The sequence below is a fragment of the Lithobates pipiens genome, unplaced genomic scaffold (assembly GCF_037356315.1).
Source record: "Lithobates pipiens isolate NorthernLeopardFrog02 unplaced genomic scaffold, aLitPip1_a1.2 Scaffold_47, whole genome shotgun sequence".
In the NCBI taxonomy this organism is placed as follows: Eukaryota; Metazoa; Chordata; class Amphibia; order Anura; family Ranidae; genus Lithobates; species Lithobates pipiens.
Genome location: NW_027507871.1, coordinates 2,733,607 through 2,877,785, shown reverse-complemented (window position 1 = coordinate 2,877,785; position 144,179 = coordinate 2,733,607). Strand labels below are relative to the sequence as shown.

Genomic DNA, 144,179 nt, shown 5'->3' with positions numbered 1-144,179 from the left:
AGTTCGATTGCAAATTGGGCAAGCTCTGGCCAGAGGTCAAGCCTGCCCACCCAGTAGTCCAGGGGTTCATCACTCCTCAGAGCGTCCACATCGGCCGTTAACCCGATGTAGTCGGACACCTGACGGTCTAGGCGTTCCCTGATGCTGGATCCGGATGACACCTGTCGATGGGTCGGCTGAAAGAATGACCTCATATCCGAAGACACCAACACATCTTCAAACCGGCCTCTTCTTGCAGGCGCTGTTGGATTGGTACCCGCAACTTCTTCTCTGGGAGTGGGAATTGCTCCTCTGCCAGCGCACGCAAAAGCAGAATGCAGCATTTCTCGAAGCAAGGCCTGGAAGTGCTGCATTCTGACAGCCCTCTGCGACGGCGGTAACATTTCCGCCATTTTGTGTTTGTACCGGGGGTCTAAGTACGTTGCCACCCAGTACTGGTCCTTGACCCTTATGCTTTTTATACGGGGGTCCCTATTAAAACACTGGAGCATGAAGGCCCCCATTTGCACTAAAGTGGAAGCGGTGTGGTGGCCTGGCTCCTGCTCATCATCCAGGATAATGTTGTCCTCTTCATTTTCCTCTCCCCATCCACGCACAACAGGGATCCCAGAAAGGTTTAAAGCACGCTCTTCTTGCTCCTCCTCATCTGCCCTGGCACCATCCTCCTCTGACTCCTCATCAGACTCCTGTTGTTTGCTTGTCTCAGATAGAGTAGCCCCCCCTGGGAATTCATCCAGCATTGTGACTTCCTCATCTTCCTGCTCCTACTCCTCCACAGCCTGATCAATGACACGACGCAATGCACGCTCCATAAAGAAGGCATAAGGTACCATGTCACTGATGGCGCCATGGCTGCGACTGACCAGTTTGGTGATCTCCTCAAATGGCCGCAGAAGTCTGCATAAGTCGCACATGAGCAGCTACTGGCGCGGTGAAAAAAACCCCCAGCTCCCCAGAACCGGTTCTGCCGCAGAGTTCATACAGGTATACGTTAACTGCACGTTTCTGCTGGAGCAGCCTATCAAGCATATAGAAGGTTGAGTTCCATCGCGTCGGGCAATCGCAAATAAGACGTCTGACTGGCAGATGGTGTCGCCGCTGAATGTCAGCAAGGCGAGCCATGGCTGTGTAAGATCTTCTGAAATGGGCCGAGATTTTCCTTGCCTGCCGCAAGATGTCCTGGACCCCAGGGTATTTGACAAGGAATCGCTGCAAGACCAAGTTTAAGACGTGTGCCATGCATGGCACGTGCGTGATTTTGCCCTGTTTCAATGCGCTAAGCAGATTGGCACCGTTGTCACACACCACTTTACCAACTGTCAAATTGAGCGGTGTTAGCCACTGATCTGCCTGTGAACGCAAAGCTGAAAGGAGTGCCGGGCCAGTGTGGCTCTTGGCTTTCAGGCACAACAGACGCAGCACGGCATGGCAACGTCTCACCTGGCATGTCGAATAGGTTCTGGGGAGCTTGGGCGGCGCAGCGGAAGAGACGCTAGCAGTGGAAAAGGAGGAGGAGAGGGAGGAGGATGGAGTAGGAGGAGGAGAAGAAGAGTCAGCCCTGCATGCAATCCGTGGCGGTAAAACCAAATCTACATGGGTGCCACAGGTTACATGCTTGACGGCCGTCAGAAGGTTCACCCAGTGGGCAGTAAAAGTGATATACCTTCCCTGCCCGTGTTTGCTAGACCACGTGTCTGTGGTCAGATGTATCTTGGCACCGACACTGTGTGCCAGAGATACATTCACTTGCCGCTGAACATGGCCATAAAGCTCTGGGATGCCCTTCTCTGAGAATTACTTCCTTCCTGGGACCTTCCATTGTGGTGTTCCAATGGCCACAAATTTGCGAAAGGCCTCCGAGTCCACCAGTTTATATGGCAGTAGTTGGCGGGCTATCAGTTCTGACAAGCCAGCCGCCAACCGTTGGGCAAGAGGGTTATCCGGCGTCATCATTTTTTTACGCTCGAACATTAGGCCCACGGAAGCCTGCCTTTTTGCAGAAAAACGTGAGCTTGGCGTGATGGAAGGTGGAGTGGAGGACAATTGTGAGGAGAGAGGAGAAGGAGAAGTAGAAGACGAGGCTGGACGGTGAGAGCCTGCAGTGTGGCTTTGTGTGTTCCGTTGCTCCCACTGGGCTCGGTGATGGCTGCTCATGTGCCTTCTTAAGGCGGTCGTTCCTAGGTGAGTGTTGGACTTACCGCGACTAACGCGTTGACTGCAAAGATTGCAGATGGCAACGCTATTGTCAGCAGCGGACACATTAAAAAAAGCCCACACTGCGGAGCCATGTGCCGGTGTCCTGGGAGCGCCAGATGTGACCGTACATGGTCGATGACTCGCTCCTGATACATTTGCAGTCTGCTTTGTCCCTCCTGTGCAATGTAAGTTATTCCTGCTTCTCCTCCCTATCTGCTGGTCCATATCTCCCTCTGAACTCCCCTCCTCTTCCTCTCTTGTGGGCACTCACGTGACATCACTAGACACGTCATCATCAACGTCACCTTCCCCACCGCTATAAGTAGAGATCTCGGAGTAGGCAGCAACATCTGGGTACTGTCGTCAGACTGCTGAGTAGCGCTTGTTGCTACCTCCTCTTCCTGATCCAATACCAAGAGTGGCTGCGCATCAGAAATGTCTTGATATGGATCGGAAAATAATTCCTGTGACTCAAGCGGAAGGTATGTGGTGGTGGTGGTGGTGTTGTTGGTGGTAGTGTCTTTGGGGGTGCACATAGCAGAGAGTGAAGAAGAGGGTGCAGATCGAGAGGATGAGGAGGGTGCAGAAGAGTAAGGCTGAGTGAGCCACTCAACCAAGTCTGGTGCGTCCTTTAAATGAATTGAACGCACCTTCTGCAACTTCCCACTTTGGCTCAAGCCTGTTGCTCCTGCCCTACCCCTACCACCCCTGCGGAAGGGCCTGCCTCTTCCTCTGCCTGTCATTTTTTAAATTACCCTGTGACAAAACTCTCTGTCCCTATTTCGATGAAGGACTGCTGCAGTATAGGGCAGCGGTCAGCAGTCGTGCACCTCAACCCTATGTATTGTGGACCGATACCAGTCCTTATAGAATGGCAGACTGTACCTCACTCAACCCTATGTACTGTAGTACCCTATACCTTACCAGTCCTTATAAGGACCTTTGTGGACCAAGTAGGTTGTGTGTGAGTGATTAGCAGACTGTACGTCAGTCCCTATACCGATGAAGGACTGCTGCAATATAGGGCAGCGGTCAGCAGTAGTGCACCTCAACCCTATGTACTGTGGACCTATACCAGTCCTTATAGAATGGCAGACTGTACCTCACTCAACCCTATGTACTGTAGCACCCTAGACAGACCAAGTTACCAGTCCTTATAAGGACTTTTGTGGACCAAGTAGGTTGTGTGTGAGTGATTAGCAGACTGTACGTCAGTCCCTATACCGATGAAGGACTGCTGCAGTATAGGGCAGCGGTCAGCAGTAGTGCACCTCAACCCTATGTATTGTGGACCTATACCAGTCCTTATAGAATGGCAGACTGTACCGCACTCAACCCTATGTACTGTAGCACCCTAGACAGATCAAGTTACCAGTCCTTATAAGGACCTTTGTGGAACAAGTGGGTTGTGAATGATTAGCAGACTGCAGCAGAAGGGCAGCAGTCAAGTATAATATTCTTTCTATATTTGGAAGAAAGAATATTATACGTGTACAAGCCTATTACCATACCACTGATACCAGTCCTGAAAAGAACCTTTGTGGAACTAATAGTAACAGCTACTGATTAAACTGACCCTCACTGCCTGACACACTGCTTCCTGCCTGTCCCTATATAAACTGGCAAAACAGAGGCTACTGGAACAATAATTGAAATAGCACTTTTGTGGACCTGATAGTAACAGCTAATGACTAAACTGGCTGTCCCTGTAGCACACACCGTCCTGTCCCTTTCTCTACACTGACAAAAGACACTCAGGCTGCTGCAACAATCAGTAGCACAGCAAACCTATATACACCTAACACCTATACCAGTCCTGAAAATAACTTTTGTGTACCGAATAGCTAGCGATTTGGGTCACTGTAATCTCTCCCTGCTCCACACAGCAACCTCTCCCTATAGTGACAGAAGAAAGAATGTAAAATGTCCGCCGGATCGGGTGTATTTATAAGTTAGGGGGAATGTCCAAGTGTCCATGTGCTGTAATGTCTCAATTGGCTGTCCTGTACCCCATGATGGATGTGTCATCATAGGTCAAAGTTCTTTTACACAGTAAACACGGAAGTCCCCTGGGCGAACGGCGCCAATAGTCTGCCGAACTTGCGGACCGCGAACAGCCGAAATTCGCTGCGAAACGACCGCCGGGCGAACCGTTCGGCCATCACTAGTTAAGGAGACAAACCGGTACCAAGAGCAACAAGCTGCTACGCATCAGACGTTTCCAAGGAGGAGAAAATGGGAACCAGTGACCAAAGAGGACATTGGGAAATTTCTGGGCCTAACAATACTTCAGGGAGTGGTGGGCAAACCCCTGCAGAAGTGGTCTCGGACAACCAATAAATTACTTGCCACTCCATTCTTTGGCACGGTCATGTCGGAGAACATATTTTCCCTGATAATGAAGTATTTAGACGTTGAAATCAATGAAGAATTTGATGAAAGTACTCATCCAGCACCAAAACTCAAGAAAATTTGGGAAGTGGATCAAATGCTTCAGAAGACGTTCCAATGGAGCTATGTGCCGATAGAGACATCAGCATAGATGAAAGTCTAATGCAGTGATTCTCAACCAGGGTTCCTCCAGAGGTTGTAGGGGTTCCTTCAGCATTGGGCAATTTCTGCCTCTCAGATAAGTTCCCACCGACACCATTGATCTTTTTAGCTATCTGTAAGGATGTCATTCTTCCCACTGACCACAAGTGTGAGGACCATTCTTCCCAATGACCACAAGTGTAAGGGCCATTCTTCCCATTGACCCCAAGTGTAAGGACCATTCTTCCCAATGACCACAAGTGTAAGGACTATTTTTCCCAATGACCACAAGTGTGAGGACCATTCTTCCCATTGACCCCAAGTGTAAGGACCATTCATCCCAATGACCACAAGTGTAAGGACCATTCTTCCCACTGACCACAAGTGTGAGGACCATTCTTCCCAATGACCACAAGTGTGAGGACCATTCTTCCCATTGACCCCAAGTGTAAGGACCATTCTTCCCACTGACCACAAGTGTGAGGACCATTCTTCCCAATGACCACAAGTGTAAGGACCATTCTTCCCACTGACCACAAGTGTGAGGACCATTCTTCCCATTGACCCCAAGTGTGAGGACCATTCTTCCCACTGACCACAAGTGTGAGGACCATTCTTCCCATTGACCGCAAGTGTAAGGACCATTCTTCCCACTGACCACAAGTGTAAGGACCAGTCTTCTCAATGACCACAAGTGTGAGGACCATTCTTCTCAATGATCACAAGTGTAAGGACCATTCTTCCCAATGACCACAAGTGTAAGGACCATTCTTCCCAATGACCACAAGTGTAAGGACCATTCTTCCCAATGACCACAAGTGTGAGGACCATTCTTCCCATTGACCACAAGTGTAAGGACCATTCTTCCCATTGACTGCAAGTGTAAGGACCATTCTTCCCAATGACCACAAGTGTGAGGACGATTCTTCCCATTGACCCCAAGTGTAAGGACCATTCTTCCCAATGACCACAAGTGTGAGGACCATTCTTCCCAATGACCACAAGTGTGAGGACCATTCTTCCCAATGACCACAAGTGTAAGGACCATTCTTCCCACTGACCACAAGTGTGAGGACCATTCTTCCCATTGACCCCAAGTGTGAGGACCATTCTTCCCACTGACCACAAGTGTGAGGACCATTCTTCCCATTGACCGCAAGTGTAAGGACCATTCTTCCCACTGACCACAAGTGTAAGGACCATTCTTCTCAATGACCACAAGTGTGAGGACCATTCATCCCACTGACCACAAGTGTGAGGACCATTCTTCCCACTGACCACAAGTGTGAGGACCATTCTTCCCAATGACCACAAGTGTGAGGACCATTCTTCCCATTGACCACAAGTGTAAGGACCATTCTTCCCATTGACTGCAAGTGTAAGGACCATTCATCCCACTGACCACAAGTGTGAGGACCATTCTTCCCATTGACCCCAAGTGTGAGGACCATTCTTCCCACTGACCACAAGTGTGAGGACCATTCTTCCCATTGACCGCAAGTGTAAGGACCATTCTTCCTACTGACCACAAGTGTAAGGACCATTCTTCTCAATGACCACAAGTGTGAGGACCATTCATCCCACTGACCACAAGTGTGAGGACCATTCTTCCCACTGACCACAAGTGTGAGGACCATTCTTCCCAATGACCACAAGTGTGAGGACCATTCTTCCCATTGACCACAAGTGTAAGGACCATTCTTCCCATTGACTGCAAGTGTAAGGACCATTCTTCCCATTGACCACAAGTGTAAGGACCATTCTTCCCATTGACTGCAAGTGTAAGGACCATTCTTCCCACTGACTATCACACTAATGTATCATGAGTTGTAGATTTAAAATTTTTAGCATTTTTCAAGGGTTCCTCTGTGTTGAAAGGGATGAGAAAGGCTGGCCTAATGGCCTACAAGGGAAGGCTCATCTGGATACAATACATGGCATCAAAGAGAACACGATTTTGGCATCAAATCCTTCATGCTATGTGAATCAACAACTGGTTACATTTGGAATTCTGTCCTATACACAGGGAAAGGAACCAAATTCAACCCAAAATACAGCAACTATCGAATGGCAACATCTTCCGTTCTTTCACTGATGGAGCCATTGCTAAATCTGGGCTATTGCCTATCTACAGACAACTTTTATAGGTCTCCTGAGTTTATGAGTTTCACCAATCTAATGCCTATGGAACCGTGAAGGCCAACAGGCATGACATGCCACCAATCTTTGGCAATATGAAGCTCAAGACAGGCAAAATGATGGCACTGCAATGACGCGACAAAAGAGATGTGTGCCGTAATGAGTACAGTCCACAATACCTCCAATTTCTCCAAGGGTGGAGAAGACATCATGAAGCCACAAGTAGTGATAGACTACAACAACACCATGGGAGGTGCTGTCAGAGCCGACCAAGCAATGACATTCTACCCAGCAATGAGAAAACAACAAACAAAGTATTACAAGAAGATCTTCAGGCATCTTCTTGAGCAATGCTTGTGGAATTCCTACATTATCCTTAACAAAAAAAAGCCTGTGGTTCATGCTGACTTTGTTTGGAAAGTTGCCGAACTGATCTTTCTGAACCACCAAACACCAATGGCTGTGGACAGAGCTGGACGTCGTGCTGCTGGTGTTGTGCGGAACGTCTGACTGTCGTGCTGTTGGTCTTGTGTGGAACGCCTGACTGTCGTGTTGCTGGTGTTGTGCGGAACGCCTGACTGTCGTGCTGCTGGTGTTGTGCGGAACGCCTGACTGTCGTGCTGCTGGTGTTGTGCGGAACGCCTGACTGTCGTGCTGCTGGTGTTGTGCGGAACGCCTGACTGTCGTGTTGCTGGTGTTGTGCGGAACGCCTGACTGTCGCGCTGCTGGTGTTGTGCGGAACGCCTGACTGTCGCGCTGCTGGTGTTGTGCGGAACGCCTGACTGTCGCGCTGCTGGTGTTGTGCGGAACGCCTGACTGTCGTGCTGCTGGTGTTGTGCGGAACGCCTGACTGTCGCGCTGCTGGTGTTGTGCGGAACGCCTGACTGTCGCGCTGCTGGTGTTGTGCGGAACGCCTGACTGTCGTGCTGCTGGTGTTGTGCGGAACGCCTGACTGTCGCGCTGCTGGTGTTGTGCGGAACGCCTGACTGTCGCGCTGCTGGTGTTGTGCGGAACGCCTGACTGTCGCGCTGCTGGTGTTGTGCGGAACGCCTGACTGTCGCGCTGCTGGTGTTGTGCGGAACGCCTGACTGTCATGCTGCTGGTGTTGTGCGGAACGCCTGACTGTCGTGCTGCTGGTGTTGTGCGGAACGCCTGACTGTCGTGCTGCTGGTGTTGTGCGGAACGTCTGACTGTCGTGCTGTTGGTCTTGTGTGGAACGCCTGACTGTCGTGTTGCTGGTGTTGTGCGGAACGCCTGACTGTCGTGCTGCTGGTGTTGTGCGGAACGCCTGACTGTCGCGCTGCTGGTGTTGTGCGGAACGCCTGACTGTCGTGCTGCTGGTGTTGTGCGGAACGCCTGACTGTCGTGCTGCTGGTGTTGTGCGGAACGCCTGACTGTCGCGCTGCTGGTGTTGTGCGGAACGCCTGACTGTCGTGCTGCTGGTGTTGTGCGGAACGCCTGACTGTCGTGCTGTTGGTCTTGTGTAGAACGCCTGACTGTCATGTTGCTGGTGTTGTGCGGAACGCCTGACTGTCGTGCTGCTGGTGTTGTGCGGAACGCCTGACTGTCGTGCTGCTGGTGTTGTGCGGAACGCCTGATTGTCGTGCTGCTGGTGTTGTGCAGAACGCCTGACTGTCGTACTGCTGGTGATGTGTGGAGCACCTGACTGTCGTGCTGCTGGTGTTGTGCGGAACGCCTGACTGTCGTGCTGCTGGTGTTGTGCGGAACGCCTGACTGTCGTGCTGCTGGTGTTGTGCGGAACGCCTGACTGTCGTGCTGCTGGTGTTGTGCGGAACGTCTGACTGTCGTGCTGTTGGTCTTGTGTGGAACGCCTGACTGTCGTGTTGCTGGTGTTGTGTGGAACGCCTGACTGTCGTGCTGCTGGTGTTGTGCGGAACGCCTGACTGTCGTGCTGCTGGTGTTGTGCGGAACGCCTGACTGTCGTGCTGTTGGTCTTGTGTAGAACGCCTGACTGTCATGTTGCTGGTGTTGTGCGGAACGCCTGACTGTCGTGCTGCTGGTGTTGTGCGGAACGCCTGACTGTCGTGCTGCTGGTGTTGTGCGGAATGCCTGACTGTCGTGCTGCTGGTGTTGTGCGGAACACCTGACTGTCGTGCTGCTGGTGTTGTGCGGAACGCCTGACTGTCGTGCTGTTGGTCTTGTGTCGAACGCCTGACTGTCATGTTGCTGGTGTTGTGCGGAACGCCTGACTGTCGCGCTGCTGGTGTTGTGCGGAACGCCTGACTGTCGTGCTGCTGGTGTTGTGCGGAACGCCTGACTGTCGTGCTGCTGGTGTTGTGCGGAACACCTGACTGTCGTGCTGCTGGTGTTGTGTGGAACGCCTGACTGTCGTGCTGCTGGTGTTGTGCGGAACGCCTGATTGTCGTGCTGCTGGTGTTGTGCAGAACGCCTGACTGTCGTACTGCTGGTGATGTGTGGAGCGCCTGACTGTCGTGCTGCTGGTGTTGTGCGGAACGCCTGACTGTCGTGCTGCTGGTGTTGTGCGGAACGCCTGACTGTCGTGCTGCTGGTGTTGTGCGGAACGCCTGACTGTCGTGCTGCTGGTGTTGTGCGGAACGCCTGACTGTCGTGCTGCTGGTGTTGTGCGGAACGCCTGACTGGTCGTCAATTCATGGACTACATCCCACCAACCGAGAAAAAGTCAGCGCCCACAAGGATGTGCGTGGTTTGTTGCTCAAAGCGTGATGACAGTGGAAGGCAGGTTCCATTGTCCTGAATGTGACGCCGGACTTTGTGCAATCCCATGTTTCCAAATGTGTCATTCCCGAGATGTTTACTGAAGCAATATGACTAGTAATAACGCACCCTTGTTCGGGCAAAACATTTTTCAGTGATTTTGATTTGATTATATTATTGACTAAAATTTATTATTATTATATTATTATTTGTTATTATTTATAGTTATTTATTATATTATAATTGATGATTTTGTGTGTCAAACCTTATCATACCCGGGATGGTTTCAGTGAGTTATTCCTCAGAATTCCAGGCCTACAATATAAAACGCCAAATTTCCATGCAAAACAATTGTACCGCTTTCAGCATCACAAATCTGACCACCAGGGAGGATAATCACCACTGGGCGTGGCTTTTATTTTTTGCTAAATAAATGAATAAAAGACCAAACAATTCTGAAAAAAAAAATTTTTTTTCTTTGTTACTGTTAAAAAATTTTGTAAGTAAATACTCTTTCTTCATAAATTTAACCCAAAATATATTCTGCCCCATTTTTTTGGTGAAAATACCCCAAATCAGTTAATATTATTAAGTCTGTAGGAAAGTTATAGAGCAGGGGCGGACTGACAATTCATGAGGCCCCCGGGCAATAGGAGATTATGGGGCCCCCAGGCAATCAGAGATTATGGGGCCACGCAGTATACACACACAGTATACAATCACACACAGTATGCACATACATGTACACACAGTATACCGTACACAGACATGTTTCTATTGGCTGAGAAGGTACTGGAGAGGCGGGGCAGCTTGACATTTATAAGGACTTAAGCCCCCCCTAGATGCGTATCCATAACCTCCCACCCATGACCGACACCCGCCTCCAAAACCTGATCCCCACCTTTAATAAACCACGGACAAGGTATGGAGTAAATGGCCAACTGGCCTTAATTTATTAACAAAAATATATATAGTTTAATAAAATACTATAAATGACTTTCAAAATGTAAACATTCCCAGCCTTTAAACGGGTCATGGGTACCATCATAACAACACACTGGTCACTGCGAACGACTTCCCACTTTTGACCTCTTGACCTCCAGACGGTATCCCCTGTCTCGGAGGCTATACCCAAACCATCGCAGTGACCTACCCCTTTTAACCCTTCCAGGTTAACAACTCTTAACCTGAAAGTACATTAACCACCCCCATCCCATGGATGGGTACAACAGTCTTTTCTACCTGTAAAAACCTCCCCTTTCCTACCCAAAAATCCCCAAGCGCCGCCTGCGGCCCCACCCGTCTAACCCCCAACCTAACACACTTGACCTAAACCAGGGAGGGTGGGTGGGAATCGCTTCCTCCTCCGCTCTCCGAGTGAAAGCATGGTACGCCGCTATCACGTACCATGCCGTAGCTCCGCCCCTTACCTCCGCCTGACCCCTCGCCTTAAAGCGGCCTCCCCCTGGGCAGCTAATTAAAGTGGCAACAGGGCTGTCCTGCACCTGTCATGCCGTCCTTACGCCGACCCCCTCCCCTTCGGGGGGGGGGGGGTATGGTTGCAGGACTCTCTATAATCTCTGGATTTTTAGACCAAAAGGATGTCGGTGAGGGACATTTCAGAGACAGATGTAAAAAAAACACAGATTTTTCCATACTGTCCCTGGTTTTACTGAGGCTGGCAACCCTGATGGGGCCCCCTAGTGGCCCGGGGCCCTTGGGCAGTGCCCGAGTGGCTGAATGGTCAGTCCGCCCCTGCTTTGAGCACTATACCTCCCGCATGGAGAAGACTTACAGGCAGGAGATAACAGAGCTTAAGAGGGACACAGGGATCCACATAGGGGGTGTAGAAAATACCACTAGAGGTATTTGCACCACTTTACAATCCCATGAGGAGACTCTGAACTCACACACCGCTCTGATACAAGAGCTCATGTATCATCAAGATGACATTGATAACTGTAATAGAAGAAATAATATTAGAATCCGCGGCATCCCTGAAACAATCACGCATAAAGACCTAATGAATGTTTACAGTTTGAATTAATTTTATTGCCCTTATCGTATAGGGGCAAAGGGGGTGTTTTCAGTTGCCCGTGAAAATGCCTCGGCCGGCCGGCAGTGAGAAAAAGAAATAAAGAAGAAATAAAGATGGAAAACGATGCAGATGGGACATGAAGATGTTCTCCGATTGTCGGCGACCCTCCGAAATGAACCAGAAAAATACGTCTCTCCGGCGAGCCGAGACGAGCCATCAGGAGCCGCGCGAGCGCGAAAATCACTCGGCCTAAATGGGCTCTGCATTATTTATTACAAAACTTTTCTAAACACGTCAGAATCACATTTATAAAACATGTCTAAAGCCCAAAACAAAACACGCCATCAGCGCAATTTATAGAGCGCGCCGTCACACGCGCCGTCCTCCGCGCCGACTACACACAAATGTCTGTTTTAGTCTTTAACCACTTCAGGACCGGGCTTCTTTCTGAGAGTTTGGTGTTTACAAGTTAAAAACATTTTTATTTTTACAAAAAAAATTACTTAGAACCCCCTCGCCCCCCCCCCCCCAACATTATATCATTTTTTTTCTAACACCCTAGAGAATAAAATGGCGGCAATACATTCTGTCACACCGTATTTGCGCAGCGGTCTTACAAGCGCACTTTTTTTTGGGAAAAAAAATACACTTTTTTGAATTAAAAAATAAGACAACAGTAAAGTTATTTTTTTTTTTTTATATTGTGAAAAATAAGTAAATTGATACCCAACGTGTCACGCTTCAAAATTGCGCTCCCGCTCGTGGAATGGCGACAAAATTTTACCCTTAAAAATCTCCATAGGCGACATTTAAAAAATTCTACAGGTTGCATGTTTTGAGTTACACGGGAGGTCTAGGGCTATATAAAAAAAAAATGTAATGTGATTAGAGAAAAAAAATAAAGAATGTCCCTTTGAGAGGTGAGGGCGGAAGTGATGATTTGACGTGGCTTCCGCCCTGCAATGATATGGAGAAGGGTGGGGGGGGGGGACCATTTTCCCCTCACTCGTCTCCATGCATAACAGGAAGAAGGATCCGATCGCCTCCGCCGGTAGCGGCTCCGGTAAGCAGCGGAGGTCACCGGAGCGCGATGGGAGGGGGCCCTGTACCGCCGCCCAAAAAAAGTGATCTTGCGGCGAATCTGCCGCTGAGTATGGTTGCCACTTGTCCAGGATTCACCCGGACAGTTTGGGTTTGCAATCATGCGTCCGGGTTTTAGACCACCTGAAACCCGGACACATTATTTAGACTGGACTATGGCTTTTCAGCAGAGTTGCTGGCTGCAGTTGTCTAAGCTAAGAGTGTCTGTTACACTCTCTTTCACACTGCCCAAAGCTGGCACTAACACCCCCCCAACACACACACACACACACAGGAGAGGAGAGAGGGCTCGATCTGCTCCTCTTCCCTCCCACCCCTACCTCCTCTGTGTCTGCCCCACACTCCAATCGCCAGGGATGTGCCTTAGAATAGGAAAGTAAGTTGGGGCCGGAAAAGAGAAATCCAGCAGTCTCAGCTACATCTGGATGAGAGGTGCTGACTGCCAAGGGGTGAGTGAGCTCCCCATCCATCCCTGTCTGTGACTGAAGTCTCCCCCCTTCTCTCTCCTGCCTCTGAGTGAGTACACTAAGGTAAATCAGGGTTCTCAGAGCACCCCTTACATCAGAGTTCCCCTTTACACTAGAGGCCACAGTGTTTCCCCTTACATCAGAGTCTTCTCTGTACATCAGAGTACTCAGTATCCCCCTTAAATATGGGTTCCAAGAGCATCCCTTAGGTCAGAGTTCCCAGAGTTCTCCCTTACATCAGAGTCCCCCCTTACAGTGAAAGGGAACTCTGCAAGTTCAGATGTAAAGGGGGAACTCTTGTTCTTAACTTCATATGATTAAAAATGTTATTTAATAGCAAAATACAGTATATGTATAGTTTATACTATAAAAAAAAAAAATGCTGCTAAAGTGTCCGGGTTTGACTTGAAGAAAAGGTGGCAACCCTACCGCTGAGGCCACTTTTATCTGGAGGCGGACCATCGGCTGAAGAAGAGGACACCGGGGGTTTATGGTAGATAGCTGCTGCCATGACAAAGATATTCCTCTTCAAACAGCCGGCGTAAAACGACGTCGGGTGGGCGGTCCGTAAGTGGTTAACGACCAGGCCGTTTTTTGTGATTTCGGAACTGCGTCGCTTTATCTGACAATTGCGCGGTCGGTCGTGCGGCGTTGTACCCGATCAAAATCGACGTCCTTTTTTCCCCACAAATAGAGCTTTTGGTGGTATTTGATCATCTCTGCGTTTTTTTATTTTTCACGCTATAAACAAAAATAGACCGACAATTTTGAAAAAAAAACAATATTTTTTACTTTTTTTACTATAATAAATATCCCCCGCCCCCAAAAAAAAAAATCTTCATCAGTTTAGGCCGATACGTATTATTCTACATATTTTTGGTAAAAAAGTAAAAAAAAAAAAAATTGTAATAAGCGCTTATTGATTGGTTTGTGCAAAAGTTATAACGTCTTCAAAAAAGGGGATAGATTTAAGACATTTTTATTATTTATTTATTTTTTACTAGTAATGGCGGCGATCTGCGATTTTTAGCGGGACTGCGACATTGCGGTGGACAGATCGGACACATTTGACACTTTTTTTGGGATCATTGATATTTATACAGCGATCGGTGCTATAAAAAAAAATTAGCCAACGATTACTGTGTAAATGTCATTGGCAGTGAAGGGGTTAACAATAGAGGCGATCAAGGGGTTAAGTGTTCCCTAGGGAGGTGTTTTCAACTGTGGGGGGAGAGAACTGACTGGAGGAGGAGGCAGATCGCTGTTCCTGATCACTCGGAACAGCGATCTTTCTCTACTCCCCTGACACAACGGGGATCTGTCTGTTTACATACACTGATCCCCGTTCTGCCTCTGTGTGGAGCGATGGCTCCGCCCAAAGAAGTGATCTTGCAGCAAATCCGCCGCTGAGGCCACTTTTATCTGAAAGCGGACCATCGGCTGAAGAAGAGGACACCGGGCGTGGTGGTAGATAGCTGCTGCCATAACAAGGATATTCCTCTTCAAACAGCCGGCGTAAAATTACAGCGGGTGGGCAGTCCGTAAGTGGTTAATGACCAGGCCGTTTGTTTTTGTGATTTCGGCACTGCGGAAAACGAAGGGGTTAACAATAGAGGCGATCAAGGGGTTAAGTGTTCCCTAGGGAGGTGTTTTCAACTGTGGGGGGAGAGAACTGACTGGAGGAGGAGGCAGATCGCTGTTCCTGATCACTCGGAAACAGCGATCTCCCTCTACTCCCCTGACACAACGGGGATCTGTCTGTTTACATACACAGATCCCCGTTCTGCCTCTGTGCGGAGCGATGGCGGGTGGCCGGCCAGCGGGCAGCGGGTGCCCCTTATTGCTCTTAAAGCGGCCGACGTTCACCTACGGCGATTGCCAACCTTGCGGCACTATAATGACAGCGGCTGGTCGGGAAAGCGGTTAATGGTTTAAGGTAGAGATAAAAGGTACAAAGCAATGCAGCTCTGTGTCCAATAATACATCACCGAAGGCTTTTTTTTTAAGCACAAACTACAAAAAAAAATCTGAAACAAAACAATAAAATGATAAACACACCGGGGTGTATTAAAATAAAAAAGTTCTGATAGTTGCTCATCCATCGAAACTGCCCATTCTATGCGAATGGGGCAAGATCGAATGTTCTCAGGTTATAGTCTCAGCAGATCGAATGTGTAAATTGAGACAATGCTGTATTATGGCCACTAGAGGGAGCAGAGGAGCATCTCCCATCTCCTATGATAGCGCCATTTAGTGCCCACCTTTTGATAACACAAAAAGCAACTAAATGTCGCCAGATAAATATGAAGTATTACATTGTAACATTATGCAATCTTCTATCCACACGGAGCTTTAGTTTTCTTTTCCAGTTGTTAGTGTGAGTATTCTCTATAGCATGGAAATGAGTGAACCTTCTTGGTTATAATAGGACAACAGAATTCATAAGGCAAGCTTCATATGCCTCACTGTCACTTTGGCTAAGCTATAGTGCTCTGAGAATCTTTTGCGTCTTTTGTCGTGAATGAAATATTTCAGTTCTATACAGTATATACACAGCGGGTAAAATAAGTATTGAACCCATCACCACTTTTCTAGGTAAATCTATTGGTAAAGGGGATGTTGACATGAAATCTCCCCCACATGTCGGGGACAACCCATCCAGTCCATACATACAAAGACACCAAAACAAATCCAATCAGAAATGAAGATCTGTGTAATAAAGTGGAAGGACACCAGGAAAAAGTATTGACCACATGAAGAAAGGGAGGTGCAAAAAGGCATGGAAAGCCAAGACACCAGCTGAAATCTACCACTAATTAGAAAGCAATCCTGCCCCTTGTCAGGGCAAATTAATATCAGTCGGTTCAGTCTCACCCGATGGCCTATAAAAAGCTGTCTCATTACCAAGGTGTCACACAAGAAACATCTCATGATGGGTAACAGCAAAGAGCTCTCTCAAGACCTTCGCAACCTTATTGTTGTAAAACATACTGATGGCATTGGTTACAGAAGGATTTCTAAACGTCTGATTGTTCCAGTGAGCACTGTTGGGGCCATAATCCAGAAGAGGAAAGAACATCATTTCACCATAAACCGGCCACGACCAGGTGCTCCTCGCAAAATTTCTGACAGAAGAATTATCAGAAGAATTGTCCAAGAGCCAAGGGCCACTTGTGGAGAGCTTCAGAAAGACCTGGAATTAGCAGGTACACAATAAGTAATGCCCTCCCCCGCCATGGCCTGTATGACCGCTCACCACACAGGACTCCATTGCTGAAGAAGAAGCATGGTGAACCTCAGCTAAAGTTTGCTGCACAACATTTAGACAAGGCTGTTATATACGGGGAGAATATAGTCAGCTCAGAGGAGACCAACATTGAATTCTTTGGATGCCATAATACACCCCATATTTGGAGGTCACATCACCCCAAAAACCCCAAAAACACCCCCATACCAACAGTGAGGTTTGGAGGTGGGAACATCATGCTGTGGGCGGGGCTGTTTTTCAGAAAACGTAATTTCATTGAAGGAAGGATGACTGGTGATAAAAATCTGCTGCCATCTACCAGGATGACGAAGATGAAACGAAGGAGGACATCCCAGGAGGACATCTCAGGAGGACATCCCAGGAGGACATCCCAGGAGGACATCCAAGGAGGACATCTCAGGAGGACATCTCAGGAGGACATCTCAGGAGGACATCCCAGGAGGACATCCAAGGAGGATATCTGAGGAGGACATCTCAGGAGGACATCTCAGGAGGACATCTTAGGAGGACATCCCAGGGGGATATCTCAGGAAGACATTTCAGGAGGATACCCCAGGAGGACATCTCAGGAGGACATCTCAGGAGGACATTTTAGGAGAACATCCCAGGAGGACATCCCAGGGGGATATCTCAGGAGGACATCCCAAGAGGACATCTCAGGAGGACATCTCAGGAGGATATCCCAGGAGGACATCTCAGGAGGACATCCCAGGAGAACATCTTAGGAGGACATCCCAGGTGGACATCCCAGGAGGACATCTTAGGAGGACATCCCTGGAGGACATCTCAGGAGGACATCCCAGGAGAACATCTTAGGAGGACATCCCAGGAGGACATCCCAGGAGGACATCTCAGGAGGACATCCCTGGAGGACATCTCAGGAGGACATCTCAGGAGGACATCTTAGGAGGACATCCCAGGGGGATATCTCAGGAGGACATCTCAGGAGGATACCCCAGGAGGACATCTCAGGAGGACATCTCAGGAGGACATTTTAGGAGAACATCCCAGGAGGATATCCCAGGAGGACATCCCAGGGGGATATCTCAGGAGGACATCTCAGGAGGACATCCCAGGAGGACATCTCAGGAGGACATCCCAGGAGGATATCTCAGGAGGACATCCCTGGAGGACATCCCAGGAGGATATCTCAGGAGGACATCCCAGGAGGACATCTCAGGAGGATATCTCAGGAGGACATCCCAGGAGGATATCTCAGGAGGACATCCCAGGAAGACATCTCAGGAGGACATCTCAGGAGGACATCCCAGGAGGACATCTCAGGAGGACATCCCAGGAGGACATCTCAGGAGAACATCTTAGGAGGACATCCCAGGTGGACATCCCAGGAGGACATCTTAGGAGGACATCCCTGGAGGACATCTCAGGAGGACATCCCAGGAGAACATCTTAGGAGGACATCCCAGGAGGACATCCCAGGAGGACATCTCAGGAGGACATCCCTGGAGGACATCTCAGGAGGACATCTCAGGAGGACATCTTAGGAGGACATCCCAGGGGGATATCTCAGGAGGACATCTCAGGAGGATACCCCAGGAGGACATCTCAGGAGGGCATCTCAGGAGGACATTTTAGGAGAACATCCCAGGAGGATATCCCAGGAGGACATCCCAGGGGGATATCTCAGGAGGACATCTCAGGAGGACATCCCAGGAGGACATCTCAGGAGGACATCCCAGGAGGATATCTCAGGAGGACATCCCTGGAGGACATCCCAGGAGGATATCTCAGGAGGACATCCCAGGAGGACATCTCAGGAGGATATCTCAGGAGGACATCCCAGGAGGATATCTCAGGAGGACATCCCAGGAGGACATCTCAGGAGGACATCTCAGGAGGACATCCCAGGAGGACATCTCAGGAGGACATCTCAGGAGGACATCCCAGGAGGACATCCCAGGAGGACATCTCAGGAGGACATCCCTGGAGGACATCTCAGGAGGACATCCCAGGAGGACATCTCAGGAGGACATCCCAGGAGGACATCTCAGGAGGACATCCCAGGAGGACATCCCAGGAGGACATCTCAGGAGGACATCCCAGGAGAACATCTTAGGAGGACATCCCAGGAGGACATCCCAGGAGGACATCCCAGGAGGATATCCCAGGAGGACATCCCAGGAGGATATCCCAGGAAGACATCCCAGGAGGACATCTCAGGAGGACCTCCCAGGGGGATATCTCAGGAGGACATCCCAGGGGGATATCTCAGGAGGACATGTCAGGAGGATATCTCAGGAGGACATCTCAGGAGAACATCCCAGGAGGATATCTCAGGAGGACATCTCAGGAGGACATCTCAGGAGGACATCTCAGGAGGACATCCCAGGGGGACATCTCAGGAGGACATCTCAGGAGGACATCCCAGGAGGACATCCCAGGGGGATATCTCAGGAGGACATCCCAGGGGGATATCTCAGGAGGACATGTCAGGAGGACATCTCAGGAGGACATCTCCGGAGGACATCTCAGGAGGACATCTCAGGAGGACATCTCAGGAGGACATCTCAGGAGGACATCCCAGGAGGACATCTCAGGAGGACATCTCAGGAGGACATCTCAGGAGGACATCCCTGGAGGACATCTCAGGAGGACATCCCAGGAGGACATCTCAGGAGGACATCCCAGGAGGACATCTCAGGAGGACATCCCAGGAGGACATCCCAGGAGGACATCTCAGGAGGACATCTCAGGAGGACATCCCAGGAGGACATCTCAGGAGGACATCCCAGGAGGACATCTCAGGAGGACATCCCAGGAGAACATCCCAGGAGGACATCCCAGGAGAACATCTTAGGAGGACATCCCAGGAGGACATCCCAGGAGGACATCCCAGGAGGATATCCCAGGAGGATATCCCAGGAGGACATCTCAGGAGGACATCCCAGGGGGATATCTCAGGAGGACATCCCAGGGGGATATCTCAGGAGGACATGTCAGGAGGATATCTCAGGAGGACATCTCAGGAGAACATCCCAGGAGGATATCTCAGGAGGACATCTCAGGAGGACATCTCAGGAGGACATCTCAGGAGGACATCCCAGGGGGACATCTCAGGAGGACATCTCAGGAGGACATCCCAGGAGGACATCCCAGGGGGATATCTCAGGAGGACATCCCAGGGGGATATCTCAGGAGGACATGTCAGGAGGACATCTCAGGAGGACATCTCCGGAGGACATCTCAGGAGGACATCTCAGGAGGACATCTCAGGAGGACATCCCAGGGGGACATCCCAGGGGGACATCTCAGGAGGACATCTCAGGAGGACAATGATCCCAAACACAAAACCAAGGAGAAAGAAAATAAAGCTGCTAGAATGGCCCAGCCAATCACCTGACTTGTATCCAATAGAAAGTTTATGGAAAGAACTAAAGATCAGAGTTCATAGAAGAGGCCCACGGGACCTTCAAGATCTGAAGACTGTGTGGAAGAATGGGCCAAAATCCCATCTGAGCAACACAAATGCGACTCGTTCCTCCATACAGGAGTCGGCGTCTTGAAGCCGTCATTACCAAACAAGGATTTTGTACTAAGTATTAAATACATTTCATTTTGCGGGTTCAATACTTTTTCCCGGTGTCCTTCCATTTTATTACACAGAACTTCATTTCTGAACAGATTTGTTTCGGTGTCTTTGTATGTACGGATTGGATGGGTTGTTACCGACATGTGGGGGAGATTTCATGTCACCATCACCTTTACCAATAGATTTACCGAGAGAAATGGTGACGAGTTCAATACTTATTTCACCCGCTGTGTATATATATATATATATATTACAGACTACTCAGCCGAAAGATTCAAACAAATGTCGCACCGCTGTGCTGTTATATTGGCATAATGTATATCATCATCAGATATCATATCATATATTATATATCATCATCAGATATCATATATTATATATCATCATATATCATTATCATATATTATATATCATCATCATATATCATCATCATATATCATATATCATTATCAGGTGTCTCAAAATGTATCAGAAGGTTTCAATCCGGCATAGAAAGCTCTTGTACACACGATCGGACATTCCGACCATAAATTAGTCCGGAAGTGATGTTACATACACACGGTCGGACAAAGTTGTCGGAAAATCCGATCGTTCAGAACGTGATGACGTTATTTCGTTAGGACGGGACTACGTTCAGGCTAGTAGCCAATAGCTTTGGTCTAGGAATTTGATCTGAGCATGCGTGGCACTTTGTCCGATCGGAATTCTCTACACACAATCAGACAAAGTCCGATCGGATCATGTTGTCAGAAAATTTTTATATCCAGCTCTCAAACTTTGTTGGTCGGAAACAGTCCGATGGAGCCCACACACGGTCTGATTTTCCAACAACGCGGTCCGATCGGACATTTTCCGTCGGAATGTCCCACCGTGTGCACAAGGGCTAATACAAAGTTCATATGCAGAGCTGTCACTCTAGCTAAGCTTTGGCACTCTGAGAATCCTTTGTCAAATATTAAAGCGTAACTCCACTTTCGTAAATAGCAAATAAAGGAAATATAATGTAGCGTATACAATGGTGACACAAGTCATATTGTGATTGGATGTCATATACAAATGACCTTTCCTTTTCAATCTGCAGCCGCTGTCATCTTCTAGAAATGAAATATATGACTACCTGGAGGTGTTTTATACACAGAGTGTGGACTGACCACTCCCCCAGAAAGATCCTTTCCTGATGTGTGATTGGCTCACTGAGTTTCCCTTAAAGTCCGCCTAAGATACAAGTCAGATCTCAGGCATCCTCTGCAACAGAAATGTCATTTTTGGTGAGATATTTCCAATAGCAGCACATCTAAAGGGATGCAGACCCTGCACATTTCCTCATTAGTGCTCTGCAGCGGCACACCTGACTGATAATTATGAAACCCCTCCCATCAGACCCACTGAGCACAGAGGCACAGACACACACACACACACAGGGATGTCTTCAGGATAACAAAAGGTCGCAATCTGCAACAAAGTTTGTTATAATCCTTGCAATGTACATCGATCACCCCGAAGGGGGGGAGGGGGATGTTTTCTTCTCAACAAAAGTGGAGTTACACTTTAAATATTCTATATACAGTATTGCCCCTTTCACACGGGGCGCCTGCGTGTGTCAGATTCCACTTGCTCAGCGGTGAATCGCTCTACAGATCCCCGCTGTGCGGAGCCGAGACACGGACACAATCCCGGAAATTGGATGGAAAGGGACCGCCTGGCAGAGCCAATCTGTACAGCTCTTTGCTTTGTGATGGCCAATCACAGCGATCGCAGTGTGCCAGCATTTCCTGAAAGTAAATATGCTCCGATCGGCCACCAACGAAAGGGGGGCACACTTGGCAGGAAGGGGGAGGGGCACAGGATACATATGGATCATAAAGAGGAACACCACCGACCACCAATTGTTATGGGGGCACTCATCAATAACCGCCGACATTTAACCCTTTCACTGCCGGACCCGTTTTTGCATCTTTTTTTCCGCACAAATATTTTCAAAATTATTTTAGGCCTGATGATCACAAAACATTTAACATTTTCTTACAACACAAATCCTGGAGAGAAAAAAAAAATTCCAAATTTTTTTTGTCACGCTATAATAGCGCAACGGTTTATTAAGTGCAACATTTTAGTAGAAAACACACTAAAGTTCATTTTAGAGCACACAAAGCAATAAATCGTCCATTGCTCAGGAAAAATATAAAAGATGAAGTTGTGCCGAGTAAATGGATACCCAACATGCCAAGCCCTAAAATTGTGTCTGCCCATTAATCGCTTCAGCCCGGAAGATTTTACCCCCCTTGCTGACCAGAGCACTTTTTGTGATTCGGCACTTTAACCACTTCCCGACCAGCGCACGCCGATGTACGACGATAGAATGGCACGGGCAGGCATATTGGCGTACATGTACGTCCAATATTCAATGCCGCCCTGCCATCGGGAGCGCGCTCCCGCGCTGGTCGGGACCCCCGTGAGTCCAGTCGCGGGACCCGCGGACTCAATCGCCGCGGGCATCCCCGCGATCGTCTCACGGAGCGGCCGAATGGAGGAAATGCCGTGTAAACAGCATTTCCCCATTCTGCCTAGCAACTAGTGACGCTGATCTCTGCTCCATGTGATTGGAGCAGAGATCAGTGTTCACTAAATGAAAGCCCAACCCCCCCACAGTTAGTAACACACCCCTAGGAACACTTAACCCCTTCACTGCCACCCACTGGTTAACCCCTTCACTGCCAGTGTCATTTACACAGGAATCACTGCATTTGTATAGCAGTGATTACTGTATAAATGACAATGGTCCCAAAAATGTGTCAAAAATGTCCGATGTGTCCCCGACAATGTCGCAGTCACAATAAAAATCGCAGATCGCCGCCATTACTAGTAAAAAAAAAAATAATAAAAAATTATTAATAAAAATGCTATAAAACTATCCCTATTTTGTAAATGCTATAACTTTTGCGCAAACCAATCAATAATCGCTTATTGCGATTTTTTTTACCAAAAATATGTAGAAGAATACGTATCGGCCTAAACTGAGGGAAAAAAATGTTTTTTTATATATTTTTGGGGGATATTTATTATAACAAAAAGTAAAAAATAATGCGTTTTTTTTCAAAATTGTCGCTCTATTTTTGTTTATAGCACAAAAAATAAAAACCGCAGGGGTGATCAAATCCCACCAAAAGAAAGCTCTATTTGTGGGAAAAAAAGGACGTCAATTTTGTTTGGGAGCCACGTCGCACGACCGCGCAATTGTCAGTTAAAGCGACGCAGTGCCGAATCACAAAAAGTGGTCTGGTCTTTGACCAGCAAAATGGTCCGGGGGTGAAAGTGGTTAACTGACAATTGCGCGGTCGTGCGACGTGGCTCCCAAACAAAATTGACGTACTTTTTTTCCCCACAAATAGAGATTTCTTTTGGTGGTATTTGATTTTTTGCGCTATAAACAAAAAAAGGGCGTCAATTTTGAAAAAAAAAAAACACATTATTTTTAAATTTTTGCTATAATAAATATCCCCCAAAAATATATGGAAAAACAATTTTTTTCTCAGTTTAGGCCGATACGTATTCTTCTACATATTTTTGATAAAAAATAAAGAAATAAAAAAATTTAAAAAAATATATTAAAAAACCCCACAATTAGTGCTTATTGATTGGTTTGCTATAAGCGTTTACAAAATAGGGGATAGTTTTATGGCATTTTTATTAATAATTTTTTTTTTTTTACTAGTAATGGCGGTGATCAGCGATTTTTATTGTGACTGTAACATTGTGGCGGACACATCGGACATTTTTGACACATTTTTGGGACCATTGTCATTTATACAGCGATTGATGCTATACAAATGTAGTGATTCCTGTGTAAATGACACTGGCAATGAAGGGGTTAACCACTAGAGGGCAGTGTAAGGGTTAAGTGTGTCCTGGGGAGTGTTTCTAACGGTGACACGTCACTGATCTCTGCTCCGATCACAGGGATCTATGATCAGTGTCCTGTCACTAGGCAGAACGGGGGGAAATGCTTGTTTACATCTGCATCTCCCCGTTCTTCCTCTCCGTGAGACGATCGCGGGTATCCCCGCGGCAATCAAGTCCATGGGACCCGACTCACAGGGGTCCTGGCCGGTGCACGCAATGACATGGCGGCAGATTTAAAGGGACTTACCTGTACGCCCATTTTTTCTTTTAGAGCTCTGTTGTCTCACCTGCCCTTTCTATTGCGTTTATGGTTTCCATCCGAAATCCTGTTCGTTCTCAGACGTTTCTTCTGACATTCCCGAAGCGAACACCACAATTCACACATTTTCTCTGCTTTGGTGTAAAGCCCAGACTAACTTGTCCTCTATCTCCTCTGCCCAAAAACGCTTTGCAGATCGCCTCCGCTCTCATGCGGGGCCAAACATTACCCACACAGGGGCCCTGAAGAACATTCTTGGGTCCCAGCTGCATCTGTTCACGCTAACAGACTTGTACGGATCTTCCATCTCCAGAACCCTGACAAACCTGCTCCAAGGGGTCCGGGGGCCCCTCCTGTGGCGGTAATGTCAGGGGCATCTAACACTCCTGCTCCTTATTCCAGCATCCTGGTTTTGGCTGTGGCATTCTCCTTGTCTGTCTGTCCACCTGCAAGGTGATTAACATGTTCAGACTCTGGGTGGAGACCAGTCCCGATTTAAGCCAGCCAAGCCTGCAGTCTCAGGCTTGTGATATAGAGTGACTACATGTGTAATATCTGATAAAGCCCTCCTGTCTGTCTGCCCTGTTCTGCTTGATTGGATTTACATGTGTGTGATCTCGGATTGGATATCAGACTATTGTCATGGTTATGCAGTGATCTTCCTCTGTTTGCTTACCTCCCCTCATGTCTTCAGACTAAGAGGCCAGCCACTTCCACCTGATGGTTTTTATAACCTCTCCTATAAGCATGGATCCACCCCAAGCCCTATCAGGGAGCCCTATATTAACCTGTGCACTGCAGGCCATCAGTGCTGATCAACCATTGTGTATTCCTTTGTGTGTTAGCTTCCTGCTTCCTGCCGTGTGCTCTGCTACTGTTTTCCGTTACTGACTTTGGCGTGTCTTGACTATCCCTGTTTGCCTGTGATCCTGACCTTTTGGCGCGTACCCGACTATTCTTGTCTGCTTGTGGCCCGACCTTGGCTTTGTCCCTCACCATCCCTATCTTCCTGTTGCCTACTGTGGGTGTGAGCTGGGGGACCTTGGGGGTCGCGACCTGGAGCCAGTTGCAGCCAAGTCCATCCTCACCACCAGAGGCGCTGGTGAACACCTGCTGGCTCTTAGACTCCGCGCCCCAGGGAATCTTACGCTCTAACCCCAGTGGGATCTGTCCCCCGTCTGCAGCAGTCAGCCGTAGGGTCCACAACCTTGCGGTGCACCCCTAAACCCTACGGTGTGCATCTGTCACCTCGCCTCAAGGTGACCTGACAACTATTCTCTGAACTCTGCTTGCCTTGTACCCGGACTGTCATTGGACCTTTCTGCCTGTGTGCCAACCGCAAGTACCTGTTTTCTTTGCTCAGTTCGTGCCTGCCCTGGCATGGTGGCCAGGCACTATAGCATTGTGTATAAGTCCTGGGGGAAACCGAGTACCGGTAGGCCTGCTTGCCTTAAGGGAAAGGGGGCTGCTATAGGTGAAGAACACAGTAGCCAGCTATAGTGTCTGACCACCTGCATTAGGGGTAAGCGTGTCAAGTGGTGATTGTATACAGCTTCTTCTTGGGTGATCAATAGACTCTTAGTCTTGCTTACGCCTATTTTTAATCAACAGAACAAAAAATTATATTTTTATAAATACTTGTATCAAGTAAAAGTCCATTCACTTCCATGCTTGTTTGCATTTTATTATCAGATGGAGTATTGAGATTGAAGCCCACAATTTGGGTACAGTGTTCTATGTCTGGTAAGTGTCAGTCAAACTATCACAGAACTGAAAACTGAATGATAGTCTGGTAATGAAGGGGTATATACGGGCTGGCACTAAGGTGGTTAAATAAAGAGATCTGTTAGCTAGCTTGTAACAACAAATTACATTAAAAAATATATTTTTGTACAAGATCAAGAATCTTTTCTGCTACATTTCATTTAATACCAGTTGTTGGAACCCCCCAGCAATTATATGAAGTAACCCCTAGGTGGTGCCAGAGTCCAGAAAAATGAGTTTGCTCTGTTGAGGATGAGCGGTAACTCTGGGTTGGGTCTTAGTGATTTGCTGGATGATACTGATGTGCAACAAATGTTTCTTTATTAGAAAAAAAATAAAAATACAACATATCATTTATCTTACAGGATTGAGAATTGAAATCTGAAGATTGATGAAATGCTATGTAACATTTATTCCATTATAAGAAACAAATATCAGTCTAAGATCTGAGATGAAATGATGTTTGCTTTGAATGTGGCTTGTGGTGTGGTGGAAAAAAATCTTTGCTGTATTAGAACATGCAAAAAAACAAAAAAACAAAAGATCAAATTCTGTATTAACCACAGTCATAACTTTGATGATAAATCCAGTCATACAATTCCGACAAGAAGCCGATCGCGCAGCGATAATCGCCCTTCGCAGCTTCTTTAACCACTTGCTGTCCGAGGAATTTTAAAAAATGATTTGCACACAAATGACTTTAGTTACAAATCAGCAATTTTTGGTAAAAAAAATAAAAAAAAAATGTACTAAGAACCCACAAATGTATTTTCGGAAATGAGAGGCCCAATATATATATATATATATATATATATTACACACACAATATTTCAGCAGCCGTTTATAAACAGCAAATTTCCAGGAAACAAATACACTAAAATGAACTTTAGTGCACAAACACAATACGATACCCATTATTTTTATTTTTTTTGTAGCAAGGTCTCTGGCTAATAACTTTCCAGGCCAAAGATAGTTCAAGACCCGCCTGTGTCCTAGCAATAATAGATGGTAGGCTGCTCCCCCAAGACCCGCCTGTGTCCTAGCAATAATAGATGGTAGGCTGCTCCCCCAAGACCCGCCTGTGTCCTAGCAATAATAGATGGTAGGCTGCTCCCCCAAGACCCGCCTGTGTCCTAGCAATAATAGATGGTAGGCTGCTCCCCCAAGACCCGCCTGTGTCCTAGCAATAATAGATGGTGGGCTGCTCCCCCAGGACCCGCCTGTGTCCTAGCAATAATAGATGTTTGGCTGCTCCCCAAGACCCGCCTGTGTCCTAGCAATAATAGATGATAGGCTGCTCCCCAAGACCCGCCTGTGTCCTAGCAATAATAGATGGTAGGCTGCTCCCCAAGACCCGCCTGTGTCCTAGCAATAATAGATGGTAGGCTGCTCCCCCAAGACCCGCCTGTGTCCTAGCAATAATAGATGGTAGGCTGCTCCCCCAAGACCCGCCTGTGTCCTAGCAATAATAGATGGTAGGCTGCTCCCCCAAGACCCGCCTGTGTCCTAGCAATAATAGATGGTGGGCTGCTCCCCCAGGACCCGCCTGTGTCCTAGCAATAATAGATGTTTGGCTGCTCCCCAAGACCCGCCTGTGTCCTAGCAATAATAGATGATAGGCTGCTCCCCAAGACCCGCCTGTGTCCTAGCAATAATAGATGGTAGGCTGCTCCCCAAGACCCGCCTGTGTCCTAGCAATAATAGATGGTAGGCTGCTCCCCAAGACCCGCCTGTGTCCTAGCAATAATAGATGGTAGGCTGCTCCCCAAGACCCGCCTGTGTCCTAGCAATAATAGATGGTAGGCTGCTCCCCAAGACCCGCCTGTGTCCTAGCAATAATAGATGGTAGGCTGCTCCCCAAGACCCGCCTGTGTCCTAGCAATAATAGATGGTAGGCTGCTCCCCAAGACCCGCCTGTGTCCTAGCAATAATAGATGGTGGGCTGCTCCCCAGGACCCGCCTGTGTCCTAGCAACAAGAAGATACAAGGCAGCTTCTCAAGAGCCAACTGTGTCCTAGCAACGAAGGAAAATGGGGCAGCCCTGCAAGTATCACCTGTGACCTAGCAACCAGTAGGGCCAATCTGTGCTATACTCTGCATGCAGGTAAATGTTGGGAAAATATTACAGGCCTATAGTGTATGGACAAGATTTTACATAGGATCTCGCCACGAGCAACAGCCCACGTAAAATCATACACATGAGCCCAAAATGTAATAGAACATTCTGATCGAGTTAAAGAAAAATGATTTACAACTCACGTGTTCTGGCAACTTTGGGCACATCATCGTATTTAAAATGATATTGTGATAAAAATGACTTAATTATAGAAAAAATGATATACAGTATATATAAATCCAATTACCCAAATAAAGAATGACATTTGTATATAGAATAAACCTCAAGAAATTTGGGATTTTATAGACAATCGAAGAAAAAAGTATTATATTTATAAAATATATATTTTATTACAGTAAATTACAAATAAAATTCCCAAATTGGAAAATGCAACACATTGCAACAATAATAGTATCGACTATACAAAAAGCTCTGCCAGACATAAAGCGGTAGTCCCCGTCTACTTTGTGTTCTTTTCATCGGTAGATTACAGAGGAATACAGGAGAAGGGGGAATCCAACGCGTTTCAAATTGTACTGTTATAGACAAATCTTCTTCAGGGAGTAATACTGAACAATTAGTACATAACCGTATATGGTAATGCGTATAAAATACATCTAAACATAGAACATAATCCATCTACACATATACACTTACAATGTAAAAGCTTATTTAGCAGGAACACTCCTCTAGATGGCAAGAAAACCATCAATGTATCAAAGACTTCCACCAAAGTATCAACATCCATTATCAACCGACTGCCCCAAAAAGAAGATGGAAAAATTGCACCACGGCACAAAGGGGACAAGACAAAAAAATGATGGTAAATCCCCAGGAAGATAATTAGTATCTATTCCAAGGGATACTGAGTCTACCTGGATGATTGTCACTGAAAGGCTGGCCCAGTGCCTACCTGAATTCAAAGAATAATGAATGAACTTACTTGTAAAGAACCAATTTTGTCCAATCTTATGTTTTATCAGATGTATTCAAATTGTGAATATCAGCTGTAGAATATGGCTGTCAGGAAAACCTTTCCCGCAAACGTCTGAGTGGTGTGAGGGTTGGAAGAATACCTGTGCGCAGGAAAACCAATGGCGCGATCGGCGGTGCGCGTGTGCGCGCGTGAGCGCGCACGCGGCCGTTTTGACGGCAATTGGCGCCAATGGTGCTATTGAAAGGGGATCTTTGCCTTGCTGTCTTGCTGCCCAATCAACAGCGTTCCTGTGTACTCTGCTACCCTGTATCCGAATCTACCTGATCTGTATCGAACTTGGCCTGTTCCTGACTTCTCTGCTTGCTGCCTGCCCCCGACCTTGGCTTCTGAACCTGACTATTCTCTTGGACTTCATTTTGGTACCTGATCTGCTCGCCTGTGTTTGACCCGGACTGTTTAACTACTCTGCAACCTGCCAGTTACCTGCCTATCGCTGCTGGACTACAGAACACCTCCCTGTTCTCCGCTGTATCTGGCCGGAGCCTTCTGCTGTGTTCTGCTACCACCTGTATCCTGCTGCTGGACTACAGGACTCCTTCCCTTTGTCCGCTGTATCCTGCTGTCACCTGCATCCCGCTGCTGGACTACAGGACTCCTCCCCGTTGTCAGCTGCATTCTGCCCGCGGCTTGCATTCCGCCACTGGGCTACAAGTAACATCCCTGCTGTCCATTGCTTCCGGTTGGAACCGCCTGCTGCATCCTGCTGTCATCTGCATTCTGCGGCTGAACTACAGAACACCTCCCTGCTACTAACAGTCTCCTGCCTTCTACACCGGCCATCCAGTCAGGAGCCTGTGCTCCTTTGTGCTTCCGAGCCCCTTTCATCTCTATCAGGGCCTCCCGAGTCCGAGGTTTACGAGAGGCCGCTCCCTGCACTCCGGGCTCTGCCTTAAAGTGGTTGTAAACCCTTACAAACCACTTTGACCTACAGGTGAGCCTAGATTAAGGCTTACCTGTAGGTCCAAGAAATATCTCCTAAACCTATATGGTTTAGGAGATATTTGCCCGAAAACAGGCACCGCTGTCTAAGGCGCATGCGCCGTAGACAGCGGCGCGCAGGCGCACTGAGCGCGGCATTCTCAACGACGGAGCTGCCGCGCGTGTCGGCTTCCGTGCGCATGCGCGGGAGTGACATCATCGCGGCTTCGCCGAATGACAGTGGCGGAGCTGCGAGACCCCACCAAGAAGATGGATGCGGCGGACTACAGGGGACAGCGGTGACTTCGCTGGCTCCTGTGTCAGGTAAGTGACACATAATGGACTACTATGTGATGCGATGCGATGCATAGTAGTCCATTATGCTTTGCCTTTGCAGGGAATGAAAGAGGAAGTAAACTCATCAGGGTTTACTTCCTCTTTAAGGTACGTGACAGTTCCAAAGCGCTGGCAGCAAGTTCGGAATGTCTAGCTTAGCTCCACATCAATGGAGCATCTATTTTCTAGATCAGTGTTTCTCAACTCCAGTCCTCAAGGCGCCCCCAACAGGTCATGTTTTCAGGCTCTCCGTTATTTTGCACAGGTGATTTAATCAGTTTCACTGCCTTAGTAATTAACACAGCCGTTCCATCTGAAGGAAATCCTGAAAACATGACCTGTTAGTGCGCCTTGAGGACTGGAGTTGAGAAACTCTGTTGTAGATGGTTGGAAGAGAAATGGCACCAATGGGTGCTATTGGCGTTCCTGTTATACTCCACATGCGCGGGAAAAAGTGACACGATTCGCGTCGATGTACGCTATTGCATCACTGCCGCACCCACCATTACCACATCATATCCTGTCTCAAGGATAACAACATCTGGAGACCAGGATGGCGGTCATTATTCTTTGAATTCAGGTAGGCACTGGGCCAGCCTTTCGGTGACTATCATCCAGGTAGACTCAGTATCCCTTGGAATAGATACTAATTATCTTCCCGGGGATTTACCATCATTTTTTTGTCTTGTCCCCTCTGTGCCGTGGTGCAACTTTTCCATCTGCTTTTGGGGCAGTCCCAAGTCGGTTGATAATGGATGTTGATACTTTGGTGGAAGTCTTTGATACATTGATGGTTTTCTTGCCATCTAGAGGAGTGTTCCTGCTAAATAAGCTTTTACATTGTAAGTGGAATGCTTCATACACATGATCGGACATTGATCGGACATTGATCTGACATTGATCTGACATTGATCGGACATTGATATGACATTGATCTGACATTGATCGGACATTGATCTGACATTGATCGGACATTGATCGGACATTGATCGGACATCGATCTGACATTGATCTGACATTGATCTGACATTGATCGGACATTGATCTGACATTGATCGGACATTGATCTGACATTGATCGGACATTGATCGGACATTGATCTGACATTGATCTGACATTGATCGGACATTGATCGGACATTCCGACAACAAAATCCATGGGGTTTTTTTCCGACAGATTTTGGCTCAAACTTGTCTTGCATACACGCAGTCACACAAATGTTGTCTGAAATTCCAACCGCCAAGAACGCGGTGACGTACCACAAGCCGAGAAATTGTAAATTCCATAGCCAGTGCGGCTCTTCTGCTTGATTCTGAGCATGCGTGGAACTTTGTGTGTGTCGGAATTGTGTACACACACGATCGGATCTCAAATTTTGAGTGTCGGAAATTGCGTTGGAAAATGTCCGATGGAGCCTACACACACACGGTCGGAATTTCCGACAGTGAGCTCCCTATCGAACATTTCCCGTTGGAAAATCCGACCGTGTGCACGCGGCATGAACCCCCTTCCTGCCCAGACCAATTTTCAGCTTTCAGCCTTTGAATGACAATTACACGGTCATACTACCGTTTACCCAAATGAAATCTTTATAATTTTTTTCACAGATAGAGCTTTCTTTTGGTGGCATTTAATTGCTGCTGGTTTATTTTTTATTTTTTGCAAAATAAAACTAAATTTTGAAAAAACAAAAAACAAAACTGTTTCATAGTTTGTCATAAAATTTTGAAAACAGGTAATTTTTTCTCCTTCACTGATGTGCGCTGATGAGGCTGCAGTGATGGGCACTTATAGGCACCAATAAGGCGGGCACTAATGGACACTGATAGGTGGCACTAATAAACACTGAGGCGGCACTGATAGGTGGCACTAATGGGCACTGATGGGTGGCACTGAAGGGCACAGATAAGTGGCACTGTTAAAGCAGGAGTCCGCCTTTTTTTTTTTTTTAAAAGCCAGCAGCTACAAATACTGCAGCTGCTGACTTTTAAAATAAGGACACTTACCCGCCCAGCGCGCCCGCGATGTCGGCACCCGAAGCCGATCTCTCGATCGTCTCTCGGGTGCTGCCGCCGCCATCTTGGATATGGGAATCAGGAAGTGGAGCCTTTCGGCTTCATTTCCCGGTTCCCTACTGCACATGCTCAAGTCGCACTGCGCAATAAGGATGGTCCCCGCTGTCTCTGGGATCCGTGTGTTTCCCAGCAGGCAGCGGGGGACCTTCGGAAAGGGGTGTAGATTCTGCGGAAAGGGGCGTAGCTTCTGCAGAATCTACGCCGGAAGTGGGTGCAGATACCTGTACTGTACAGGTACCTGCACCCCCCTCCCCCCTGAAAGGTGCCAATTGTGGCGCCGGAGGGGGGGAGGGTTCCAATGAGCAGAAGCTCCACTTTAGGGTGGACCTCCGCTTTAAGCAGCACTGATGATCACTAATGGGTGGCACTGATGGGCACTGGTAGTTGACACTGATAGGCAGCACTGATCTGTGGCACTGATTATTAGACAAAGATGGCCATTTATTGGCAGCACTGGTGGGCATTGATGGAGGGCACTGGTAGGTGGCACTGTGGGTACTGATATGTGGCATTGGTAGATGGCCCAGTGGGCACTGGCAGGTGAGACTGGCGGGCATAGCTTTCTGAGTGCCTCTGACAGAAGCCGGTGATCGGCTTTTTTCCCCCTCATGCTGTCAGCGGGAGGAAAAAAAAATACAGATTATCGAGCTTCTATTTACATCACGTGATCAGCCGTCATTGGCTGACAGCTGATCACATGGTAAGGGGCCGGGATCCTTACTCCGATCTGTGATCAGCCGAGTCTCATAGACCCTGTGATGGCCTTTCGCCTATAGCGCAAGCAGTTGATACATTGATGGTTTTCTCGCCATCTAGAGGAGTGTTCCTGCTATCTAAGCTTTTACATTGTAAGTGTATAATATGTGTAGATGGATGATGCTCTCTGTTTATATGTATTTTATACGCATTACCATACACAGTTATGTACTAATTGTTCATGAACTGAAGCAGTTTTTTCAGAAGAGGTATTACTCCCTGAAGAAGATTTGTCTATAACAGTGCAATTTGAAACGCGTTGGATTTCCCCTTCTCCTGTATTCCTCTGTAATCTACCGATGAAAAGAACACAAAGTAGACGGGGACTACCGCTTTATGTCTGACAGAGCTTTTTGTATAGTCGATACTATTATTGTTGCAATGTGTTGCATTTTCCAATTTGGGAATTTTATTTGTAATTTACTGTAATAAAATATATATTTTATGAATATAATACTTTTTTCTTCGATTGCCTATAAAATCTCACATTTCTTGAGGTTTATTCTATATACTATTGAAGGGATGATGGCAATATACATGTGTGGCCATGTGTCAGCGCTGGGCCCAGCCCTTCCTTCTCTGAGCTGGCCCCTCAGCTGTCGGTTCATTGCCAGCTCCCATCTCTCTCCACAGTTACTCAGCTGTTGATGATATCCTGCTCGTCAGTCCTGCCTACTTAAGCTGTCCAGTCCAGAGGATCTCTGCCTTCGCCTTGGTCAACATCACAGAGACTATCTCCTGAGATCCTGTTCAAGATTTGCTTGGCTGACATCCCCTCTGGCTCCAGATCCTGCTTGCTGTTTCTCTACTGATCCCTGACTTCTGGCTTGGCTGACTAGCCGTTCCAGTTTCTGAACTTTGGCTATGTTTTGACTGCGTTTGTTCTTTTTACATTATACAAGTGTGATTTCACTGTACTTCTGTCTCAGTCTGATTCCATGGTTTCTGACACCATGTGAATCATTAAATTGCGATGACATTCGTATGATTCACTGGCTGTAGTATTTTAAGTTTAGATTATTTTTAGGTGAATCGGTGCTACGCCCATGCCAAACTACAGCATCTGGCTCCATTTATTACAGAACGCTTTATCCCCTTCCCATCCGACCCAGCGTCCTATGAAACAGCTTGGAAATTCTTCTGGGGGTGGGGGGGGGGGGCAGGAAGGTTCACAGTGGTCACATGATCAGGAGCCGGTCCTGCTGGCTACCTCTCTTTATCCAGGACTGAGCGTTGTCTATGACAGCTCGATCCTTGTGTTATACTTACCTTTCTTTCAATCCTCCTGCTGGTAGTAAGGGAAAGTCCTGTGTTAATACCCCGTACACACACAATCGGACTTTCCGACAACACAACTGTGGATTTTTGTTCGAAGGGTGTTGGCTCCAACTTGTCTTGCATTCACACAAATGTTGGCCGACAATTCTGAACGTGAGAACGCGGTGACGTACAAGACGTACGACGAGCCGAGAAAAAAGGACGTTCAATCTCCAGCGTGGCTCCTTCTGCTTGATTCCGAACTTTTGTCCGTCGGACTTGTGTACACACGATTGGACTTTCCGACAACAACGTTTTGTTGCCGGAAAAGTTGAGAACCTGTGTCATGGTTTTGCAATAGTCTGCTTACCTGTTTCCATGTGTTCATCTCTAGAGACCAGCCGACCCTCACCTGACTGCTTTTGTAATCCATCCTCTGGCATGACTCCACCCTAGCTCCTATCAGAGAACTCTATATTAACCTGTGCACTGCAGGCCAACCCTGCTGATCAACCTTTGTGTGTTTAGCTTCCTGTTACCTGCCGTGTGCTCTTCTGTTGTTCCGTTACTGACTTTGACGTGTCCTTGACTATCCCTGTTTGCCTGTGATCCTGACCTTTTGGCGTGTCCCTGACTATTCCTGTCTGCTTGTGGCCCCGACCTTGGCCTTGTCCCTCACCATCCCTATCCTCCTGTTGCCTACTGTGGATGTGAGCTGGGGGACCCTGAGGGTCGCGACCTGGAGCCAGTTGCAGCCAAGTCCATCCTCACCACTAGAGGCTCTAGTGAACACCTGCTGGCTCTTAAACTCTGTGCCCCAGGGAATCTTACTCTCTAACCCCGGTGGGATCCCCCGTCCGCAGCAGTCAGCTGTAGGGTCCACAACCTTGCGGTGCACTCCTGATCCCTACGGTGTGCATCTGTCACCTTGCCTCAAGGTGACCTGACAACCTGCTAGCCAACATTTCTTGGCAGAAAGTCCGACAACAAATGTCCGATGGAGCGTACACACGGTCAGACCTTCAGCCAACAAGCTCACATCCAACATTTCCCCTTGGAAAATCCGATTGTGTGTATGGGGCATAAAGATCACTGAAACCCCCCCCCCCCCCCCCCGCTGATACAGTTTCTATTTACAATACTACGCAATGGGTGTCTAATTTTATCTGTTTTCCTTTCGAGGAGAGGAAAGTGCTTTACTTCTGGGCTTTAGGGTGTATTCTCTATCATAATACACTGTGGCCCTCATACAGAACATTTTGGAGACCTGTGTGCTCTAGATCAGCCGTGGGTACAATCTTCTGTACATGGAGGTTATGGGGTCCCATAGTTGGAAGGTCCATGGATCTCAGTAAAGCTTTAGCAGCCATTCAGAGTTTGGTCGGCTTAGAAGGATAAAGGTTCTGGGATTCGGCACGCGCCGGCTTATTATCCCCAAAAATGTATTTTTTTTAAAAGAGTTTTCATGATACAAAACGGCTTTCAGAAGAAAACCACATGATATAAAAGAGTTTTCAGAAGAAAACCACAAGATATTAAGAGATACATAACAAGAGTGTAGCAAAAACATAAACCGAGAAAAATCTTGCCTGAATTGCGAGGGCGGGCTGGAAAAACGTCCCTTTGACTAAGGTGCCAAATATGGAGGCTATGAGCCGAACGGAGACATATTTTCCGTGTGCTTCAGTGAGACATACTCTCTCTCTCTCTCTCTATATATATATATATATATATATGTAGCACTAACCCCCGAAGGAGCTGCTGGTCTGAGTTGGGCTTACCGTTACCTCACCTGCTTGCTTCTCCGTCTTGGGGATCCCGTAGTAAATGGCCCTAAGAATGTTGAAATTGACACCGAATCCTCTTTTGGGTTATTTATTTAGAAAAAACAAAGTCTCTTTATGGGGGGTAGAGGGTGAGGGGTGAGTTCAGGCACTTAGATTGCAAGGTGAAAGTATTAAGAGAATAAAACTGTTTCACAACTGGATTCAACAACCCTTCGGATAGACCTCTCACTAGGCACATGCTGAGGATCAATATTGTGTAGCACCCTCTAGTGCAGGGATATGCAATTAGCGGACCTCCAGCTGTTGCAAAACAACAAGTCCCATCATGCCTCTGCCTCTGGGTGTCAGGCTTGTGGCTGTCAGAGTCTTGCTATGCCTCATAGGACTTGTAGCTCTGCAACAGCTGGAGGTCCGCTAATTGCATATCCCTGCTCTAGTGTATTCTAGAAGTAGTATAGTGCGTGTTAGAGATTAGAGTTGGTAATACATAGTTTAGCTTAGGACTAAGCCTGAGCTATGGAATCTGAGTCAGGGTTCATTGAAATACAGGGCTGGGTGACTTATTCTGGCAGCTCTCTGGTGCCTCCCCCTGGTCTAGAAGGTTGGAGAATATTCTAGAATTAGTGGTCTGGGGAATAGTCAGCCGGGTAGACTGGTGTAGAGTCAGTCAGATAGACTGGTGTAGAGTCAGTCAGATAGACTGGTGTAGAGTCAGTTAGGTGGGCTGGTGAAAAGTCAGCTGGGTGGGCTGGTGAAGAGTCAGCTGGGTGGGCTGGTGAAGAGTCATTCAGCTAGACTGGTGAAGAGTCATTCAGTTAGACTGGTGAAGAGTCGTTCTGGTGGACTGGTGAAGAGTCAGTCGATTAGACTGGTGAAGAGTCAGTTGGGTGGGCTGGTGAAGATTCAGCTGGGTGGACTGGTGAAGAGTCAGCCGGGCGGATTGGTAAAGAGTCAGTTGGGTGGGCTGGTGAAGAGTCAGCTGGGTGGCCTGGTGAAGAGTAATTCGGGTGGACTAGTGAAGACTCAGTCGGATAGACTGGTGAAGAGTTAGTTGGGTGGGCTGGTGAAGAGTTAGTTGGGTGGGCTGGTGAAGAGTTAGTTGGGTGGGCTGGTGAAGAGTCAGCCGGGTGGACTGGTGAAGAGTCAGCTGGGTGCATTGGGAAGAGTCATTCAGGTAGACTGGTGGAGAGTCAGTCAGATATCCTGGTGAAGAGTCAATTGTGTGGGCTGGTGAAGAGTCAGCCGGGGTGGACTGGTGAAGAGTCAGCTGGGAACATTGGTGAAGAGTCAGTTGAGTGGTCTGGTGAAGAGTCAATTGGATAGACTGGTGAAGAGTCATTCGGGTAGACTGGCGAAGAGTAAGCGGGGTAGACTGGTGAAGAGTCAGTTGGATAGACTGGTGAAGAGTCAATGGGTGGGCTGTGAAGAGTCAGTTGGGTGGGCTGGTAAAGAGTCAGCAGGTGTGACGAACCCCTGTCCTCAAACAGGTCTCTGTCCACCATCTATGCTTCCTCTGTCCGCCGTCTATGCTTCCTCTGTCCAGAACCAGCACTATCCAAGACCCTTTAGCCCACCCAGTCACCAGACAACACCAGTGTAGAGTGGCAAACAACACACTCATTTATTATCACCCGTGGACACAACAGGGTGGGGTAAACTGTCCAATGACAACAGACACACAGGTCAGGTGTGTTCAACTTCTCATCAGTGAACAGGGGGGCTTATCAGGGGGGCTGCTGGTGGAATCCCCCCTCCCTCTTTCCTCACAGAAAACACATTTACACATCCCATAATATTTGAGGCAGACAGCCAGAATAGAACAATAGAATACAGTCACACCCCAAACGATCACAGCAAATAGTACACAACAGCATCAGACAATATACAATATATACTTATATACAAGGGTCAGGGACTTTTTAAAATGCAAAACGGTTCATTTTTTGGTTCAATGGACATCAATGGAGAAGCTGCAGAAGAGCAGGTAGTGTGTGTTGGCTTCGATTTTACCGCAACTTGTATTTTGCGTTCTGCCCAACAACAAATTGGCCCCAAAAAAATAATTAAAAAATGCAAAACACAAATCGCGGTAAAATCGCGTGTGCAAAAATGCACTGCAAATGGATCAGAACCGAGTCTCGAGTCTCAACCTCCCTCAACCTTCCTCTCCTGAGCGCGGAAGAGCGGGAATGTTTTTGACCGGTGATGGCGGGAAAACACACACCGCAGCCAAATGGGAAAATGTGGCCACGGTAAATCACGGGCCATTGTACACGAAGCCGGCTGGCTGCTTGTTTTCTTTGCACCTAAGCACATTTTTTTTATGTTCTTTCTATGTACATGGGGGGAGGGGGGGGTCACACATTGATCTGAACCCAATGATACGTCTCCCAGTGACCTTATCTATGGTAACATCTTGATTCTCAATAAGAAGTAAGGCTTTGTGCAGTTCTGAAATGATCACACAGAGAACCCGTGATGGTTAATCCTCCGGGGAATGAGTAATAAAACGCGTTGGAATCATTATTTCTGCTGAGTCCTGTCGGAAATAATAACCCGCAGATTAATAACCCGTCTAGCTTCTGTTGAATTTCTATTTAATGACAGAAAGATTCGGTATCTGGTCACGGAAAGGAGCGCTTTGCTGGATGCACTTTGCTCGTTTTAAGCAGATCCTTTGTCCAATACGATGAAAGTCCCGGCACAGAGCCGGGCAGGGAAGACGTCTAGGGAAGCTTCTGAAGAGCTTAGAAGTAGCAGCTTCGTTATTACAGATCCGTCCCATTAGAGCTCCGTGGACGGCAGATATTCTCAGTGACACTTAACCACTTCAGTCCCAAAGAGATTTTTTTTCTCCTATTTTTTTTAGAGATGTTCAGTTCTGTATCTTTTAGCTTTTGCAGTCTATCCTAATATATATATATATATATATATATATATATATACACAACGGGTAAAATAAGTATTAAAGTCGTCACCATTTTTCTAGGTACATCTATTGGTAAAAGGTGTTATTGACATGAAATGTGTCCCACACAGCCCATGCAATCCATACATACAAAGACACCAAAACAAATACGTTCAGACATGAAGTTACAGTGCCTGGAAAAAGTATTCATACCCCATTGAAATTCCCCACAATTTGTTACAGCCAAAAACTATAAATGTATTTTATTGGGATTTTATGTGATAGACCAACACAAAGTGTCACATAATTGTGAAGTGGGAGGAAAATGATAAATGATACAAATAAATCTGTGAAAAGTGTGGGGGAGGGGCATTTGTATGGCGCCCCCCCGGAGTCAATACTTTGTAGAACCCCCTTTCTCTACAAGTCTTTTTGGGGGTGTCTCTACCAGCTTTGCCCATCTAGAGAGGACATTTCTGCCCCATTCTTCTTCTTTGTAAAATATCTCAAGCTCTGTCAGATTGGATGGAGAGCGTCTGTGATCAGCAAATTTTCAAGTCTTGCCACAGATTCTCAATGGGATTTAGGTCTGGACTGTGACTGGGGCATTCTAATGCCGCGTACACATGATCGGAAATTTCAGCCCGCAAAAGAAGACCAATTAGAGTTTTTTGTCGGAAAATGCGACCGTGCATACACTCCATCGGTCTTTTGCTGGCTGAATTCCAGCCAGCAAAAGATTGAGAGCATGCCCTTCGGTGGGGGGAAAAGTTCCTATCTGAAAATGCGATCGTCTGGGGCAATTCGGGCGTGCAAAATTCCTACGCATGCTCGGAAACAATACGGCGCATGCTCGGAAACAATACGGCGCATGCTCGGAAACAATACGACGCATGCTCGGAAACAATACGACGCATGCTCGGAAGCATTGAACTTAATTTTCGCGGCTTGTCGTAGTGTTGTACGTCACCCGCGTTCTTGATGGTCAGCCAACTTCTGTGTGACCGTGTGTATGCAAGGCAAACTTGAGCGGAATCCCGTCAGAAAAGCCATCATATCTTTGAAATCCGATCGTGTGTACGCGGCATAACACATGAATATGCTTTGATGTAAACCATTCCATTGTAGCTCTGGCTGGATGTTTCGGGTCGTTGTCCTGCTGGAAGGGGAACCTCCGCCCCGGTCTGCCAGAAACCATGAATCAGACTGAGACAGAAGTACAGTGAAATCTCACTTGTTTAATAATAAAAGTAAATAGAACAAACGTAGTCAAAACATAGACAGAGTTCAGGAACCGGAACGGATAGTCAGATAAGCCAGAAATTCAGCAAGCCAGAGATCAGCGTAGCGGAACAGCAAGCAGGATCTGGAGCCGGAAAGAATGTCATCCAAGCAAGTCTTTAACAGCACCACAGGAGATAGTCTCTATGATGTTGACCAAGGCGAAGGCAGAGATCATCTGAGCTGGAAGGCTTAAAGAGGAAGTAAACCCTGATGAGTTTACTTCCTCTTTCATTCCCTGCAAAGGTAAAGCATAATGGACTACTATGCATCGCATCGCATCACATAGTAGTCCATTATGTGTCACTTATCTGACACAGGATCAAGCGAAGTCACCGCTGTCCCCTGTAGTCCGGCGCATCCATCTTCTCAGTGGGTCTCGCTGCTCCGCTGTTGTTATTCGGCGTAGACAGTGGTGCCTGTCTTTCGGCAAATATCTCCTAAACCGTGTAGGTTTAGGAGATATTTCTTGGACCTACAGGTAAGCCTTAATCTAGGCCTTAATCTAGGCTTACCTGTAGGTCAAAGTGTGTTGTAAGGGTTTACAACCACTTTAATGCAGACCATACACGGTCGAATTTCGAACAAATTTTCTTTTCAAAATCAGAAAATTCGTTTTTTTTTGTGATCCGATCATGCTACCATTGATTTTCGAAATTCGGCCGACCAAGCCTTCAATTTCACCTCATGTTGCTACAGAAAATAATTTTCTTGGCCGGGAATCTTCTTTTATCTACGTAAATTTTCTTTTATCTCCGTACATTTTCTTTTCTTATTACATTTCTCGCCACGATTCTCCCATCATTGATTAGAAAATCGTTTGTTTTTCAAAAAATTTCCAACCTGTCCGATTCCTCAAATTGTATTTTCCGCACGAAAATCGGCTGTTGCTGCAGCTCCACTAATGGTGCGAAATTCATACGAAAATTCTTAGATACGATTTTCGAAAGAAAATTCTTTCGAAATTCGAACTGTGTATGGCCGGCATAAGTAGGCAGGACTGACGAGCAGGATATCATCAACAGGTGAGTCACTGTTAAGAGATAGGAGCTGGCAAATTAGCCGACAGCTGAGCAGCCAACTCAGAGGAAGTGTCGGGTATCAGATAAAACCAGAACTGTGTGGACTGCCACCAGGGCAGGATTTAAGGTGGTGGGGGCCCCTGGGCTTGAGTCACTTTCGGGCCCTACCTTCTATACATTATCGTATTTATCGGCGTATAACACGCACCCCAAGTTTAGGAGGGAATTTTAAGGGAAAAAAACTTTTAGGAGGGAAGTTTAAGGAAAACAGTCCCGAGCGGAGCCGAGAGTAGCCGAGTTTACTCGGCTCACAGTCACACCCAGTCCCTGTGTTATGTCCATCATAGGGCGGGACTTGGCGTGACTGTGAGCAGAGCCGAGCCAAGTACACTCGGCTATGTATCTTGGCGGGGCCCGTGGGGCCCCCTATTGGGAGGGGCCCATGGGCTTGAGCCCAGTCAAGCCCAATGGTAAGTCCTGCCCTGACTGCAACAGAGGAAACCCAAACGCGTGTAGGTGAAATAAAATGATTTATTAAAGATAAGTGAATACATATAAATACAACCACCTCCAATATCACTCAGTGCTCAACAACCAATAGCAACAGAAACCCACAAATAATAATAATAACAGACAAATATATACAGGTAGAGGGGGATACTGAGATCATAGGCCAGGGTCATCAATGGGAGGTCAGCAGCCGGGAAAGGGAAACAAACAGGACAAGGAGAGGATGGATCACAGGAGGGACAGGTACACGGCTCAGGGTTCAGGTGTGTCTGCCGGGTTCTTCTACACATCAGACTCAGGTGATGCCTGATTGCAGGAGATGATGTCGGCCCCACACTGCCAGGAGACACCCGCTGGTGGACACCAGTACTGCGGCCCAAGGATCATATAATACCACCAACAGGGGTAAGCTCCCCCGGCGGTTCCAGACTGCCAGAAGACACCTGCTGGTGGACCAAAGTACTGCACTCCAAATGTCCGACATTCATCAGCGGGTGGTACCTTTCCTGACAGGAAGGAAGGCTGAGGCCACACCTGACACAGTCTCAAGTCTTTTGCAGACACTAAGCCCTTGTACACACGGTCGGAGATTCCGACGGAATGTGTCCGATCGGACCGTTTTTTGTCGGATATTCCGACTGTGTGTGGTCTCCATCGGACTGTTTCCGTCTGAGTATCCGACGGACCAATTTTTTCAACTTGTCGGTAAAATTTTCCGACAAAATGCTCCGATCATGTGTAGAGAATTCCGATCGGACAAAGTGCCACGCATGCTCTGATCAAATTCCTACACCAAAGCTATTGGCTACTAGCCTGAACGTAGTCCCGTCGTAACGAAATAACGTCATCACGTCGGATTTTCCGACAACTTTGTCAGACCGTGTGTATACAACATATTCGGACAAAATCCGACGGATTTGGTTGTCGGAATGTCCGACCCGTGTGTACAAGGGCCTAACAGGTTTTCTTCTAAGATTGTCCTGTATTTGTCTCCATCCATCTTCCCATCAACTCTGACCAGCTTCCCTGTCCCTGCTGAAGAAAAGCATCCCCACCACATGATGCTGCCACCACCAGTGAACCAGTGACCCACAACCAATGAGAAAAAGTTCAAACAAAAAGTCTTTATAATGGAAGGTCAACGTAATTGCGTCAGCACATCTGGACCACCCGACGCACGTTTCGTCATGCGGTGACGTCATCTGGGCCCCACCACATGATGCTGCCACCACCATGTCTCACGGTGGGGATGGTGTGTTCAGGGGGGATGGGCAGTGTTAGTTTCCCCCACACATATAAGAAAAGAAAATGACTGCGCTCCTAATCTAAAAGATTAAAAAACAAAAACCCAGTTACAGCTGCAGCTACCAGGATGTGATACACATCCAAAATACAATGCATATATAAAGAATAAAATTATCTGCGCTACCTACCCCCCCCCCCACTGGGGCTATTACTGTTTGTGCAAAGAAATGAAAATTAATCAGATAATTCCAATAGATTAAGTGAAATCAGCTAGAACAATTCATATACAATCAAACATTAAGTGATAAATTCTCAAAATTAAATATAATGAAATGAATATAGTGATTAATAACAATTAATTATATTCAAAAAGGGAATAAATAATTATAAATGAATAAATAATTTCATTAGTTATTAACTATAAATAAATTAATTTAAATTAACTATAATCAATAAACAAATAATTATAAATAAATACAGTGATTATTAATTATAATTAAATAAGATAAAAACCCAGTGACAAATTAATAAAAAATGATATCCATAAAAAAGTGAACCAGTGACCCACAACCAATGAGAAAAAGTTCAAACAAAAAGTCTTTATAATGGAAGGTCAACGTAATTGCGTCAGCACATCTGGACCACCCGACGCACGTTTCGTCATGCAGTGACGTCGTCTGGGCCCCACCATATAATGCTGCCACCACCATGTCTCACAGTGGGGATGGTGTGTTCAGGGGGATGGGCGGTGTTAGTTTTCCCCCACACATTTTGCTTTTAGGCTAAAAAGTAGAATTTTGGTCCCCTCTGACCAGATCACCTTCTTCCACATGTTTGCTGCCCCCTCCCCCACATGGCTTCTCACAAACTACAAACAGGACTTCTTATGACTTTCTTTCTCCAATGTCTTTCTTCTTGTCACTCTTCCATAAAGGGCAGATTTGTGGAGAGACGACTAATAGTTGTCCTGTGGACAGATTCTCCCCCCTGAGCTGTGGATCTCTGCAGCTCCTCCACAGTTACCATGGACCTCTTGGCTCTTCTCTGATGAATGCTCTCCTTGCCCGGCCCGGTCAGTTTAGGTGGACGGCCATGTCTTGGTAGGTTTGCAGTTGTGCCATACTCTTTCCATTTTCCGATGATGGATTGAACAGAGCTCCGTGAGATGGTCAAAGGTTGGGAGATTTTATTATAACCCAACCCTGCTTTATACTTCTCCACAACTTTATCCCTGACCTGTCTGGTGTGCTCCTTGGCCTTCATGATGCTGTTTGTTCACTAAGGTTCTCTAACAAACCCAGAGGGCTTCACAGAACAGCTGTATTTATACTGAGATTAAATGACACACAGGTGGACTCTATTTACTAATTAGGTGACTTCTTAAGGCAATTGGTTCCACTAGATTTTAGTTAGGGGTATCAGAGTAAAGGGGGCGCCATACAAATGCCCCCCCCTCCCCCACACTTATTACATATTTATTTACAAAAAATTTTGAAAACTATTTATAATTTTCTTTCCACTTCACAATTATGTACCACTTTGTGTTGGTCTATCACATAAAATCCCAATAAAATAAATTTGCGTTTTTGGTTGTAACATGACCAGATGTGGGAATTTCAAGGGGTATGAATACTTTTTCAAGGCACTCTATGTGTAATAAAATGGAAGGACAAGGGGAAAAAGTGTTGAACCTGCTAACTGAAATGTATTTAATACTTGGTACAAAATCCTTTGTTGGAAATGAAGTCTTCAACATGCCTCCTTTATGGAGAAACGAGTCGCATGTGTTGCTCAGGTGGGATTTTGGCCCATTCTTCCACAGAGTCTTCAGATCTTGAAGATTCCGTGGGCCTCTCCTATGAACTCTGATCTTTAATTCTTTCCATAGACCTTCTACAGGATACAAGTCAGGTGATTGGCTGGGCCATTCTAGCAGCTTTATTTTCTTTCTCCTTGGCTTTGTTTTTGGGATGATTGTCCTCCTAAGATGTCCTCCTAAAATGTCCTCCTGGGATGTCCTCCTGAGATGTCCCCCTGGGATGTCCTCCTGGGATGTCCTCCTAGGATGTCCTCCTGATATGTCCTCCTGGGATATCCTCTTGAGATGTCCTCCTGGGATATCCTCCTGAGATGTCCTCCTGAGATGTCCTCCTGGGATGTCCTCCTGGGATGTCCTCCTGGGATATCCTCCTGAGATGTCCTCCTGAGATGTCCTCCTGGGATGTCCTCCTGGGATGTCCTCCTGGGACGTCCTCCTGAGATGTCCTCCTGGGATGTCCTCCTGGGACGTCCTCCTGAGACGTCCTCCTGGGATGTCCTCTTGGGATGTCCTCCTGGGACGTCCTCCTGGGATGTCCTCCTAAGATGTCCTCCTGGGATGTCCTCCTGAGATGTCCTCCTGGGATGTCCTCCTGGGACGTCCTCCTGAGACGTCCTCCTGAGATGTCCTCCTGGGATGTCCTCCTGGGACGTCCTCCTGAGACGTCCTCCTGGGATGTCCTCTTGGGATGTCCTCCTGGGATGTCCTCCTGGGATTTCCTCCTGAGATGTCCTCCTGGGATGTCCTCCTGAGATGTCCTCCTGAGATGTCCTCCTGGGATGTCCTCCTGAGACGTCCTCCTGGGATGTCCTCCTGGGATGTCCCCCTGAGATGTTCTCCTGGCATGTCCTCCTGGGATGTCCTCCTGGCATGTCCTCCTGGGATGTCCTCCTGGGACGTCCTCCTGGGATGTCCTCCTGGGATGTCCTCCTGGGACGTCCTCCTGAAACGTCCTCCTGGGATGTCCTCTTGGGATGTCCTCCTGGGACGTCCTTCTGGGATGTCCTCCTGAGATGTCTTCCTGGGACGTCCTCCTGGGATGTCCTCCTGAGATGTCCTTCTGGGATGTCCTCCTGGGATGTCCTCCTGAGATGTCCTCCTGAGATGTCTTCCTGGGACGTCCTCCTGGGATGTCCTCCTGAGATGTCCTTCTGGGATGTCCTTCTGGGATGTCCTCCTGATATGTCCTCCTGAGATGTCCTCCTGGGATGTCCTCCTGGGACGTCCTCCTGAGACGTCCTCCTGGGATGTCCTCCTGGGATGTCCTCCTGAGATGTCCTCCTGGGATGTCCTCCTGGGATGTCCTCCTGAGATGTCCTCCTGGGATGTCCTCCTGAGATGTCTTCCTGGGATGTCCTCCTGGGATGTCGTCCTGGGATGTCCTCCTGAGATGTCCTCCTGAGATGTCTTCCTGGGATGTCCTGCTGAGATGTCTTCCTGGGATGTCCTCCTGGGATGTCCTCCTGGGATGTCCTCCTGAGATGTCCTCCTGGGATGTCCTCCTGAGATGTCTTCCTGGGATGTCCTCCTGGGATGTCCTCCTGGGATGTCCTCCTGGGATGTCCTCCTGAGATGTCTTCCTGGGATGTCCTCCTGGGATGTCGTCCTGGGATGTCCTCCTGAGATGTCCTCCTGAGATGTCCTCCTGGGATGTCCTCCTGGGATGTCCTCCTGGGATGTCGTCCTGGAATGTCCTCCTGAGATGTCTTCCTGGGATGTCCTCCTGAGATGTCCTCCTGGGATGTCGTCCTGGGATGTCCTCCTGGGATGTCCTCCTGAGATGTCCTCCTGGGATGTCCTCCTGAGATGTCCTCCTGGGATGTCCTCCTGGGATGTCGTCCTGGGATGTCCTCCTGAGATGTCTTCCTGGGATGTCGTCCTGGGATGTCCTCCTAAGATGTCCTCCTGGGATGTCCTCCTGAGATGTCTTCCTGGGATGTCTTCCTGGGATGTCCTCCTGGGATGTCCTCCTGAGATGTCCTCCTGGGATGTCCTCCTGAGATGTCCTCCTGGGATGTCCTCCTGGGATGTCCTCCTGAGATGTCCTCCTGAGATGTCCTCCTGGGATGTCCTCCTGGGATGTCCTCCTGAGATGTCCTCCTGGGATGTCCTCCTGGGATGTCCTCCTGAGATGTCCTCCTGAGATGTCCTCCTGAGATGTCTTCCTGGGATGTCGTCCTGGGATGTCCTCCTGACAGGGGAGGGCTGGCAGCCTTAGGCCTGGGGGGCAAGTCCAGTCAAGCGGCCCATTGAACCACTGAATCAGCTCACCACCTATCTACACCACATTCCCCGTACAGAGAGAGAGGGAGACTGCTCCAAATTGCCCCAAAGAGAGAGAGACTGCTTGACACTGCCTCCACAGCGAGACCCCGCTTCACACTGCCTGCACAGAGAGAGACCCCGCTTCACACTGCCTGCACAGACCCTGCTTCACACTGCCTGCACAGAGAGAGCAGTCACTTTCTGTGCAGGTACTGTGAAGCAGTCAGTCTCTGTACAGGCAGTGTGAAGTGGAGCAGTCTCTCAGAGAATGGAGCAGTCTCTCAGAAAGAGACTGCATGATTGCCCCCAGAGAGACTGAGAAAAAGAGCTTGCCCCCACACCCAGTACACAGACCAATGAGACTGCAGGAAGATGAAGACTAAAGACTGTGCTGTCACTGCCACCACACTAAGCACTACCTGTGGAGTCCGGAGCTTCTCTGGTGAGTGAGCACCACACCACTGGGCAAGCCAAGCCAGCAGAGTAGCCGAGAGTCACAGTGAGCGCAGCAGGCTAAACACACAAGTCCTGCTGTCTCCCCGGCCTGAACACCAGATTCACCAGGGTGCAGGTTCCTCCTGTCTCAATTGCGGATAGTAAGAAATGCACATGCAGGCGCATGCCGGAGCACCGGCCAGATTAAGGGCATTGTGGGCCTGGTGCTGCAGTGGAGCAGGTTTAGGAGTGGCAGGGATATGAGGTAAGTAATGTCATATCCCAGCTCTTGCCCAGACTTGGTCACAGCCCCACAGGGCTGTAATGTTAGGGAAGCCCAGAACTTGAATTACCAAGCTTCCGTAAGAGCCGTGTGTTGGTGTGTGCTCTGAGGGGAAAGTTTCCAAGCCATCAGAATACAGTGATCACTGCTGGCAGCTATAGCATCCAGCACTGATCGCTAAAAAACATAAAGACACGCTGGTTGTCCTGTCAGTTGATGGAGTCAAATTCTGTACAACCCGTCTGCATAGAGATAGATTGAAATGTCTGCTGTAGCGGCAGAATTTCAATATGTCTATTGTGGCCTAAATCCACCAGTCTCTGGGTTTAATAATATCCTCAAATCTTCTGAAAGGGGGGGCTCCACTTAGGTATAGAAATTCACTTTGAACTCCACCTTATTTCCAGAACTCTCTTTCGGGTCCTTTAACACTGAAGGCGCTGTACAGGCGTTTTAGTGCTAAAAATAGCACCTGTAAAGCACTTCTTATGCCACCCCAGGTTTCCCACTGGGGCGGTGCGCTTGAAGGACATTCTGAAAAGTCCAGCAAGCAGCATTATTGGGGCGGTTTGGGAGAGGTGCCCAGCCCATTGAAATGAATGCAACACGGCCGTTTTTAACACTTTCTTTGGCCACTAGTGGGGGTTAAAAGTGCCCCGCTAGCGCCACTAAAACAATGGTAAAGCGCCACTAAAACGAGCAGCGCTGTACCACTACCGCCCACATCGCCCCAGTGTGAAAGTACCCTTTGGTATTAGATGTGCAAACAAAAAGGTGAGACCACATCTAATACCTACAGAGAGTAATGGAAATAAGGTGGAGTTCAAAGTGAACTGTGTCATTACCTGCAGGGATTGGCATTTAAGGGGGTTAAAGCAGGCAGGGATCAAATGTGATATCAACTATTCACTGCCTGTCAAATGCCTCTGAAAAGTGACCTGAGCATGGATCACTTTTCAGAGGAGTGGCAGTGGCTGCTGCAAGTGAATACAAGCATTTAGGCTCACACTGGTGTGCTGCGGTTTGGCTGCAGTGCGGGTGTACTGGCGGGTGTCGCACCCCCTCAGACTTCTTTTAGGTTACTCATTGTTGCTGCATGATCTGAAAGTGCACCAAACATGCAGCATGCAGGACGTTTTGTGCACTTTCAGAACATGCATTAAAAATGTGCATCCTCTATGTCCAAGGGGCAATATGCAGGATGACTGCCAGTACACCAGCACTGCAGCCAAACTGCAGCATGTCAGTGAGAGCCCACATCATACCACCTAGGAGGGCAAGGTACTGGCACAGGCTGCTAGAAAAAAACTCTTTGGCTGCAGAGAGGAGCAGAGAGGAGGATCTCACTTACTTGGATGGTCCCGGCCTCCCAGGAGCCTCACTGGATTCCAGCCAACTGCTCAGATTGAGCAGAGAGCAGGTCCAGCCTCTGCCAGCTAATGGTGTGGAGTAGGGAGGGGCTGGGCGGGGCTGTGCTGTGTAACACAGACTGGCAGCCCTGACATGAAGACATCGCTGGCTCACAGTACTGGACTCGGCCAGCTCAAGAACTGTGCATGTTGCGGTTTTGAGCTGACGACACAGCAGCCTTTGCCACCGCATATCAGAGCAGCCCAGGGGGCAATTGCATCCCTGCCCCCTGGCCCAGCCCTCCCCTGCCTCCTGAGATGTCTTCCTGGGATGTCCTCCTGGGATCTCCTCCTGAGATGTCCTCCTGAGATGTCCTCCTGTGATGTCCTCCTGTGATGTCCTCCTGGGACGTCCTCCTGGGATGTCCTCCTGGGATGTCCTCCTGAGATATTCTCCTGAGATGTCTTCCTGGGATGTCCTCCTGGGATCTCCTCCTGAGATGTCCTCCTGAGATGTCCTCCTGTGATGTCCTCCTGTGATGTCCTCCTGTGATGTCCTCCTGTGATGTCCTCCTGGGACGTCCTCCTGGGATGTCCTCCTGGGATGTCCTCCTGAGATATTCTCCTGAGATGTCCTCCTGGGATGTCCTCCTGGGATGATCGCCCTAATTTCATCTTCATCATCCTGGTAGATGGCAGCAGATTTCATCCTTCCTTCAATGATATGAAGTTTGCTGAAAAACAGCCCCGCCCACGCCATGATGTTCTGACCTCCAAACCTCACTGTTGGTATGGGGGTGTTTTTGGGGTGATGTGACCTCCAAATATGGTGTGTATTATTATTATGGCATCCAAAGAGTTCCATGTTGGTCTCCTCTAACCAGATTATTTTCTTCCCGTATCTCACAGCCTTATCTAAATGTTGTGCAGCAAACTTTACCCGAGCTTCACCACGCTTCTTCCTCAGCAATGGAGTGCTGTGTGGTGAGCGGTCATACAGGCCATGGCGGGGGAGGGCATTACTTATTTTGTACCTACTAATTCCAGGTCTTTCTGAAATTCTCCACAAGTGGTCCTCATCTCTTGGAGAACTCTTCTGATAATTCTTTTCACTCCTCTGTCAGAAATCTTGCGAGGAGCACCTGGTTGTGGCCGGTTTATGATGAAATGATATACTTTCCTCTTCCCGATTATGACCCCAACAGTGCTCACTGGAACAATCAGATGTTTAATAATCCTCCTGTAACCAATGCCATCAGTATGTTTTGCAACAATAAGGTTGCAAAGGTCTTGAGAGAGCTCTTTGCTTTTACCCATAATAAGATGTTTGTTGTGTGACACCTTGGTAATGAGACGCCTTTTTATAGGCCATCGGGTGAGATTGAACCAGCCGATATTAATTTGCCCTGACAAGGGGCAGGATTGCTTTCTAATTACTGATAGATTTCAGCCGATGCCTTTTTGCACCTTCCTTTCTTCATGTATTCAATACTTTTTCGCTGTGTCCTTCCATTTTATTACACAGAACTTCATTTCTGAAGGGATTTGTTTCGGTGTCTTTGTATGTGTGGATTGGATGGGTTGTCACCGACATGTGGGGGAGATTTCATGTCAACATCCCCTTTACCAATAGATTTACCTAGAGAAATGGTGACGTGTTCAATACTTATTTTACCCGCTGTCTATATATATATACAGGTCAGGTGGGGCTTTCATTCAGTAGCATAGTTGGATCAATATCTTGTTTCTTAGGTTTCTAATGCGGTAGAACAGGGAAACATTTTTATGGAATTTGCACCATGCCAGATATTTACCCCGAAATATAAATATACAAAGTCTTCTATTTTTACCAATAACTGCCCGCCATTATTACATTTACAGCTGGCGGGCGGCTCCCCCATGCAATGCAGTGCTCATGCGCACTATGGCACGCAGCGGTGCGCTCTGCAACCACTGTCTCCAACGGACACAGCGGATTGCGGTGCTTGACGTGGGACCACTGTGCGCTCACGTGTCACATAGTACACAGTAGTCATGAATGGAATCCAGCCATGACATCGTTGTTTACTAATGTGTGTGATCTGTGATTGGTCAGCAGTGATCACAAGGTACCTGGGCCAAACAATGCACCCTGTACCATGTGATAGCTGTGGGCTAATCACAGCATCACAATAGTAAGCAGTCATGAATGAAAGACACAATTGTTGTTACAAATGATCATCACTGTAACATGCAATCGAAGCAGTGGCAGCCGCTCATGTAGGGCGGAGGGGTGCCGCCCCCCCCCCCCCCCAATCCATGCTCCCGGCCTCTAATCTACATGCGGGGCACCAGACGCATTAATTTTAATGTTGTTTTTTTTTTCAAAGCAGATGAGGCTCTAATTGGCTTCAAAAAGGGTGTGCTTGGGGGGGGGCAGAGCACTGCGCCCCCGAGCCCACCAAATTGTGTGACATTAGTAAATGATATTCACCATTAATAATATAATAATAATAATAATAATATTCGCTATTGTCTTCCTATTTCTCCTCCCGGCCAATCAGGAAGCGGGTCCTGAGACCCAATTGGCCCGGAGTTCTAAGATGCGATTGGCAATGAGTCCTAACTCCTGATTGGCCGGGAGGAGAAGCGACCTCCAGGACTTGCGAGGAGACGCAGGGGGGGGGGGGGGAAGAAGCCGCTGAAGCCGTGACCTGGATGGGGTAAGTACGGGGTTGGTGAGGGGCCTGGTAGGCGAGGGGTGAGCAATCAAGCGATGCAGAGAAATTGGCGATTGATTGGGGGGGGGACACAAAACTCAGTGGGAGGGGGTTATTCTTTACGTATTCCATGACCATTTCTTCCAAGGTGCGTCTGCATTTTGGGGGGGGGGGGGAGGGGAATTGGTCATGGAAATGATGAGCTGCAAGGAATGTTTAATCAGGTCTGGGATTGGTGCTTCTTGTCCTATCACCATTATAAATAGGCGGGGGGGGGGGGGGGGAGAGGGGGGGGGTTCATTTTGAAGTCCACATAAGAAGGTGAGCCTACAGATTGCACTGAATGGTTGGAGTATGGAGACTATGAAGTCTTGTGCTGGAGGGTAGTAACACCCATCAGGGTTTCCTGCCTCTTTAACAAAGCCCGTCCAAAGTTCCCGTATTCTCCATATGACCCTCCAGCACAGGACTCCATACTCTCCATATGACCCTCCAGCATAGGACTCCATAGTCTCCATATGACCCTCCAGCACAGGACTCCATAGTCTCCATATGACCCTCCAGCACAGGACCCCATACTCTCCATATGACCCTCCTTTACACGACTCCATAGTCTCCATATGACCCTCCAGCACAGGACTCCATAGTCTCCATATGACCCTCCAGCACAGGACTCCATACTCTCCATATGACCCTCCAGCATAGGACTCCATAGTCTCCATATGACCCTCCAGCACAGGACTCCATAGTCTCCATATGACCCTCCAGCACAGGACCCCATACTCTCCATATGACCCTCCTTTACACGACTCCATAGTCTCCATATGACCCTCCAGCACAGGACTCCATAGTCTCCATATGACCCTCCAGCACAGGACTCCATAGTCTCCATATGACCCTCCAGCACAGGTCCCCATAGTCTCCATATGACCCTCCAGCACAGGACTCCATAGTCTCCATATGACCCTCCAGCACAGGACTCCATAGTCTCCATATGACCCTCCAGCATGGGACTCCATGGTCTCCATATGACCCTCCAGCACAGGACTCCATACTCTCCATATGACCCTCCAGCACAGGACTCCATAGTCTCCATATGACCCTCCAGCACAGGACTCCATAGTCTCCATATGACCCTCCAGCACAGGACTCCATAGTCTCCATATGACCCTCCAGCACAGGACTCCATAGTCTCCATATGACCCTCCAGCACAGGACTCCATAGTCTCCATATGACCCTCCAGCACAGGACTCCATACTCTCCATATGACCCTCCAGCACAGGACTCCATAGTCTCCATATGACCCTCCAGCACAGGACTCCATAGTCTCCATATGACCCTCCAGCACAGGACTCCATAGTCTCCATATGACCCTCCAGCACAGGACTCCATAGTCTCCATATGACCCTCCAGCACAGGACTCCATAGTCTCCATATGACCCTCCAGCACAGGACTCCATAGTCTCCATATGACCCTCCAGCACCGGACTCCATATTCTCCATATGACCCTCCAGCACAGGACCCCATAGTCTCCATATGACCCTCCAGCACAGGACCCCATATTCTCCATATGACCCTCCAGCACAGGACTCCATAGTCTCCATATGACCCTCCAGCACAGGACTCCATAGTCTCCATATGACCCTCCAGCACAGGACTCCATAGTCTCCATATGACCCTCCAGCACAGGACTCCATAGTCTCCATATGACCCTCCAGCACAGGACTCCATAGTCTCCATATGACCCTCCAGCACAGGACTCCATAGTCTCCATATGACCCTCCAGCACAGGACTCCATATTCTCCATATGACCCTCCAGCACAGGACCCCATAGTCTCCATATGACCCTCCAGCACAGGACTCCATATTCTCCATAGGACCCTCCAGCACAGGACTCCATAGTCTCCATATGACCCTCCAGCACAGGACTCCATAGTCTCCATATGACCCTCCAGCACAGGACTCCATATTCTCCATAGGACCCTCCAGCACAGGACTCCATAGTCTCCATATGACCCTCCAGCACAGGACTCCATAGTCTCCATATGACCCTCCAGCACAGGACTCCATAGTCTCCATATGACCCTCCAGCACAGGACTCCATAGTCTCCATATGACCCTCCAGCACAGGACTCCATATTCTCCATATGACCCTCCAGCACAGGACTCCATAGTCTCCATATGACCCTCCAGCACAGGACTCCATAGTCTCCATATGACCCTCCAGCACAGGACTCTTTCCATATTCTGAGACTCACTTACCTGCAGGTAAGTCTGCCCCTGTCTTAGGCTCCCTACGGGGGAACGCCAGCAGGACCTATACAGGCTCTCTGGGCCCAAGATGGCTGCCCAGTTCTCAGGAGAGCTTTGTGTCCAGTCGGTGGCCACCAGGATCCTTCCCAGTGCAGTGGACAAATCAGTCCTCGGAAAGCTTCCTCCAGACCTAGGGGTAAGTAGCACTATAGTGACTGTGTCCATAGGAGGTATTTTTGATGGGGGGAGGGGGGGCATTCTTTGGCCAGATCTTTCTGCCACCCTCCGCTCTTCGGATGGGACTTGCCACATCACGTGACCACAAATTCAGGTAAGTAAAAGGGGTATTTAGATTATTTTTTTGCTGCCGCCTCTTTCAATCAGTAAATGTTTTGCATTCATTGAGAAAAAGCAAAGCATCCTCTGAATGGTGTCCATGTGGAGTGAGCAACCCCCTGTGATCACAATGGTGAAGGGCACAGGACCTGGAAACTCCTGGAGATCATTGGACTAGCTGTGCCTCGTACGAGTTCAGCTTCTATTCCCAACCAGGATTCCCCCAGAGGTTCATCATGAGCGATGGACGGCTGATTGACCTCTCAGTTGGTGGTGCCGGTATAGTTCTGGGGCCACTTTGTAGTTCTGACTGCAGGACACCAGGGATCCCATTAGCGGGATAGTTTACACGTTGCTTCAAAACAAGACTTTGGACAGGCTTTGTTAAAGAGGAAGAAAACCCTGATGGGTGTTACTTCCTCTTTGTTTCCCTGCAAAGGTAAAGCATAATGGGCTACTATGCATCGCATCGCATTGTATCGTATCGCATCGCATCGCATTGCAGTGCATCGCATCGTATCGTATCACATCGCATTGCAGTGCATCGCATCGTATCGTATCGCATCGCATTGCAGTGCATCGCATCGCATCGTATCGCATTGCAGTGCATCGCATCGCATCGTATCGCATCGCATCGCATTGCAGTGCATCGCATCGTATCGTATCGCATCGCATTGCAGTGCATCGCATCGTATCGTATCGCATCGCATCGCATGGCATCGCATTGCAGCCCATTATGTGTTATTTACCTGACACAGGAGCCAGCGATGTCCCCGATTTCCTCGCCGGCTGGAAGTGTCCATCTTCCTTTCCGGCGTCATGGACCTCGGCTCTGTGACTGGCCGGAGTCGCGTGACGTCACTCCCGCTCGTGCACGCGGGAGCCGCCAGTCATGGCATGTTGTTTAATAAAAACGGCACGCCTTGACCCTTCTAAAGCGTGCATGCGCCGAAAACATTGGCGCATGCGTAGAAAGAATCCTCATACGGGAATTGTAAATATCTCCTAGACCATATAGGTTTAGTAGATATTTGCAGCATCTACAGGTAGGCCCTAATCTAGGCTCACCTGTAGGTGAAAGCGTCTTGTAAGGGTTTACAACCACCTCAAAGCTCTCTGAACGCCAGTCAGAGCTCCCATCACTAAATACAATGGTGAGCTTTACAGTCCTGCTTACACCTTGTGTTTGCTATGCTTCGGCTTCTGAAATGACCCCCCGTGTCCCTCCAGGGCTCATTTACACTTGGCTTTGGCTTCAACACACATTAAAGTGCCGACCACTTCAACATGCTTTTATGATGTGTTTTTGGTGCTTCCATGAAGCTTTGGTGATGCTCTTTGAAAGCTTTGTTGAAGCTTGACAGATGCCCTGTGTGTGTGGATATCTCATACCTGCAATTTCTCCACAACAAAGCAAAGCTAAAGCCGAATTAAAGCCTCTCAAAGACGCAGGTGCTTCAAGCGAGCTTTGCCATAGACTTCTATGGAGGCTTTGAAGCCGCTTTGAAGCACCACTAAGCTACACGGGGTATCATTTCTGAAGCGAAGAGGAAGCAAAGCAAATGCAAGGTGTGAACAGGACTGTAAGCTAACCATTTTACTTAGTGACAGGAGCTTTGACTGACATTCAGAGAGCTTTAACAAAGCCTGTCTGAAGCCTTGCTTTGAAGCAAGTGTAAACTAGCCCTTAGTGGTGCTTCAAAGCGTCTTCAAAGCCTCCATAGGACTCTATGACAAAGCTCACTTGAAGCATCATCAAAGCACCACTGACGCACCACCGAAGCATCATCGAAGCACCACTGACACACCATAGAAGCATCATCAAAGCATCATTGAAGTACCACTGAAACACCACCAGAAGCACCCACCGAAGCATCATTGAAGAACCACTGAAGCCCCACAGAAGCGTCATTGAAGTAACATTGAAGCGTCATTGAAGCCCCACCAAAGCATTATCGAAGCATCGTTGAAGCACCACAGAAGCATTATCGAAGAACCACTGAAGCACCACCAAAGCATCATTGAAGCATCATTAAAGCACAACTGAAGCACCGGTAAAGAACCACTAAAGCACCACCGAAGCACCATCAAAGTATCATTGAAGCTCCACTGAAGCACCACCAAAGCATCATTGAAGTAACATAGAAGTATCATTGAAGCACTACCAAAGCATTATTGAAGCACCATTGAAGCACCACAGAAGCATCTTTGAATTAACATCGAAGCATCATTGAAGTACCACCGAAGTACCACTAAAGCATCATTGAAGCACCACTGAAGCATCATCAAAGCATCATCGAAGCACCACCGAAGCATCATTGAAGCATCATCAAAGCACAACTGAAGCACCACCGAAGCACCAGTAAAGAACTACTAAAGCACCACCGAAGCATCATCAAAGCATAATTGAAACACCACCGAAGCACCATCAAAGTATCACTGAAGCACCACCGAAGCATCATTGAAGTAACATAGAAGTATCATTGAAGTACTACCGAAGCATTATTGAAGCACCACAGAAGCATAATTGAAGAACCACTGAAGCACCACCGAAGCATCATTGAATTAACATCAAAGCATCATTGAAGTACCACCGAAGCACCACTAAAGCATCATTGAAGCACCACTGAAGCACCACCAGAAGCACCACTGAATCATCATCAAAGCATCATCAAAGCATCATCGAAGCACCACTGAAGCATCATCAAAGCATCATCGAAGCACCACCAAAGCATCATCGAAGCACCACTGAAGCACCACCAAAGCATCATTGAAGCATCACCGAAGCATTATCGAAGTAACATCAAAGCATCATTGAAGCACCACCAAAGCATCACTGAAGATCCACTGAAGCACCGCAGAAGCGTCATTGAAGTAACATTGAAGCACCACCAAAGCATCATCACAGCACCACAGAAGCATCATCGAAGAACCACTGAAGCACCACCGAAGCATCATCGAAGCACAACTGAAGCACCACCGAAGCACCAGTAAAGAACCACTAAAGCACCACCGAAGCATCATCAAAACATAATTGAAACACCACCGAAGCACCATCAAAGTATCATTGAAGCACCACCGAAGCACCACAGAAGACCACCGAAGCATCATTAAAGTAACATAGAAGTATCATTGAAGCACTACCGAAGCATTATTGAAGCACCATTGAAGCACCACTGAAGCATCATTGAAGCACCACCGAAGCATCATTGAAGTACCATCGAAGCACCACTAAAGCATCATTGAAGCACCACCAGAAGCACCACTGAAGCATCATCAAAGCATCATCGAAGCACCACTGAAGCATCATTGAAGCACCACCGAAGCATCATCAAAGTATCATTGAAGCACCACCAGAAGCACCACCGAAGCATCATCAAAGCATAATTGAAACACCACCGAAGCACCATCAAAGTATCATTGAAGCACCACCAGAAGCACCACTGAAGCATCATCAAAGCATCATCGAAGCACCACTGAAGCATCATTGAAGCACCACCGAAGCATCATCAAAGTATCATTGAAGCACCACCAGAAGCACCACCGAAGCATCATCAAAGCATAATTGAAACACCACCGAAGCACCATCAAAGTATCATTGAAGCACCACCAGAAGCACCACTGAAGCATCATGAAAGCATCATTGAAGCATCACCGAAGCACCACTGAAGCATCGCAGAAGTATCAAAAACAGATCAAAAAATCATGGTGAAGCTTTAGGCGTTTTAATGTGTGTTGAAGCGAAGGTCAGAGAGTCCGAAGGGGAATTCTTCCCGGCGGTCATCAATGAATTGCTTATAATGAGATTCTCCAAGACCTCAAATATATTTCAAGGGTTTCTTTGCGGTAAAAAAAAAGGTTGAGAAAAGGCCGATCTGAGGAAATCCTGCAGGTGTAGTATATATATATATACTGTACACTGCTACAAGCTGAGACAATGTAACAATATAAACATCTCCATACCCGGAATTCCTCTTTAACCATCTCCTTACCGGGCCGTGGTCAGAAGACGTCCCGGGGGGAGGGGCAATATGCCACGACCCCCCATATTGGTTTATTCAGCTGGCGATTCTCTAACCGATAGAAGTGATCCAAGCGCCGGATTCGCCGCTGGATCGCCTTTAGAAGCGGCAAATCGGCTTTCTGATGCTTCTCTGGCTTACCTGGATGATTGGTATCCCTGGGAACCGATCCTGCGGTTGCGGCAGCTGGTCACAGTGATGATGAGCAGAGGAAAGACGCCCTCCGATGATCTCTTGATGATGTCACTTCCGGTTCTGGCCATTTTTTATTTTTAAAGCAGTAAATCAATTTTAATGCTAATTGACCCCACAACCCTCCATAAAGAGGACCTGTCACGGCTCATTTCTAGCACAAGGAAGATTTACATTCCTTGTCATAGGAACAAACGTGATAAAAAAAAAAGTTTTTTTTCAAGGGACAGAGTACAAAATAAAATGTAATAAAATAAATAGTAAAAAAATAATAATAATTAAACTGCCCCGTCCCCCCCGTCCCCCGTGCTGCGTGCAGTAGTGAACGCATACGTAGGTCACGCCCACATAAACGGTGTTCAAACCACACATATAAGGTATCGCCGGGATCGCTAGAGCGAGAACAATTTTTTTTTGCAGCGCTAGATCTCCTCTGTAACTCCAAACTGGTAGTTATACACCAACAATATTGCGCAAATGAAAAAATTAAAGAGAAAATCGAAAAATATGGAAATATATAAGTGATGAGCTGCCAACACGCTAAAATTAGGGATTTTTTAGCTGGAGAACATGTCAAAAATATAGTGTAAGCGCTCAACTTGTATATATTTCTTATAGTGCTACAAAATGATATGTGCTCAAATGTATATATAAGGTTACCCAAAGGAAGAAGGTTAATACTCTATTATAAAAATACAAAACATATAGAAATATAAAAAGTGACTTATACATATATATACATAAACCAAAAAATGGTGACTAGTAGGATGTTTTATCCCAAAGGAGAAAACGGTGACTGTAGATTTATATAGGAAATAATCACAGTGATAAAGTCCATAAATGGATATATAGTCCAAAACAATCGTGCAAAGTGTCAATAACAGCCAGGGTTCTGTGATGTTATGACCGAAGAAAACAATATTACACCATGTGACGATCCCACCACCGTATAGGGTACAGGCTTACCGGATCTATATGACCCTAGCAGACATACGCCTCAGGGGTCAATCAAAGCTTGTGATCCCAGCCAGAATGGTCTCAAGGATTAGATGTATCAGTCATGGCATATACGATCCCAACAAATGACTAGATGTGGTCACTATTCCTCATGTGCATATACAAGTCCAACAACGACTCAGGCATGGAAGATGAAGAAACAAAGCCAACATGGCATAATAACGTTTTTAAAAAAACTTTAATAAAAAAATTTTATTTGCTAAAACTCACATTTCCAAGATGAACAATCAAGCATGTCAGAGAGAAAAAAATGGCAGTAGCGGAGTCCTCCCGACGCGTTTCGACCCACCGGTCATCATCTGGGGTCTGATCTAACCCCCCAGATGATGACCGGTGGGTCGAAACGCGTCGGGAGGACTCCGCTACTGCCATTTTTTTCTCTCTGACATGCTTGATTGTTCATCTTGGAAATGTGAGTTTTAGCAAATAAAATTTTTTTATTAAAGTTTTTTTAAAAACGTTATTATGCCATGTTGGCTTTGTTTCTCCATCTTCCATGCCTGAGTCGTTGTTGGACTTGTATATGCACATGAGGAATAGTGACCACATCTAGTCATTTGTTGTGATCGTATATGCCATGACTGATACATCTAATCCTTGAGACCATTCTGGCTGGGATCACAAGCTTTGATTGACCCCTGAGGCGTATGTCTGCTAGGGTCATATAGATCCGGTAAGCCTGTACCCTATACGGTGGTGGGATCGTCACATGGTGTAATATTGTTTTCTTCGGTCATAACATCACAGAACCCTGGCTGTTATTGACACTTTGCACGATTGTTTTGGACTATATATCCATTTATGGACTTTATCACTGTGATTATTTCCTATATAAATCTACAGTCACCGTTTTCTCCTTTGGGATAAAACATCCTACTAGTCACCATTTTTTGGTTTATGTATATATATGTATAAGTCACTTTTTATATTTCTATATGTTTTGTATTTTTATAATAGAGTATTAACCTTCTTCCTTTGGGTAACTCCAAACTGGTAACCTGTAGAAAATGTTAATGCACCGCCTAAGGAGATTTTTAGATTTTTAAAGGGGGGGGGGGGGCAGCGAAAAAATAAAATGTAAAAGTCAGCAGCTACAAACACTGTAGCTGCTGACTTTTAATAAGCACTTACCTTGCGCTTACATTGCGGCTTCACTGCCCATTTCCTACCGCGCATGCGCGACTCGCGCAGTGCTTTGTGAATGGGGCGCGCCGTGTTCTGGGACACACACAGTTCCCAGAACACTAGGGAAAATCCGATTGCCTCTCGGGGGGATCAGGAAGGAATTTTTTTCCCCTGCTGTAGCAAATTGGAGCATGGCTCTTCTGGGGTTTTTTTTCGCCTTCCTCTGGATCAATTGTGGGCATAAAATTGGGTATTTGGATTGTACGATTATTTTTAATTTTATTTATTTGTTTTTAAGGTTGAACTGGATGGACTTGTGTCTCTTTTCAACCTGACTAAGGCCGCATACACACGGGCGGATTGTTCGCCCAACTAAGTTCGTCAGACAATCCGACAGACAGTCCGTCCAACTTTTGAATGAACGGACTTGACCACACACGACGAACAGACAATCCGCTGAAAGCTTGCGCGATGACGTGTACAGCACGTACGACGGGACTAGAAATACGACGTCCAATACACAGCAATGCAACCTTCCGCCGTGTAAATCCTTTCTGAGCATGCGCCATACTTAGTCCGTCCAACTTGCCTACACACGAGCGGACTGTCCGCTGAAACCAAAGTTGGACGGACAATATTACGGAAATTCCGAAAGACTTAGTCCGTCAGACTGTCCGCTGAAAAAGTCCGCTGAAGCCCACACACGAGCGGACTGTCCGCTGAAACACGTTTCGGCGGACTAAGTTGGACAGACAATCCTCTCGTGTGTGTACGCGGCCTAACTATGTAACACAAAGCGCCCCATTTCCCACAAGACAACGCGAGGAGGAGAAGACAGAAGATCACCGCGGAATAGGAAGAGGCAGATTAGGACAATCTGCCTAGCAACAGCCATTTCTGGTAAACGAAAAAAAAAAAAACATTTTTAAATGTTTTTATTTATTTTTTGCATTTTAAAAAAAAAAAAAAATTTTTTAGGGTGGACCTCCCCTTTAAGTACCATTGTTTGTTGCCATTCCGCGAGCATGCGCAATTTTAAAGCGCAATATGTTGGGTGTCTATTTACTCTGCATAGCATCATATTTTATATTTTACAAAAAAACGAGGCACGCTGCATATATTGTGTTTTGTTCTTTTTTTTTTTTTTTTTTATTCATTAAAGTGTATTTTTTTCCCCAAAAATTGCATTTGAAAAATCGCCGCGCTAATACCGTGCTACATAAAAAAATTGCAAGGATCGCTATTTTATTCTATAGGGTCTCTGCTAAAAAAATAAAAAAATAAATATATATACATACATATATATATATATATATATATATACATATATATATATATATATACATATATATATATATATATATACATATATATATATATATATATATATATATATATATATATATATATATATATATATATATATATATATATATATATATACACATATATATATATATATATATATATACATATATATATACATATATATATATATATATATATATATATATAATTTTGGGGGGGTTCTAAGTAGGGTTGCCACCTTTTCTTCAAGCCAAACCCGAACACTTTAGCGACACAGGGCACATTTTTATTTGTAGTATACACTATAGGATTATAAAAGACCTGAGACACCTTTGGGTGCCCCAAGCAGAGAGGTAATGCAGCATGCTGCGGCAAACGGTGGGTGTGGCCGAACTGTTTTTGCTGACATCATGCCCCCCCCTCCCCCCCAGTGATGCCAAACCTGCCCCCCAGACAGCGTCCCGCAGCTCACGAATGGCAACCGATTTTTGTGTGACTATCTCAGTTACTTGAGGAGCCACAGCTCAGTCTAAATAATTTGTCCGGGTTTCAGGCAGACTGAAACCCGGACACACAAGATTCCAAACCCGAACTGTCCGGGTGAATCCTGGACAGGTGGCAACCCTAGTTCTAAGTGAAGAAACCCCCCCCCCCCCCCCCCAGATTTTTACATATATGAGGGAAGTGTCAGAATTGTCCCTGTAAGTAAGTTGTTAACCACTTGCCGACCGCCTAACGCCGATGTACGTCGGCAGAATGGCACGGGCAGGCATAAGCACGTACATGTACGTGATTTGCCTCCCGCGGGTCGGGGGCCCGATCGGGCCCCCGCCCGGTGCCTGCGGCGGTCGGTTTTCGTTCGGGAGCGATCCCGGACGAGGGGACGGCCATTCATTCATGGCCACCCCCTCGCGATCGCTCCCGACGAATAGAAATCCCCGGTGACATCACTTCCTCTCCTGTAATGTAAACACAGGAGAGGAAGTGATGTATTCTCTCCTCCGTGTCGGTATTTTTCGTTCCGACACGGAGGAGAGCGGATCAGTGAGTTGCACCAACACATCCCACACACAGTAGAACATGCCAGGCACACTCACACCCCCCCTTTACCCCCCGATCACCCCCCCAATTACCCCTGCCCCCCAGTCACAGTGACACCAATGTCATTTTTTTTTTTTTTTTTTTTTTTTTGCATTGGTGTCATTTGTGACTGTAATAACTGTTAGGGCAGTTAGAGTTAGCCCCCTTTAGTTCTAATGTACCCCCCTAACCCCCCCAATAAAGGTTTAACCCCGTGATCACCCCCCGTCGCCAGTGTCACTAAGGCTGGGTTCACATTGCAGCGGTTTATGAGAACGAATGTGATTCGCACCGCACTGCAGTGCAAATCACATCCGATCTCTGTGCGATTCGAGTTCAGCCATTCGCCGCACCCGCCGCACCCGCCACACCCGCCGCACCCGCCGCAAATTCGCACGGGACCCTTTTTTTGGCCCGCAGCAGAATCGGATCGCATGGGTGTTCACACCATGCGATCCGAGTTTGCAGATCGCACTGCGATATGCGAACTGATCTGGGGGTGTCAGTAACATTTCACTGACACTCCCAGCAGTTCCCATAGGGCAGTGTGAACTGCCGCCGGGAGGCATGCGATGCGGGAACCCGCCGCGGATTCGCGGCGTTTCCGCATCGCTCCAGTGTGAACCCAGCCTAATAAGCGATCATTTTTCTGATCGCCGTATTAGTGTCCCAGGTGACGCTAGTTAGGCAGGTAGGTATTTAGGTTCGCCGCAGCTTTTTATAGCGCCAGGGACCCCCATATACTACCGCATAAAGCCCCCTGATTGCCCCCTAGTTAACCCTTTCACCAGTGATCACCATATAACTGTTACAGGTGACGCTGGTTGGTTAGTTATTTTTTTATAGTTTCAGGGCACCCGCCATTTATTACCTAATAAAGGTTTAACCTCCTGATCACCCAGCGGGTGTCATTTGTGACTAATAACTGTTAGGGCAGTTAGGGTTAGCCCCCTTTAGTTCTAAGGTACCCCCCTAACCCCCCCAATAAAGGTTTAACCCCGTGATCACCCCCCGTCGCCAGTGTCACTAAGGCTGGGTTCAGATTGCAGCGGTTTGAGAACGGATGTGATTCGCACTGCAGTGCAAATCACATCCGATCTCTGTGCGATTCGAGTTCAGCCATTCGCCGCACCCGCCACACCCGCCGCACCCGCCGCAAATTCGCACGGGACCCTTTTTTTGGCCCGCAGCAGAATCGGATCGCATGGGTGTTCACACCATGCGATCCGAGTTTGCAGATCGCACTGCGATATGCGAACTGATCTGGGGGTGTCAGTAACATTTCACTGACACTCCCAGCAGTTCGCATAGGGCAGTGTGAACTGCCGCCGGGAGGCATGCGATGCGGGAACCCGCCGCGCATTCGTGGCGTTCCCGCATCGCTCCAGTGTGAACCCAGCCTAATAAGCGATCGTTTTTCTGATCGCTGTATTAGTGTCACAGGTGACGCTAGTTAGGCAAGTAGGTATTTAGGTTCGCCGCAGCTTTTTATAGCGCCAGGGACCCCCATATACTACCGCATAAAGCCCCCTGATTGCCCCCTAGTTAACCCTTTCACCAGTGATCACCATATAACTGTTACAGGTGACGCTGGTTGGTTAGTTATTTTTTTATAGTTTCAGGGCACCCGCCATTTATTACCTAGTCTCACTAGTGTACCCCTAAATTTAGGGGTGTCTACTTTCCAAAATGGGGTCATTTGGGGGGGGTTTGTGCCATCTTGGCATTTTATGGCCTTCAAAACTGTAACGCCCTTAGAAAGCCTGAAGGCGGTGCTTGGTTTTCGGGGCCCCGTACGCGGCTAGGCTCCCAAAAAGTCCCACATATGTGGTATCCCCGTACTCAGGAGAAGCAGCAGAATTTATTTTGGGGTGTCATTTCACATATGCCCATGGCATGCGTGAGCAATATATCATTTAGTGACAACTTTGTGAAAAAAAAAAAAAAAAAAAAAAAGTTTGTAATTTTCCCGCAACTTGTGGCAAAATATAAAATATTCCATGGACTCAACATGCCTCTCAGCAAATAGCTTGGGGTGTCTACTTTCTAAAATGGGGTCATTTGTGGGGGTTTTGTGCCATCTTGGCATTTTATGGCCTTCAAAACTGTAATAGGTAGTGAGGAGTGAAGTCAAATATTTACGCCCTTAGAAAGCCTGAAGGCGGTGCTTGGTTTTCGGGGCCCCGTACGCGGCTAGGCTCCCAAAAAGTCCCACATATGTGGTATCCCCGTACTCAGGAGAAGCAGCAGAATTTATTTTGGGGTGTCATTTCACATATGCCCATGGCATGTGTGAGCAATATATCATTTAGTGACAACTTTGTGAAAAAAAAAAAAAAAAAAAAAAAGTTTGTAATTTTCCCGCAACTTGTGGCAAAATATAAAATATTCCATGAACTCAACATGCCTCTCAGCAAATAGCTTGGGGTGTCTACTTTCTAAAATGGGGTCATTTGTGGGGGTTTTGTGCCATCTTGGCATTTTATGGCCTTCAAAACTGTAATAGGTAGTGAGAAGTGAACTCAAAAATTTACGCCCTTAGAAAGCCTGAAGGCGGTGCTTGGTTTTCGGGGCCCCGTACGCGGCTAGGCTCCCAAAAAGTCCCACATATGTGGTATCCCCGTACTCAGGAGAAGCAGCAGAATTTATTTTGGGGTGTCATTTCACATACGCCCATAGCATGTGTGAGCAATATATCATTTAGTGACAACTTTGTGTAAAAAAAAAAAAAAAATTTTTTTTTTGTCATTATTCAATCGCTTGAGGCAAAAAAATAAAATATTCAATGGGCTCAACATGCCTCTTATCAATTTCCTTAGGGGGTCTACTTTCCAAAATGGGGTCATTTGGGGGGGTTTTGTACTGCCCTGCCATTTTAGCACCTCAAGAAATGAGATAGGCAGTCGTAAACTAAAAGCTGCGTAAATTCCAGAAAACGTACCTTAGTTTGTAGATGTGACAACTTTTGCGCAAACCAATAAATATACAATTATTGACTTTTTTTTTACCAAAGACATGTGGCTGAATACATTTTGGCCTAAATGTATGACTAAAATTGAGTTTATTGGATTTTTCTAATAACAAAAAGTAGAAAATATCATTTTTTTTCAAAATTTGCGGTCTTTTTACGTTTATATCGCAAAAAATAAAAATCGCAGAGGCAATCAAATACCATCAAAAGAAAGCTCTATTTGTGGGAAGAAAAGGACGCAAATTTTGTTTGGGTACAATATTGCATGACCGCGCAATTACCAGTTAAAGCAGCGCAGTGCCAAAGTGTAAAAAGACCTCTGGTCATTTACCAGCAAAATGGTCCGGTCTGAAAGTGGTTAATATATATATATATTGACTAAGCAACTTTTTACATTTTCTCTTCATGTTTTTCTTCCGTTTTTCTTCTATAAACAATTTGTAATTTATAGTAATCATCATCATGATGCAAATTATAATAATTTGTCTATTTTTCTGCCTGTGGTGTTTTTTTCTTGCTCTTCTCTTACAGGCAGCCGGTGCAGAACATCTCACCATCAACGTCAAAACCTACTGACTGCCGTTTTCCACTCGAATTGCGGTGTTATTGAAGATGTAGGTAGAGTGCTGAGCCCGTGTTTTTACATATATAGTTTTATGGTTCTGTTTTTACTTGATTATAATGGTTATGATACGATCGGGGGGTGGGGGGGGGGGGCGCGTAAAGGGAAAAACTGTAACCCTTCTCATGAACTTTCAGATAGGGGGTGCTGAAATCCCCCCCCCCCCCCCCCGGACGGTACCAATACATCATTCCTGATCTGCTACAAGAGTCCGGCGGTCATCCTTCCTGACAACTCAACCAATGTTAATAGGTGAACAAAAATTTCCTGAGCTTCAGACTCATTTAACTTGAATTCAGAATTAGTTGTAGACGTGGATTTATATCTGGTGTCCATATTAACCACTTACAGACCGGACCATTTTGATGGTCAAAGACCAGACCACTTTTTTGCGATTCGGGCACTGCGTCGCTTTAACTGACAATTGCGCGGTCGTGCGACGTGGCTCCCAAACAAAATTGACGCCCTTTTTTTCCCCACAAATAGAGCTTTCTTTTGGTGGTATTTGATCACCCCTGCGGTTTTTATTTTTTGCGCTATAAACAAAAATAGAGCGACAATTTTGAAAAAAAAACGCATTATTTTTTACTTTTTGTTATAATAAATATCCCCCAAAAATATATAAAAAAACATTTTTTTCCCTCAGTTTAGGCCGATACGTATTCTTCTACATATTTTTGGTAAAAAAAATCGCAATAAGCGATTATTGATTGGTTTGCGCAAAAGTTATAGCGTTTACAAAATAGGGATAGTTTTATAGCACTTTTATTAATAATTTTTTATTATTTTATTTTTTTTACTAGTAATGGCGGCGATCAGCGATTTTTATTGTGACTGCGGCATTGTGGGGGACACATCGGACATTTTTGACACATTTTTTGGACCATTGTCATTTATACAGCAATCAGTGCTATAGAAATGCAGTGATTCCTGTGTAAATGACACTGGCAGTGAAAGGGTTAACCAGTGGGTGGCAGTGTAGGGGTTAAATGTTCCTAGGGGTGTGTTACTAACTGTGGGGGGGGTTGGGCTTTCATTTAGTGAACACTGATCTCTGCTCCAATCACATGGAGCAGAGATCAGCGTCACTAGTTGCTAGGCAGAATGGAGAAATGCTGTTTACACAGCATTTCCTCCATTCAGCTGTCCCGTGAGACGATCGCGGGTATGCCCGCGGCGATCGAGTCCGCGGGTCCCGCGACCGGACTCACGGGGGTCCCGACCAGCACGGGAGCGTGCCGCCGGCGGCGCGCTCACGATGGCAGGGCGGCATTGAAGATTGGACGTACATGTACGCCAATATGCCTGCCAGTGCCATTCTGTCGACGTACATCGGCGTGCGCTGGTCGGGAACCAGTTAAGGAAGAACCGCAAACAACAATAAAAAAAGAAACGTGAAGTCTAGCGCCCCAAAATCCATACAAGACCGTTATCTGAGCAGGCAGCCTAGGTGGCCAGGAAAACGATGGGGGGGGGGGTGTTGTGGGCACCCCCTTCCCTAAACCATACCAAGCCACATCCCCTCAACATGGGAGGGTCACAGGAGTGCAAAATGAACTGCAGTCCAGTGATCCACAGGAGAAGTACAGCCAACCAAGCTTTCCCCGTACTTCTCCTTTCTTCAGTTCTCCAATATCCTTTCTGTGAATTGATGCCCAAAACTTATTCCAGGTGAGGTCTTACTAATGATTTGTACAGATGATATCTCTCTCTCTGGAGTCCATACCTCTCTTATACAGGAAAGGACTTTACTCGCTTTGGAAACCGCAGCTTGGCATTGCATGTTATTATTGAGCTTATGATCTACCAAAACCCCCAGATCCTTCTTCACTATGAATCCCCCCAGATCCTTCTCCACTATGGATCCCCCCAGATCCTTCTCCACTATGAATCCCCCCAGATCCTTCTCCACTATGGATCCCCCCAGATCCTTCTCCACTATGAATCCCCCCAGATCCTTCTCCACTATGGATCCCCCCAGATCCTTCTCCACTATGGATCCCCCCAGATCCTTCTCCACTATGGATCCCCCAGATCCTTCTCCACTATGAATCCCCCCAGATCCTTCTCCACTATGAATCCCCCAGATCCTTCTCCACTATGGATCCCCCAGATCCTTCTCCACTATGAATCCCCCCAGATCCTTCTCCACTATGAATCCCCCAGATCCTTCTCCACTATGGATCCCCCAGATCCTTCTCCACTATGAATCCCCCCAGATCCTTCTCCACCATGGATCCCCCCAGATCCTTCTCCACTATGGATCCCCCAGATCCTTCTCCACTATGAATCCCCCCAGATCCTTCTCCACTATGAATCCCCCAGATCCTTCTCCACTATGGATCCCCCAGATCCTTCTCCACTATGAATCCCCCCAGATCCTTCTCCACTATGGATCCCCCCAGATCCTTCTCCACTATGAATCCCCCCAGATCCTTCTCCACTATGGATTCCCCCAGATCCTTCTCCACTATGAATCCCCCAGATCCTTCTCCACTATGAATCCCCCCAGATCCTTCTCCACTATGAATCCCCCCAGATCCTTCTCCACTATGGATTCCCCCAGATCCTTCTCCACTATGAATCCCCCCAGATCCTTCTCCACTATGAATCCCCCCAGATCCTTCTCCACTATGAATCCCCCAGATCCTTCTCCACTATGAATCCCCCTCCAGATCCTTCTCCACTATGAATCCCCCAGATCCTTCTCCACTATGAATCCCCCCAGATCCTTCTCCACTATGAATCCCCCCAGATCCTTCTCCACTATGAATCCCCCAGATCCTTCTCCACTATGAATCCCCCCAGATCCTTCTCCACTATGAATCCCCCAGATCCTTCTCCACTATGAATCCCCCAGATCCTTCTCCACTATGAATCCCCCTCCAGATCCTTCTCCACTATGAATCCCCCAGATCCTTCTCCACTATGAATCCCCCCAGATCCTTCTCCACTATGAATCCCCCCAGATCCTTCTCCACTATGAATCCCCCAGATCCTTCTCCACTATGAATCCCCCCAGATCCTTCTCCACTATGAATCCCCCAGATCCTTCTCCACTATGAATCCCCCCAGATCCTTCTCCACTATGAATCCCCCAGATCCTTCTCCACTATGAATCCCCCCAGATCCTTCTCCACTATGAATCCCCCCAGATCCTTCTCCACTATGAATCCCCCAGATCCTTCTCCACTATGAATCCCCCAGATCCTTCTCCACTATGAATCCCCCAGATCCTTCTCCACTATGAATCCCCCAGATCCTTCTCCACTATGAATCCCCCAGATCCTTCTCCACTATGAATCCCCCAGATCCTTCTCCACCATGGACTCCCCCAGATCCTTCTCCACCATTGATTCCCCCAGATCCTTCTCCACCATGGACTCCCCCAGATCCTTCTCCACCATTGATTCCCCCAGATCCTTCTACACCATTGTTTCCTCCAGATCCTTCTCCGCCATGGATTCCCCCAGATCCTTCTACACCATTGATTCCTCCAGATCCTTCTCCACCATGGATTCCCGCAGATCCTTCTACACCATTGATTCCCCCAGATCCTTCTCCGCCATGGACTCCCCCAGATCCTTCTCCACCATTGATTCCCCCAGATCCTTCTCCACCATGGACTCCCCCAGATCCTTCTCCACCATGGACACCCCTAGTTCCTTCTCCACCATGGACTCCCCCAGATCCTTCTCCACCAGGGGTAGGCAACCTGGGGCCCTCCACCTGTTGTGAAACTACATTTCCCACGAGGCATTGCAAGGCTGGTAGTTACAATTACTCCCAGACGCATGATAGGACTTGTACTTCTGCAACAGCCAGAGGGCCCCAGGTTGCCTACCCCTGTTCTACACAATTCACTCCCCCAGATCCTTCTCCACCACGGACTCCCCCAGAACCTTCACACCATTGACAACTCCAGATCCTTCACCAGGGGTAGGCAACCTAGGGCCTTCCGGCTGTTGTGAAACTACATTTCCCATGAGACATTGCAAGGCTGGCAGTTACAATTACCCCCAGAGGCAGGATGGGACTTGTAGTTCTGCAACAGCTGGAGGGCCCCAGGTTGCCTACCCCTGTTCTACACCATTGACTCCTCCAGATCCTTCTCCACCATTGATTCCCCCAGATCCTTCTCCACCATTGATTCCCCCAGATCCTTCTACACCATTGATTCCCCCAGATCCTTCTCCACCATGGACTCCCCCAGATCCTTCTACACCATTGATTACCCCAGATCCTTCTACACCATTGATTCCCCCAGCTCCTTCTCCACCATGGACTCCCCCAGATCCTTCTCCACCATGGACTCCCCCAGATCCTTCTACACCATGGACTCCCCCAGATTCTTCTACACCATTGATTCCCCCAGATCCTTCTACACCATTGATTCCCCCAGATCCTTCTACACCATTGATTCCCCCAGATCCTTCTCCACCATGGACTCCCCCAGATCCTTCTACACCATTGATTCCCCCAGATCCTTCTCCACCATGGACTCCCCCAGATCCTTCTCCACCATGGACTCCCTAAGTTCCTTCACCACCATGGACTCCCCCAGATCCTTCTCCACCAGGGGTAGGCAACCTGGGGCCCTCCACCTGTTGTGAAACTACATTTCCCATGAGGCATTGCAAGGCTGGCAGTTACAATTACTCCCAGACGCATGATGGGACTTGTACTTCTGCAACAGCCGGAGGGCCCCAGGTTGCCTACCCCTGTTCTACACCATTGACTCCCCCAGATCCTTCTCCACCACGGACTCCCCCAGAACCTTCATCACCATTGACAACTCCAGATCCTTCACCAGGGGTAGGCAACCTAGGGCCTTCCGGCTGTTGTGAAACTATATTTCCCATGAGACACTGCAAGGCTGGCAGTTACAATTACCCCCAGAGGCATGATGGGACTTGTAGTTCTGCAACAGCTGGAGGGCCCCAGGTTGCCTACCCCTGTTCTACACCATTGACTCCTCCAGATCCTTCTCCACCATTGATTCCCCCAGATCCTTCTCCACCATTGATTCCCCCAGATCCTTCTACACCATTGATTCCCCCAGATCCTTCTACACCATTGATTCCCCCAGATCCTTCTACACCATGGACTCCCCCAGATCCTTCTACACCATGGATTCCCCCAGATCCTTCTACACCATTGATTCCCCCAGATCCTTCTCCACCACGGACTCCCCCAGAACCTTCATCACCATTGACAACCCCAGATCCTTCTCCACCAGGGGTAGGCAACCTGGGGCCCTCCAGCTGTTGTGAAACTACATTTCCCATGAGACATTGCAAGGCTGGCAGTTACAATTACCTCCAGAGGCATGATGGGACTTGTAGTTCTGCAACAGCTGGAGGGCCCCAGGTTGCCTACCCCTGTTCTACACCATTGACTCCTCCAGATCCTTCTACACCATGGATTCCCCTAGATCTTTTATCACCGTTGACTCCCCCAGATCCTTCTCCACCATGGACTCCCCCAGATCCTTCATCATCATTGACTCCCCCAGATCCTTCTCAACCATTGAATCCCCCAGTTCCTTCACCATGGACTCCCCCAGATCCTTCATCATCATTGACTCCCCCAGATCCTTCTCCACCATTGACTCCCCCAGATCCTTCACCATGGACTCCCCAAGATCATTCATCATCATTGACTCCCCCAGATCCTTCTCAACCATTGAATCCCCCAGTTCCTTCACCATGGACTCCCCCAGATCCTTCATCATCATTGACTCCCGCAGATCCTTCTCCACCATTGACTCCCCCAGATCCTTCACCATGGACTCCCCCAGATCCTTCATCATCATTGACTCCCCCAGATCCTTCATCATCATTGACTCCCCCAGATCCTTATAGCGAAAAATGGAAAGGGGGGATTTTTATGGTGCCACAAATATTACAACCATTTGGTAAAAAGTATGAAATTTTTTATTAATCAAGAAAATATAAAAAAAGAGTAAACAAACGTTTACTCTCACATACAAATACACATTATAAAATGATCACAGCATGATAATAATGAACAATATAGTGCATAGAGAACTTAATAAAACTATATAAATGGCTGCCGGCTCAACATGTTTCACTAATTGCTTTTTCAGGAGCTCTAAGGCAATATATTGGCTACAAGGAAATACAAAATACAATACAGAGTTTAAGATATCAAACTACAACAACAATTTACTATAATTTGTAATATATGAATAAACTCTAATAAAAGAGAAATTAGACACCTATACAATGCATGATACACAGGACATACAGCCTCATAACTGATAAGCTATGGCGGTAGAGGAACTCCTCACATATAGTAATGTACAGTAACGGTGGAACTCACCTATCATGTATGCGATGAAGAAATTGATTAAAGTCCTGTTTGTTCAGAAAAGGGGAGCAGAAAGGGGAGCATCAAGTCCAACAATGGGGATCGCAGGGTGGGCACCAAAGAAGACGAGATCAATCCTAAATTAGGTATAACAATGCAGCAATGAGGGTCAATCCCTCCCCAAAACTTGCTGAAATAACTCAAAAAAACAAAAACAAATGGAGCAAAGAGGGACTAAAGAGCAAGAAGAAGAAAAGGAGAGTGATAAAAAGGGGGGGGGGGGGGGGGAATGAAGAAAAAGAACATGAAAGGTGGAAAAGGTATAGGTTACCTTAGCTCAATATCCGGACAATGCAAAATGAGTGTAGCATCTTACAGATAAAAATATCCCCCAGATGCTTCTCCACCATTGACTCCCCCAGATGCTTCTCCACCATTGATTGATCCTTCTCCACCATTGATTGATCCTTCTCCACCATTGACTCCCCCAGATGCTTCTCCACCATTGATTGATCCTTCTCCACCATTGATTGATCCTTCTCCACCATTGATTCCCCCAGAGCCTTCTCCACCATTGACTCCCCCAGATGCTTCTCCACCATTGATTGATCCTTCTCCACCATTGATTGATCCTTCTCCACCATTGACTCCCCCAGATCCTTCTCCACCATTGATTGATCCTTCTCCACCATTCATTGATCCTTCTCCATCATTGATTCCCCCAGAGCCTTCTCCACCATTGACTCCCCCAGATCCTTCTCCACCATTGACTCCCCCAGATCCTTCTCCACCATTGACTCCCCCAGATCCTTCTCCACCATTGATTGATCCTTCTCCACCATTCATTGATCCTTCTGCACCATTGATTCCCCCAGAGCCTTCTCCACCATTGACTCCCACAGAGCCTTCTCCACCATTGACTCCCCCAGATCCTTCTCCACCATTGATTGATCCTTCTCCACCATTGACTCCCCCAGATCCTTCTCCACCATTGATTGATCCTTCTCCACCATTGACTCCCCCAGATCCTTCTCCACCATTGATTGATCCTTCTCCACCATTGACTCCCCCAGATCCTTCTCCACCATTGATTGATCCTTCTCCACCATTGATTGATCCTTCTCCACCATTGACTCCCCCAGATCCTTCTCCACCATTGACTCCTCCAGATCCTTCTCCACCATTGATTGATCCTTCTCCACCATTGATTGATCCTTCTCCACCATTGACTCCCCCAGATCCTTCTCCACCATTGATTGATCCTTCTCCACCATTGATTGATCCTTCTCCACCATTGACTCCCCCAGATCCTTCTCCACCATTGATTGATCCTTCTCCACCATTGATTGATCCTTCTCCACCATTGACTCCCCCAGATCCTTCTCCACCATTGATTGATCCTTCTCCACCATTGATTGATCCTTCTCCACCATTGATTGATCCTTCTCCACCATTGACTCCCCCAGATCCTTCTCCACCATTGATTGATCCTTCTCCACCATTGATTGATCCTTCTCCACCATTGATTCCCCCAGAGCCTTCTCCACCATTGACTCCCCCAGATCCTTCTCCACCATTGATTGATCCTTCTCCACCATTGATTGATCCTTCTCCACCATTGATTCCCCCAGAGCCTTCTCCACCATTGACTCCCCCAGATCCTTCTCCACCATTGACTCCCCCAGATCCTTCTCCACCATTGACTCCTCCAGATCCTTCTCCACCATTGACTCCTCCAGATCCTTCTCCACCATTGATTGATCCTTCTCCACCATTGATTCCCCCAGAGCCTTCTCCACCATTGACTCCCCCAGTTGTACCCCCCCCCCCCCCAGTATGTATGATGCATATTCTTATCCCCCAAGTGCAGAACTTTACATTTCTCAACATTAAACCTCATCTGCCACATAGTCACCAAATTATACAGAGCATTGAGGTTGACTTGTAAATTGGAGACATCCTGTAAAGGACGTTATTCCCCTGCATAGCTCGGTGTCATCTGCAGAGAGTAGCGGTACAGTAGTTGTGCCTTAATATTCTATTCATGACTTCAGCTGTCCATTTGTGCCCAAGCGGCCGGATAGGGTAGTATTTTTATGGGCAACTTGCTTCATTTTTAATTTGCCGTTAATAGAGCTTAGTTGATGGTTGGATCTTTACCAGATTTTTTATTGAACTTTGTTGCTAACCTCATTTGTACTAAATATGCTTCTTTTCTTCTGCCCTGGTTCTTGATCCGCACAGTTGGGTTTGATGCTTGGTGCTAATTAGCCCTGGCAGTGGCAACAGCCTCTGATTAATCGCCCCAACTGTTTGTCTGGTTCATCCTTTGGTATTGTCCTCACAGAGCTGGATGCAACTCATCGCCCACCCACACACCAGCCTAGCAACCTCTATTGTTCCTTGGTCTACTTAGCTGTCATTTGCAAGGACTTCTAAAGGAGTGCCGCTCCCAAAATACCAACTCCACCACCAGGGGGCTCTCAGCCCTAGCTGGCCTCTACAGATTCTAACCCCCATCTGGGATCCTCAATTATACTTTCATATTTTACCGGGGTAAGCACAATTTTTGTAGCTTCTGACCTTCAATAGCGTAGTTTGGTCTTCTCCGGGCATCTTCTATGATGACACCCTGAGTACCCGACTCCCTACAATATATTTCTGAGCTTTATTTTTATTAAACCCGTACTTTGACATTTATGGACAACTTAATAGGGGTATTAAGGCCGAGCTTTTTAAAGCCTGTGTTTCTTGTTTGGTTAGGCAAGCGGGTGGGTCAAGGGTGTCAACCTGGAGGATTTCACACTTCAGCCTCATCCACAAACATTCATGTGTTGGGGACTCTGTTGGTGAGATCCGTGCTCTTCGGTCTGCACACCTATTGTGCCAGCTATGAGGGTCTCTACAGCCAGTTGCTGCTTGTGGCCTAGTGGAGAGGGTTCCACCTGCTTGGCATTGGAAGGAAAGGTTCTCCTGGGTGCGCGCACCTTGGAAACCCGGGTCCCCATGTCTTATGGGCCTTGGGTGTGCAGCCGGATCCCCTTTGGGGACTGCTAATGGAGAGACCTGTTGTAAGTGGTGCAAATGAATCATTCCTCACATGAGGGGCTCTAAGACCCACCGCCACACAACATTTAACTGTAGACCTTGGCGCATGGACTGGCCTAACAACCCGAAGCAACAGGTGGAAGCTGGAACACCCAAAGGTGGCAACACCAAACACGGGGCAGAAGCAGAGCCAGTACTTATCATGAGGAGCTCTCACTGTTGGAGTGTCCAAGTCATATAAGAAGCCCCCAATAACCCCCCCCCCCCCCACCAATAACCAAAAACACTTTTGGGTTGACAAATCTTTTTATTGGCCATTTAGTTTTAGGCAAAACAATATGGAGAACGTGACCCGGATATCACCCAAAAGCCAAAATAAGGGAAGCGTGGAAAATATCTCACCGACCCGCAGAAAAAACCTTCGTAAATCTATCCAAAGTGTCTAAATGAAAGTAATATCACTTATACTTCTGTATATGGGAGGAGCCTGTGATACTTCTGTACATGGGAGGAGCCTGTGATACTTCTGTACATGGGAGGAGCCTGTGATACTTATGTACATGGGAGGAGCCTGTGATACTTATGTACATGGGAGGGGCCTGTGATACTTATGTACATGGAGGAGCCTGTGATACTTATGTGCATGGAGGAGCCTGTGATACTTATGTGTACATGGGAGGAGCCTGTGATACTTATGTGCATGGGAGGAGCCTGTGATACTTATGTACATGGGAGGAGCCTGTGGATACTTATGTACATGGGAGGGGCCTGTGATACTTATGTACATGGGAGGAGCCTGTGATACTTCTGTACATGGGAGGAGCCTGTGATACTTATGTACATGGGAGGAGCCTGTGATACTTATGTACATGGGAGGAGCCTGTGATACTTATGTACATGGGAGGGGCCTGTGATACTTATGTACATGGGAGGAGCCTGTGATACTTATGTGCATGGGAGGGAGCCTGTGATACTTATGTGTACATGGGAGGAGCCTGTGATACTTATGTGCATGGGAGGAGCCTGTGATACTTATGTACATGGGAGGAGCCTGTGATACTTATGTACATGGGAGGGGCCTGTGATACTTATGTACATGGGAGGAGCCTGTGATACTTATGTACATGGGAGGAGCCTGTGATATTTATGTACATGGGAGGAGCCTGTGATATTTATGTACATGGGAGGAGCCTGTGATACTTATGTGTACATGGGAGGAGCCTGTGATACTTATGTGTACATGGGAGGAGCCTGTGATACTTATGTGTACATGGGAGGAGCCTGTGATACTTATGTACATGGGAGGAGCCTGTGATACTTATGTACATGGGAGGAGCCTGTGATACTTATGTACATGGGAGGAGCCTGTGATACTTCTGTACATGGGAGGAGTCTGTGATACTTATGTACATGGAAGGAGCCTGTGATACTTATGTACATGGGAGGAGCCTATGATGCTTATGTACATGGGAGGAGCCTGTGATGCTTATGTACATGGGAGGAGCCTGTGATGCTTATGTACATGGGAGGAGCCTGTGATGCTTATGTACATGGGAGGAGCCTATGATACTTGTGTACATGGGAGGAGCCTGTGATACTTCTGTACATGGGAGGAGCCTGTGATACTTATGTACATGGAAGGAGCCTGTGATACTTATGTACATGGGAGGAGCCTATGATGCTTATGTACATGGGAGGAGCCTGTGATGCTTATGTACATGGGAGGAGCCTGTGATGCTTATGAACATGGGAGGAGCCTATGATACTTATGTACATGGGAGGAGCCTGTGATGCTTATGTACATGGGAGGAGCCTAATGATACTTATGTACATGGGAGGAGCCTGTGATACTTCTGTACATGGGAGGAGCCTGTGATACTTATGTACATGGAAGGAGCCTGTGATATTTATGTACATGGGAGGAGCCTGTGATATTTATGTACATGGGAGGAGCCTGTGATACTTATGTGTACATGGGAGGAGCCTGTGATACTTCTTGTACATGGGAGGAGCCTGTGATACTTATGTACATGGGAGGAGCCTGTGATAATTATGTACATGGGAGGAGCCTGTGATACTTATGTACATGGGAGGAGCCTGTGATACTTCTGTACATGGGAGGAGTCTGTGATACTTATGTACATGGAAGGAGCCTGTGATACTTATGTACATGGGAGGAGCCTATGATGCTTATGTACATGGGAGGAGCCTGTGATGCTTATGTACATGGGAGGAGCCTGTGATGCTTATGTACATGGGAGGAGCCTATGATACTTATGTACATGGGAGGAGCCTGTGATACTTCTGTACATGGGAGGAGCCTGTGATACTTATGTACATGGAAGGAGCCTGTGATACTTATGTACATGGGAGGAGCCTATAATGCTTATGTACATGGGAGGAGCCTGTGATGCTTATGTACATGGAGGAGCCTATGATACTTATGTACATGGGAGGAGCCTGTGATGCTTATGTACATGGGAGGAGCCTGTGATACTTATGTACATGAGAGGAGCCTGTGATATTTATGTACATGGGAGGAGCCTGTGATATTTATGTACATGGGAGGAGCCTGTGATACTTATGTACATGGGAGGAGCCTGTGATACTTATGTGCATGGGAGGAGCCTGTGATACTTATGTGCATGGGAGGAGCCTGTGATATTTATGTACATGGGAGGAGCCTGTGATACTTATGTACATGGGAGGAGCCTGTGATACTTATGTACATGGGAGGAGCCTGTGATGCTTATGTACATGGGAGGAGCCTGTGATACTTATGTACATGAGAGGAGCCTGTGATATTTATGTACATGGGAGGAGCCTGTGATACTTATGTACATGGGAGGAGCCTGTGATATTTATGTACATGGGAGGAGTCTGTGATACTTATGTACATGGGAGGAGTCTGTGATGCTTATGTACATGGGATGAGTCTGTGATACTTATGTACATGAGAGGAGCCTGTGATACTTATGTACATGGGAGGAGCCTGTGATACTTATGTACATGGAGGAGCCTGTGATATTTATGTACTTGGGGAGGAGCCTGTGATACTTATGTACATGGGAGGAGCCTGTGATATTTATGTACATGGGAGGAGCCTGTGATATTTATGTACATGGGAGGAGCCTGTGATATTTATGTACATGGGAGGAGCCTGTGATATTTATGTACATGGGAGGAGCCTGTGATATTTATGTACATGGGATTTTTTCATTTTTTATTTTTAATTTGCAAAGATTTCAATCAATCTTCTCTCACGTTGTCATTATGGGGGATGTTTGTAGAATTTTGAGAAAAATGAATGAATTGAATCCATTTTGGAATAAGGCTGTAACATAACAAAATGTGGAAAAAGTGAAGCGCTGTGAATACTTTCCGGATGCTCTGTATCAGTGGAAGGCTCCAGGGGTCAGATAATGGGTAGAAATGGGCCGCATGCAGCCCGGGGGGGGGGGTTACAGTTTGGAGATTTCTGATTTAAACAGACAATCCTCTCCGCAGTGGAGAAATAAAGAGACGAATATTATTGGACGGTTCGGCGGCGTTCTCGCACACCTGTCCCTGGAAGGTAGAATTAGAGTGACGGTTGTGAAGTTCCCTCTCTCTGCCGCTTTCAGTAATCTAGGCAAGTGTTGTGTTCTGCAGACAGAGGTGCGGTTTGATGTGGGGACGCAGCGACCTCTTTACGGCTGGAACACGCAGATGCAGAAAAAAAAAAAACACACATCGCTGTCAGTTTTCGGTTTTCAGCACATAAAGCCACAAACACCACACCGGCCGCTCCGCCGGGTGATGAATATCTTCCTCTGAGATGTACAATCACATTGGGGCATCTTTATAAAGAGGTCATTTTCTTGTTTTTGTTCTTCAAGTTTGACTATTTTCCATTCGCCGGGCTCAGAAAAAATTTGTTCAGCACTTTAGTTTGTTTTTATATTTATTTTTATATTCTGTTGAGTCATATTTTTCTTTTATGTTTTCATATTCTTTTAGTTTTGTTAAGTCATTATTTTATTTTATTTTTTATATTTTGTTGAGACATTTTTTAATTAATTTTTTATTTGATTTTTATTTTATTTTGTTTGGTCACTTTTTTTAAAAAAAAAATCTTTCATATTTTGTTGTCTTTTTTTTTTTTCATATTTTGTTGATATTGTTAAGTAATTTTTTATTTATTTTTTTCATTTTCTGTTGATTTTGTTTAAAAAAAAATCTTTCATATTTTGTTGTCTTTTTTTTTTTCATATTTTGTTGATATTGTTAAGTAATTTTTTATTTATTTTTTTCATTTTCTGTTGATTTTGTTCAGTCATTTTTTTTTATTTAATGTTTTCATATTCTGCTGATTTTATTGTCATTTTTTTATTTTTTAATTTTCAGAAAAAATTTGTTCAGCACTTTAGTTTGTTTTTATATTTATTTTTATATTCTGTTGAGTCATATTTTTCTTTTATGTTTTCATATTCTGTTGGTTTTGTTAAGTCATTATTTTATTTTATTTTTTATATTTTGTTGAGACATTTTTTAATTAATTTTTTATTTGATTTTTTTTTGTATTTTGTTTGGTCACTTTTTAAAAAAAAAAAATCTTTCATATTTTGTTGAGTCTTTTTTTTTTCATATTTTGTTGATATTGTTAAGTAATTTTTTTTTTTTTTTCATTTTCTGTTGATTTTGTTCAGTCATTTTTTTTATTTAATGTTTTCATATTCTGCTGATTTTATTGTCATTTTTTAATTTTTTAATTTTCAGAAAAAATTTGTTCAGCACTTTAGTTTGGTTTTATATTTATTTTTATATTCTGTTGAGTCATTTTTTTTTATGTTTTCATATTCTGTTGGTTTTGTTAAGTCATTATTTTATTTAATTTTTTTTATATTTTGTTGAGACATTTTTTTATTTATTTTTTATTTGATTTTTATTTTATTTTGTTTGGTCACTTTAAAAAAAAAAAAATCTTTCATATTTTGTTGAGTCTTTTTTTTCATATTTTGTTGATATTGTTAAGTCATTTTTTATTAATTTTTTTCATTTTCTGTTGATTTTGTTCAGTCATTTTTTTTTATTTAATATTTTCATATTCTACTGATTTTGTTGTCATTTTTTAATTTTTTCATTTTCTGTTGATTTTGTTAGGTTATTATTTTATTTTATGTTTTCATATTCTGTTGATTTTGTTAAGTTACATGGTAACTAAGTACATTTTTATTTAATTTTTTTTCATATTCTGTTGATTTTGTTGGGTCACTTTAAAAAAAAAAAAAAATTGTATTTTGTTGAATCTTTTTTTATTTTTTTATTTTTATTTTTTTGTTGTTGATTTTTTCACCTTTTTAAGGCAATGCCTTCAGAATCCTGCCATTAAAATGTATACTGTATCACTTTCTCTGGCTGGTCCAGTCAGGGAGGAATCTAACGGAGAGTGATCTGCATAGCATTAGCTTGATTGGAGGTTGGGAGAGACATCAGGGGCCTAAAAGACCCTTTTTGTAGAAAGAGGTGAGACATCAGGGGTCTAAAAGACCTTTTGTAGAAAGAGGTGAGACATCAGGAAACTATATACCTATTTAACAAGGATGTGAGGCTTCAGGGGCATAAAATAACTTTTTTTAGAAAGAGATGAGACATCAGGGGTCTAAAAAATTTTTTTTAAGAAAGAGGTGAGACATCAGGGGCCTAAAAGACCTTTTGTAGAAAAAGGTGAGACATCAGGGGTCTAAAATACCTTTTTTAAGAAAGAGAAGAGACATCAGGGGCCTAAAATACCTTTTGTAGAAAGAGGTGAGACATCAGGAAACTAAATACCTCTTTAACAATGATGTGAGGCTTCAGGGGCCTGAAATAACTTTTTTTTAAGAAAGAGGTGAGACATCAGGGGTCTAAAAGACCTTTTTAAGTAAGAGGTGAGACATCAGGGGCCTAAAATACCCTTTTTTAAAGGGGGGAGACATCAGGGGCCTAAAATACCTTTTGTAGAAAGAGGTGAACCATCAGGGGCCGAAAATATATTTTTTTTAGAAAGAAGGGAGACATTATGGGCCTAAAATACCTTTTTTATAAAGAGGGGGGACATCAGGGGCCTAAAATACCTTTTGTACAAAGAAGTGAGACATCAGTGAAACTAAACACTTCTTTATCAAGGAGGTGAGGCTTCAGATGCCTAAAATAACTTTTTTTTTAGAAAGGGATAAGACATCAGGGATCTAAAATACCTTTTTAAGAAAGAGGTGAGAAATCAGGGGCCTAAAATTGCTTTTTTTTTTAGAAAGAAGGGAGACATCAGGGGTCTAAAAGACCTTTTGTAGAAAGAGGTGAGACATCAGGAAACGAAATACCTCTTTAACAAGGATGTGAGGCTTCAGGGGCCTAAATGGATGGATGGATAGAGACATGGATGGATGGATAGAGACATGGATGGATGAATGGATGGTGACATGGATGGATGGATGGAGACATGGATGGATGAAAACATGGATGGATGGAGATATGGATGGATGGATGGAGACATGGATGGGTGGATGGAGACATGGATGGATGGATGGATGGATGGAGACATGGATGGATGGATGGAGACATGGATGGATGAAAACATGGATGGATGGAGATATGGATGGATGGATGGAGACATGGATGCATGGATGAAAACATGGATGGATGGAGACATGGATGCATGGATGGGGATATGGATGGATGGATGAAAACATGGATGGATGGAGACATGGATGGATGGAGACATGGATGGATGGATGAAAACATGGATGGATGGAGACATGGATGGATGGATGGATAAAAACATGGATGGATGGAGACATGGATGCATGGATGGGGATATGGATGGATGGATGGAGACATGGATGGATGGAGACATGGATGGATGGAGACATGGATGGATGGATGAAAACATGGATGGATGGAGACATGGATGGATGGATGGATAAAAACATGGATGGATGGAGACATGGATGCATGGATGGGGAAATGGATGGATGGATAGAGACATGGATGGATGGATGAATGGATGGTGACGTGGATGGATGGGTGGAGACATGGATGGGTGAAAACATGGATGGTTGGGTGGATGGAGACATGGATGGATGGATGGTGACATGGATGGATGGATGGAGACATGGATGAAAACATGGATGGATGGATGGAGACAAGGATGGATGGATGGATGGATGGTGACATGGATGGATGGAGATATGGATGGATGGATGGTGACATGGATGGATGGAGACAAGGATGGATGGATGGATGGATGGTGACATGGATGGATGGAGATATGGATGGGTGGATGGAGACATGGATGGATGGAGACATGGATGGATGGTGACATGGATGGGTGGATGGATGGATGGTGACATGGATGGGTGGATGGATTGAGACATGGAGGGATGGTTGGATGGAGACATGGATGGATGGTGACATAGATGGATGGATGGTGACATTGATGGATGGATGGATGGATGGATGGTGACATTGATGGATGGATGGATGGATGGTGACATTGATGGATGGATGGATGGAGACATGGATGGATGAATGGATGGTGACATGGATGGATGGATGGAGATATGTATGGTTGGATGGAGACATGGATGGATGAATGGATGGTGACATGGATAGATGGATGGAGACATGGATGGATGAAAACATGGATGGATGAATGGATGGATGGTCACATTGATGGATGGATGGATGGAGACATGGATGGATGAATGGATGGATGGTGACATTGATGGATGGATGGATGGAGACATGGATGGATGAATGGATGGTGACATGGATGGATGGATGGAGATATGTATGGTTGGATGGAGACATGGATGGATGAATGGATGGTGACATGGATAGATGGATGGAGACATGGATGGATGAAAACATGGATGGATGAATGGATGGATGGTCACATTGATGGATGGATGGATGGAAGGAGACATTGATGGGTGGATGGATGTAGACATGGATGGATGGATGGATGGATGGTGACATGGATGGATGGATGGAGACATGGATGGATGGTCACATTGATGGATGGATGGATGGAAGGAGACATTGATGGATGGATGGATGGATGGATGGAGACATGGATGGATGGATGGATGTAGACATGGATGGATGGATGGATGGATGGTGACATGGATGGGTGGATGGATGGAGACATGGATGGATGGATGGATGGTGACATGGATGGGTGGATGGATGGAGACACGGATGGATGGATGGATGGATGGATGGATGGATGGTGACATGGATGGGTGGATGGATGGAGACATGGATGGATGGATGGAGACATGGGTGGTTGGATGGAGACATGGATGGATGGATGGTGACATGGATGGATGAATGGATGGAGACATGGGTGGATGGATGGTGACATTGATGGATGGATGGATGGATGGAGACATGGGTGGTTGGATGGTGACATTGATGGATGGATGGATGGATGGATGGAGACATGGGTGGTTGGATGGATGGATGGTGACATGGATGGGTGGATGGATGGAGACACGGATGGATGGATGGATGGATGGATGGATGGTGACATGGATGGGTGGATGGATGGAGACATGGATGGATGGATGGATGGAGACATGGGTGGTTGGATGGAGACATGGATGGATGGATGGTGACATGGATGGATGAATGGATGGAGACATGGATGGATGGATGGTGACATGGATGGATGAATGGATGGAGACATGGGTGGTTGGATGGTGACATTGATAGATGGATGGTGACATTGATGGATGGATGGATGGTGACATTGATGGATGGATGGATGGTGACATGGATGGATGGATGGATGGATGGTGACATTGATGGATGGATGGAGACATGGATGGATGGTCACATTGATGGATGGATGGATGGATGGTCACATTGATGGATGGATGGATGGATGGATGGATGGTGACATGGATGGATGGATGGATGGATGGAGACATGGGTGGTTGGATGGTGACATTGATAGATGGATGGTGACATTGATAGATGGATGGTGACATTGATAGATGGATGGTGACATTGATGGATGGATGGATGGTGACATTGATGGATGGATGGATGGTGACATGGATGGATGGATGGATGGATGGATGGAGACATGGATGGATGGATGGATGTAGACATGGATGGATGGATGGATGGATGGATGGTGACATGGATGGGTGGATGGATGGAGACATGGATGGATGGATGGATGGTGACATGGATGGGTGGATGGATGGATGTAGACATGGATGGATGGATGGATGGATGGATGGTGACATGGATGGGTGGATGGATGGTGACATTGATGGATGGATGGATGGTGACATGGATGGATGGATGGATGGAGACATGGATGGATGGATGGAAGGAGACATTGATGGGTGGATGGATGGAGACATGGATGGATGGATGGATGTAGACATGGATGGATGGATGGATGGATGGTGACATGGATGGGTGGATGGATGGAGACACGGATGGATGGATGGATGGATGGATGGTGACATGGATGGGTGGATGGATGGAGACATGGATGGATGGATGGATGGAGACATGGGTGGTTGGATGGAGACATGGATGGATGGATGGATGGTGACATGGATGGGTGGATGGATGGTGACATTGATGGATGGATGGATGGATGGAGACATGGGTGGTTGGATGGTGACATTGATGGATGGATGGAGACATGGGTGGTTGGATGGTGACATTGATGGATGGATGGATGGATGGATGGAGACATGGGTGGTTGGATGGTGACATTGATAGATGGATGGTGACATTGATGGATGGATGGATGGTGACATGGATGGATGGATGGATGGTGACATTGATGGATGGATGGTGACATTGATGGATGGATGGATGGTGACATGGATGGATGGATGGATGGAGACATGGATGGATGGTCACATTGATGGATGGATGGATGGATGGTCACATTGATGGATGGATGGATGGATGGTGACATGGATGGATGGATGGATGGATGGATGGAGACATGGGTGGTTGGATGGTGACATTGATAGATGGATGGTGACATTGATAGATGGATGGTGACATTGATGGATGGATGGATGGTGACATTGATGGATGGATGGATGGTGACATGGATGGATGGATGGATGGATGGATGGATGGAGACATGGATGGATGGATGGATGGATGTAGACATGGATGGATGGATGGATGGATGGATGGTGACATGGATGGGTGGATGGATGGAGACATGGATGGATGGATGGATGGTGACATGGATGGGTGGATGGATGGAGACATGGATGGATGGATGGAAGGAGACATTGATGGGTGGATGGATGGTGACATGGATGGATGGAGACATGGATGGATGGATGGATGTAGACATGGATGGATGGATGGATGGATGGTGACATGGATGGGTGGATGGATGGAGACACGGATGGATGGATGGATGGATGGATGGATGGTGACATGGATGGGTGGATGGATGGAGACATGGATGGATGGATGGATGGAGACATGGGTGGTTGGATGGAGACATGGATGGATGGATGGTGACATGGATGGATGAATGGATGGAGACATGGGTGGATGGATGGTGACATTGATGGATGGATGGATGGATGGAGACATGGGTGGTTGGATGGTGACATTGATGGATGGATGGATGGATGGATGGAGACATGGGTGGTTGGATGGTGACATTGATGGATGGATGGATGGATGGATGGAGACATGGGTGGTTGGATGGTGACATTGATAGATGGATGGTGACATTGATAGATGGATGGTGACATTGATGGATGGATGGTGACATGGATGGATGGATGGATGGATGGATGGTGACATTGATGGATGGATGGTGACATGGATGGATGGATGGATGGATGGATGGTGACATTGATGGATGGATGGTGACATTGATGGATGGATGGTGACATGGATGGATGGATGGATGGATGGATGGTGACATTGATGGATGGATGGAGACATGGATGGATGGTCACATTGATGGATGGATGGATGGATGGTCACATTGATGGATGGATGGATGGATGGATGGTGACATGGATGGATGGATGGATGGATGGAGACATGGGTGGTTGGATGGTGACATTGATAGATGGATGGTGACATTGATAGATGGATGGTGACATTGATGGATGGATGGATGGTGACATGGATGGATGGATGGATGGTGACATTGATGGATGGATGGTCACATTGATGGATGGATGGATGGATGGTGACATTGATGGATGGATGGACGGATGGATGGGGGAGTTTGCTTTGAATATTAAAAATGAATTAAACAGTGTTTCATGATTTGTGGGGCTCAAATGAAGTTGATCTCCGCTTTGATTTCTGTGTCTATCGGCTCCCTCTGGTGGCAAAACACAATATCAGAGCGCTGTACTATATTTTGGCCACTAGAGGGCGTGGATGGACATGGGAATTCATCTATTAGAGAAATTACAGACAAAATGTGTTGGGAATGCAGAAATTTTGTATAAAAGACCCCAAAGTCTTCTGTAGTCTTCGGGTTTAGGGGAGGAAAGTTCTCCAAACACTGCGGCCCCTCAGAGAATGGTTATAATAGGGGGGGAGGGGGAGGACTGAGGGATGCTGGGAAATTCCTCACTTTTCCCACGCTGTTCTTTTGATGGATTTGGTGTGAAGACGGAGGTTGGCGCCGTGTGCGTCGTCTCACTATTATTATTTGCAGTCCTTTCTGAGTCACTCATTTGGATTATTGGATGACACTGCTAGGAGTTGTAGTCCCTGTGCTGTAGGCACTGCGTGATACTGCTGGGGGTTGTAGTCCCTGGGCTGTAGGCATTGCACTGGGTGACACTGCTGGGAGTTGTAGTCTCTGGGCTGTAGGCACTGCACTGGGTGATACTGGGGGGGGGGGGGTTGTAGTCCCTGGGCTGTAGGCATTCCACTGGGTGACACTGCTGGGGGTTGTAGTCTCTGGGCTGTAGGCACTGCACTGGGTGATACTGCTAAGGGTTGTAGTCTCTGGGCTGTAGTCATTGCACTGGGTGATACTGCTGGGAGTTGTAGTCTCTGGGCTGTAGGCACTGCACTGGGTGATACTGCTAAGGGTTGTAGTCTCTGTGCTGTAGGCATTGCACTGGGTGACACTGCTGGGAGTTGTAGTCCCTGGGCTGTAGGCATTGCACTGGGTGATACTGGGGGGGGGGGGGGGGGGCTGTAGTCCCTGTGCTGTAGGCATTGCACTGGGTGATACTGCTAAGGGTTGTAGTCTCTGGGCTGTATGCATTGCACTGGGTGATACTGCTAAGGGTTGTAGTCTCTGGGCTGTAGTCATTGCACTGGGTGATACTGCTGGGAGTTGTAGTCTCTGGGCTGTAGGCATTGCACTGGGAGATACTGCTGGGGGTTGTAGTCCCTGGGCTGTAGGCACTGCACTGGGTGACACTGCTGGGGGTTGTAGTCTCTGGGCTGTAGGAATTGCACTGGGTGATACTGCTGAGGGTTGTAGTCTCTGGGCTGTAGGCATTGCACTGGGTGATACTGCTGGGGGTTGTAGTCCCTGGGCTGTAGGCACTGCACTGGGTGACACTGCTGGGAGTAGTAGTCCCTGTTCTGTAGGCACTGCACTGGGTGACACTGCTGGGGGTTGTAGTCCCTGGGCTGTAGGCACTGCACTGGGTGATACTGCTGGGGGTTGTAATCTCTGGGCTGTAGGCATTGCACTGGGTAATACTGCTGGGGGTTGTAGTTCCTGGGCTGTAGGCACTGCACTGGGTGATACTGCTGGGGGTAGTAGTCCCTGGGCTGTATGCACTGCACTGGGTGACAATGCTGGGAGTTTTAGTCTCTGTGCTGTAGGCACTGCACTGGGTGACCCTGCTGAGGGTTGTAGTCCCTGGGCTGTAGGCATTTCACTGGGTGACACTGCTGGGGGTTGTAGTCTCTGTGCTGTAGGCACTGCACTGGGTGATACTGCTAAGGGTTGTAGTCTCTGGGCTGTAGTCATTGCACTGGGTGATACTGCTGGGAGTTGTAGTCTCTGGGCTGTAGGCATTGCACTGGGTGACACTGCTGGGAGTTGTAGTCCCTGGGCTGTAGGCATTGCACTGGGTGATACTGGGGGGGGGGGCTGTAGTCCCTGTGCTGTAGGCATTGCACTGGGTGACACTGCTGGGGGTTGTAGTCTCTGTGCTGTATGTTGCACTGGGTGATACTGCTAAGGGTTGTAGTCTCTGGGCTGTAGTCATTGCACTGGGTGATACTGCTGGGAGTTGTAGTCTCTGGGCTGTAGGCATTGCACTGGGTGACACTGCTGGGGGTTGTAGTCTCTGGGCTGTAGGCATTGCACTGGGTGATACTGCTGGGGGTTGTAGTCCCTGGGCTGTAGGCACTGCACTGGGTGACACTGCTGGGGGTTGTAGTCCCTGGGCTGTAGGCACTGCACTGGGTGACACTGCTGGGAGTAGTAGTCCCTGTTCTGTAGGCACTGCACTGGGTGACACTGCTGGGGGTTGTAGTCCCTGGGCTGTAGGCACTGCACTGGGTGACACTGCTGGGAGTAGTAGTCCCTGTTCTGTAGGCACTGCACTGGGTGACACTGCTGGGGGTTGTAGTCCCTGGGCTGTAGGCACTGCACTGGGTGATACTGCTGGGGGTTGTAATCTCTGGGCTGTAGGCATTGCACTGGGTAATACTGCTGGGGGTTGTAGTTCCTGGGCTGTAGGCACTGCACTGGGTGATACTGCTGGGGGTAGTAGTCCCTGGGCTGTATGCACTGCACTGGGTGACAATGCTGGGAGTTTTAGTCTCTGTGGTGTAGGCACTGCACTGGGTGACCCTGCTGAGGGTTGTAGTCCCTGGGCTGTAGGCACTTCACTGGGTGACACTGCTGGGGGTTGTAGTCTCTGTGCTGTAGGTACTGCACTGGATGGCCCTGCTGGGAGTGGAAGTCTCTTGGCTGTAGGCACTGCACTGGGTGATACTGCTGGGGTAGTAGTCCCTGGGCTGTATGCACTGCACTGGGTGACAATGCTGGGAGTTTTAGTCTCTGTGCTGTAGGCACTGCACTGGGTGACCCTGCTGAGGATTGTAGTCCCTGGGCTGTAGGCACTGCACTGGGTGACACTGCTGGGGGTTGTAGTCTCTGTGCTGTATGCATTGCACTGGGTGATACTGCTAAGGGTTTTAGTCTCTGGGCTGTAGTCATTGCACTGGGTGATACTGCTGGGAGTTGTAGTCTCTGGGCTGTAGGCATTGCACTGGGTGACACTGCTAAGGGTTGTAGTCTCTGGGCTGTAGGCATTGCACTGGGTGATACTGCTGGGGGTTGTAGTCCCTGGGCTGTACGCACTGCACTGGGTGACACTGCTGGGAGTAGTAGTCCCTGTTCTGTAGGCACTGCACTGGGTGACACTGCTGGGGGTTGTAGTCCCTGGGCTGTAGGCACTGCACTGGGTGATACTGCTGGGGGTTGTAATCTCTGGGCTGTAGGCATTGCACTGGGTAATACGGCTGGGGGTTGTAGTTCCTGGGCTGTAGGCACTGCACTGGGTGATACTGCTGGGGGTTGTAGTCTCTGTGCAGTAGGTACTGCACTGGATGGCCCTGCTGGGAGTGGAAGTCTCTTGGCTGTAGGCACTGCACTGGGTGATACTGCTGGGGGTAGTAGTCCCTGGGCTGTATGCACTGCACTGGGTGACAATGCTGGGAGTTTAAGTCTCTGTGCTGTAGGCACTGCACTGGGTGACCCTGCTGAGGATTGTAGTCCCTGGGCTGTAGGCACTGCACTGGGTGACACTGCTGGGGGTTGTAGTCCCTGCACTGGGTGACACTGCTGAGGGTTGTAGCCCCTGGGCTGTAGACACTGCACTGGGTGACACTGCTGGGGGTTGTAGTCTCTGTGCTGTAGGCACTGCACTGGGTGACCCTGCTGGGGGTTGTAGTCTCTGTGCTGTAGGCACTGCACTGGGTGACCCTGCTGGGGATTGTAGTCTCTGTGCTGTAGGCACTGCACTGGGTGACCCTGCTGGGGGTTGTAGTCTCTGTGCTGTAGGCACTGCACTGGGTGACCCTGCTGAGGGTTGTAGTCCCTGGGTTGGCTGGGGTCCCCCGTAGGCGATGTCTCTATCTAGTAAACATCTTTCTCACATTTTCCGGGGCAGTCGGTGACATGTGTGAGCAGCAGATGTAGATTTTCCAGTCTCTGGCGGAGTGTCACTTGTCAGCTGCGGGAAGGCAGTCAGCACATTGCTCAGGTGACGTGTGACACCCGTATATATATATATACCGGGGAGACGGGTCACACCTGGACAGACAACATGAACCTGGACACAGCTGCTCTCTTCCTGCTCTCTGCCCTCTGGACAGGTAAGAAGGAGGGGGGCTTGGGATCATTTTCTGCAATGAGAACTGTCTGTGCTCCCTGTAGCAGCATGCTTGCCTCTATGATAGGAAATACAGATTAGCAATCAATCCGACATTCAGCAAACATTCTCTGCAGGTGAATCTTCCAGGTGTGAGTTTTACATGAAAGGGATTGATTCACCCCCCGAGAAAGTGACATTCGCTGCCCCTTTCTACCTTTGTTTTGGGGTTATGATTGAAGACGGGGGATCGATTGTACGCAGGGGGTGCATGTGGGGAGTTTCATCGCTGACCCCCCCCCCCCCAGTCTGAAAATACCTGTTTTCTGGCTGTCATGGGGATCCAGCAGCTTCAGTAGTTTCTAAAATATTGAAGGTTGTATGTAAATGAGGAGTTCTGATCGCAGCCCATGTCTGTCAGAGCCAAAGAGACCCCCCTTTCCCGACCGCTGAGGTGGTCCTATCTGATAGATCCCCCCCCGACCATTAAGGTGGTCCTACCTGACAGCCCCCCCGACCGCTGAGGTGGTCCTACCTGACAGCCCCCCCGACCGCTGAGGTGGTCCTACCTGACAGCCCCCCCGACCGCTAAGGTGGTCCTACCTGACAGCCCCCCCGACCACTAAGGTGATCCTATCTGACAGATCCTCCCCCAACCGCTGAGGTGGTCCTACCTGACAGCCCCCCCGACCGCTAAGGTGGTCCTACCTGACAGCCCCCCCGACCGCTGAGGTGGTCCTACCTGACAGCCCCCCCGACCACTAAGGTGGTCCTATCTGATAGATCCCCCCCCGACCGCTAAGGTGGTCCTACCTGACAGCCCCCCCGACCGCTGAGGTGGTCCTACCTGACAGCCCCCCCGATCGCTGAGGTGGTCCTACCTGACAGCCCCCCCCCGACCACTAAGGTGATCCTATCTGACAGATCCCTCCCCAACCGCTGAGGTGGTCCTACCTGACAGCCCCCCGACCATTGAGGTGGTCCTACCTGACAGCCCCCCGACCACTGAGGTGGTCCTACCTGACAGCCCCCCGACCACTGAGGTGGTCCTACCTGACAGCCCCCCGACCATTGAGGTGGTCCTACCTGACAGATCCCCCCCGACCGCTGAGGTGGTCCTGCCTCGCAGCCCCCCACCCCGACCACCGTGGCACCCCCCCTGTTTTGTGGAAGGAAGAGCTGCCATCCAGCTATATTAATGTCTTTCAGTATCCAGCGCCTCGTGTCTGTTTCAGGCTCTGTTCTCACTTGTGCGACTTGTAATGCGACTTTGGACACAAAAAATGCACGACAAGCCCCCCCTCCCCCCCCATGTTTTTCAGTGACAACCGTTCAAATATGTGAGACTTAAAATTGAAGCGACTTTAAAAAATGTTCCTGTACTACTTTTGTCCGACTTTAATGCGATTTGAGTGTCATAGACTGCAATGTAATCCCCCAAAAGTCGCACCTGAACGCTATACATGCGACAGTTGTCCATTATCACTGGCCAAAGTCGCTTCCATCCAAAGTTGCACTCCGAAGTCGCTCAACTTTGGAGTCATACAAGTGTGAATGGAGCCTAATCCTGAGCAAGTCAGAGACAGCCAGGCACACTAGCATTTCCCAGTGGTTAGCGATGGCGGCTCTTCTACCTTTCTCAGTTTTCCTTTAAGAGGAAATTCGCAGTTGGCTGATTGGCTTGTCCTGTACTGTGTTAGCCGGGTGTCCTGTGTTCATTTGAGACGTCCAATCAGACGCAGAGAAATGAAAAGAGAGAAGTCATGAGAAGTCCGGGGGGGGGGGGGGAGGGGCTGCCATTGCTCTCCTGAAAATGCCAGTTGCTTGGCTGTCACCGATATGCGTCTGGCGATCCTCTGGGTTATGTAGCAAATGAAGTCAGTGAATGGAAATAATTGAAGCCGAGGGATGCAGATGACAGCCCAGCAACATCTCATTCACACCACCGGGCGCTGCTTGTGGTCCGTATAATGCGCGCCCTTCTGATGTGCGCTACGTAAGGGGCGGAGCTTGTGTTCTTTAATAGATACAATGTACGCTTCGTTTCGTTCCGAATCATAATTTTTTTTTTGTTATTCGGAAATTCGGATGCACCTGAATCTCAGAATTACAATATTAATGAATGGAAACTAATCTGAAATAAGGAAAAAGAAAACTTCGGAAGAAATTCGAATTAGAATAGTTTTCAAATCGAATTAGAATTTCAGAAGAGAATAGAATAGAAAATAACAGAATAGAAAATAATAGAATAGAAACAAAAATTGAATAGAAAATAATAGAATACAATAGAAAAAAAATGAAAATAAGGGGGTTGAATAGAAAATAATAGAATAGAAAATAACAGAATAGAAAATAATAGAATAGAAGATAATAGAAAATAAGGGGGTTGAATAGAAAATATTTTCTATTCTATTATTTTCTATTCAACCCCCTTATTTTCTATTATCTTCTATTCTATTTTTTTCTATTCTATTATTTTCTATTCTGTTATTTTTTATTCTGCTATTTTCTATTCAACCCCCTTATTTTCTATTCTATTATTTTCTATTCAACCCCCTTATTTTCATTTTTTTTTCTATTGTATTCTATTATTTTCTATTCAATTTTTGTTTCTATTCTATTATTTTCTATTCTGTTATTTTCTATTCTGTTATTTTCTATTCTATTAACAGAATAGAAAATAAGGTGGTTGAATAGAAAACAATAGGATAGAAAACAAAAGAATAGAATAGAAAATAAAATAAAGGACTAGAATAAGACAATTGGGGAGGTACATAAAGATTATGGGGGGGACATGATGGGGGGCATTTAAAGTTTATAATGAGAGGAGCTTAATGATCATGGGGAGACAATGGGGAATGCTTGCAGTTTATGGGGCGACACTACAGGCGCTTAAAATGTAAGTGCTCCATAAACTTTAGACAGCCCTCAATGTCTCCCTATTATTATTATTATTATTATTATTTTATTTTTAAATATTTGTAAATGTTTTATATATAAGTGTACAACAGAATACAATAACAATTAGACTTCAATAAGATTTGTATCAGTATTTATTTATTTTTTATTATTATGTTATTATTATTATTATTATTGTACATTTGTTAAACCTATTACTATTTTTACTATTGTTAGTGTTATTATTATTATTATTAATATTATTACAGCACCATTAATAATAAAAAAAAGACAAAAATAAATAATAAAAGTACTAATATAATAATAGTAATATGTTAAAATAATAATAATAATAATAAAAATATAACAATGATATGAGTCTTATTGAAATCTAAGGCTCGTTTCACATACATTCAAATCGGATACGTTTTCAACCGCATCCGATTCGCGTAACATGTGAACCAGAGCGGCTTTCAATGGAGCTCGGTTCACATACAATGCGGGCCGGTTTGCGGTGCGAATTAAAAAAAGTGCGCTGTGCGTTTCCCAGTCCGGTACAGGTGCGTTTTAAAATTCGCGCCGGAATCAAACCCGAAACTGCTGAATGGAAACCGCACCGGACTCTACAGAAACCGACCCCGCATGTATGTGAATCCAACCTAATTGTTGTTGTCTTCTGTCTTCTGCACACTTATAAGTAAAAAATGTACAAATATATAATAATAATCATAATAATAATCATAATAATAATCATAATAATAATAATAATCATAATAATCATAATAATATAACATGAAAAAAGGTAACACATGAGAAATAATAAAACAAACCTGACCTGACCCATACCATACAGACATTTCTGATTTGAAGATTGTATTTAAAAGAAAAGATTAAAAATAAAAATGTCAAGCGGAATAATGACTCCAAATATATATACAAACACACATACAGTCGTGCTCAAAAGTTTGCATACCCTGGCAGAAATTGTGAATTTCTGGGATTAATATTGAAAATAGGACCGATTGTGGCAAAAAAAAAACAAAACAACTGTCTTTTATTTAAGGATAGCGATCACACGAAGACATTTATTATCACATTGTTTTGTGGATCCTTTTTAAATCATAATGATGACAGAAATCACCCAAGTAGCCCTGAAAAAAAGTTTACGTACCCCGGAATGTTTGGCCTTGTTACAGACACAGAAGGCGGCGCACATGGGGGGGGGGGGGGGTAAAACGGCAATTAAAATGTTAATTTCCCATATTTGTGGCTTTTTTAAATCACAATTAGTGTCTGTGTATAAATAGTCGATGTGTTTGTTATCTCTACACATGGATGCTCTAAGCAGACTAGACACTGAGCCATGGGGAGGTAGAAAAGAACAGTCAAAGGACCTGCGTAACAAGGTAATGAAACTTTACAAAGATGGAAAAGGATATAAAAAGATACCCAAAGCCTTCCACAACTTTTGAGCACAACTGTATATAGTAATGCTGAGTGAAGCTGATGTTCCAAATGATGATGCTTTATGTTCTTTTATTTTATAATCAGTAAAATGTCACCTAAAAACATGAAATTTCTACTGCATAGGTAACGATTTCAGTGGAAGAAAGACCCACGTCCATTGAGTTCAACCTAGAGAAAAATATAGAATAAATAAAAAAAATAAAAAAAAAAGTAAAACCTGCCTATAAAGAAACCTGAATGCACAGTTGATATAATAATACATAATAATGATACAAAATAATAATAATAATACATAATAATGATACAAAATAATGATACAAAATAATAATGATACATAATAATGATACATAATAATGATACATAATAATAATAATACATAATAATGATACATAATAATGATACATAATAATAATAATACATAATAATGATACATAATAATAATGATACAAAATAATAAAAATACATAATAATGATACAAAATAATGATACATAATAATGATACAAAATAATAATAATACATAATAATAATGCATAATAATGATACAAAATAATGATATATAATAATAATACAAAACAATAATAATACATAATAATAATGCATAATAATGATACAAAATAATGATACATAATAATGATACATAATAATGATACATAATAATACATAATAATGATACAAAATAATAATGATACATAATAATAATGATACAAAATAATAATAATACATAATAATGATACAAAATAATGATACATAATAATGATACAAAATAATAATATATAATAATAATACAAAACAATAATAATACATAATAATAATACATAATAATGTACAAAATAATGATACAAAATAATAGATACAAAATAATAATAATACATAATAATGATACATAATAATAAGAATGAAATGTAACGTGAGGATGAATAGTATAGAAATTGTAGTGACACTCGTGGCCAACCTCTGTAACTGTATACACAACAACCAAACCAAAGAGATATCGGACAATACAGGCCAGAAAGGGAATTTACATCATATTCATCAAAAATGACATATTTTATAAAAGTATCAGAGTATTATACAGACAAAGACTTTGGTGCCCATGCACCCATCTACTTCTTTACATAACAGGAGTTGTGTATGGCAGTATATTACAAAGAGTAAACTAGCAAGAGAGGATAGAGTACTAATATGATTGATCCTCATAATCCAACACATTTCACCAAATCTATACTTCATCAGGACCTAAAAAGACCAAATAGTACTCATCTACAAGAGAGAAATCATCATTTACAAACACAATTGAGTTACCTACTAGATCAACAGACAATATTCTCTACTTGCAAACTCTATATTGAATGCGTATGACCCACCTCAACACCGGACCACCCGTGTACACCCGCTCAATGAATAGTAGTTCATAAAATCATTTCCAGGGAGGAGAGGATCAGAGATTAGAGTTTTGATATTTACGATCGGTGGTTGTCTAGTTACAAGGTTCCCCTGTGGCTCCTGACACCCCCAAAGGGCCACATTTTATGGTGAATTTATTAATAGTATTATTTATTTATTACAGGTAATATAAGGGAAGGTTTTATAGCGACATCAATTTACACAGTGCTTTACATATATTTATTACTTACACCAGTCTCTGCCCTCAGGAGCTTACAATCTAAGGTCCCTAACTCACATTCATACACATACCAGGGCCAACCTAGACAGGAGCCAATTACCTCCCAGCATGTCGGAGGAAACCCACGCAAGCACAGGGAGAACATGCAAACTCCAAGCAGTACATGTACAATATGTTGGGATCGTGTTACATGAGACTGGTAGAGGTCACTACAAAGATGTTACTGGTGACTGCAGAGGCCCCAAGGGCCACATGACAAGAACGAAAAGGGCAGCAGGTTACTGTGATGTCATTCTGTGATGTCATTCTGTGATGTCATTCTGTGTGTCCATTCGCAGTGTCCGCTGATCGTGCCATCGGAGTTGTGGGTGGGACGGTCACTCTGCCGTGTCACATGAGACGGGATTTGCTGGAAGCCGGACATCATTCTAAATACCCGACAACCTCCATACACTGGAAGAGATATAATAGGTGAGGATCGGCTCTCATTATTCACCTCGTTTTCTGCTTCCTGTTGTCTCACCCGCTGGATTATTTACCATTTCTCTGGATGTGATTTAGGGGGTATTTGTATTGGGGGAGTCAGTAGAGTGGGGAACGGTGTCAGTAGGGCGGAGGACGGTGTCAGTATGTTGGAGGACGGTGTCAGTAGGGCAGTGGACGGTGTCAGTAGAGCAGTGGACGATGTCAGTAGAGCAGAGGACGGTGTCAGTAGAGCAGTGGACGGTGTCAGTAGGGCAGTGGACGATGTCAGTAGAGCAGAGGACGGTGTCAGTAGAGCAGTGGACGATGTCAGTAGGGCAGTGGACGGTGTCAGTAGAGCAGTGGATGGTGTCAGTAGGGCAGAGGACGGTGTCAGTAGAGCAGTGGACGGTGTCAGTAGAGCAGTGGACGGTGTCAGTAGAGCAGTGGACGATGTCAGTAGGGCAGTAGACGGTGTCAGTAGGGCTGTGGACGGTGTCAGTAGGGCTGTGGACGGTGTCAGTAGGGCAGTGGACGGTGTCAGTAGGGCAGTGGGCGGTGTCAGTAGGGCAGTGGGCGGTGTCAGTAGGGCAGTGGGCGGTGTCAGTAGGGCAGTGGGCGGTGTCAGTTGGGCGGTGTCAGTAGGGCAGTGGGCGGTGTCAGTAGGGCAGTGGACGGTGTCAGTAGGGCAGTGGGCGGTGTCAGTAGGGCAGTGGACGGTGTCAGTAGGGCAGAGGACGGTGTCAGTAGGGCTGTGGACGGTGTCAGTAGAGCAGTGGACGGTGTCAGTAGAGCAGAGAACGGTGTCAGTAGAGCAGTGGATGGTGTCAGTAGAGCAGAGGACAGTGTCAGTAGGGCAGTGGACGGTGTCAGTAGGGCAGTGGGCGGTGTCAGTAGGGCAGAGGACGGTGTCAGTAGGGCAGTGGACGGTGTCAGTAGGGCAGTGGACGGTGTCAGTAGGGCAGTGGGCGGTGTCAGTAGGGCAGTGGACGGTGTCAGTAGGGCTGTGGACGGTGTCAGTAGGGCAGTGGATGGTGTACAAAGGGACTTAGTCCAGAGATTCCCCTTTCTACAGCCTCAGCTGCACTGGATGGTGAATTAGTGGGCGGAGCTCTGTTCTGAGCGGCTTTCTGTTCATTCACAAACTGAAGCATAGTAAACAAAAAGGCCCAGGCACACCTAGCACACCATGTGCGCACACCTATGTGAGGGGCATTCAAGTCAAACTGGGACTTGCAGAAGGAAGCCTTCTATGTGAAGCCCCCCCCCCCCCAATACTTACCTGAGCCCAATCCCGATCCAGCAATGTGTATGAGAACCTCGGCTCTCCAAGGAATCTCGCTCCTTATTGGTTGGGACAGCAGTGGGATCTACTGGCTCCTGCTGCTGTCAATCACAGCTAGTGAGCCAATGAAGAGAGAGAGAGGGGGTGGGACCAAGCTGCGGCTCTCTGTCTGAATGGACACAGCAAACTGCTGGCTCTGGGGGCACCTGGCAGGAGGGGAGGGGCCAGGAGAGCTGGCGGGGGTCCCCAGAAGAGGAGGATTGGGGCTGCTCTGTACAAAACCATTACACAGAGGAGGGAAGTAAAACATGTTTGGTATTTCAAAAACAAAACGAAAAAACAAAAAAACGAAAGCCTTTGATATCACTTTGCGCTCTTTTTCATTTACATGATATCATTTTCTGTTACACTTTTGTTTCTTGAACCTCCTGTGATCATTCCTCCAGATTCCTCAGTGTGATATCAATGATTGTTTTATTTTTCTGGAATCAGGACGGTGATCAGGGTGACTCCCGGCGGCATCACATATACGGTTCAATCGGCCATTTCCCGGGCGGCGGTCCCTCAATCGGCCCTCCAGAGCGGAGTGTTCTCACTGCAGCTAAAAAATGTGAGAGAGGAGGATGCTGGGATATATCAGGGGACGGCGCACTACGGGGACAGCAAACAAGTGTGTACGGTGACACTGAGGACCATGAAAGGTAAGTCCTCACCCACCATTTACTGAATGAGTTCATCAAATGTAATCGTTTCATGGTTCCTTTCTCTTTCCTCGGAGAAGTAAGAATGACTCCTGTATGGACATTTCCGGGTCACAGCTGGTATGGACATTTCCGGGGTCACAGCTGGTATGGACATTCCGGGGTCACACCTGGTATGGACATTCCGGGGTCACAGCTGGTATATACATTCATTCCGGAGTCACACCTGGTATATACATTCCAGGGTCACAGCTGATATGGACATTCCTTCCATGTTTGGAGCTTGAGAAAGAGAGGGAGGGGATCCCGTTGCTAGGCAGGGCACTGCAGGTCACGGCATGGCGTTGCTAGGCAGGCATGGCGTTGCTAGGCAGGGCACGGCAGGTCACTCCATGGCATTGCTAGGCAGGCATGGCGTTGCTAGGCAGGGCACAGCAGGTCACTCCATGGCGTTGCTAGGCAGGGCACTACAGGTCAGCGCATGGCGTTGCTAGGCAGAGCACTGCAGGTCACTGCATGGCTTAGCTAGGCAGGCATGGCGTTGCTAGGCAGGGCACGGCAGGTCACTCCATGGCGTTGCTAGGCAGGCATGGCATTGCTAGGCAGGGCACTGCAGGTCACTGCATGGCGTTGCTAGGCAGGCATGGCGTTGCTAGGCAGGGCACTGCAGGTCACGGCATGGCGTTGCTAGGCAGGGCACGGCAGGTCACCGCAGGTCACCGCATGGCGTTGCTAGGCAGGCATGGCATTGTTAGGCAGGGCACTGCAGGTCACGGCATGGCGTTGCTAGGCAGGCATGGCGTTGCTAGGCAGGGCACAGCAGGTCACTCCATGGCGTTGCTAGGCAGGGCACTACAGGTCACCGCATGGCGTTGCTAGGCAGAGCACTGCAGGTCACTCCATGGCGTTGCTAGGCAGGCATGGCATTGCTAGGCAGGGCACTGCAGGTCACGGCATGGCGTTGCTAGGCAGGGCACGGCAGGTCACCGCATGGCGTTGCTAGGCAGGCATGGCATTGTTAGGCAGGGCACTGCAGGTCACCTCATGGCGTTGCTAGGCAGGCAAGGCGTTGCTAGGCAGGGCACGGCAGGTCACTCCATGGCGTTGCTAGGCAGGGCATGGCAGTGCAGAGATTTGGATGGAGTGTAACTTTTAATCAAATGATAAAAATAAAATTGGAAGTGTGTGAGGAGCTTGTGATGCGTCTGGTGTGACTGAGCCCCTCACCTTCAGATACGGAGCGCTGACATATGACAGGTGGGTGGGCTGACCCTTTGTATGAGTTATATATAGACGGTGCCATGGCGCACGGCGGTGACAGCTGGCTCAGTGGGCAGGGGCACATTACTGTGGGATGTACGGGATTCATCCGATAGTGAAAGCAGCCGGGGGAAAACGCATGTTACACTGGAAACACTGAGCCACCCGGCCCCTCCACCATCCTCTACACTCATCTCCACCATCTGCACCATCTGCACTACATCACCACGGCCTGGGTTGGTGCTATACTAGTCACCGATAATAATAGCACCAGATAAGACACCCCCCATACATCCTGTTATTGTCGGATGTGTGTTGGGGGCTCCACTGACTCACATGGGGGGGGATGGGGGGATTGCGCAAACTGCGTGAGACATGAAAGACCTGGCAGGGGACGGGGGTCCCTGATGGCGGGGGTGGGGGGGTGCTTCACAGTTTCCCTTATGTCAAGGAAATAAAGAGAAAATGTAAAGGGGGGGGGGGGAATAGACGAGGGTGGGAAACACGTTCTGCAAGATAATAATCACACGCAGCGCAGTGCGGGGGTCTCGGGTTCACTTCTCACCAAGGACCCCCTCTGATTGGAGGATAAATGATACATTGTATGTGTATGGAGGGGGAGAAACAATGTAACACGAAGGAGTCATGTGACACGATGACGCTGTACAGAGGCCTATTCACAGCAGCCTGCCATGCGTTACGTGCGGGGAGATTCATGGCTTGACATGCGTTGTGTTCGGGAGAACATTTATTTCAATGCGCTTCACAACGCATCGCATCTCACCAATCTCACCAATCGTGGTGCGCGGGGGATTTTCAGAGATGGACCGTAATGCCGCGTCCATCGGAGCGCCAGAAAATAATGGCTCTGCGTCACGCCAACACATGTGACTGCAAAGTCGTCGTGTGATTGGTCCCTGCAAGAACAAAAATGAAAAATTGCAAACAAAAACCCAAGAGAAAATTTTTCAGGCAGAAAAAAAAGTTTTTTTGTTTATATACATATACAGTATATAAACGAGAATAATATATACAGTATATATCTAGATTTTATTTGTTGATACAATTTATTTCTTTATATTTTTGGTTAAATACATATTTTTTTGTTAATATAATGGTGCATTTCTATTTTATTTTAGTTGTTACAGATTTATTTTTTTATTTTTTTTACATACAGTATATATTTTTTGTATAAACAGAGATAAATATCTGTATATATATATATCTCTATCTGTTTAAACAAAAAATATATACTGTATGTAAAAAAAAAAAAAAAAAATCTGCAACAACTAATAAAATAGAAATGTACTGTATATTAACAAAAAAATAAATAAAATTGTATAAACAAAAAAATAAATATCTGGATAACGTAAAAAAAAAAATATTTTTTTTGTTTATACAGATTTTTTTTTTGTTGTTTATATACATACTGTATATGACTTAGTTTTTATCCATGCATATTTTTTGGTTTATATAAATATATATATTTTTATACATATATTTATGTTTATATATCTATGCTAGATACATATATTTTATTTATATATATATTTATAAAAAAAAAATATTTGCATAAACAAAATAGAATCAATATACACAAAAATGTATGTACTGTATGTCTATAAACAAAAAAAAAACATTTTTTTTATAATATATATATATATATATATATATATTATATTATAAAATATATATATATATATATATATATATATATATATATATATAAAAAAAAATTGTTTTTTTTTGTTTATAGACATACAGTACATAAATTTTTGTGTATATTGATTCTATTTTGTTTATGCAAATCATTTTTTTTTGTTTTTTTTTTATTTTTAGTTTATACGCAACGGGGAAAATACTGATTGTCTCCCCTGCAGATTGTATAAGGGCTGGCCATACACCATACAATCTCCTTATTCAATTTTCTTTAGCTTTACCTTCAACTATGTAGTGCAAGGGCCGGCCTGACTACATACAAAATGGAAAGTGTTTTAGGTTTCACCTCATATTATATGGTTTTGGTAAATCTAAAGGAAAGTTGTACAAGAAAATTGTATAATGAATGGCCAGGCTAAGTTTTGCCCACTTACATAGAAATGAAGGGTCTATAATTGTATTTTATATGATGGAGACAGAAGATCAACCAAAAATCCAGGAAAAACACACAATACAAATGTTATAAATGGAGTAAAATAAGTATTTGATCCCCAACCAACCAACAATACCCCTCCCCCCACAGACTGGCTCCAGTAGGGGCTCATGTGGTGCACAGATCAGTCCTGTCAATGTAAGAAGGTTCTCCTAACGACAACTCGTTATGTGTATAGAAGACTCCTGTCCACAGAATCCCTTCCCTCCAATCCTCATCATCACGGGGAAGAGCAAAGACCTGTCAGAGGAGGTCGGGGAGAAGATTGGAGACCTGCACAAGGCTGGAATGGGCTACAAGACCATCAGCAAGAAGCTTGGTGAGAGGAGACGAGTGCCGGAGAGATTATTCACAAATGGAAGAAATACAAAATAACCATCAATTGTCCTCAGTCTGGAGCTCCATGGAAGATTTCTCCTCATGGGGTGAGGATGGTCATGAGAAAAGTGAGGGATCCGCCCAGAACTACATGGGAGGAGCTTGTGAAGGATCTCAAGGCAGTTGGGACCCCAGTCACCAAACACACCATTGGTGACACAATACACCACCATGGATTGAAATCCTGCAGTCCCCGCAAGGTCTCCCTCCTCAGGAAGACACATGTACAGGTCCCCCTCCTCAGGAAGACACATGGACAGGTCCCCCTCCTCAGGAAGACACATGTACAGGTCCCCCTCCTCAGGAAGACACATGTACAGGTCCCCCTCCTCAGGAAGACACATGTACAGGTCCCCCTCCTCAGGAAGACACATGTACAGGTCCTCCTCCTCAGGAAGACACATGTACAGGTCCTCCTCCTCAGGAAGACACATGTACAGGTCCCCCTCCTCAGGAAGACACATGGACAGGTCCCCCTCCTCAGGAAGACACATGGACAGGTCCCCCTCCTCAGGAAGACACATGTACAGGTCCCCCTCCTCAGGAAGACACATGTACAGGTCCCCCTCCTCAGGAAGACACATGTACAGGTCCCCCTCCTCAGGAAGACACATGTACAGGTCCCCCTCCTCAGGAAGACACATGGACAGGTCCCCCTCCTCAGGAAGACACATGTACAGGTCCCCCTCCTCAGGAAGACACATGTACAGGTCCCCCTCCTCAGGAAGACACATGTACAGGTCCCCCTCCTCAGGAAGACACATGTACAGGTCCTCCTCCTCAGGAAGACACATGGACAGGTCCCCCTCCTCAGGAAGACACATGTACAGGTCCCCCTCCTCAGGAAGACACATGTACAGGTCCCCCTCCTCAGGAAGACACATGGACAGGTCCCCCTCCTCAGGAAGACACATGTACAGGTCCCCCTCCTCAGGAAGACACATGTACAGGTCCCCCTCCTCAGGAAGACACATGTACAGGTCCCCCTCCTCAGGAAGACACATGTACAGGTCCTCCTCCTCAGGAAGACACATGTACAGGTCCCCCTCCTCAGGAAGACACATGTACAGGTCCCCCTCCTCAGGAAGACACATGTACAGGTCCCCCTCCTCAGGAAGACACATGGACAGGTCCCCCTCCTCAGGAAGACACATGTACAGGTCCCCCTCCTCAGGAAGACACATGTACAGGTCCCCCTCCTCAGGAAGACACATGTACAGGTCCCCCTCCTCAGGAAGACACATGTACAGGTCCTCCTCCTCAGGAAGACACATGTACAGGTCCCCCTCCTCAGGAAGACAAATGTACAGGTCCTCCTCCTCAGGAAGACACATGTACAGGTCCTCCTCCTCCTCAGGAAGACACACGTACAGGTCCTCCTCCTCCTCAGGAAGACACATGTACAGGTCCTCCTCCTCAGGAAGACACATGTACAGGTCCTCCTCCTCAGGAAGACACATGTACAGGTCCCCCTCCTCAGGAAGACACATGTACAGGTCCCCCTCCTCCTCAGGAAGACACATGTACAGGTCCTCCTCCTCCTCAGGAAGACACACGTACAGGTCCTCCTCCTCAGGAAGACACATGTACAGGTCCTCCTCCTCAGGAAGACACATGTACAGGTCCTCCTCCTCAGGAAGACACATGTACAGGTCCTCCTCCTCCTCAGGAAGACACACGTACAGGTCCTCCTCCTCAGGAAGACACATGTACAGGTCCTCCTCCTCAGGAAGACACATGTACAGGTCCCCCTCCTCAGGAAGACACATGTACAGGTCCTCCTCCTCAGGAAGGCGCATGGACAGGTCCCCCTCCTCAGGAAGACACATGTACAGGTCCTCCTCCTCAGGAAGACACATGTACAGGTCCCCCTCCTCAGGAAGACACATGTACAGGTCCCCCTCCTCAGGAAGACACATGTACAGGTCCTCCTCCTCAGGAAGACACATGTACAGGTCCTCCTCCTCAGGAAGACACATGTACAGGTCCTCCTCCTCAGGAAGTCACATGTACAGGTCCCCCTCCTCAGGAAGACACATGTACAGGTTCTCCTCCTCAGGAAGACACATGGACAGGTCCCCCTCCTCAGGAAGACACATGTACAGGTCCCCCTCCTCAGGAAGACACATGGACAGGCCCCCCTCCTCAGGAAGACACATGTACAGGTCGTCCTCCTCAGGAAGACACATGTACAGGTCCCCCCTCCTCAGGAAGACACATGTACAGGTCCCCCTCCTCAGGAAGACACGTGTACAGGTCCCCCTCCTCAGGAAGACACGTGTACAGGTCCCCCTCCTCAGGAAGACACATGTACAGGTCCCCCTCCTCAGGAAGACACGTGTACAGGTCCCCCTCCTCAGGAAGACACATGTACAGGTCCCCCTCCTCAGGAAGACACATGTACAGGTCCCCCTCCTCAGGAAGACACATGTACAGGTCCCCCTCCTCAGGAAGACACGTGTACAGGTCCCCCTCCTCAGGAAGACACATGTACAGGTCCCCCTCCTCAGGAAGACACATGTACAGGTCCTCCTCCTCAGGAAGACGCATGTACAGGTCCCCCTCCTCAGGAAGACGCAGGTACAGGTCCCCCTCCTCAGAAAGACACATGGACAGGTCCCCCTCCTCAGAAAAACACATGGACAGGTCCCCCTCCTCAGAAAGACACATGGACAGGTCCTCCTCCTCAGGAAGACACATGGACAGGTCCCTCTCCTCAGAAAGACACATGTACAGGTCCCCCTCCTCAGAAAAACACATGGACAGGTCCCCCTCCTCAGAAAGACACATGGACAGGTCCTCCTCCTCAGAAAAACACATGGACAGGTCCCCCTCCTCAGGGAGACACATGTACAGGTCCTCCTCCTCAGGAAGACACATGTACAGGTCCTCCTCCTCAGGAAGACACATGGACAGGTCCCCCTCCTCAGGAAGACACATGTACAGGTCCCCCTCCTCAGGAAGACACATGTACAGGTCCTCCTCCTCAGGAAGACACATGGACAGGTCCCCCTCCTCAGAAAGACACATGTACAGGTCCCCCTCCTCAGAAAAACACATGGACAGGTCCCCCTCCTCAGAAAGACACATGTACAGGTCCCCCTCCTCAGAAAAACACATGGACAGGTCCCCCTCCTCAGAAAAACACATGGACAGGTCCCCCTCCTCAGAAAGACACATGTACAGGTCCCCCTCCTCAGAAAAACACATGGACAGGTCCCCCTCCTCAGGAAGACACATGTACAGGTCCCCCTCCTCAGGAAGACTCATGTACAGGTCCCCCTCCTCAGGGAGACACATGTACAGGTCCTCCTCCTCAGGAAGACGCATGTACAGGTCCTCCTCCTCAGGAAGACACATGTACAGGTCCCCCTCCTCAGGAAGACACATGTACAGGTCCTCCTCCTCAGGAAGACACATGGACAGGACCCCCTCCTCAGGAAGACACATGGACAGGACCCCCTCCTCAGGAAGACACATGTACAGGTCCCCCTCCTCAGGAAGACTCATGTACAGGTCCCCCTCCTCAGGGAGACACATGTACAGGTCCTCCTCCTCAGGAAGACGCATGTACAGGTCCCCCTCCTCAGGGAGACACATGTACAGGTCCCCCTCCTCAGGAAGACACATGTACAGGTCCTCCTCCTCAGGAAGACACATGTACAGGTCCCCCTCCTCAGGAAGACACATGTACAGGTCCTCCTCCTCAGGAAGACACATGGACAGGACCCCCTCCTCAGGAAGACACATGGACAGGACCCCCTCCTCAGGAAGACACATGGACAGGTCCCCCTCCTCAGAAAGACACATGGACAGGTCCTCCTCCTCAGAAAAACACATGGACAGGTCCCCCTCCTCAGGAAGACACATGTTACAGGTCCCCCTCCTCAGGAAGACACATGTTACAGGTCCCCCTCCTCAGGGAGACACATGTACAGGTCCCCCTCCTCAGGAAGACACATGGACAGGTCCCCCTCCTGGAGGAAGAGAAATGCTGACTATGACCCTAAGAACACCATCCCTACAGTCACACACGGAGGGGGAAACATGAACACCATCCCTACAGTCACACTCGGAGGTGGGAACATGAAGACCATCCCTACAGTCACACACGGAGGTGGGAACATGAAGCTTTGGGGCTGTTTCTCTGATAAAGGTACAGGCTGACTTTGCCCCATTGAGGGACCATGTATTGTAAGATCTTGGAGGAGAACCTTCTTCCCTCATCCATACACTGAAGATGGGTCATGGATGGGTCTTCCAGCATCACAGTGACCCAAAACATACCGCCAAGGCAACAAAGGAGAGGCTCAAGAAGAAGCACATGAAGGTCATGGAGTGGCCTAGCCAGTCTCCAGACCTTAATCCTATAGAAAATGTATGGAGGAGCTGAAACTTCGAGTTGCCAAGAGACCTTCAGGATTTGGAGAAGATCTGTAGAGAAGAGAGGAGAAAATCCCTCCTGAGATGTGGAAACCTCATCACCACCTACAAGAAACGTCTGACCTCTGTGATCACCAACAAGGGTTTCTCCACCAACTACTAAGGGGATCAAATACTTATTTTACTCACTGAACTCCATTTATAACATTTGTATTGTGTGTTATTTCTGGATTTTTGGTTGATTTTCTGTCTCCATCATATAAAATACAATTATAGACCCTTCATTTCTATGTAAGTGGGCAAAACTTACACAATCCGCAGGGTAGACGATTGTTATTTCCCCCACTGTATATCTTTTGATTTATATACTGTGCAGATATATGTTTTTATTGATGCATTTTGTTTTATACACATATACATTTTTTCATTTTATATTCATATATTTTTTTTATTTATACACATCTCTCTCTTATATCTTGTATCTCTCTTGAAGAAATACAATGTGGTTAATCCGTTCAAAACTGATGATTTCATTACAGGGGGATTCATGTTTATTGATATGTAGCGTCTCCCCAGTCCTTCAATGTGGTGACTGCATTTGTTTTCCTTTTTATTTATTTTTTCAGGATTTTTTCACTTTATTTTCACCTGGTGAAGACAATTCCTGTATATGAGGGTGACAACACCCCAGGAGTGTTAGAGCAATGTTCTCAATGTACAGAACTCCGGGTTCTCTCAACAAGAGCAGAGTTCCCCTTTAAGCTGAGTGGTGGGGTTCTTAGTAAATGATCATTGTGGTGATATTGGAAGGTATTCTTTCTTTCGTTGCTCTTCAGCTGATTGTTCTTCTTCTCTTGCAGTCTCGCAGTCCCAGTCCGGTCTCCTCCCCGAGAACGGCGCCGTTAACCTCACGTGTGACGTCATCGACCCCAGAAGATCTGTGAACTCCTATCGCTGGTCCCGCGGCGGGGCGTCCGTCTTCCCATCAGACAGGATTTCCAAAGCGGGTCCCACCCTGTACATCCGCAGGCTGACCCAAGCTGACCGGGGCAAGTGGACCTGTGAGGTGGATGGCGGGAGAGCCAGTCTGACGCTCCGAGTGCTCAGTAAGTGATCCGGAATTCATGGCCAGCATTCATTCCATGTATTCATTCCCCTGTGCCCGTGTATTCATTCCCCTGTGCCCGTGCATTCATTCCCCTGTGTCCGTGTATTCATTCCCCTGTGTCCGTGTATTCATTCCCCTGTGCCCGTGCATTCATTCCCCTGTGCCCGTGTATTCATTCCCCTGTGTCCGTGTATTCATTCCCCTGTGCCCGTGTATTCATTCCCCTGTGCCCGTGCATTCATTCCCCTGTGCCCGTGCATTCATTCCCCTGTGTCCGTGTATTCATTCCCCTGTGTCCGTGTATTCATTCCCCTGTGTCCGTATATTCATTCCCCTGTGTCCGTATATTCATTCCCCTGTGCCCATGTATTCATTCCCCTGTGTCCGTATATTCATTCCCCTGTGTCCGTGTGTTCATTCCCCTGTGTCCGTATATTCATTCCCCTGTGTCCGTGTATTCATTCCCCTGTGTCCGTGTATTCATTCCCCTGTGTCCGTGTATTCATTCCCCTGTGTCCGTGTATTCATTCCCCTGTGTCCGTGTGTTCATTCCCCTGTGTCCGTATATTCATTCCCCTGTGTCCGTGTGTTCATTCCCCTGTGCCCGTGTATTCATTCCCCTGTGTCCGTGTGTTCATTCCCCTGTGTCCGTATATTCATTCCCCTGTGTCCGTATATTCATTCCCCTGTGTCCGTGTATTCATTCCCCTGTGCCCGTGCATTCATTCCCCTGTGTCCGTGTATTCATTCCCCTGTGTCCGTGTATTCATTCCCCTGTGTCCGTATATTCATTCCCCTGTGTCCGTATATTCATTCCCCTGTGCCCGTGTATTCATTCCCCTGTGTCCGTATATTCATTCCCCTGTGTCCGTGTGTTCATTCCCCTGTGTCCGTATATTCATTCCCCTGTGTCCGTGTATTCATTCCCCTGTGTCCGTGTATTCATTCCCCTGTGTCCGTATATTCATTCCCCTGTGTCCGTGTGTTCATTCCCCTGTGTCCGTATATTCATTCCCCTGTGTCCGTGTGTTCATTCCCCTGTGCCCGTGTATTCATTTCCCTGTGTCCGTGTATTTATTCCCCTGTGCCCATGCATTCATTCCCCTGTGTCCATGTATTCATTCCCCTGTGTCCGTGTGTTCATTCCCCTGTGTCCATGTGTTCATTCCCCTATGTCCATGTATTCATTCCCCTATGTCCGTGTATTCATTCCACTTGGTCCGTGTATTCATTCCCCTATGTCCATGTATTCATTCCCCTGTGTCCGTGTATTCATTTCCCTGTGTCCGTGTATTTATTCCCCTGTGCCCATGCATTCATTCCCCTGTGTCCGTGTATTCATTCCACTGTGTCCGTGTATTCATTCCCCTATGTCCGTGTATTCATTCCCCTGTGTCCGTGTATTCATTTCCCTGTGTCCGTGTATTTATTCCCCTGTGCCCATGCATTCATTCCCCTGTGTCCGTGTATTCATTCCACTGTGTCCGTGTATTCATTCCCCTATGTCCGTGTATTCATTCCCCTATGTCCGTGTATTCATTCCACTGTGTCCGTGTATTCATTCCCCTGTGTCCGTGTATTCATTCCCCTGTGTCCGTGTATTCATTCCCCTATGTCCATGTATTCATTCCCCTATGTCCATGTATTCATTCCCCTGTGTCTGTGTATTCATTCCCCTGTGTCCATGCATTCATTTACCTATATCCATATATTCACCTAGCTTGTCCCTATTCCCCTATGTCAGTGTATTCATTCACCTAACCTGTCTCTTCTTAGCTGCTCTGCTGCAATAAAAAGTCAGTCTACAGAGCCCTGTAGTTCAAGCTGACATTGACACACACACAGGGCAGCGACTCCCTCCCTAAAGCCGATCCAAATCTTGGCCGGTTCAGCAAGAACTGGCTGAGATTCTAACCCTGTCGGGGCAGGCTGAATGCAGGACTGATCAACCTGGGTTCAACCAGCCTGCGGGATTTTACCTGCGATTATTGCAAGTGGCTGTTATACTCAATGGCAGTAACCACTGTGCTCTCCCAGCGGGGGCGGCCCCCCTCCCCGCCCCCCCCCCCCTGGGAGAACACAATGGCTCAGCGGGGGGGGGGGGGGCACTGTCTGTATTGATGGGGAATTTGCGCCATGGTTGCAGGAAAGACATTTTGCTCCATCAATGGCCGGCCTAAGTCTCCGTCATTCCAGATGGACCCTCATGGGGGCTCCACCAAGGAGAGAGCATCTGAAGGCAAACGCCCTCTGCCATCGTCTGTCTTTAGAAAAGGAATTGGGGGGTCTTGTGACATCGATGCCCCTCACATGGAATGTTTATATAGAATGTTCTGTAGTGTTTGTACAACAAAGATTGTATAGCAAAAAAAAAAAGAAGAGATAAATATAAGATACGAGGTTAAAAATGTTTAAACCTAAAACTTCCCCCAAACCCTTTTCCAGGGTGTCGCCGAATGTCGGGAAGATGGCAAATTGTAGCCAAATCTACCTCTTTATTTACAAAATGTTTCAATTCGCTTTTCTTTTGGCAGCGATTTTTCTTTCAGTGGATATAAAAGTATCAAAAAGATGTGATAATCTAAGACAGTGATGGCGAACCTTGGCACCCCGGATGTTTTGGAACTACATTTCCCATGATGCTCTGGCACTCTGCATTGTAGTTGAGCATCATGGGAAATGTAGTTCCAAAACATCTGGGGTGCCGAGGTTCCCCATCACTGATCTAGGAGTATAATCGGGGGGTCTTCCTCTGTATGGAGACTTCTGGGACCCCCGCTGTAGTTTTGCGCTCTTTATTTAGTGAATGCGTTTGTGTTTGCCCCCGTCAGGTATATCCGGCCCGCCCCAGATCTCGCTCTACTCCGCCGTCGGCTCTCAGGTAGAGCTCCCCTGTAATGTCACTGAAGTCCCTACTGAGTGGCCCCTAACTGTGCAATGGAGCAAAGCCGCCGGCTCCGTCCGAGGTGACAACCAAGTCCTGACACTCCGACACGTGACCCCAGAGGATGCCGCAACCTACAGATGTGACATCACTTACCGGAGTCAGCTGATGACCAGGCGCATCACCCTAAAGGTCATCCAAGGTCAGTCATGTTCCTTATTGCTACTTTGTTTCCATTAACGTGTTTCTGTATCCAAAGTAACTAATGCTGGCCATACACGTATACGGATTTCAGTTCAAACAATTTAATTTTTTAGAACGTTCGCTCAATTTTTTTATGTATTTTTTTTATATAAGAGAGAAAACCAACCGCTCCAGGATAGCCCTCCAAGGCGGGTGTCCTTCTTCCTAACGAGGAGCCCCGGGTGCGGGCTAACACATGTGCAATAGGCAGGCAATGGCAAGAAACTCTGGATAGCCGCACACCAGAAAAAGGCTTAAAATCCTGTGTTTTTATAAAAGAATCGGGGGTCACATCAAATGATCCACAGCAATGAAACGCGTCAACATTTTTGTACCCTTTTCCTTGCTGTGGATCATTTGATGTGATGTGACCCCCGATTCTTTTATAAAAACACAGGATTTTAAGCCTTTTTCTGGTGTGCGGCTATCCAGAGTTTCTTGCCATTGCCTGCCTATTTTTTTATATATAATGGGGAACATAACAGAGCTGATGCACCCAAAGATGGGTGGGAACCCCCGAAATTACCGGGAGGACGGCAACAGTCAGGAATAATGACAGCTAAACATAAACATTTCTACATTATGTGGAATAATTGAGATGAGGTCCTTCTCTCCGCAGTGTTTCCTTCGGGACCGACCTTTGCCAAAGAGGGCTCTTCCCTGGCATTGTCCTGCAATGTCACCGGTGCAGCGGAGGAGGGTGAGCGCTACGAATGGACGGGACCTCTGAACTCCACGCGGCATCAGAATGTGAGGAAAGGAGCCGTACTGAACCTCCCCGCCGTTTACAGAGAGGATTCCGGGATCTGGGTCTGTTCTGTTTATGGGAAGAACGGGATTCTGGGAAAAGCCGAGCACTGGCTCTATGTACATGGTAAATATCACCTTCATCCCGACTCTAGAGATTGTTATCTACATCATGATTGGTTATACACCCAAAGATTACACACGGGGCGTCTCTCCGAAACTATTCTGAGGACTGAGAAGAACAGAAGATCCGACTGAAACCCAAGACGTCTCCGTCTCTTTCCATCTTCTTTTCCTCTGTTGACTTCTTCTGCCTTTAGTATATCTCCCTCTGCCAGATCCTTCTGCTTTCATTTCCTCTACTGGCGCCATTTTGTCTTCCCCATTGGCTCTTTTGCCTCCATTTATTTTTCCTCTATTGGCTCTTTCTGCCTTTATTTTGTCTTCTGATGTCACCTCCGTCTCTCCCCTTCCTTGTTCCTCTGCCATTTCACCCGACACCCATCTATACCCATCTACACTCATCTACACCCATCTACACCCATCTACACCCATCTACACCCATCTACACCCATCTACACCCATCTACATCCATCTACATCCATCTACATCCATCTACACCCATCTACACCCACATCCATCTACACCCATCTACATCCATCTATACCCATCTACACCTATCTACATCTACACCCATCTACATCCATCTACATCCATCTACATCCATCTACATCCATCTACACCCATCTACACCCATCTACACCCACATCCATCTACACCCATCTACATCCATCTATACCCATCTACACCTATCTACATCTACACCCATCTACATCCATCTACATCCATCTACACCCATCTACACCCATCTACACCCATCTACACCCATCTACATCCATCTACATCCATCTACACCCATCTACACCCATCTACACCCACATCCATCTACACCCATCTACATCCATCTATACCCATCTACACCTACACCCATCTACACCCATCTACATCCATCTACATCCATCTATACCCATCTACATCCATCTACACCCATCTACACCCACATCCATCTACACCCATCTACATCCATCTATACCCATCTACACCCATCTACATCTACACCCATCTACACCCATCTACATCCATCTACACCCATCTACATCCATCTATACCCATCTACACCCATCTACATCCATCTACATCCATCTACATCCATCTATACCCATCTATACCCATCTACACCCATCTACACCCATCTACACCCATCTACATCCATCTACATCCATCTACATCCATCTACATCCATCTACACCCATCTACACCCACATCCATCTACACCCATCTACATCCATCTATACCCATCTACACCCATCTACACCCATCTACATCCATCTACATCCATCTATACCCATCTACATCCATCTACACCCATCTACACCCATCTACACCCATCTACACCCATCTACACCCATCTACACCCATCTACATCCATCTATACCCATCTACACCCATCTACACCCATCTACACCCATCTACACCCATCTACATCCATCTATACCCATCTACACCCATCTACATCCATCTACATCCATCTACATCCATCTACATCCATCTACACCCATCTACACCCACATCCATCTACACCCATCTACATCCATCTATACCCATCTACACCCATCTACATCTACACCCATCTATACCCATCTACATCCATCTACACCCATCTACATCCATCTACACCCATCTACATCCATCTATACCCATCTACACCCATCTACATCTACACCCATCTACATCCATCTACATCCATCTATACCCATCTACACCCATCTACATCCATCTATACCCATCTACATCCATCTACATCCATCTACACCCATCTACATCCATCTACACCCATCTACACCCACATCCATCTACACCCATCTACATCCATCTATACCCATCTACATCTACACCCATCTACATCCATCTACACCCATCTACATCCATCTATACCCATCTACATCCATCTACACCCATCTACACCCACATCCATCTACACCCATTACATCCATCTATACCCATCTACACCCATCTACATCTACACCCATCTACATCCATCTACATCCATATATACCCATCTACATCCATCTACATCCATCTACACCCATCTACACCCATCTACACCCATCTACACCCATCTACATCCATCTACATCCATCTACATCCATCTACATCCATCTACACCCATCTACATCCATCTACACCCACATCCATCTACACCCATCTACATCCATCTATACCCATCTACACCCATCTACATCTACACCCATCTACACCCATCTACACCCATCTACACCCATCTACATCCATCTACATCTACATCCATCTACACCCATCTACACCCACCTACACCCATCTACATCTACACCCATCTACATCCATCTACATCCATCTACATCTACATCCATCTACACCCATCTACACCCACCTACACCCATCTACATCTACACCCATCTACACCCATCTACATCCATCTACATCCATCTACATCCATCTACATCCATCTACACCCATCTACATCCATCCACACCCATCTACGCCCACATCCATCTACACCCATCTACATCTACACCCATCTACACCCATCTACATCCATCTACATCCATCTACATCTACACCCATCTACACCCACCTACACCCATCTACATTTACATCCATCTACACCCATCTACACCCATCTACACCCACCTACACCCATCTACATCTACACCCATCTACATCCATCTACATCTACACCCATCTACACCCATCTACACCCATCTACATCTACATCCATCTACACCCATCTATACCCATCTACATCCATCTACACCTATCTACACCTACACCCACCTACACCCATCTACATCCATCTACACCCATCTACACCCATCTACATCTACACCCATCTACACCCATCTACATCTACATCTACATCCATCTACATCCATCTACACCCATCTACACCCATCTACATCTACATCCATCTACATCCATCTACACCCATCTACACCCATCTACATCTACATCCATCTACACCCATCTACACCTACATCCATCTACACCCATCTACACCCATCTACATCTACATCCATCTACATCCATCTACACCCATCTACATCTACATCCATCTACATCTACATCCATCTACACCCATCTACATCTACATCCATCTACACCCATCTACATCTACATCCATCTACATCCATCTACACCCATCTACATCTACACCCATCTACATCTACATCCATCTACACCCATCTACATCTACATCCATCTACACCCATCTACATCTACATCCATCTACACCCATCTACATCTACATCCATCTACACCCATCTACACCCATCTACACCCATCTACATCTACATCCATCTACACCCATCTACACCCACCTACACCCATCTACACCCATCTACATCCATCTACACCCATCTACACCCATCTACATCTACACCCATCTACATCTACATCCATCTACACCCATCTACACCCATCTACATCTACATCCATCTACACCCATCTACATCTACATCCATCTACACCCATCTACATCTACATCCATCTACACCCATCTACACCTACATCCATCTACACCCATCTACACCCATCTACACCCATCTACATCTACATCCTATCTACATCCATCTACACCCATCTACATCTACATCCATCTACACCCATCTACATCTACACCCATCTACACCCATCTACACCCATCTACACCCATCTACACCCATCTACATCTACATCCATCTACACCCATCTACACCCACCTACACCCATCTACATCTACACCCACCTACACCCATCTACATCTACACCCATCTACATCCATCTACATCTACACCCATCTACACCCATCTACACCCATCTACATCTACATCCATCTACACCCATCTATACCCATCTACATCCATCTACACCTACACCCATCTACACCCATCTACATCTACACCCATCTACACCTATCTACACCTACACCCACCTACACCCATCTACATCCATCTACACCCATCTACACCCATCTACATCTACACCCATCTACATCTACATCCATCTACACCCATCTACACCCATCTACATCTACATCCATCTACACCCATCTACACCCATCTACATCCATCTACACCCATCTACACCTACATACATCTACACCCACCTACACCCATCTACACCTACATCCATCTACACCCATCTACACCCATCTACACCCATCTACATCTACATCCATCTACATCCATCTACACCCATCTACATCCATCTACATCTACATCCATCTACACCCATCTACACCCATCTACACCCATCTACACCCATCTAAACCCATCTACACCCATCTACATCTACATCCATCTACACCCATCTACATCTACATCCATCTACACCCATCTACATCTACACCCATCTACACCCATCTACATCTACACCCATCTACATCCATCTACACCCATCTACATCTACATCCATCTACATCCATCTACATCCATCTACACCCATCTACATCCATCTACACCCATCTACACCCATCTACATCTACATCCATCTACATCCATCTACACCCATCTACATCCATCTACATCCATCTACATCTACACCCATCTACACCCATCTACATCCATCTACACCCATCTACACCCATCTACATCTACATCCATCTACATCCATCTACATCTACATCCATCTACACCCATCTACATCTACATCCATCTACATCTACATCCATCTACACCCATCTACACCCATCTACATCCATCTACACCCATCTACACCCACATCCATCTACACCCATCTACACCTATCTACATCTACACCCATCTACACCCATCTACACCCATCTACACCCATCTACATCTACATCCATCTACACCCATTTACATCCATCTACACCCATTTACATCCATCTACACCCATCTACATCCATCTACATCCATCTACATCTACACTCATCTACACCTACATCTATCTACATCTAAACCTACATCCATCTACACCCATCTACACCTATCTACATCTACACCCATCTACATCTACATCCATCTACACCTATCTACATCTACACCCATCTACACCCATCTACACCCATCTACACCTATCTACATCTACACCCATCTACATCTACATCCATCTACACCTATCTACATCTACACCCATCTACACCCATCTACACCCATCTACACCCATCTACATCCATCTACACCCATCTACACCCATCTACACCCATCTACACCCATCTATATCTACACCCATCTACACCTATCTACATCCATCTACACCCATCTACACCCATCTACACCCATCTACACCCATCTATATCTACACCCATCTACACCTATCTACATCCATCTACATCCATCTACATCCATCTACACCAATCTACACCCATCTACACCCATCTACACCCATCTACACCCATCTACACCCATCTACATCCATCTACACCAATCTACACCCATCTACATCCATCTACACCCATCTACACCCATCTACACCCATCTACACCCATCTACATCCATCTACATCCATCTACATCCATCTACACCCATCTACACCCATCTACACCCATCTATATCTACACCGATCTACACCCATCTACACCCATCTACACCTATCTACACCCATCTACACCCATCTATATATACACCACATCTACACCTATCTTATCTTCCTCTACTGGCTCTTTTCACCACCATTTTTGTCTTCCTTTTTCTAGCTCCTCTCTCCTTCATTCCATCTTTCTCTATTGGGTCTTTCTGCTTTCATTCGGTCTTCCTCTGTCATCTCCTTCTGTCTCATTTTTTGATCCTCTGCCATGTTTTCCTGCCTCTAATTTCTTTTCCTCCGTTGGGTCTTTTCCGCCTGAATTTTGTCTTCGTATTCTTCTGTCTCCGTTGTGTTTTTCTTTCTCGGCTCCTCTCTATGTTCTCTATTTTGTTTTCCTCTGTTGGGTCCCTCTGCCTTGATTTTGTTTTCTTCTACCAGCTCTCTCTGCCTCCATTTGGGTCTTTCCACCTTCGTTTTATCTTCCTCTATTGCCTCTTTCTGCCTCCATTATGTTTTTTTGTCAACATTTTGTCTTCCTTTTCCAGCTCCACCATCCTCCATTCTGTCTTCCACTGCTACTTCCTTCTGTCTCCCTTATGGTTCCTCTGCCATTTCACCCAACACCTATCTTATCTTCCTCTATTGGCTCTTCTTGGCTCCATATTGTCTTCCTTTTCTAGTTCCCCTGTCCTTCATTTTCCTTCCTCAGGTGGGTCGTTCTTCGGGGTTGTTCTTCGGGGTCGTTCTTCGGGTCGTTCTTCCTTCCTCCAGTGACTCTTTCTGCCTCCATTTTGTTCTCCTCTGCCACCTTCTCCTGTCTCCTTATTTGATCCTCTTCCATATTTTCCTCCCTCATTTTTGTTTTCTTCTGTTGACTCTCTGCCTCCATTTGGTTTTACTCCTGTTGGGTCTTCCCACCTCCATATTGTCTTTGTTTTCCACCATCCTCCATTCTGTCTTCTTCTGCCACCTCCTCCTGTCTCCCTTTTTGTTTCTCTGCCACCTCCTCCTGTCTCCCTTTTTGTTCCTCTGCCACCTCCTCCTGTCTCCCTTTTTGTTCCTCTGCCACCTCCTCCTGTCTCCCTTTTTGTTTCTCTGCCACCTCCTCCTGTCTCCCTTTTTGTTTCTCTGCCACCTCCTCCTGTCTCCCTTTTTGTTTCTCTGCCACCTCCTCCTGTCTCCCTTTTTGTTCCTCTGCCACCTCCTCCTGTCTCCCTTTTTGTTCCTCTGCCACCTCCTCCTGTCTCCCTTTTTGTTTCTCTGCCACCTCCTTCTGTCTCCCTTTTTGTTTCTCTGCCACCTCCTCCTGTCTCCCTTTTTGTTCCTCTGCCACCTCCTCCTGTCTCCCTTTTTGTTTCTCTGCCACCTCCTTCTGTCTCCCTTTTTGTTTCTCTGCCACCTCCTCCTGTCTCCCTTTTTGTTTCTCTGCCACCTCCTCCTGTCTCCCTTTTTGTTCCTCTGCCACCTCCTCCTGTCTCCCTTTTTGTTTCTCTGCCACCTCCTCCTGTCTCCCTTTTTGTTCCTCTGCCACCTCCTCCTGTCTCCCTTTTTGTTCCTCTGCCACCTCCTCCTGTCTCCCTTTTTGTTTCTCTGCCACCTCCTTCTGTCTCCCTTTTTGTTTCTCTGCCACCTCCTCCTGTCTCCCTTTTTGTTTCTCTGCCACCTCCTCCTGTCTCCCTTTTTGTTTCTCTGCCACCTCCTCCTGTCTCCCTTTTTGTTCCTCTGCCCCCTCCTCCTGTCTCCCTTTTTGTTTCTCTGCCACCTCCTCCTGTCTCCCTTTTTGTTCCTCTGCCACCTCCTCCTGTCTCCCTTTTTGCTCCTCTGCCATCTTGTCCTACTCTTGTTTTCTCTTCCTCTCATTGGCTCTTTTTGCCACCATATTGTCTTCCTCTGTTGGATTCTCCTGTCTCCATGTTGTCCTCCAGCTCCCCGTCCTCCATCGTCTTCCTCAGTTGGGTCTTTTGTCCTCCTCTACTGACTCTTTTTGCCTCCATTTCCTCTGATATTTTTTCCTACCTATTTTTTGGTCTTCCTCCGTTGGGTCTTTTTACCTCCGGGAGTGGGCAGGAGGGGTGGCAGCCCTGGGCACTGGGGTTTCATGTGTGATGGGGGGGGGGGGGGGTGCAGCAAGGGGATTGAAGGGGAGGGGATTTGTGTTGGAAGAGGCAATTTGGGGGGTGGCAGAGGGTAAGAATAGGACTAGGAGTTGTTATTGGGGGGGGGGGGGATTTGTCCTTGGAAGGGGAATTAAGAGGGTTTGTGCTAGAAGAGGTGATATGGTGAAGGGGGGGAGGGGGATTATGCTCGGAGGGGACATTTTTTGTTTGGGGGTAGGGTTGTGCTTGGAGGGGAAATTTAATGGGTGTATTCATGCTAGGAGGGGGGATTTGGAGCAGGGGGGGGATGTGTACTCAGAGGGTGAAAATTTGGGGGGTAGAAGATTTGTACTGGGGGGTGACTTTTTTGGGGAGGAGCAACGATTTGCAGTAGGAGGGGGGATTTCAGCGGGGAGGGGGGGATTTGTACTGGGGGAACTTATGCTTAGAGAGGAAGTATGTAGAGTAATACTCATTTTTTTTTTTTTGGGGGGGGGGTTTGCTGACATGTAATGCTCATAGATCTTGAGGGGGGCGCAGTTTGTCATGTTCTCCCCGGGGCTCTAGGGGGCCCTCTCCCGGCACTGACCGGCAATGAAATAATTTGTGCACCGGGAGATAAAACCAGGGACTGTACTGTGCCCCCCTCAGCAAGAGGGCCCCTTAGGGCCACAGCAACCATGGATGAGGCTGAACACATTCATTTTATGGAGAGCATTCTCTTCCATCTGGTCCAATACAAACCTCTCACACCGGGGATCAGGGAGGAGTCATAGCATAGCAAACCAGGTACTGAGCGCCCCCTGCTGGTGATGAGGAAGAAAATATTTACAGAACCCGCTTTATAAGAGCCAATAAACGATTAGCGGAGAGATTCCATTGATCGGATTTCTGTAACTCTTTTCTATTCCAGCCGCCCAGAGCGCTGAGTTCGGCTCCTTGTCTTCATGGCAGACCTACGTTGTCTTCCTGCTGTGCCTTCTGCTGATCCTCGGCCTCCTGCTGATCGCCGGCATTTCCATCCAAAACCGACGGGTAAGTCTGTGCTCCGTGTGTGCAAATCCGTCTACAGATCACTTCTATTCCTTCACAGCGGCAGAAATCTAAACGTTTTGTGTCTGTGGGCTGATTGTCACCGCATTGTATGCAAGACGCATGAGAACGTTTGTAACTCAATCATCTCCAAACTGTGGCCCTTTGCTTGCTTTTATCCAGACCTTGGGGCACTATTCCCTCCCACTGATACCAATGATGGGGCACTACTCCCTCCCACTGATACCAATGATGGGGCACTATTCCCTCCCACTGATACCAATGATGGGGCACTATTCCTCCCACTGATACCAATGATGGGGCACTACTCCCTCCCACTGATACCAATGATGGGGCACTATTCCCTCCCACTGACACCACTGATGGGGCACTATTCCTCCCACTGACACCAATGATGGGGCACTATTCCCTCCCACTGACACCAATGATGGGGCACTATTCCCTCCCACTGACACCACTGATGGGGCACTATTCCTCCCACTGACACCAATGATGGGGCACTATTACCTCCCACTGACACCAATGATGGGGCACTATTCCTCCTACTGACACCAATGATGGGGCACTATTCCCTCCCACTGACACCAATGATGGGGCACTATTCCCTCCCACTGACACCAATGATGGGGCACTATTCCTCCCACTGACACCAATGATGGGGCACTATTCCCTCCCACTGACACCAATGATGGGGCACTATTCCTCCCACTGACACCAATGATGGGGCACTATTCCCTCCCACTGACACCAATGATGGGGCACTATTCCCTCCCACTGACACCAATGATGGGGCACTACTCCCTCCCACTGACACCAATGATGGAGCACTATTCCTCTCACTGACACCAATGATGGGGCACTATTCCCTCCCACTGACACCACTGATGGGGCACTATTCCTCCCACTGACACCAATGATGGGGCACTATTCCTCTCACTGACACCAATGATGGGGCACTATTCCCTCCCACTGACACCACTGATGGGGCACTATTCCTCTCACTGACACCAATGATGGGGCACTATTCCCTCCCACTGACACCACTGATGGGGCACTATTCCTCCCACTGACACCAATGATGGGGCACTATTCCTCCCACTGACACCAATGATGGGGCACTATTCCTCTCACTGACACCAATGATGGGGCACTATTCCTCTCACTGACACCAATGATGGGGCACTATTCCCTCCCACTGACACCACTAATGGGGCACTATTCCCTCCCACTGACACCACTGATGGGGCACTATTCCCTCTCACTGACACCAATGATGGGGCACTATTCCCTCCCACTGACACCAATGATGGGGCACTATTCCCTCCCACTTACACCAATGATGGGGCACTATTCCTCCTACTGACACCAATGATGGGGCACTATTCCCTCCCACTGACACCAATGATGGGGCACTATTCCCTCCCACTGACACCAATGATGGGGCACTATTCCCTCCCACTGACACCAATGATGGGGCACTATTCCCTCCCACTGATACCAATGATGGGGCACTATTCCCTCCCACTGACACTAATGATGGGGCACTATTCCCTCCCACTGACACCAATGATGGGGCATTATTCCCTCCCACTGACACCAATGATGGGGCACTATTCCTCCCACTGATACCAATGATGGGGCACTATTCCCTCCCACTGACACCAATGATGGGGCACTATTCCTCCCACTGACACCAATGATGGGGCACTATTCCCTCCCACTGACACCAATGATGGGGCATTATTCCCTCCCACTGACACCAACGATGGGGCATTATTCCCTCCCACTGACACCAATGATGGGGCACTATTCCTCCCACTGATACCAATGATGGGGCACTACTCCCTCCCACTGATACCAATGATGGGGCACTATTCCCTCCCACTGATACCAATGATGGGGCACTATTCCTCCCACTGATACCAATGATGGGGCACTACTCCCTCCCACTGATACCAATGATGGGGCACTATTCCCTCCCACTGACACCACTGATGGGGCACTATTCCTCCCACTGACACCAATGATGGGGCACTATTCCCTCCCACTGACACCAATGATGGGGCACTATTCCCTCCCACTGACACCACTGATGGGGCACTATTCCTCCCACTGACACCAATGATGGGGCACTATTACCTCCCACTGACACCAATGATGGGGCACTATTCCTCCTACTGACACCAATGATGGGGCACTATTCCCTCCCACTGACACCAATGATGGGGCACTATTCCCTCCCACTGACACCAATGATGGGGCACTATTCCTCCCACTGACACCAATGATGGGGCACTATTCCCTCCCACTGACACCAATGATGGGGCACTATTCCTCCCACTGACACCAATGATGGGGCACTATTCCCTCCCACTGACACCAATGATGGGGCACTATTCCCTCCCACTGACACCAATGATGGGGCACTACTCCCTCCCACTGACACCAATGATGGAGCACTATTCCTCTCACTGACACCAATGATGGGGCACTATTCCCTCCCACTGACACCACTGATGGGGCACTATTCCTCCCACTGACACCAATGATGGGGCACTATTCCTCTCACTGACACCAATGATGGGGCACTATTCCCTCCCACTGACACCACTGATGGGGCACTATTCCTCTCACTGACACCAATGATGGGGCACTATTCCCTCCCACTGACACCACTGATGGGGCACTATTCCTCCCACTGACACCAATGATGGGGCACTATTCCTCCCACTGACACCAATGATGGGGCACTATTCCTCTCACTGACACCAATGATGGGGCACTATTCCTCTCACTGACACCAATGATGGGGCACTATTCCCTCCCACTGACACCACTAATGGGGCACTATTCCCTCCCACTGACACCACTGATGGGGCACTATTCCCTCTCACTGACACCAATGATGGGGCACTATTCCCTCCCACTGACACCAATGATGGGGCACTATTCCCTCCCACTTACACCAATGATGGGGCACTATTCCTCCTACTGACACCAATGATGGGGCACTATTCCCTCCCACTGACACCAATGATGGGGCACTATTCCCTCCCACTGACACCAATGATGGGGCACTATTCCCTCCCACTGACACCAATGATGGGGCACTATTCCCTCCCACTGATACCAATGATGGGGCACTATTCCCTCCCACTGACACTAATGATGGGGCACTATTCCCTCCCACTGACACCAATGATGGGGCATTATTCCCTCCCACTGACACCAATGATGGGGCACTATTCCTCCCACTGATACCAATGATGGGGCACTATTCCCTCCCACTGACACCAATGATGGGGCACTATTCCTCCCACTGACACCAATGATGGGGCACTATTCCCTCCCACTGACACCAATGATGGGGCATTATTCCCTCCCACTGACACCAACGATGGGGCATTATTCCCTCCCACTGACACCAACGATGGGGCATTATTCCCTCCCACTGACACCAACGATGGGGCATTATTCCCTCCCACTGACACCAACGATGGGGCATTATTCCCTCCCACTGATACCAATGATGGGGCACTATTCCCTCCCACTGACACCAATGATGGGGCACTATTCCTCCCACTGACACCAATGATGGGGCACTATTCCCTCCCACTGACACCAATGATGGGGCATTATTCCCTCCCACTGACACCAACGATGGGGCATTATTCCCTCCCACTGACACCAACGATGGGGCATTATTCCTCCCACTGACACCAATGATGGGGCACTATTCCCTCCCACTGACACCAATGATGGGGCACTATTCCTCCCACTGATACCAATGATGGGGCACTATTCCCTCCCACTGACACCAATGATGGGGCACTATTCCTCCCACTGACACCAATGATGGGGCACTATTCCCTCCCACTGACACCAATGATGGGGCATTATTCCCTCCCACTGACACCAACGATGGGGCATTATTCCCTCCCACTGACACCAACGATGGGGCATTATTCCCTCCCACTGACACCAACGATGGGGCATTATTCCCTCCCACTGACACCAACGATGGGGCATTATTCCCTCCCACTGACACCAATGATGGGGCATTATTCCCTCCCACTGACACCAATGATGGGGCATTATTCCCTCCCACTGACACCAATGATGGGGCACTATTCCTCCCACTGACACCAATGATGGGGCACTATTCCTCCCACTGACACCAACGATGGGGCACTATTCCCCCCACTGACACCAATGATGGGGCACTATTCCTCCCACTGACACCAATGATGGGGCACTATTCCTCCCACTGACACCAACGATGGGGCACTATTCCCTCCCACTGACACCAATGATGGGGCACTATTCCTCCCACTGACACCAACGATGGGGCATTATTCCCTCCCACTGACACCAATGATGGGGCATTATTCCCTCCCACTGACACCAATGATGGGGCATTATTCCCTCCCACTGACACCAATGATGGGGCATTATTCCCTCCCACTGACACCAATGATGGGGCACTATTCCTCCCACTGACACTAATGATGGGGCACTATCCCTCCCACTGACACCAATGATAGGGCACTATTCCTCCCACTGACACCACTGATGGGGCACTATTCCCCCCACTGACACCAATGATGGGGCACTATTCCCCTCCACTGACACCAATGATGGGGCATTATTCCCCTCCACTGACACCAATGATGGGGCACTATTCCTTCCACTGACACCAATGATGGGGCATTATTCCCCTCCACTGACACCAATGATGGGGCACTATTCCTTCCACTGACACCAATGATGGGGCATTATTCCCCTCCACTGACACCAATGATGGGGCACTATTCCTCCCCACTGACACCAATGATGGGGCACTATTCCTCCCCACTGACACCAATGATAGGGCACTATTCCTCCCACTGACACCACTGATGGGACACTATTCCTCCCACTGATACCAATGATGGGGCACTATTCCTCCCACTGACACCAATGATGGGGCACTATTCCCCCCACTGACACCAATGATGGGGCACTATTCCTCCCACTGACACCAATGATGGGGCACTATTCCCTCCCACTGACACCAATGATGAGGCACTATTCCTCCCATTGACACCAATGATGGGACACTATTCCTCCCACTGATACCAATGATGGGGCACTATTCCCCCCACTGACACCAATGATGGGGCATTATTCCCCTCCACTGACACCAATGATGGGGCACTATTCCTTCCACTGACACCAATGATGGGGCATTATTCCCCTCCACTGACACCAATGATGGGGCACTATTCCTCCCACTGACACCAATGATGGGGCACTATTCCTCTCACTGATACCAATGATGGGGCACTATTCCTCCCCACTGACACCAATGATAGGGCACTATTCCTCCCACTGACACCAATGATGGGGCACTATTCCTCCCACTGACACCAATGATGGGGCACTATTCCCCCCACTGATACCAATGATGGGGCACTATTCCTTCCACTGACACCAATGATGGGGCACTATTCCCCCCACTGACACCAATGATGGGGCACTATTCCTCCCACTGATACCAATGATGGGGCACTATTCCCCCCACTGACACCAATGATGGGGCATTATTCCCCTCCACTGACACCAATGATGGGGCACTATTCCTCCCACTGACACCAATGATGGGGCACTATTCCTCCCACTGATACCAATGATGGGGCACTATTCCTCCCCACTGACACCAATGATAGGGCACTATTCCTCCCACTGACACCAATGATGGGGCACTATTCCTCCCACTGACACCAATGATGGGGCACTATTCCCCCCACTGATACCAATGATGGGGCACTATTCCTTCCACTGACACCAATGATGGGGAATTATTCCCCCCACTGATACCAATGATGGGACACTATTCCTCCCACTGATACCAATGATGGGGCACTATTCCTCCCACTGATACCAATGATGGGGCACTATTCCTCCCACTGACACCACTGATGGGACACTATTCCTCCCACTGATACCAATGATGGGGCACTATTCCTCCCACTGACACCAATGATGGGGCACTATTCCCCCCACTGACACCAATGATGGGGCACTATTCCTCCCACTGACACCAATGATGGGGCACTATTCCTCCCACTGACACCAATGATGGGGCACTATTCCTCCCACTGACACCAATGATGGGACACTATTCCTCCCACTGACACCAATGATGGGGCACTATTCCTCCCACTGACACCAATGATGGGGCACTATTCCCCCCACTGACACCAATGATGGGGCACTATTCCCCCCTCTGACACCAATGATGGGGTATTATTCCCCTCCACTGACACCAATGATGGGGCACTATTCCTTCCACTGACACCAATGATGGGGCATTATTCCCCTCCACTGACACCAATGATGGGGCACTATTCCTCCCACTGACACCAATGATGGGGCACTATTCCTCTCACTGATACCAATGATGGGGCACTATTCCTCCCCACTGACACCAATGATAGGGCACTATTCCTCCCACTGACACCAATGATGGGGCACTATTCCTCCCACTGACATCAATGATGGGGCACTATTCCTCCCCACTGACACCAATGATAGGGCACTATTCCTCCCACTGACACTTATGATGGGGCACTATTCCTCCCCACTGACATCAATGATGGGGCACTATTCCTCCCACTAACACCAATGATGGGGCACTATTCCCTTCCACTGACACCAATGATGGGGCACTATTCCCTCCCACTGATACCAATGGTGGGGTACTATTCATCCCACTGATATCAATGATGGGGCACTATTCCTCTCCACTGATACCAATGATGGGGCACTATTCCTCCCACTGACACCAATGGTGGGGCACTATTCATCCCACTGATACCAATGATGGGGCACTATTCCTCCCACCGACACCAATGATGGGGCACTATTCCTGCCACCGACACCAATGATGGGGCACTATTCCTCCCACCGACACCAATGATGGGGCACTATTCCTCCCACCATCACCAATGATGGGGCACTATTCCTCCAACCTTCACCAATGATGGGGCACTATTCCTCCCACTGACACCAATGATGGGGCACTATTCCTCCCACTGACACCAATGATGGGGCACTATTCCTTCCACTGACACCAATGATGGGGCACTATTCCTCCCACTGACACCAATGATGGGGCACTATTCCTCCCACTGACACCAATGATGGGGCACTATTCCTCCCACTGACACCAATGATGGGGCACTATTCCTCCCACTGACACCAATGATGGGGCACTATTCCTCCCACTGACACCAATGATGGGGCACTATTCCTCCCACTGACACCAATGATGGGGCACTATTCCTCCCACTGACACCAATGATGGGGCACTATTCCTCCCACTGACACCAATGATGGGGCACTATTCCTCCCACTGACACCAATGATGGGGCACTATTCCTCCCACTGACACCAATGATGGGGCACTATTCCTCCCACTGACACTAATGATGGGGCATTATTCCCCTCCACTGACACCAATGATGGGGCACTATTCCTCCCCACTGACACCAATGATAGGGCACTATTCCTCCCACTGACACCAATGATGGGGAACTATTCCTCCCACTGACACCAATGATAGGGCACTATTCCTCCCACTGACACCAATGATGGGGCACTATTCCTCCCACTGACACCAATGATGGGGCACTATTCCCCCCACTGATACCAATGATGGGGCACTATTCCTTCCACTGACACCAATGATGGGGAATTATTCCCCTCCACTGACACCAATGATGGGGCACTATTCCTCCCACTGACACCAATGATGGGACACTATTCCTCCCCACTGACACCAATGATAGGGCACTATTCCTCCCACTGATACCAATGATGGGGCACTATTCCTCCCACTGACACCAATGATGGGGCACTATTCCCCCCACTGATACCAATGATGGGGCACTATTCCTTCCACTGACACCAATGATGGGGAATTATTCCCCTCCACTGACACCAATGATGGGGCACTATTCCTCCCACTGACACCAATGATAGGGCACTATTCCTCCCACTGACACCAATGATGGGGCACTATTCCTCCCACTGATACCAATGATAGGGCACTATTCCTCCCACTGATACCAATGATGGGGCACTATTCCTCCCACTGACACCAATGATGGGGCATTATTCCCCTCCACTGACACCAATGATGGGGCACTATCCCTCCCACTGACACCAATGATGGGGCACTATTCCTCCCACTGACACCAATGATGGGGCACTATTCCTCCCACTGACACCAATGATGGGACACTATTCCTCCCACTGATACCAATGATGGGGCACTATTCCTCCCACTGACACCAAGGATGGGGCACTATTCCTCCCACTGACACCAATGATGGGGCACTATTCCTCCCACTGATACCAATGATGGGACACTATTCCTCCCACTGATACCAATGATGGGGCACTATTCCCCCCACTGACACCAATGATGGGGCATTATTCCCCTCCACTGACACCAATGATGGGGCACTATTCCTTCCACTGATACCAATGATGGGGCACTATTCCTTCCACTGACACCAATGATGGGGCATTATTCCCCTCCACTGACACCAATGATGGGGCACTATTCCTCCCCACTGACACCAATGATAGGGCACTATTCCTCCCACTGACACCAATGATGGGGCACTATTCCTCCCACTGACACCAATGATGGGGCACTATTCCTCCCACTGACACCAATGATCGGGCACTATTCCTCCCACTGACACCAATGATGGGGCACTATTCCTCCCACTGACACCAATGATGGGGCACTATTCCCCCCACTGATACCAATGATGGGGCACTATTCCCCCCACTGATACCAATGATGGGGCACTATTCCTCCCACTGACACCAATGATGGGGCACTATTCCTCCCACTGACACCAATGATGGGGCACTATTCCTCCCCACTGACACTTATGATGGGGCACTATTCCTCCCCACTGACACTAATGATGGGGCACTATTCCTCCCCACTGACATCAATGATGGGGCACTATTCCTCCCACTGACACCAATGATGGGGCACTATTCCTCCCACTAACACCAATGGTGGGGCACTATTCATCCCACTGAAACCAATGATGGGGCACTATTCCCTTCCACTGACATCAATGATGGGGCACTATTCCCTCCCACTGATACCAATGGTGGGGCACTATTCATCCCACTGATATCAATGATGGGGCACTATTCCTCTCCACTGATACCAATGATGGGGCACTATTCCTCCCACTGACACCAATGGTGGGGCACTATTCATCCCACCGATACCAATGATGGGGCACTATTCCTCCCACCGACACCAATGATGGGGCACTATTCCTGCCACCGACACCAATGATGGGACACTATTCCTCCCACCGACAGCAATGATGGGGCACTATTCCTCCCACCATCACCAATGATGGGGCACTATTCCTCCAACCTTCACCAATGATGGGGCACTATTCCTCCCACTGACACCAATGATGGGGCACTATTCCTCCCACTGACACCAATGATGGGGCACTATTCCTCCCACTGACACCAATGATGGGACACTATTCCTCCCACTGACACCAATGATGGGACACTATTCCTCCCACTGACACCAATGATGGGACACTATTCCTCCCACTGACACCAATGATGGGGCACTATTCCTTCCACTGACACCAATGATGGGGCACTATTCCTCCCACTGACACCAATGATGGGGCACTATTCCTCCCACTGACACCAATGATGGGGCACTATTCCTCCCACTGACACCAATGATGGGGCACTATTCCTCCCACTGACACCAATGATGGGGCACTATTCCTCCCACTGACACCAATGATGGGGCACTATTCCTCCCACTGACACCAATGATGGGACACTATTCCCCCCACTGACACCAATGATGGGGCACTATTCCTTCCACTGACACCAATGATGGGGCACTATTCCTTCCACTGACACCAATGATGGGACACTATTCCCCCCACTGACACCAATGATGGGGCACTATTCCTTCCACTGACACCAATGATGGGGCACTATTCCTTCCACTGACACCAATGATGGGACACTATTCCCCCCACTGACACCAATGATGGGGCACTATTCCTCCCACTGACACCAATGATGGGGCACTATTCCTTCCACTGACACCAATGATGGGGCACTATTCCTCCCACTGACACCAATGATGGGGCACTATTCCTTCCACTGATACCAATGATGGGGCACTATTCCTCCCACTGACACCAATGATGGGGCACTATTCCTTCCACTGACACCAATGATGGGGCACTATTCCTTCCACTGACACCAATGATGGGGCACTATTCCTCCCACTGACACCAATGAAGGGGCACTATTCCTCCCACTGACACCAATGATGGGGCACTATTCCTCCCACTGACACCAATGAAGGGGCACTATTCCTCCCACTGACACCAATGATGGGGCACTATTCCTCCCACTGACACCAATGATGGGGCACTATTCCTTCCACTGACACCAATGATGGGGCACTATTCCTCCCACTGACACCAATGAAGGGGCACTATTCCTCCCACTGACACCAATGATGGGGCACTATTCCTCCCACTGACACCAATGATGGGACACTATTCCTCCCACTGACACCAATGATGGGGCACTATTCCTCCCACTGACACCAATGATGGGACACTATTCCTCCCACTGACACCAATGATGGGGCACTATTCCTCCCACTGACACCAATGATGGGGCACTATTCCTCCCACTGACACCAATGATGGGGCACTATTCCTCCCACTGACACCAATGATGGGACACTATTCCTCCCACTGACACCAATGATGGGGCACTATTCCTCCCACTGACACCAATGATGGGGCACTATTCCTCCCACTGACACCAATGATGGGGCACTATTCCTCCCACTGACACCAATGATGGGGCACTATTCCTCCCACTGACACCAATGATGGGACACTATTCCTCCCACTGACACCAATGATGGGGCACTATTCCTCCCACTGACACCAATGATGGGGCACTATTCCTTCCACTGATACCAATGATGGGGCACTATTCCTCCCACTGACACCAATGATGGGGCACTATTCCTTCCACTGACACCAATGATGGGGCACTATTCCTTCCACTGACACCAATGAAGGGGCACTATTCCTTCCACTGACACCAATGATGGGGCACTATTCCTCCCACTGACACCAATGATGGGGCACTATTCCTCCCACTGACACCAATGATGGGACACTATTCCTCCCACTGACACCAATGATGGGGCACTATTCCTCCCACTGACACCAATGATGGGGCACTATTCCTCCCACTGACACCAATGATGGGGCACTATTCCTCCCACTGACACCAATGATGGGGCACTATTCCTCCCACTGACACCAATGATGGGGCACTATTCCTCCCACTGACACCAATGATGGGACACTATTCCTCCCACTGACACCAATGATGGGGCACTATTCCTCCCACTGACACCAATGATGGGGCACTATTCCTCCCACTGACACCAATGATGGGGCACTATTCCTCCCACTGACACCAATGATGGGACACTATTCCTCCCACTGACACCAATGATGGGGCACTATTCCTCCCACTGACACCAATGATGGGGCACTATTCCTTCCACTGACACCAATGATGGGGCACTATTCCTTCCACTGACACCAATGATGGGGCACTATTCCTTCCACTGATACCAATGATGGGGCACTATTCCTCCCACTGACACCAATGATGGGGCACTATTCCTTCCACTGACACCAATGATGGGGCACTATTCCTTCCACTGACACCAATGAAGGGGCACTATTCCTTCCACTGACACCAATGATGGGGCACTATTCCTCCCACTGACACCAATGATGGGGCACTATTCCTTCCACTGACACCAATGATGGGGCACTATTCCTTCCACTGACACCAATGATGGGGCACTATTCCTTCCACTGACACCAATGAAGGGGCACTATTCCTTCCACTGACACCAATGATGGGGCACCATTCCTCCCACTGACACCAATGATGGGGCACTATTCCTCCCACTGACACCAATGATGGGACACTATTCCTCCCACTGACACCAATGATGGGACACTATTCCTCCCACTGACACCAATGATGGGGCACTATTCCTTCCACTGACACCAATGATGGGGCACTATTCCTTCCACTGACACCAATGAAGGGGCACTATTCCTTCCACTGACACCAATGATGGGGCACCATTCCTCCCACTGACACCAATGATGGGGCACTATTCCTCCCACTGACACCAATGATGGGACACTATTCCTCCCACTGACACCAATGATGGGGTACTATTCCTCCCACTGACACCAATGATGGGGCAATATTCCTCCCACTGACACCAATGATGGGGCACTATTCCTCCCACTGACACCAATGATGGGACACTATTCCTCCCACTGACACCAATGATGGGACACTATTCCTCCCACTGACACCAATGATGGGGCACTATTCCTCCCACTGACACCAATGATGGGGCACTATTCCTCCCACTGACACCAATGATGGGGCACTATTCCTCCCACTGACACCAATGATGGGGCACTATTCCTCCCACTGACACCAATGATGGGGCACTATTCCTCCCACTGACACCAATGATGGGGCACTATTCCTCCCACTGACACCAATGATGGGACACTATTCCTCCCACTGACACCAATGATGGGGCACTATTCCTCCCACTGACACCAATGATGGGACACTATTCCTCCCACTGACACCAATGATGAGGCACTATTCCTCCCACTGATACCAATGATGGGGCACTATTCCCTCCCACTGATACCAATGATGGGACACTATTCCTCCCACTGATACCAATGATGGGGCACTATTCCCCCCACTGATACCAATGATGGGGCACTATTCCCCCCACTGATACCAATGATGGGGCACTATTCCTCCCACTGACACCAATGATGGGGCACTATTCCTCCCACTGACACCAATGATGGGACACTATTCCTCCCACTGACACCAATGATGGGGCACTATTCCCCCCACTGATACCAATGATGGGGCACTATTCCCCCCACTGACACCAATGATGGGGCACTATTCCTTCCACTGACACCAATGATGGGGCACTATTCCTTCCACTGACACCAATGAAGGGGCCCTATTCCTTCCACTGACACCAATGATGGGACACTATTCCTTCCACTGACACCAATGATGGGGCACTATTCCTTCCACTGACACCAATGAAGGGGCACTATTCCTTCCACTGACACCAATGATGGGGCACTATTCCTCCCACTGACACCAATGATGGGGCACTATTCCTCCCACTGACACCAATGATGGGACACTATTCCTCCCACTGACACCAATGATGGGGCACTATTCCTCCCACTGACACCAATGATGGGGCACTATTCCTCCCACTGACACCAATGATGGGGCACTATTCCTCCCACTGACACCAATGATGGGGCAATATTCCTCCCACTGACACCAATGATGGGGCACTATTCCTCCCACTGACACCAATGATGGGGCAATATTCCTCCCACTGACACCAATGATGGGGCACTATTCCTCCCACTGACACCAATGATGAGGCACTATTCCTCCCACTGATACCAATGATGGGGCACTATTCCTCCCCACTGATACCAATGATGGGACACTATTCCTCCCACTGATACCAATGATGGGACACTATTCCCCCCACTGACACCAATGATGGGGCACTATTCCCCCCACTGACACCAATGATGGGGCATTATTTATTATTTTTAGCACCAGGACATTTTTCTACTCTCACTGGCCACATTCTGCTCCCTAAAGTTTGAAGGACGGTAAGTTGTAGAAAGTTTGGAGACCCCTGGAGTAAATATACTTGCTTAGACATCCAGGATGGAGATGTGAACTTCCACAATCTATGACCAGCGGCCGCATTCTCTACATATTCTGCGTCTGAACTCAGGTTGAGGTGCGATTCGGACTTCTCTTTACGCAGAATTTTGCTGGCAGAAAGTTGGGAAATGTCACATGAACCCCTAAAGGTGTCCTATGATGGAACCTCCTGAGTGCTCATCTCTCATCACCTCTCATCTCTCATTTCTCATCATCTCTCACCTCTCATCACCTCTCATCTCTCACCACCTCTCACCTCTCATCACCTCTCACCTCTCATCACCTCTCACCTCTCATCACCTCTCACCTCTCATCTCTCACCACCTCTCACCTCTCACCTCTCATCTCTCATCACCTCTCACCTCTCATCTCTCATCACCTCTCACCTCTCATCTCTCATCACCTCTCACCTCTCATCGCCTCTCACCTCTCACCTCTCATCTCTCATCACCTCTCACCTCTCATCTCTCATTTCTCATCATCTCTCACCTCTCATCACCTCTCATCTCTCACCACCTCTCACCTCTCACCTCTCATCTCTCATCACCTCTCACCTCTCATCTCTCATCACCTCTCACCTCTCATCGCCTCTCACCTCTCACCTCTCATCTCTCATCACCTCTCACCTCTCATCTCTCATCATCTCTCACCTCTCATCACCTCTCATCTCTCATCACCTCTCACCTCTCATCGCCTCTCACCTCTCATCTCTCATCTCTCATTTCTCATCACCTCTCACCTCTCATCACCTCTCATCTCTCACCACCTCTCATCTCTCACCACTTCTCATCTCTCACCACCTCTCATCTCTCACCACCTCTCATCTCTCACGTCTCATCTCTCATTTCTCATCACCTCTCACCTCTCATCACCTCTCATCACCTCTCATCTCTCACCACTTCTCATCTCTCACCACCTCTCACCTCTCATCACCTCTCACCTCTCACCTCTCATCTCTCATTTCTCATCACCTCTCACCTCTCACCACCTCTCATCTCTCACCACCTCTCACCTCTCACCTCTCATCACCTCTCACCTCTCATCACCTCTAACCTCCTCTCACCACCTCTCACCTCTCATCTCTCCTCATCTCTCACCTCTCATCTCTCATCTCTCACCACCTCTCACCTCTCACCACCTCTAACCTCCTCTCACCACCTCTCACCTCTCATCTCTCATCATCTCTCACCTCTCACCACCTCTCATCTCTCACCACCTCTCACCTCTCATCACCTCTCACCTCTCATCACCTCTAACCTCCTCTCACCACCTCTCACCTCTCATCATCTCTCATCATCTCTCACCTCTCATCTCTCATCTCTCACCACCTCTCACCTCTCACCTCTCATCACCTCTCACCTCTCATCACCTCTAACCTCCTCTCACCACCTCTCACCTCTCATCTCTCCTCATCTCTCACCTCTCATCTCTCATCTCTCACCACCTCTCACCTCTCACCTCTCATCACCTCTCACCTCTCATCACCTCTCCCATCTCACCTCTCATCTCTCATTTCTCATCACCTCTCACCTCTCACCACCTCTCATCTCTCACCACCTCTCATCTCTCATCACCTCTAACCTCCTCTCACCACCTCTCACCTCTCACCTCTCATCTCTCATCATCTCTCACCTCTCTCACCTCTCATCACCTCTAACCTCCTCTCACCACCTCTCACCTCTCATCATCTCTCACCTCTCATCTCTCATCTCTCACCACCTCTCATCTCTCATCACCTCTCACCTCTCATCACCTCTAACCTCCTCTCACCACCTCTCACCTCTCATCTCTCATCTCTCCTCATCTCTCACCACCTCTCACCTCTCATCACCTCTAACCTCCTCTCACCACCTCTCATCTCTCATCTCTCATTATCTCTCACCTCTCACCACCTCTCATCTCTCACCACCTCTCACCTCTCACCTCTCATCACCTCTCATCACCTCTCACCTCTCACCTCTCATCTCTCATTTCTCATTTCTCATCACCTCTCACCTCTCACCACCTCTCATCTCTCACCACCTCTCACCTCTCATCACCTCTAACCTCCTCTCACCACCTCTCACCTCTCATCTCTCATCATCTCTCACCTCTCACCTCTCACCTCTCATCACCTCTAACCTCCTCTCACCACCTCTCACCTCTCATCTCTCATCTCTCATCATCTCTCACCTCTCACCACCTCTCATCTCTCACCACCTCTCATCTCTCACCACCTCTCACCTCTCACCTCTCACCTCTCATCACCTCTCACCTCTCATCACCTCTAACCTCCTCTCACCACCTCTCACCTCTCACCTCTCATCACCTCTCACCTCTCATCACCTCTCATCACCTCTAACCTCCTCTCACCACCTCTCACCTCTCATCTCTCACCACCTCTCACCTCTCACCTCTCACCTCTCATCACCTCTCACCTCTCATCACCTCTAACCTCCTCTCATCTCTCATCTCTCATCTCTCACCACCTCTCACCTCTCACCTCTCATCACCTCTAACCTCCTCTCACCACCTCTCACCTCTCACCACCTCTCATCTCTCACCACCTCTCACCTCTCATCACCTCTCACCTCTCATCACCTCTAACCTCCTCTCACCACCTCTCACCTCTCATCTCTCATCATCTCTCACCTCTCATCTCTCATCATCTCTCACCTCTCATCTCTCACCTCTCATCTCTCACCTCTCACCTCTCATCACCTCTCACCTCTCATCACCTCTCACCTCTCATCACCTCTCACCTCTCATCACCTCTCACCTCTCATCACCTCTCACCACCTCTCATCTCTCATCACCTCTCATCTCTCACCTCTCATCACCTCTCATCACCTCTCACCTCTCATCACCTCTCACCTCTCATCACCTCTCACCTCTCATCACCTCTCACCTCTCATCACCTCTCACCACCTCTCATCTCTCATCACCTCTCACCTCTCATCACCTCTCATCACCTCTCACCTCTCATCACCTCTCACCTCTCATCACCTCTCACCACCTCTCATCTCTCATCACCTCTCATCTCTCATCACCTCTCATCACCTCTCACCTCTCATCATCTCTCACCTCTCACCTCTCATCACCTCTAACCTCCTCTCACCACCTCTCATCTCTCACCACCTCTCACCTCTCACCTCTCATCACCTCTCACCTCTCATCACCTCTAACCTCCTCTCACCACCTCTCACCTCTCATCTCTCATCTCTCATCATCTCTCACCTCTCATCTCTCATCTCTCACCACCTCTCACCTCTCATCACCTCTAACCTCCTCTCACCACCTCTCACCTCTCATCTCTCATCATCTCTCACCTCTCATCTCTCACCACCTCTCACCTCTCACCTCTCATCACCTCTCACCTCTCATCACCTCTAACCTCCTCTCACCACCTCTCACCTCTCATCTCTCACCTCTCATCTCTCATCTCTCATCTCTCACCTCTCATCTCTCACCTCTCATCTCTCACCTCTCACCTCTCATCACCTCTCATCACCTCTCACCTCTCATCTCTCACCTCTCATCACCTCTCACCTCTCATCACCTCTCATCTCTCATCTCTCATCTCTCATCATCTCTCACCTCTCATCTCTCACCTCTCATCTCTCATCATCTCTCATCTCTCATCACCTCTCACCTCTCATCACCTTTCACCTCTCATCACCTCTCATCACCTCTCATCACCTTTCACCTCTCATCACCTCTCATCACCTTTCACCTCTCATCACCTTTCACCTCTCATCACCTCTCATCACCTCTCATCACCTTTCACCTCTCATCACCTCTCATCACCTTTCACCTCTCATCACCTCTCATCACCTCTCATCACCTTTCACCTCTCATCACCTCTCATCACCTTTCACCTCTCATCACCTCTCATCACCTTTCACCTCTCTTCTCTCTTCTCTCTTGCAGAGGCGTCTCTCTCATCTGGCCATTCTGGCATCGCTCCCCGGCCTCCCGGCTTCGCACCTGAAAACGATCGATGTGGACGATTGATTCCTCTCCTGCCACCACCTTTCCTGTCAGCCTCTTATCCAGAACGAGCGAATCTCTTCTCATAATTCATCTTTATATTGTGAAGACTCCGAGATTTCCGGACCAGATTATTTTTTTATAATAAATATTGTACATTTATTTTTTTTCTACAATGTTTCAGTTGATGTGCTTTGTGTTTATAATATATATATATATATATAATGGTAAAGTGCAAACGGTCTGAAATCTCCCCCAATACCCAGGAAATCATCTCGTCATACTTTGCTCCCCTATATCTGATTTTGGTACAATCCAGGGAACAATATTTGTGTCGGGATTGTAGGAAGGATTGGAGGATCTCGCTGTCTGTAGACTCCCACTGACCCTCCATCATCCTATGGGCCCCAAAAACATGTTGCGTGCCCCCCCTCCCCCCCCCTCCCTGTTTGTCATTAACAGATTTAAAAAAATACTTTGGACTCGAAGAATGACATATAATCACACACATGGGTTGGACTTGATGGACTTGTGTCTTTTTTCAATCTCACCTACAATGTAATACAATGTAACTATGATTGTTTTTTGGCACTTCTCCTGGCCGATCGACACGTGGATTTTCCAATTTTGGTGACCCCCGTCTATTGTAGAGTTCCCCTTTTGTCGGAAAGCTGCCGAACCAAAGCCCGCCACTTCAGCCCCCGGACCATTTTGCTGGCCAAAGACCAGACCACTTTTTGCGATTCGGCGCTGCGCCGCTTTAACTGACAATTGCGCGGTCGTGCGACGCGGCTCCCAAACAAAATTGACGTCCTTTTTTTCCCACAAATAGAGCTTTCTTTTGGTGGGATTTGATCACCCCTGCGGTTTTTATTTTTTGCGCTACAAACAAAAATAGAGCGACAATTGTGAAAAAAACGCATTATTTTTTACTTTTTGTTATAATAAATATCCCCCAAAAATATATAAAAAAAATTTTTTCCCTCAGTTTTGGCCGATACGTATTCTTCTACATATTTTTGGTTAAAAAATCGCAATAAGCGATTATTGATTGGTTTGCGCAAAAGTTATAGCGTTTACAAAATAGGGGATAGTTTTATGGCATTTTTATTAATATATATTTTTTTTACTAGTAATGGCGGCGATCAGCGATTTTTTTATTGTGACTGCGACGTTACGGCGGACACATCGGACATTTTTGACACATTTTTGGGACCATTGTCATTTATACAGCAATCAGTGCTATACAAATGCAGTGATTCCTGTGTAAATGACACTGGCAGTGAAAGGGGTTAACCAGTGGGTGGCAGTGTAGGGGTTAAGTGTTCCTAGGGGCGTGTTACTAACTGTTGGGGGGGGGCTGGGCTTTAATTTAGTGAACACTGATCTCTGCTCCAATCACATGGAGCAGAGATCAGCATCACTAGTTGCTAGGCAGAACGGGGAGATGCTGTTTACAACGGCATCTCTCCGTTCAGCCGCCCCGTGAGACGATCGCAGGTATGCCTGCGGCGATCGAGTCCGTGGGACCCGCGACCGGACTCACGGGGGTCCCAACCAGCACGCAAGCGCACTGCCGGTGGCGCGCTTGCGATGGCAGGGTGGCAAATTTAAAGGGACGTACAGGTATGCCCATTTGCCTGGCCGTGCCATTCCGCTGACGTACATCGGCGTGCGCTGGTCGGGAACCGGTTAAGGACCAACTCAACTCAACTTTTCTGTTTCAACGGTTTTTTGTTGAACGTTTTCTAGACATTACTAACATTTTAGTTTTTAAACCGCATTCCATATCTCACTATTGCTATACAGTCAGCATTTCTAGAAAAGTAAACGATCATCTTCCGGTCTGCACAACTGTTAGGCCGCTTTCGCACTTTCGAAGGCGCTTTACAGGCGTTTTAGCTCTAAAAATAGCGCCTCTCCTTCCACTCCAGTGTGAGGGCCCCGAGGACTTTCACACACCGGGGCGGTGCACTTGTGGGACGCTAGAATAGACGTCTTTGGGGCGGTTCAGGAGCGGTGAATACATCGCTCCCAAAACGCCCCTTGCCATTGAAATCAATGGCCAGCGCCGCCGAAAGTGCCTGCAAAGTGCTTCGGCAGCGGCGCCCCACTAGTGGCTGAAAAGTGCCACTAAGACCCCCAGGGAGGCCGCCGCTTCAGTGTGAAAGTAGCCTAAAGCCTCGTACACACGATCGGATTTTCGCTGTTGGCCTAAAACCTGACCGTTAGTACACTCCATCACACAGTTGTTGTCCAACTTTCTGCCAACAAACCTTGGTTTGCAGGCTAGTAAATTTTGGGCGGACAACGGTCTGTTGTCAGATTTTCGTATGGTCTGTACACAAGTCCGTCACACAAAAGTCCAAATACAAACACGCATGCTCGGAATCAATGCTCACCAAACACGACATGAAGGAGCCCAAAGGGTGGGGCTCCAGAGCTGAAATTCTACGTAGTACGTCGCTGCGTTTGTGTTTGTTGGCCAACAATCATGTGCCGTTAGTTTGCAAGACAAAATCCAGGCACAGACCCTTCGGACAAAAGTCTGACGCTTTGCCTGCCGAAAATCCAATCTTGTGTACGACACTTTATGGCTTATTGCTCCAATTCAGAAAAGGATACAAAAAACATATTCCAACCAAATAACATTTCCGTAATCTAGAAAATAACTAAGAACATCCGCTGGTTTCCCCCGTCCCGCCACTACTCTCCATATAGGAGGGGGAGGAAGAGGGAAGACCAAGACCATAGGCAATGCCAGGAAAAGGAGAAGAATAGGGGACGACTATCAAAGGAGGATGTGCACTCCTTAAGAGTAACTTGGCCAATCCCCGAGATCTCACAAAGGGGTCAGACAACTATTTGATCCGGGGTTCCCAAATATCAAATAGGGCTTGCTTGTCCTGTAGGATCGCGGATAGGCATTCATTTACCATGATCCATGACAACTTGTTTCTTACCAAGTTGAAAAAGGGATGGCGGGCGTCCTCCAGGATCTGGCAATTGCTATTCTGGCTGCTGTAAAGATAAAGACTATAGGTTTCCCTGCCTGTTTAGGTGTGCCCTCTACCGGGCGCCCCAGAAGAACTTGCTGCAGGGATTGAATTAAATCCACCCGTGTAAGTGACAGGATGAAATTATAGAGGTGGATCCAAAAAAAAACTTTTCACCTTGGGGCAGGACCACCATATGTGGGACACCGTCGTGCCTGCCAAACCGCACCCTCGCAAACTGGAGGAAGAGGCCCCCGGGACGTATGGAGCTATTCTCCTCGGTACCATCTGAGCAAGACCTTGCAGTTGGCTTCGATCAATGAAGTATTTGTATATGATTTGGACGCACGTTGCCCTTTTGTACCATTCATCTAGACCAGCCTTTCTCAACCTTTTCAACACAGAGGAACCCTTGAAATAGTTCTCCGGGTCTCGGGGAACCCTCTGTTAAAAATTAGAAATCTACAACTCATGATAAATTATTGTGATGGTCAGTGGGAAGAATGGTCCTCACACTTGTGGTCAGTGGGAAGAACGGTCCTCACACTTGTGGTCGGGGGGGAAGAACGGTCCTTACACTTGTGGTCAGTGGGAAGAATGATCCTTACACTTGTGGTCAGTGGGAAGAATGGTCCTTACACTTGTGGTCAGTGGGAAGAACGGTCCTCACACTTGTGGTCGGGGGGGAAGAACGGTCCTTACACTTGTGGTCAGTGGGAAGAATGATCCTTACACTTGTGGTCGGGGGGAAGAATGGTCCTTACACTTGTGGTCGGGGGGGAAGAACGGTCCTTACACTTGTGGTCGGGGGGGAAGAATGGTCCTTACACTTGTGGTCGGGGGAGAAGAATGGTCCTTACACTTGTGGTCAGTGGGAAGAATGATCCTTACACTTGTGGTCAGTGGGAAGAATGGTCCTTACACTTGTGGTCAGTGGGAAGAACGGTCCTCACACTTGTGGTCGGGGGGGAAGAACGGTCCTTACACTTGTGGTCAGTGGGAAGAATGATCCTTACACTTGTGGTCGGGGGGGAAGAATGGTCCTTACACTTGTGGTCGGGGGGGAAGAACGGTCCTTACACTTGTGGTCGGGGGGGAAGAATGGTCCTTACACTTGTGGTCGGGGGGGAAGAATGGTCCTTACACTTGTGGTCGGGGGGGAAGAATGGTCCTTACACTTGTGGTCGGGGGGGAAGAATGGTCCTTACACTTGTGGTCGGGGGGGAAGAATGGTCCTTACACTTGTGGTCGGGGGGGAAGAATGGTCCTTACACTTGTGGTCATTGGGAAGAACGGTCCTTACACTTGTGGTCAATGGGAAGAATGGTCCTCACACTTGTGGTCAGTGG

The 144,179-nt window shown here is 47.6% G+C and overlaps 1 protein-coding gene across 1 annotated transcript; it reads left to right on the top strand.

The window, feature by feature from the left end:
* Window positions 1-91,127: 91,127 nt before the first annotated feature.
* On the top strand, window positions 91,128-140,010 carry LAG3 (lymphocyte activating 3). The gene is made up of 8 exons (XM_077467112.1): window positions 91,128-91,627; window positions 97,952-98,084; window positions 99,853-100,061; window positions 109,095-109,340; window positions 112,174-112,428; window positions 113,089-113,343; window positions 121,791-121,912; window positions 139,775-140,010. The coding sequence occupies exons 1-8, from the start codon at window positions 91,579-91,581 to the stop codon at window positions 139,856-139,858; spliced, it is 1,353 nt and encodes a 450-aa protein (XP_077323238.1). The 5' UTR covers window positions 91,128-91,578; the 3' UTR covers window positions 139,859-140,010.
* The last annotated feature ends 4,169 nt before the right edge of the window (window positions 140,011-144,179 follow it).

What these genes read in the sequence shown, in the direction of transcription:
- LAG3 (XM_077467112.1), top strand. Translation starts at nt 91,579, where the DNA reads ATGAACCTGGACACAGCTGCTCTCTTCCTGCTCTCTGCCCTCTGGACA. An exon ending in CACTGGAAGAGATATAATAG is followed by an intron (nt 98,085 to 99,852) that starts GTGAGGATCGGC and finishes TTCTGGAATCAG; the next exon opens with GACGGTGATCAGGGTGACTC. An exon ending in TCTGACGCTCCGAGTGCTCA is followed by an intron (nt 109,341 to 112,173) that starts GTAAGTGATCCG and finishes TGCCCCCGTCAG; the next exon opens with GTATATCCGGCCCGCCCCAG.